The sequence below is a fragment of the Parasteatoda tepidariorum genome, chromosome 1 (genome assembly GCF_982258835.1).
Source record: "Parasteatoda tepidariorum strain Cologne lab strain chromosome 1, Ptep-v5.0, whole genome shotgun sequence".
NCBI classification, from domain to species: Eukaryota; Metazoa; Arthropoda; class Arachnida; order Araneae; family Theridiidae; genus Parasteatoda; species Parasteatoda tepidariorum.
This window is the reverse complement of record NC_141755.1, coordinates 120,872,647-121,016,825: the sequence shown is the minus strand read 5'-3', so window position 1 is coordinate 121,016,825 and position 144,179 is coordinate 120,872,647. Positions and strand designations below refer to the sequence as shown.

At 29.4% G+C, this 144,179-nt stretch overlaps 4 protein-coding genes across 11 annotated transcripts; 2 read left to right on the top strand and 2 right to left on the bottom strand.

Moving 5' to 3' along the window:
• The first annotated feature begins 7,139 nt into the window (after positions 1–7,139).
• LOC147816827 (uncharacterized) lies at positions 7,140–8,658 on the top strand. The gene is made up of 2 exons (XM_087157397.1): positions 7,140–7,317; positions 7,427–8,658. The coding sequence occupies exons 1-2, from the start codon at positions 7,140–7,142 to the stop codon at positions 8,656–8,658; spliced, it is 1,410 nt and encodes a 469-aa protein (XP_087013523.1).
• Positions 8,659–54,569: 45,911 nt separating this feature from the next.
• On the bottom strand, positions 54,570–117,843 carry LOC147816826 (mitochondrial potassium channel ATP-binding subunit-like). 7 transcript variants are annotated; one of them, XM_087151589.1, is made up of 8 exons: positions 117,305–117,570; positions 117,079–117,270; positions 113,912–114,082; positions 109,594–109,650; positions 94,752–94,846; positions 59,322–59,380; positions 58,673–58,761; positions 54,570–56,953 (listed from the first exon to the last, which is right to left on the bottom strand). In XM_087151589.1, exons 5-8 carry the CDS (start codon positions 94,754–94,756, stop codon positions 56,888–56,890), a joined length of 219 nt encoding a protein of 72 aa, XP_087007715.1. In that variant the 5' UTR covers positions 94,757–94,846; positions 109,594–109,650; positions 113,912–114,082; positions 117,079–117,270; positions 117,305–117,570; the 3' UTR covers positions 54,570–56,887. The 7 variants fall into 7 exon arrangements, 6 of the variants coding, with proteins under 6 accessions (XP_087007715.1, XP_087007718.1, XP_087007710.1 ...); XM_087151592.1 differs by lacking the exons at positions 117,079–117,270; positions 117,305–117,570 and adding an exon at positions 117,680–117,843; XM_087151584.1 differs by lacking the exon at positions 117,079–117,270 and having other exon boundaries at positions 113,917–114,082; positions 117,391–117,728.
• LOC107450402 (uncharacterized) lies at positions 62,893–72,352 on the bottom strand. The gene is made up of 7 exons (XM_016066183.4): positions 72,230–72,352; positions 71,176–71,232; positions 66,234–66,451; positions 65,235–65,453; positions 64,565–64,752; positions 63,415–63,574; positions 62,893–63,087 (listed from the first exon to the last, which is right to left on the bottom strand). Exons 2-7 carry the CDS (start codon positions 71,193–71,195, stop codon positions 62,924–62,926), a joined length of 969 nt encoding a protein of 322 aa, XP_015921669.3. The 5' UTR covers positions 71,196–71,232; positions 72,230–72,352; the 3' UTR covers positions 62,893–62,923.
• Positions 117,844–117,855: 12 nt separating the features above from the next.
• LOC147816825 (uncharacterized) lies at positions 117,856–136,019 on the top strand. 2 transcript variants are annotated; one of them, XM_087151555.1, is made up of 6 exons: positions 117,856–118,145; positions 121,121–121,151; positions 123,170–123,285; positions 127,612–127,778; positions 131,214–131,270; positions 135,572–136,019. In XM_087151555.1, exons 1-5 carry the CDS (start codon positions 118,006–118,008, stop codon positions 131,216–131,218), a joined length of 459 nt encoding a protein of 152 aa, XP_087007681.1. In that variant the 5' UTR covers positions 117,856–118,005; the 3' UTR covers positions 131,219–131,270; positions 135,572–136,019. The 2 variants fall into 2 exon arrangements, 1 of the variants encoding a protein (XP_087007681.1); XR_015429155.1 differs by lacking the exons at positions 121,121–121,151; positions 131,214–131,270; positions 135,572–136,019 and having other exon boundaries at positions 118,008–118,145; positions 127,612–127,634.
• The last annotated feature ends 8,160 nt before the right edge of the window (positions 136,020–144,179 follow it).

Below are 144,179 nucleotides of genomic sequence, written 5' to 3'. Positions count from 1 at the left end.
ACATGCACATGTGTGAAATAACCTTTTCTTTCAGAAACATGCACATGTGTGAAATAACCTTTTCTTTCAGAAACATGCACATGCGTGAAATAACCTTTTCTTTCAGAAACATGCACATGCGTGAAATAACCTTTTCTTTCAGAAACATGCACATGCGTGAAATAACCTTTTCTTTCAGAAACCTGTACAAATGATTCCATCACTTGATCATGTGTACAATTTACTTGAAGAAAATTTAGAGTTAAATACCTCATTAAGACATTATTTACAACCATTTTAAAATATTTTCAGTTGTATTTCAGAAAGTTAGTGAAACATCAAAAATGTTATGTTACACTCTGCTTTTGATCTTAAGTAGATGACACCAGCTTTTCTGTAGAGTAAGACAAAAGGTTTATAAAAGGTAAGCTATGATGCACGTAATCAATAAATGCATCTTTACTTAACAATTTAAACAGTTTTCAATGCATAATGACAGTTCCTAAAATATAGTTTTGTAAGATTTACTAAATAGCACAGATGAAAAATTAGAATTTGATTTATCAGTATAGAAGCTATCAGATATTATACAAATAAATACAATTTACAGATTTGAAAATTGATATACTTATTACGCAAGTTAAAATACATTTTCTAAGATTTGAATTTAATTTTGTGGAAGTTTAGCAGCATAGAAGAAAAATGATTCACGCGACATCATACTGGATTACAAACAAGTGATAATATCCTAAAAATCCCAAAATTGGTGTTTTCAGCAGCAAAAACACAGATGTGGTATAAAGTGGTTTTACAACGGCTTATCCATTTAGGATTTCAGAAGTAGCACATAGTCATAAAGTTTTTTTTTAAGGGAGACGTTTCATAGCTTATAAATCAAGATTTTAGACAATTAAATTTTCAATCATAATCAATGGATATTTTCTTTCTGTACCGTAGAACACAGAAAAGTAACCAACTTTAAGAAAGAAAATTTGAAAGCTCTAAGATTTACATTTAACAGATCTAATTTCATAAAATTACTGATCGAAGGACGCAAGTCATTTCTAATTTAAATGCGTATAAATATTATAGTTTTCTAATAATGTTTACGGCTATTAATTTTTAGCTCCGTTGACTTGGTAATTTCGAACCCAATCCAGAAGACGAGGTAGCTCCTGGATCAAGCATTATGAGAAATTTGCCTTCATGGAGTGTTTTTTGGAGGAAGGAACTAACCCCCATTTGCTTTACATGGAAATTACAATTACGAAAACCTTCGACGGTTGGCCTGATGGAACGGGAACTGTAACCCATGATCCGTCTACCACTGAGGATATGTTATGTCAGTCCTGGGTTGGACCGAACCGGGTGCGGAATTCGAATCAGACAGCTATCACTGGGACCAAACTCGGGTCACCTCATTAGGAGGCGAGCGCTTTATTCTTTGAGGCGCTAAGGCTCTGGTTATGATAAATAGTGAAAAATGACACAGAGTTAACGTTAGTTTGGTTATCCCGAAATACTCCCTTAAAAATTTCAAATTAAATACAGAATGCGGCAGATACCTAGTTCTGGCGCTCTTAACATCTCTTGCGAGTCCCCTGAACTTTAATTGCGAATCCCCACTTCGGAATTATTATAATTACTTTATTTAGATTTGCAGAGATTATTAAGCAGAAATATTTTCTAAATTTTTGGAAAATTTAAGGAGCAAAGTTTCAGAATGCTCATTTAGAAATTTTATTAGCTTTTATTTAAAGGGCCCTGGTCAGCTTAATATTAAGACACACAGCTCTAATTGAAATTTGAGCATCCCAGGTGTTCGCAAAGTTTTTATAACTTCAATTGACGATAATTCTCATTCAGAGATAAAAAAGCTATGAAAATATAGATTGTTCTAGTCGATTCCACTCCATCTAGTCGATTCTAACTTCCATTATCATGCAATGTAGTAAAATCATGCACTCTACATATTTTAGGTAAAAATGCAGATTAAAGATGAATTCTTTCGTTAAATGAGGGCGAACCCGACTGCATTGTCATCTGTTACGGAACTAAAAGGTATCAGTGCTCTTAACTAATTAAAACGGAGGCGTAAAAATGTACTAAAATGGCTTTGAGAGATTAATATTACTGCGATAATTTTTTCAATTTTATACACTTTGAATGCTCAAAGTTTGCCTTAAAAAATGTTTCAGGAAACCAATTTCTGAGAGAGAGGGTTTCTACTAATTTCTTGAAACTTTGAATAGGATTTAGTTTAAAGTTTCTACTTTGTGACCTTATTTACAACAGTAGCGAGAAAACATTGAATGATAATTATAAACAATTTCGTGCAACTTCGATACTGATTATAAGGAAACTATAGTATCTAGGGAAAATTTCTTTTAATATTTTTATATTTACATAAACCACTCGAAGATTCGAGACAAATGCGGAAAGTGAAAAATTTATAGTAAAAGGAGGTAATAAAAATTTAATTTCTTATAGTTATGTTTATGCTGGTTCTTTTAGTTTAATCTAGTTACAACAGATATGGAATATAGAATAATTATAGCAAAGGAACACAAGTTTCGCTACACGGAATTTTATTTAAACGTTATAAAAACATTTCATTACAAGTTTAAAAACTAAATATGAAAATAAATTTCTGTCGCATTTAAATGTCGTATTTAAAGATTTTTCACAGGGGATTTAATTGTAAAAAGTTGTTAAACGGGAATGTTTGGTCACCGCAGGAAACTAGTAGACCCACGAATAGGATTTGTTTACGGCAGTCTTTTGATAAATACGGCTTTAACGGGTATTTGACGTCTCCTACGTAACAATATCAGGCAGGGGAACCAGCCACCACAAAGAAGCAATGTGCATTCAATGCCAAATTCTTCAACCCTACTGATGCACTAAAGCCTGTTTGATTGGCATAACAAGTTAAACCCGTAGTAAAAATTTAATAATTTTCTTTAAAATGAAGTACATAGATTCATGGAATTTAACCACTGTAGCTGAACGTCTGTCTAGAACAAATTATCCTAGAGAAGCTTGTTATTTTAAGCCGTTCTCTGTTAACCGTTTGAGTGCGGTGAAGCTTGTTATGTGCCAAAAATGAGGAGACGCTGCTTTTGGTTAGAATAGGTTGGTCAGTAGTTGGTTGGTAGTAGTTAGCAGTTCGTGGTAGTTGGTTAGTAGTGTTGTGCGCATTTCATTCCGCACTATTAGCATATATATAAGAAAACTCTTCAGCACCCAAACGGTTAAAGTACTATTTCTTAAATTAAAAATTTTGCATTTAAAATTTAAAAAAATTCTGCTTTTGATATATATTTCTACAGTTTTTTATTGTGAATATTACTTAATTATTAAAACTTTCTCATTCAAATTTGCAAATATATTACATAATATATGAATACACTATTCGAACATAAATATTTTTAATATTTAAAACTGAATAAAAGCTCTCAACTTTAAGAAACTTAAAAATCAAACAAATGACGGTACTTAAAATTTAATATCATTAAAAATTTTGCAGACATCGAAATTTAACGCTCTAAGCCATAGGTCACCAAACTTTTTTGATCATCGACCCCTACATAATTTTTCGAAATCTCCATCGACCCCCATAAAAAGTAATTTTCTGTTAATTAAAACAAAACTCTATTAGATACTGTGTTTGTACACTTATTTAATGATTTTAAACATTTATTAAAGTAATAGTACATTGTGTAACAATAGTTTTATGAAAAATATATTAATGTTGAAATTTAAATACTTTAATATTTATTAAATACTAATAAGTAATTATGAATAAGTAGAAATAATAAGTAAAGTAACTGCAGATATATTGCTTCTTAATCGATGAGATGGGTGTGTCTGGTGTTCGCTATATTGAGTTCAAAATTGGTCAATTTTAATCTTAAATCCCCTCGAAACACCACATTTAATTTATTTCTGTTCTTAGTTAAGATTGAATTTACGTGACTGAAACCGGCTTCAACCATATAGGAACTTAGAAATGTTAGCATAAATGGCTGAGCTATTTCGTAAAGTTTTACATATTTTCGCATTATATTTATATTTGTCCAAAATTTGCTTATTGTTAAATTTTCAAAAAGCGTCTTTGCTTCAAGATCCGATAATAATTCAGCAAGCTCATCTTGCAGGTTGATGTTCACTTTTGCAATTTGAGCAGAAAATAGCGCAATAATCCAATCAGGGATGTCAATGTTTTCCAAACTACAAAGCGCAGTTTAAAATCGTCGCTCAATTTTTGAAGATGATCTGCATATATTTCCAAGTCTTCTTTTATTCCGTCTGTCGCAGATTTGAGAAATACTGATAATCCTTACGTAGCAATGAAGATCTAAATAAATTTAATTTTACTTGGAAGCCTAACAGTATTGTTCAAGCTTCGATAATTGTTACATCTTTTCCTTGCAGCTTTGTTTGGACATCATTAAAATTTCCAAATAAGTCCGCTAAATAAAAAGTATGGTTCTTATTGTTTTGGAGTTCATCACTCAGAACAGGGTTTATTTCGCTGAGAAATTCGGTCGTGGAGTCAAATAACTCAAAGAGCCTTTGCAAGCATACACCTCTAGACAACCATCTAACTTCGGTGTGCAGAAGTAATTGGTTAAATAACTCGTCGTTCTCTTCACAAAGTTTGGAAAATATTCTTGATTTAAGAGGTTGGGCTTCAATTTGATTAATACACTTAATTCAAAACTGTAAAGCTTTAGGTACCTCTGGACTCACATAATTTTGCTACTAAGTTGTTCCTTTGCAACACACAATGAATAGTACATATACCGGGCACTTTTTCTTTGAGAAATGTAGCAAAACCTCGGTAACGCCCTATCATATAGCAGGTGCCCCATCTGTGGCTACCGCTATTATATTTTCAAGCGGAATATCATATTTATTAATTTATTTAAATATTCTTGCAAGCATCTAAAAATTGTCTCTCCTTCTCCATCAGTTTCAAAATATTTAGCAAATAAAAATTGCTCAATGACTTGTCCTTTAATTTTACTGAAATATCTAACGTACATCATAATAGCAGAAACGCCAAAAACAGATTCATCAAGTTGAATAGAGAACTTGCAATTTTAAATACGTAAATACTTGTTTCATCGCAATAAATATACGTTTATTAATTTATGTTCTATAAAGAAACTGATATTAAGTCAATTATAAAAAAAATTCACAAATTTCACAAACTCAACTAAGTATGTGTGATTTGCGTATTAAAAACTGTTTTTCTTCGACCCCCAATCTACCCTTCTGATTCGTATCGACCCCCATTCGACCCCTTGGATCAGATCGACCCCTGCTTTTGTCAAATAGACCCCTGGGGGTCTATATAGCCCACTTTGGCGACCTCTGCTCTAAGCACTATGAACGTTCAAGTTACAAATGAACACTTAAAGCTCTAGGGTCTTTTTCAGCCGTCTACCGCTACCAGTTCGTAAACACTCAGCCGTTCCGGAACTCTCCATTTCGCTCCTGTTTACCAGTATTATCGAGGTACTCGTGTTTCTTATTAAAAAATTCTGTTTCGTACTCGTGTTTCTTATTTAAAATTTAAATTAGATGCCAGTAATATAGATTGCAGATTAGTTAGATACTAAAAATCTGCAATTTAGAAGAAATTTTGTTCTGCATAAAAGCTTCGCTTATAAAGCTATAAAAAAAAATCAGAAATATTGATCTTATATCGAAGGTAATTCTGATTTCAAAGTATATGAAGAAACTTTAAAAGAACTATTATTGTTCAAAAGTGTTTAAACCTTCTTAATGTAATCTCCAGACTAATTTCACAATATTGCGAAATCCGATAAATCTGAGATTTAACATTCTGAAACGGAAAAGAAAACTGCCTTAATACTGTTAATGAAAAGGATTTTGGAAGGACCACGTGAAAAGGATTTTAAAATTTAAAACGAATTTAGCGAAAACTAGAATTATGTTAAATTAATTGTTTTACTTCAGTGTTTATTAAATTTTATTTAAATCAATTTGGCTCCGTGAATAAAGAATTAACCTGAAACTAATTAGTTATAGGAATCTTTAGTATTTAATATATTTTTGTTATACATCATTATTTGATCAACCTTTACAACATTTTGATGATGATTGTCATCCCATGGTTTTACTATATATTATGTCGTAAGAAAGAAACTAAATTTTAAACAAAGTCACCGAGTCACTATTGTATTTTTCCCTTAATTTATTCTTTACATCAAAGTGTTTGAAATGAAAACTTTTTTAGGGTTATATGACTAAAGTGATAAGGCATTCACTGGGGGGATTAGCCGTATTTATCATAGTTTTTGGATATTAATCCCGCTTTAACCTTTTACAGGGTCTGAGAAAACTTCATTAATTTTTAAATGCCGATAGAAAGCCATTTTTATACTAATTATCTGTGTGACTAGATGCAGATACCTTTAAAAAATACAAATATTAAGTGCTTTTAGATAAATATGAATAGCAGTAAAGGTAAGCGTGAGGTCAAAAAAGGGAGGCTAACTGTAAAGAACTACTTTACTAGTGCGTTGCTTATTGATTTGGACCTTAACTACTTAAATTATTTGCACATGAACACAGATTTTAATCATCTAACAGATTTTAATCATTTATACACAAAAGTTCGCATTTAAGGTAAATTCTTCACATTAAATAAACATCACCTTACCCACAGAAAATCGCTTAACATTCAAAATAATTTAAGAAATACGCTAGATTTTAGAAATTAGTCACAATCGAAAATTTTAGCAAAATTGCTGTTAAAGATTTCCCTATGAAAAGTTATACTATAAGGAGCTTCAAAGTATAATGTATATAGTATAAAGTGCTATAGTAAATTCACTATACACTCGCTTAGCAGGCAAACAAAGTATTGGAGATTCCCTTTTCTCAAAATTTTATTACTTAATATTAATCTAAATATGCATTATGGTTGAGAAAAGTGAGGAAATTGAAAAAATCAGTTACGCAAAGTATAAATATTTAAATTAAAATATCACCAAACCTCATAGTGTCATATTTTCTGATTAAGAAACAGTTTCAGCAATTTGCGTAATTTTAAAATTAGACAATTGTATGCCCTGACTACAGAAACCAAAAGCATATCGGGCCAAATTCTCTTGGCGGAAGCAATGACTTGTGAAATTCCAAATGACAGTTATCTAACCTGGAATGAGGAAATCACGCCTATGAAGTGTCGAAGGGAAAGCCATTTGGAGCCTTCGATGCGGAAGAAGTCATTGTTGAAACCTAAACACAAATTACGAATTGGTGCTTGGAATGTAAGAACTATGTACCAATGTGGAAAAAGTAGACAGGTATCAGAGGAATCAATTGGATATCCTGGGAATATCAGAACTTAGATGGACAGGTTTTGGCAAGATTAAAACTGGAAGTGAACAAATCATTTTGTACTCAGGAGCTGAAGAGCACGAAAGAGGCGTGGCGCTAATCATTAATAAAGAAACAGCGAAGAGTCTTTTGGAATGGGAACCAATCAGTGAAAGAATTTTAAGAGCACGATTTTATTCAAAATACATTAAACTATCAATTATTCAAGTGTATGCACCAACGAATGATGCTGATGAGGAGGATAAGGAGACATTTTATGATCAACTACAATGTGTTTTAAATAGAGTTCCAAAACATGACATGATAATTCTTATGGGAGACCTCAATGCTGAGGTTGGAAAACGGATTAGTGATGATGAAACCTCCATGGGAAACGAATCACCGGGCGAGAGGAACGAAAATGGAGAACTGTTTGTTTCCCTGTGCGAACTAAATAGTTTGAACATAGGTGGGAGTAGATTCAAGCATAGAAAGATACATAAATGTACATGGACCTCACCAGACGGAAGAACAAAGAATCAAATAGATCATATTGCAATTAATAACAAATTCAGGAGCTCACTAAGAGACGTAAGAGCGATGAGAGGTGCCGACGTTGGATCAGATCACTACTTGATTCTTGCAATATTAAAACTAAAATTAAGAAAATCACCAAAGACGGGACATAAAGTAAGCTATGACATTGCTAAGTTAAAAGCCAAAGAGTGCAGACAAGAATTTTCAATCGAGTTGAAAAACAGATTTGAGCTGTTAAAGGAAGAAGAAAATCATGGCAACACTAGGCAATCAGAAAATGAGGTAAAAGAAAAAGTTGAAGAGACTTGGGAACATATCAAAACCATTTATTGCGACGTAGCAGAAAAAGTGTTGGGTAAAAAGAAAGGAAAGAAAAGCAAAGAATGGATTACGGGAGAAACATTAATACTAATTGAAAGCAGAAGGAAAAAGAAAATACAGATGGAAACTACAAAGTCTGAAAGATTATTTAATCGGTATAGACAGCAGTATAGTCAAATTGATAGAGAAGTAAAAAAGTCAGCCAGAAAAGACAAAAGGAAATATTTCACAGACCTTGCCACTGAGGCTCAAGATGCAGCGCAAAAAGGACAAATAAGTACTTTCTATCAGAAAGTGAAACAAATAAAAGGAAATAAACGAAATTCGCAATGTGCAGTACGAGACAAAAACAATAAGTTACTACGGATAAGAGGATCGAAGAAAGATGGAGAAAATATTTTGAAGATACGCTTAACGCACACCATGTTGAAAATTCTGAGCAACTCCCAAATGTTACATTAAATGTAGCATCTACTGTAGATTTTTCTTTGGAAGATATCTCGCTGGATGAGGTACAGAGTGCCCTGAGGGCCACAAAACCAAAGAAGGCTGCAGGGAGAGATGGAATCGTGGCAGAGATGCTTAAGACAGATGTTGAAACCGCTACAAGACAGTTGCAAAAGCTCTTCAATGAAATCTGGAGAAATGAAAGAATACCAGAACAATGGAAAGAAGCAGTAATAGTGAAAATTCCCAAGAAAGGCGATCTAACAAAATGCGAAAATTGGAGGGGCATTAGTCTTCTTTCCATACCGGGAAAAATATTTGGAAGAATAATTTTGAATAGACTAAAACATGAAATTTATGGAATTTTAAGAGAAGAACAAGCAGGTTTCCGCAGTGGAAATGGAACAATGCAGCAAATCTTCACACTTAGAAATATCATTGAGCAAAGCTTCGAATTTAACACCTCTTTATATTTAAACTTTATTGATTTCAGTAAAGCCTTTGATTCAGTTAAGAGAGAGAAACTATGGGAAATTTTATCACTTTATAATATACCAGAAAAATATATTAACATAAAAGATATGTATGATAACAGCAAAGCATGTATAGAAGTAAATGGAGAATTAACTGAATTCTTTTTAGTAAAAACTGGCGTGAGACAGGGATGTGTTTTATCGGGATTTTTATTTATACTAGTGATAGACTGGATTATGCGAAACAGCTTGAAAGATGAAAAAAGAGGAATAAGGTGGAATTTCACAACTACTTTAGAAGACCTTGATTTTGCTGATGACATCGTACTTATTTCATCCAAATGTACAGACCTTCAGCTTAAAACAGACAAATTCAACAAATATTCAAATAGTGTAGGTTTATTCATGAACAAGAAGAAAACTAAAGTTATGAGAATAAATCAAGAGAAAAATGACAAAATTAAAATCGAAAATCACGAAATAGATGACATAGAGTCATTTAGCTATTTAAGTTCTATTGTAGATAAAAAAAGGTGGAAGTAGTGAAGATATTAGACAGAGAATAATCAAAGCAAGAACATGTTTTAAGGGATTACATAAATTTTGGAGAGAGTCAAATATTGAAATAAAGACAAAAATAGTTGTTTACAAAGCTATTGTTAGAGCAGTACTATTATACGGCGCAGAAACCTGGAAACAGACTAAGATCGAAATACAAAAATTAGAAACCTTTCAAAACAAATGTTTAAGATTTATTTTTAAAATTTTCTGGCCTTACAAAGTATCAAATCAAAATCTATTAAAGAAAGCTAAAATAAAAACAATCGAAGATGAAATTAAAAAACGAAGATGGAGCTGGCTCGGACATACCCTTAGAATGCCCAAAGAAAAAATTTCATCTGTTGCGCTTACATGGGCCCCTGATGGTAAGAGAAGAAGAGGAAGACCCAGACTTACCATCCAGCGCATGTTTTTGGGCGAATTAAAAGAATGTGGATATCTGGCTGGAAGGAAGCAAGATCTATTGCTAAAGACAGGGGGCGTTGGAGGGATATGCTGGAGGCCTTAAGTGCCCAAGGCACGTAGAGGATAAGTAAGTAAGTAAAGTATAAATATTTAAATTAAAATATCACCAAACCTCATAGTGTCATATTTTCTGATTAAGAAACAGTTTCAGCAATTTGCGTAATTTTAAAATTAGACAATTGTATCTTCATTACTTATATATTACATATATATTTCTTTGATTTACCCTAAATCTTTTCATTTCATAACTCTGCAAAGAACTTAGTTGCTTTATATCTTTCTAACCTCATATTTACTTGATCCTTTATTTTTTACAGTACTGTCTAGAATAGTAACATTCTTACTAGGAGAGTTTTAAAAATAAATTTAAAAAAAAGTAGATCAACGATTTAAGTCAACTGCAAAATTTTTTCTGAATTTGCGAAACAAATTATGCCTGCAGATTCAAAATTTTTACAGTACTGTTTAATGTCTTGTATGTTTAAATCTGTTGCTCCAAAAGTAAGCATTCAAAACATTCCATAATTTCTAATGCCATAGTATAGCTAGATGATAAAAGTAGGAGTAATTATGTATTCAGTTATTGAAGAGCGTCTCGTAATTCTAGAACAATGTGGAACTATTGTCAAATAGTTTGTCAAACGAAAATTCGGGTCAATCAAAATCTCATTGAAAGCCTAGAATGCTCATATTTCAAGTGGAGCTGCAAGCGCTTAATTAACAGAGAACTAACGACAATTCTAAACTAGCTTCTAAGTTAAACTAACGACAATTCAGTTATCTTCGAATATTTAAAATATATTGGCCATGTTTGCTACCTTACAGATTTGTTTATTCAAAAACGTAGTTAATAACCTGTTCTTCAATTATTAATTTTGATCCATTCGAACGAGAAATTAAGGAATCTAATCAATTTCGAAACTTGCTGAATCCACCACCTTATATAGTATATTTGCAAAAGATCAGTTTAAAAGCAGTGATGATTGAATTCTAAAGATGACTTCTATAGTAACAAGCAAAAAACCAGGGAAAGATACTTTGTTACGGTGATCGAAATATCAGCTCAGGGGATAGAGCGTTAGCCTTCTAATGAGGTGAATTTGGTTCGAATCCCAACGATGGCTGCTTGATACGAATTCCGCACCCGGTTTGCACAGACCTCAGTGCAGACATGAAATATCGTCAGTGGTAGACGGATAATGGGTTAAAGTGCTCTCAGCCGTCAGGCTCACCGTGAGGAGAGTTTTCTTAATGTCAACTCCCGGGCACCTCCACTCGCCGCGGTTTTATTAAACAACTGTTTCATAGCTTTATCTAGCAACCCTCACTGAGAGGCAACCCTGTGCTCGTCTCAATACAGCACTCTCAAAAATTTTAAACGAATCTTCGCGCTCATGGATATTTTTAAAAGTTGCTTGTTGAATTAAGTGAAAATTTTATCCTCGTTTAAGACTGGAAAAATTCAAATGAGAAAAAATACTTCGTCCTTCTATAAAGAAAGAGGTAGAAAAATCTGCCGAAATATCGTATAACGACACTACACAAACACAATTATTTCATTTAATTACAAATATTTCGGTTAAAATAAATTTTCAAATCTAAACTATTCCTGTAAATTAAATTAAAATTTGGAGTAATAAAATATTTATATCTTCAGAATAATCAATTTCTTTTGAATACCTTAATTAAGTTAAAGAATTACCTCCTATATAAATCACATTATTAAGTGTTCATGTTTTTAGCTTTTATTTTTTTTTTAAATTATCAAAAATTTTTTTTTACGCAGTATAAAAAATAATTCTTTCCTTCATTTTTACCAGGTTTTTCAATTGTTTCCATTTTAGAAAAAATCCTTCAAGATGCTTACAATCTTTTAAAAAGAAAAAATTAAATATATTTTATACTGAACAAATTGATTGAAAATATTTTCTTCGTAAGAGTCTTTAAAAAAAAAAGAGCAAAATTTTCATTAAATCAGTTCAGATATTTTCCAGAAAATGCGTAGTATCATGAAAATGAGGGGAAAAAATATTTTTAAATAAAGCAGTGACATAATGAAATAAATTTATGACATATTCACTACTATTTTCGCATAGTTAACTTATCTTTTATAACATCAAATCATGTGTATTTATTAAAACTTAATTGTGGCGGCTGAACTTTTTTTGAATGTATCTTAAATTTGTCAAGGAAAATTCCGATATTTTCCTTTAGTTATATATGCTTCTATCACTGTTATTTGTGAATATCTGAAATTATTCACCTGCTTTTTATTTGTCTCCTAATTAAATTTATCATATACGAGGGTTGCTATTTATATTTCAGGCCTAATATAATTAAAACAAATATGTAGGATCGAAATTGGTTTTATTGTTTTTCAAAATATTCTCCATGATGATCAATACACTTTTGCATGCGTTTGAACCAATTTTCGAAGCACTTTTTCCAGTCCGATTAAGGTAACTCCAAAACATGCGTTTTGAATGCATCAACCGCTTCTTCGGGGGTCGAAAATCGTTGTCCACGTAATTTATTTTTGATGTGTGGGAATAAGAAGAAGTCATTGGGTGCCAAATCAGGGCTGTACGGCGGATGACCCATCAGTTCGATCTTTCGCTCCGTCAGAAATGCCTTTGTTTGAGTCGATGTGTGAGAGCTCGCATTGTCATGATGAAGAATGATTCGCCTGTTCTTCTGCTTTTTTCGAATTTCTCCGATGACTTCTGGCAAACAAATGGTCGTGTACCATTCAGAATTGACCGTCCTGCGTTGCTCTAACGCCACTGTTGCCACATGACCGTTAATGCCGAAGAAACAGGCAATCATCATGTGCTTCTTCCTCGAACAACTTTTGTTGGTTTTGCCTCGTCTTGGAAGACCCATACAATTGATTGCTGTTTTGTTTCCGGCTCATATGCATATATCCATGATTCGTCACCTGTGTAGATGTTATACACAGCCTTTGATGTACCTTGAACGTATTTTTCCAACATTTCCTTGTACCAATCGACACGAGCCTTTTTATGAGCGTTTGTCAGATTATGAGGGATCCAACGCGAACAAATTTTTTTTCCGCTCAAATGTTCATGCAATATTTTATTGGTGCTAGTCAGACTAATGTCCAAAGACGCCTCTATCTCACGGTATGTCACATGACGATCTTGCTTTATTAGTTCACTCACAGCATCGATCTTTTCTGGCACAACAACGGATTTTGGACGACCTGCACGGGATTCGTCCTGGATCGAACATCGACCACGATTAAATTCGTTATACCAATTTTTTAGTGCTGCAGGATGGCGCTTTATCGCTGAATAAAGAATTAAGTTCATCGAAACACTCTTGTCTTGACAATTCACGTCGAAAGTTATGAAAAATAATGGCACAAAAATGTTCACGATTCAATTCCATTTTTTGAAAGAGAAGAACTTTTAAATTTACTGTCAACAACACAAATGAAGCTATAATGGTAAATCGTCTGCTGAATTTATGTTTAAAAATATCCAACTTTCGATTAAAATCGTCTGCGGTCGCCTAGCAACACTTACTGTTGCCAAGGCCAGAAATATAAACAGAAACCCTCGTAATTTACTATGTACTTATCCTTTCATGCTATATTTCAATAATTTCATAACTTATTCCATCTTGTAACTTTTTATTCACAATTTTATAACAGCTTCAGCTTATTAGATTCTGTAACTCAACAATTTGTCTATTTTACAATTTCTTTTGTAATCAATTTATTTATTAAATTTATGCGCTTCTAATAAAGATATGCGCTTCGAATAAAGATAAAAATACCATGAAAATTATTTAATTCACTCTAAAATGAGAAGTTTTTTCCTTAGTACAAAAAGACATTTATTAACTTGAGGTAACGTAATTTAGCATGATTCATCTATTTTAATAAGAACGATTCAGAGAAAAGTAGGATAAAAAAAATGAGGTGTATTTTAATTTATATACTGCTTTAAAAAGAAGACACAGAAAACTTTATGATTTGTATGAATACTTTAAAAATAATAACAAAGAGTTTCTGTCAAAATTGTGCTAACCTAATAAATTTACTTTAACTGCTACACAATTTTAACCCTTGAAGACCAAAACTGGAAATTGCTAACACGCATAAAGGAATTTATCGTTTGGGACATAATTACAAAAAGAGTGTCAAAGTCAAGTACGATTGCTCGGACATAAATATTATTGGGACAAAAACTGCAAAGGGGAATCATTAAATCAAGTTTAATCATAGATATCAGTCTCAAAAAAGGAAAAAATTAATAAATTAAGGTATAAAGCTAACACCAACAATCTCCACATCACATACAAAAGGAAAATGCTTGAAACTCATAAATTGTGCAGTTACTTAAAGGTTATAAAAACTAAACAATAAGGTACAAAAGCCTGTTGCATTATTAAATATTATGGCCACATGCTTCATAAAGACACCATAAATTATTTGAAATAAATTTGTAAAAATAATTAAAATGCTATATCCTACTCACAGAAGAGGGGAAAAATTCAGATAAGCAAACTTAAACTTTTTGAACCAGATAAGAATTATAAACAAAGTTTAAAATTAAGAAACCAAAGACTAGGAAATAAAAAGGTGCTTCAGAAAGTTCGATTATATAGAGAATGACAATACATAAAAACTTATGAAGCATGCTAAATTTATTCACACCTCATCATCACTCATGCGTTTTTTAAATCGTATATTCCGGTCAATTAAAGTAAAGTTAGTTAAATGCATTGCAGTATCGATCATTGAATTCGTTGAAGCACAATTCTTTCTAGTCTACGTCTTTTACCTAACTTAGATTAGATTTATTATTTGTTTGTGCATTTTACCGCAACCCATTTTTATTTTGTCTCATTTGAAATTTTGACGCATAATCAGTTTATGTTCTTCATGGCTTCGTGCCTGCCTTTGTGTTGAGTCTCCGTGTAATTATATACACAGAAAGACTTTAAATATTTAAGAAATCTTTGTGAAAAAATTAAGAATGCGTCACTTAAGAGAAATAATCCTTTGTGGGCTTTGCTTATTCTGAATAGAAACAGGTTCCCTTTCTTCACTTATGAGCCTGGAGGACCCACGTAAACATCTCAAACTTATAGAAGACACCAAAGGCATGTGGAGTAGCAACTATAATATAAATTGGATTAAAGCACACTCAGGCATTGAAGGGAATGTAGAGGCCGACTGGGTTGCTAAGGAAGCCACTAAGCTTGGCCAGATTGATTTTGAGATCCCGGGTGAAAAATGCGATATTAAATCTTACATTAAGAACATTACTTTTAACCGCTGGAGAGATGACTGGAGATCTAGTGACAAGGGAAGACAAACCTATAAATTTTTTAAAGACCCAAGCATAAAGCGCCTGCAGGCCAATTTTTATTTAAACCAGCTCCTTACTGGCCACGGAGTGTTCGGGACCTATCAACAAAAATTTTTCAAAAAATCAGCTTCATGCAATTACTGTGGAGTGAGACAGGACATTGATCATCTAATCAAGCACTGTCCAAGATTCCGGGCACTTCGTGGAACCCACATGAATAATTGCGAAGAGGAACATCAATTCTTCGCTATATTGACCTGCAGGAAAATTGACTCAAATTATTAAACAAACCCTCGAGGGCATTCTAGCCCCAGATCAACTGACCCCAGTCATGAACCAACAATAGATCATGTCATCGAAAATTTTTACTAATCAACTTTCAGCCTTACATTTTGAATTTTTATCTACTTTTGATTTTAGACTTCATAGACTTCTAGTCAGACTTTTACTTTTAGATATTTACTATTTGGACTTTTAGCTTTCATTGATTTTAGTTTTGAGAATTTTTTTTAATCTCTTGTTTCCTTATTATTATAATCATTTAATTCTCGACATTTACACCGGCGCTATTGGGTTTCATTGCCTTTAACACATGTTTTTAATTGTCAAGTGTTAATCCACTTTTAACTGATCACCACTACTGTCATTTGGCAAAATTTTACTGTAATTTTAGTTTTTAAAGAAATTTTATTGTAATAATTTTACTTTTACCTCCGTATACCCCCCTGGGGTGGGTCGGAGTTCAACCTATCTTATTCTGAAAAGAATGGAAAGAACAGTTTCTAACGGAAACAAATGTCACGCTTAAATTACAATCAGGATAAAGATACCCACACTACGCCACTTCGTGAAAATATGTATTAAACATTTTATTAAACAAGTTTAAGTTTATAACTTTAAAACTTTCTTTGAAGGAAATGAGATTGCGGACACTATGGCTAAAACTGGTGCTTGCGAGGCCTCTGGGTTATCGGCACCTCTCACCTTTTGGGAAATCTTCTCAAAAATAAAACACAAAAACAAGACCACTTGGAATGTCCCCCCAAAGCACCCATCAGCATCAAGCAACTGTTCTTCAGACCAGGCTTCGCCTCACCACATCCTCGATTGCCTGGGGCTCACCAAACAGGATTTAGCAGATGATCCATTGATGGTGTTGGATTTTTTGAGGGTGTATAACGTCATGGACCTGGTCCAGCACTGCTGGCCAATGGGGGCGTGCAACAACAACAAATTTATAACTAAATAATGTAAATATGTGTATAATAATACTTAATAAAAGAAATTTTTAACAAATAAGTAAAATATTTTGACCTGTTTTAGTGAAGCTTTCAACTAATCCGGTACCATCAGTTCTATCTGGAACGCCGCCGGGATTGGTTGACTCCAACTAACTCGTTCACCGGATTCCAACTAACTACAGATTCCTCCAGAATGCCTATTGAAATTGACAAAAATGTCATCAGTATAGAAAGCTTAAACTAAATTAAATATACACTGTTTACAGTATAGGGAACTTTAAAATTCAATGTAGAACAATCAATAAAGTATAAAATGTAAAGTTAAGGGTTTTACACTCTTTCAACATTCACAGGATCAATAGTTTTAAACAGAGCTTATTAAGAGCCTTGATTAAAACTTCAAAATTCAAATTTAGCAGCCAGTGCATTTTTGCAAAATTTAATCTAAAACCAAGTGTAGCATAATTACGGGTCAATTCAGGAGAAAATTCATTCCATTACGTGATATTATCGAATGATATTATCGTTAAAACTTACAGCAAAAATGCTGTCACCCTGAATAACTTTCGTTCTAATGATAACATTTTTACGAACCAAGTGTCAAACTGAATGGTTCCTGGGGGTGACCTCAAATGGGTTAGAGCTAACTATTTAGAAATCAGACAAAAATGTACTTTCTCTGAATAAATATTTGGAATCCTGACCCTTTAAATCGGGGGGGGGGGTCGACAACATATCGAAAACATTGGGTGGCGATCAAGATTTATATATGGCGAAAGTTTAGAATAATGCAAATAACCTAACTATAGAAAAACAATAAAAAACAACCATAAGGAAACTGCAGGAATATAATGACAAGATGGCTAAAAATAGTGTGTCTCTTGCTAAGCTACGAAGAGAACTTTTGGATCTAGTTTCTGGGCAATGAAAACAGTTTAATTTTTAATCCTTTAAAAATAAAGTTTTAATCTATTAATAAATTACTTATGATTTTTCAAGATTTTAAAATTTGAACGTTGAACTACTATCTTACTTTTTTTAAAGTTGTTTTAACGTTATTTGTATGAAAATTTTGCACTAAAACTAAATTTACATTAGTTATTATAAATTTATGAAGAGTTGTAAGGCTATGTGCTTTATTAAAATTATTTTGTTATATTTATAATCACCACAACATTCAATATTTAATTACCAATAAGAGTTTGAAATCTTTGAAAAATTTAAATTTGTCAAAAGATGGCGTCAATGCCCTGAGGTCTCCAGTAGAGTAAAGTTTACTTTTTCGTTGAATTTTGTAGTTTTAGATTATTTCGAGATTTGCTAATTTCAGTTTTACTAGTTTTAATTGTTGAATTAGAGAAAATAATGTGATCCCCCACTACCCTTAACTATTTCCAGCATTTATGTAAACAAATTCTTTCATTTGCACTTTTTTTTAAAAGAAACTATTAGGAGATGGTCGCAGAAATTACAGGTGAAAAAATAGTTTAGCAAAAATATTTGAAAATTAATGCTGTTTATAGGAACTATTCTTCACACCGCCTTATATAAGGTAAAAATATTAAAAGAAATTATCTGAAACTAAACGCGTATGTGGTAGATAATTTCAAGTTTTTCCGAGTTGAATTAACAATTTAGATTTTCTATCAATAAATCAGTGACCTTCATTGGTTAAGTAATCTGTGGTTTAGTTTATAGAAAACTATAAATAGAATAAAAATGTTTGAATTTCTTCCTATAGGAATTAAGTGGATACCTTTTAAGCATTTTGAACATTACAAATATCGTAAAACAGAATAGCTAAGCATTTTGAACATTACAAATATCGTAAAACAGAATAGCTAAATGCCATAAAACTTATCATTTTTAAGTTTAAAAATTACATAAAATTTTATTTAAATTTTTACTTTGATTATTTAATATAATTTATTTAGTGTAGTGTAGCAAGCTTTGTATCTTTTCTATCAGTTCTTTTATTTCAGTTGGATTTTTTTTGTGATTCGCCAAACAATTGTTAGAAATGAGTTTTTAAAAAAAATTATTTCGAAAAAATTAATTCAAAATTTTTTAAAAATATTTCTTTAACTATGCTGATGTATGTTAATTGTAAAAAAAATAAGAATGTCAGTATTTAGACTCAAACGAAAACATTGCAGCGAATAGAAATTAAATATAAAGGTTAGAGAATTTTAAAAAATTAATTCATGATTTCGTTTTTGGCTGCTTACTAGGGTCATGGTTTTTGTTCATCAAGGGAAAGCGGATGGCCAGTGTGAAAATTATATAAATAACCATTTAAAAAATACACATCCTTGTAACATTTGTAAACAAGTAATTTTCCGAATTATAATTTTTAAAGAAGTCTTCTACCTACTAATATAAGAGAGTTCACTCTTGAAATTGCTGATCCTACATAAAATATACTACCCTACATGGGAGCTTAAAAATTTGCACTTCATAAGATTTGCGAATTATATTAAGTAAACTTAGTTTGCAGTAAGAAAAGTTGATATTATTTACTCATTTCACTAGTTTATTAAAAATATAATTTCAAAAAGTAAAAGGAAAAGTTAGGCTTATAATACCCCTAATTAAACAAGAGTAACAATTGTTACAGTTTGACATTCTTCACAAGATAACTTGTTTTGCAGACGATTTTGTCCTTTTTTTAAGTTAAAGCCAGGTTACGCATTTTTGAAACTTTTGCATCTAAATTTGAAATTTTAAAGTCTGATGACATGCATGAAATGACCCCTAGTCAAAAGAATCATTGTTAAATAGTTGCAAGGCCAATTGATTCGAAAAAAATTAACAACTTCTTTTCAATGAAACAAATATCAATGAACCATTAATATTCTTGATTCCTTATTACGAAATATTAGACCAAAATTTGTATTCATAATTTATTCACAATGTGTGTTAAAACTATTATAGGTCATTCAAGTAGAAAAAATTCTGTTAAAAAAGAATTTGAGATGAAGATTCCAAAAATAGCACTGTTTTTGAATCTTTGCAATTTTTTATTAGCTGTTTAAGAAAGCAAGATATATCGAGCATTTTCCTGATATAGCAATATTTATAATAAGAATTTTGATTGAACATGAATTTTACTATGAAACAAATAAAAGTACCAAAACAATTGATTAGTGTATTAATTGAAAACTATGCGTGATAGCATAAAGAATAAGATTGAGAAATGTTGAAATTATCAAATAATCTTTGAATTTAAGGAAACATTTAGAGCAAGGAGCTAATTTAAACTTCAATATAAATGACAATTTTTTGAAGAAATTTAAGTTTTTCATATTATGGCATGCATTATGCATCAAAATTTTTTTATGTTCTCGACATAACTACAAACAATCTCTGCAAGTTACAGCAATATGACATTTTTTAAGAAAAACTTATTAAGTATATAATACAGTAGCCTTAAAGAGTCTCATAATTCTTTGAAGTTTTAGGCAGATTAAAGATAACTTAAACGCAGTTTAAAAACAAACTCATTTCTTAAGAAATCTCCCGAAACACTAAAGAGTTTTAAAGAAACCTATGAAATTAAATTACCATGAATAAAAAATGTCTAATAAAACATACAGCAATCAAATTACGAATTAATCTAAAATTGCATTTAAAATTTATTCTCTCTTTTAATAGCGTGAAGCAAAATAGAACAATAAACCTAATTTATGAAATACTTTATGGAATTTTCATCGATTAAGAGACAAATTTTGTCCCGCCCATTTAATTTAAAAACAAAATTGTTCTATCCAGTTTTAATTACAGCACATGAAAGGTTTTCTGCGAAATTTCTAAATTCTATTTAATTCGTGATTGAAATTCGTTGGAGACGAAGATTGAGAATGAAATTCGTGGGAGACGAAGCACTCTAATAATACGTAAAATTACATTTAAAAATCTACGACTGCAGATTTAAAAAAAATATATGTATTGAATTAAAGTTCAAGCATAATTATCAAGAAGCAAGATACGAAGTGGATTTAGACTTACCTAGTGAAACTTCGTGTAACGCGACGAATTTGTACCACGTCGAGAGTCACTTATCAAACATCAACGCTGCATTTCAATAAACAGATGCACTTCTCAGCAGCGCGAAAGAGATAAACAGAATGAACGAGAAAATGATGCACTTTTATTGAACGATAACAACACGTGAGAACGCGTCGATCCGCTCGTTTTTGTTCATATCCGAATTCACAAACATTAAGCTAGTTTCGTCAAGTGTGGATACAGCGGGTTCGAATCCTACCTTTGCCCTGTATGTATTCTCCGTGATATCCTTCTTCAAATTGTTCGATCTGTATTCTATTATTTTATACATACATACATATTAAACTAGATTATATTTATACATAACCTAATAAGCCCATATTATATTTATACATACATATCAAACTAGATTGTCATATTGTGTACCCCCTAATATGCCTATAATTATTTCATCTGGTAGGGTACACTAGTACCCGGTAATATAATACCGGTTCCAATATGAATATTATGGATCATTATTAAGGTAAGATATTGGGCTATGTGTTAATGCAGAATATTGACTTCGCATTTCTTCATTTTAACGCTATTCAACACACTATTATATTTATACATACATATCAAACTAGATTGTCATATTGTGTACCCCCTAATAAACCTATAATTATTTCCTCTTGTAGAGTACACTATTATCAGGTAATATAAATATTATGGGTCATTATTAAGGTAAGATATCAGGCCATGTGTTTAAACGGTTTATAAACCTAAATTGAGCACACATGTATGTAATTTCTATAAAGCAATAAAGTGCCGTCGTAGGTGAATCTTTTGTTTGATGATCTGAAGCGTATCCTGTTGTAACCCCGTGCTTTCCTTTCTTCCATTTGAGGTGGGTCATTGCTTATAGCTAACACACGCACGAATAAGTAAATAAAAAGATTTTATATGGTCAAGAGATAGGGATAGCTTGACTGGTAGGGCACACGTCTGAGAGGTCGTGGGTTCGATTTCCACCGAACGAAGACCCCATGTGTACAAATGGGTCACTGGTGCATGCTAAACTTGTAGGAATCACAAAGTCCTCCTAGTTCCCATCACAAACCAATACCCCTGTGAGTATTGGATCTGATATTGAGTGTGTTCTTGTTCAGGTCGAAATTATAATCTGCGGATGGATGGATGATGTGTGAATGTGTCCTCCCTGTAAATGTGATATGACGTATGTATGTTGTCTCTGGATCATTTTCAGGGATGTTTCCCAGACCGTCGCCAATAGCCTATTGAGCAGCTCTCGTGCTACTTAAAAAAAGACAAGTAACAGTACCAGTTATGTGGTTAGATGAACCGGAGTCATTGACTTTTGCTATAAATCTGCAGCATGGAAGTATCGAGGATTTGAATCCAATCATATCATTAGGTGTTCTTGATACTTTCCATAGTGATGTCCATCTGTAACTTCCGTTGCCCATATTTAATTACACATTGACACGAACTTCAAAGCAGTGAGCGCACAAGACTTATGCATGTCCCGAATGAGAAACGAGTAAAAGTTTTGATACTATTGTGTCTCAGTGGCCGAGTGTAAAGAATTTCTAGGTTAGGTAGCTAGTGTTAACGTTCTCTTAGTCCCTCGTGACTTTACTGTCCCGCAGTGGAATAAAGTAAAGACACGGTTCCTTGCAGAACGACAGAGTCAAGCAGCTCTGAGTGTAGTCAGTATGCGAGTGGGTGACCACTTTGAGCAGCCTGCTGAGGGACAGAGGGTTCGGCACTTATGTTAGAACGCTAAACTGTTCTAACATAAAGTGCTTGACTTCGCTCGCAAGTTGTCGGGCTACCAAAGCAGGGACGCCATCTCCTCTGCGGAGGATCAAAGTTGAGATGGCATGCCTTAGGATCATCCTTAGTGATGTTTCCCAGACTGTCGTCAATAGCCCATTGTACAGAGCTGTAGCGCGACTTAAATGAAGTAGGTACCAACCGGATAGGGGGAAAACTTCCTCCGATTGTGTTTTAAAGCTTTCGGTGGTAAATGTAATTAAATCTCACCGGTTATTTCAGAACTGGAAAGGCAAATTTGGGAGTTAGAGAAGCGTGCTACGAAAAATGGGTGATAATCAAGGCTATCATATCTAGTTGTGGTTGTGTAGTCACGGCAAGGAATTGTTCTTATCACTAATGAATCCGAAACTATTGTTAACAACCCATTGGCATAGTTGCATTTTACTTTATAACCTTCGTTGAGCAGCCGATGCAAGTTTTTGGATTTACAACTGCTGATTTTCAACTCCATATTTTAGTAATTTTTTAACCAAACCCAGAAGACGAGGGAACTCATGGATCAAGCAGTAGAGAAAATTTGTCTTCGTAGAGGACGTTTCGATGGAAATGACCTGCATTGGCATGGAGAGAGAAACCACGAAATCCTCCTTCAGTTAGCCTGATGGCTAGGGGGCTCTGATCCATGATCCGTCTACCATTGAGGATACATTGAGGATCACTGTGGTCCGTGCAATCGCATCGTTGAGCGTATCTACCAGCCATAGCTGGGATTTGAACCAGGTTCATCTCATTGGAAGGCGAACGCTCTATCTCCTGAGTCACCATGACTCTATTCCAATGATTCATATAAAATTAAATCTATTATTGTCAATGTAGTCGAAAGCCGAGTGTTTAGTTTATAAAAATGCCATTTTTTTGGTGGTAAATATATTTAAGATGACCTGTTAGGAACTTACTGACTTTTATTTTTCTTTACTTATAAAATAAATTCCTTAAATGCTACAAACTTCAAAAGGAATTATGTATTTTATAGTTTTTATACGTTTTTTAAAAGTGACAAATGGTTACCAATATTATTCAAACTCACTTCAAGAAGGCTGAAGTTATTAAAAAATGGAAACCTAAATTAAAAGTGGTAAAACGAGGTGGCAAGTATACTTACCACGGCCTTCAAAAGGGTTAACTTAATGACAGAGACTTTTGTTTTTCTTTATAAACTCGAAATTCTCTAAAACTTTAATGTCTCAAAACTAGGACTGGGCTATAAATCGATATATCGCGACATATCGATTTAACGCCTATATCGGCAAACCGATACAGCAACTTTCATTCCAAGCGATACATCAGAAATCTGATTTAAGCCGTCGAGTGAAGAAGACGATATAACGATATAGCGATACACGCAAGGACTTTCTCTTACGTTCCGATGCCAACTCGCGCTGTGGAAGACGATATTGTTTCGTTATGTTGAGACGGCCTTGACTGATGAGCGGTAGAATCAGAATCACTTTTGAGACCTTATATCGTTATATCACATGTTCGTTTTCGCACCTTCGCGATTTGAAATCGTTTCTTGTAGATTATTTTCAATGGGATTAACTTCGTGATCGCCGTCGTAACCTTGTTCTGCAATCTATTATTGAAAAGAATTTATAAAGAAAAGTTTCTTCATTAATTAGGTAAGTTTTTTATTTATTTTCTGACAAAACTTTTTTTATATTTTTAAATGTGAAAATTATCGGAAATCTAATTTAAGGCACCCATAAGGAATTAAATTACAAAGTAAATAAATTTGTTAGGTTATTTTTTTACTTTCTTTTAATTTATTAAAAACCTTTCGGATAAAACTTCTAATAATTTAATGGGCTTCTATTACTGATTTTAAATTTACAAATCTTGAGTTGTTTTTATTTTTAGAAATAAAGTTAAAACAAAACTTATTTTTTGGACATAAGTCAATAAACTTTATTTGTTCAAAAGAATTTGAAAAGTTTGCGAATTTTATTCATTTCTTTTTTTTTTTTTTTATCAATTACTACTTCGTTTTATCAGAGAGTAAAATCATTATTCTTTTTTAATTTTCGTTTTATATTATTAGTTAATTAGCTAAATATATTACCGTATATCACAATTCTTTTGTTTTTATTTTTAAGAATTTAATTAAGAAACTTTGCCTTACTTTGTTTTTCGTTCATAATTCGGTCATTATTTAATTTGATTTAATTATTTATATGAAATAATAATAAAAATAGTGTTTAAGAAGCATTTTTTTCTAAAATTTATTTAGCTCTTTGTTTTAAGCATACAAATAATTTTTTAACGAACTTATTTTTAAAATTTTGTTCCTTTGCTGTTAGGTAAATATATTGATAAATTTCACTTTTATTTATTTTTTTATTTTTAAACTAAGAAATCTTTTGTTATTTGCGTGATCATTTTTAGAAAATATAACAAAACTTGTGTTTACTTCTTCATTAAGAATTTGAACATTATGATCGAACTTAATAATTCTGTAATTATTTACGCATAATAGTACAAGCAAATATTGATTTGTTAAAAGAAGTTTCTTTTTTTTAAAAAATAAAATATTTTTAACACTTTGTTTTAAGTGTATAATGAATTTCTTAACAAACTTTTTTTTTAATTTTTTAAATTTTCTTTCAATAATTTCAGCTAGATATCTTTATAAAATTCCCTTTTTATTTTTAAACTGAGAAATCTTTCAGAGAACGAAAATTTTAAGAAATTATTACAAATCTTATGTTTACTTTTTAGTTTAAAATTCGAACATTTTTAATTTTAAACTTCGGCTTTTAGTCAATCTAACTTTTATTTTAATTAAAATATATTTTGAAATTTTAAAATCAGCTTTTGTTTAATAACCATTTTTTTTTCATTAAGGGTGTTTTAGGGGTTAACTTAAATTAAGACTGCTTATACCTAAACGATAAAGAAGTGCAAATATTTCATTCTGTATCTACACACATTTTTTCAATAAATATTTTAAGTAAGATTTGTACATCTTAGTCAATTTATTTAATATCTTTCTTTAGCAAAACATATATATTTTCAAATTTATAAATTGATTTAAATCAATATGCGTATGAAGTCTTGATAGAAATCTGACTTTCTGTGCCTTAAAGTAAATGAAATTCAAAAATACTATATCGCGATACATCGCTATATCGCGATGCAAAACTGACGATATATCACGATATATAATTTCTAATATCGCCCAGTCCTACTCAAAACTGATTTTCATTTATCATATCAAAAGAAAGCCACATTTACTTTTCAGTTCGGAGCGTTTATAGCGTTCTTTAGTGTTTTTTTTTCTCATTAAATGAAAAAAAGGCCGATATTCTTATTTATCTCTGTCCTTATTGCGTCTTCAAAAATGTCTTTTCCGCGCTAGAAAGAAAAAAATTATTTTATGACGTTTTGTAACATTTCAGAAATAATTGAGAAAATAGTTTGAAAACATGTATTTTTTTTCTTAATTTCCTAGAACTCAAAAGCGAAAGCAAATTTCGTCCGATTCTGTTCGAATAATGACGTAAAAGACTAAATATTCAACATTTAATACTACTCCTGTTACATGAATTTGTACATTAAATGATCATAAAACGTGCCATATTAAATTTAAATTGAATAAGGAAATTTCAAAAAGATAAAATGATACGAAATTATTTAAAATTTTGTCATAAGCATTTGCTGGTCTTCGAAAGCAGAAATTAAGGCTCTCTCTGTAACCATTCTCTCAACTTTCGAGTGTTTCAATGAAATGGCAATATCTGATCAAAGATCTGTTGTTGGAGAAAGCGCCACTGGTGTAGAGCTGAGTTTAAATACCTCAATACTGTTTCGAGGCAACAGAAGAACTAATTGCAACTCTGTTCCATTCAAAGATCCGAGCTGCATCTATTGTGGTACACCTACAATGGTTCTGACTCGGGATAATAAATATTTGTAATTTATACATACCTCGGGTTCGAATCCCAGTCGATACGAATTCCGCATCCCGCTTGCACCGACCTCAGTGCTGACGTGAAATATCCTCAGTGGTAGACGGATCATGAGTTAGGGTCCCCTTGCCGTGAGGCTAACCGTGGGAGTTTCTCGTGGTCTTCCTCTCCATGTAACTGGAAAAGATAATCGGTCGCTACGGTGCATACCACAGTGGTTAAGCATCCACTGGAAGATCACTCTTTTGTTCTAATGTTCTAAAAAGTTCCGCAGTGGACTGATTGTTAAGACACAGTTCCCAACAGATCACCGAAGTCAAGCATCACTGGCTACGATCAGTGTACGGATGAGTGACCACTTGGATCAGCCTGCGTAGGGACCGATGGTGTGCGGTATGGGTCCTCGTTAAACTGTTCTACCGTAAAGTGCTCGCATGCAGGTCGTCGGGCACCCGAAGCGGGGGTGCCATTCCTTCTGCAGAGAATCAAAATTGTGATGGCATGTCTTCGGATCATCCTCAGGGGTGTCTCCCAGATAGTCGCCAATAGCCCATCGTGCAGCTCTAGTGCGACGTAAATTAACTATAACTATAAATAACTGATGTTCTAAATGAGCTGATTTAACATACTAATGTTTTCATGTGGAAAATTCTTTCTTCGTAAGCTAATTGCGTGAGTTGCATCCTGGGAATTTGAGACTAAAGCAACTTTTTCAAATAGTCACCAGTTCCTTCAATGCAGAAAAAAAAGTCGCAATTCAGATCTACTTCTTCCGGGCAATGCTTTACGCGGCTAAGTGGTCACAATAATTTTTTGGAATGCGATTTCGTACTCAATTTTGTCGGCGAAATCAGAGAAAGAAAGCAGACAGTTCATTGCATCGGCAGGCGAACTATCGCAGCCAAAGAAAACAGAGTTAATTTAAACAAATAATTTTAATTTTGAACGATAAAAATGAAAGAAAAAAGAGTGAACATTATTAAAACTCAGAAAGGAACTGACATGGGGAGCACATTTTTGTGCCTTTGAAAGGTTTGTAGCGCAGCTACCACTACAAAAATACGAGATAAAATTTTGGCAGACAAAATTCTGCATCCTTTTCATTAATAAAGGTTGACATTGTCGGTATAAACACTCCCCACAGCTTTTGACGAGGAGATGAATTTCCAAATGAGCATAGGTTAGTTTAAGTGTGGTGTAAAACCACTCAGTAGAGAGGACAGATAATCATCGCCGGGACAGTGTGATGGTCAATCTAAGGCACGCCTGTCATACAAAACATGAATTCCTCTTTATAATTCTCTCACAATTGATTTGGCGATATTTCTTGTAAGCAGTATTCCAAAATGCCCGCCGCCTCCCAATAACGGGATCAATATTTGACACGTTAATTCGCATCCACGAAATGTATCTGCCGTTGCGAGAAATTTGCTCAATTTCCATACAAATAGTTTTCAATTGACTTTTCTCCCCCTCTGCTCTCTTGGGGGATTCGTTCTAAATTGCCTCTCCCTGATATCGTGCCTCCCACCCCCCTCGTTTTAGTCATCTTTTGGTTGGAATGGAGGGTGATTTGTATTCGATTATTTTCTTATTACCCTCCGCCTCTACCAACCCCAATATCTTTTTATCGTCTGCCGTGAAAGGGATGTACTCGAACGGCTGGCTACTCGAGAGTTAAAAGAATCGTAAAGCACCGCACTGGAAACGTTTTCGCTGTGCGCAAAAGGGGAAAAAAAAAAAAATGGACGTTGACGTAGTGTTTGTTCGAATGATTCGAAATGTGGATTTTAAGCGGGAAAAAGAGCGCTGCGGATAGGAGGAAATAAAATAGCGCAGATGATATTTTTAAATACAAAAACGCATTTTTCATGAATAAATGAACCTTTTTTTTTTTAACCGCTCCCTTGATTATTCCGAATTAACTCTGGTATGTATAGATTTTATAACCGTCGTTGAACAGCCGACCCAATTTTATGGGTTTACGACTACTAATGTTCAACTCCGTAGCCTTGTCATTTTAAACCCAATCCAGAAGACAAGAGAACTCCTGGATCAAGTATTGGCAGAAATTTACCTTCGTGGAAGACTTTTTTGATGGAGCTAACCAGCATTTTCGTTTCATGGAGAGGAAGACCACGAGAATCTCCCACGGTTAGCCAGACGGAAAGGGGACTCTAACCCATGATCCGTCTACCACTGAGGATATTGTCACGTCAGAACTGTGGTCGGTTATAACCGGATGCGGAATGTGTATCGACTGTGACTCGAACCCGGTTTGCCGCATTGGAAGGCGAACGCTCTCTATCCCCTGAGCCATCGCGGCTCGTCTGTATAGATTGCAAATATTTATTGTTCCGAGTATACTCGGGCATAGCAGAATTCGTCAATACGTTTTGTTTTATCACGTTTTTATTCGGCCGGAAGCAAAACCAAAAAATAATAATAATAATCAGCTGAGAGATTGGAACTTTGTCAATATTTGTTTGAGAGTTTTGCTATTTGTGGGACTGCAGACGTGTTTTGTGCAATTGTATAGACCAGGGGTGACCAACCTGCGGCTCTTTGAAGGATTATTTGTGGCTCGCGAGTCCCAACGGCTCTTTGAGGGATTGTGGCTCTCGATAAATATACCCGAGTTCCCTTTTCATTTTTGTGCTATTATATTTTAAAAAATTATTATCGTTCCGTATGTTCCGAATTTTGGAAATTTGTACCAGAATCGAAGTATCCTGAATTAAAAAAGGTTGCTTGTAGAATTATTTATGTATTCGGAACAACGTACTTATGTGAATCATTGTATTCCACTTTAAAATTCGTGAAACACCGATCAGTCTTAACTAACCAGCATCTCAAAGAATTACTGAGAAGTGCCGTCTCACCCATTATTCACCAAAGAAGTAAAATAAATATGTTTAATTTTTAATATTTAAATTGAATACACATATTTTGTACTTTTATTTATATGTTTTCAATAAATATAATTTCTGTAAAGAAAAATTTAATACCTTTTTTACATACCTTTTAAATACGTATTTAATTGCGGCTCGCGAAAAATTTCAAATTTTGAAAAATGGCTCGACTATGAAGAAGCTTGGCCACCCCTGGTATAGACGATGATAGAAAAAAATGGCGTTCGCAAGTGAAAGTGAAAGTAATGCGTATGATTTTTCAGATGATGAAGATGTGAACCTATACAGAGACAAATATTCAACTGTTTTCATTTGCCCGAGATCATTTGAGATAGTAAACTGATGGCAAATTAAATATTTTTCACGCATAAAAAAATTAAAATTTCTACTTGAAACTTGTGTATTGTGTTTTATTTTAGTTCCCTGTTTTGATTAATGAAATAAAAAAAAATTGTTGATTTTATGATTTTTTTTCCTTCTTCAAAATAATTGGTAAAGAAAGCGGTTAAGTAGGAAAAAAAGCACTATGGATAGGAGGAAATAAAATAGCGCAGATGATATTTTAAAATACAAAATTGGATACAAAAACGTATTTTTCATGACTAAATGCACCTCTTTTTTAAAAAAAAAAAAAGATTCGAATTTTTGACTCTCAAATATGAGATAAAGGGATGAGGTGTTTTTATCTTTTCATAGACAGGGTCGATAACTACTCACTCCCCCCGCAATGTTATTAATCTGACAGAATATCTTTGAAGGCTCAGTTTAGAACATTTTTTCGGTTCAACGCGATTTTTTTTTGTACTCTACTCAATCCCCCCTACAACTGATTTTAATTCGAGACCTTCGCGATCGTTTCAATAAGGCTAAGAATAAACATCAATCTTCCTGAAAAAAAAAATACGCACTGTACAAAAACTCGGTAAATCTTTAACCGGTATTTGGAGCAAAGTTTCTATCATTATCCGAAAATTCAGTCAAAAAGAAGATCATTTTATTTCCTTTGCACCACATAAATTAGTGAAGTAAGATCGAGGAATACTTCGCAACTGACTGCACCAAAATTTGGTAGAAGACGTAAATCTTTGATGGTAACTGTAAACTGAACGATATTTGTTGAGGACGCCATGTTTTCTTGACAACTCGGTCTCGGTGTATCGTGACGACTCATGCATGTTGTTTCAAGTATCAACTCATATAGTATAATAATACTCATAAATGCTTAATAATACTCATAAATGCTTAATAATACTCTTAAATGCTTCATAATACTCATAAATTCTTACTAATACTCATAAATGCTTTATTTTCATTCATTTCTTTTTATGTTAAATTTTTAAATTGGATTGGTAGAATAAGATGGTTGGAGGTATGCTATAAAATAACCCGTCAAATAGTTTTGTTAAGGTACCTAGCAAACCTGGCTTGCTTTAAAAATGCCTAATAATGGTGAAACGTTCAACTGCTTACATATATACAGTCGGACCTCTATTTAACGAAGACGATAAGCCCCGATAATAAGTTCGTCATAAGGAAAATTCGTAAAATAGAAAATCCCCTTTTAAAAACACAAAACAGATTTGAAATTCATAAATACTGAACATAATTAAAACAGCAATGGATACACTTTTATCTTGTTAACTAGTATCTACTATTTACTTTATATACCTTAACCATAAATGGAATCCGTATGGAAAGCAAGAATTGATTAAAACATTATCCAGTATTACACTATCATGCTACATACAACTTCAACTGAAAAAACCTAACTTTATCGATAAAATTATATCTTCATTTATGATAAAAGTGATTTTAAACATGCATTACCACATGAGTTTAATTGCTACAGATTAAAATACGTTCATTTTGTCTGAGTTTTTCATTTGAGATGCAAACAAAAAGGGATGCTTTCTCAAAAATCGTGTGGCTTCAACAATCATATGGAGTTAGGGTGCCAATAATGTTAAGATGGAATGTGTTGTAGGAGGGTATTGACAAATTGATGCTGAAATCAGGGGATGATGAATATAACTCTAGAAAATGAAACCCAAATCATATAAAGCTTTTATTTAATACATTTTTGCAGAGCTCGAGATACAAAATATAAATATTTTTATCCATAGGACTTTTAGTTGTATAAATTTTGCTTAATAATTAATAAGGACAGGCCATGGGAGACATTTCCCACACGAGCTTCCTAAAGCCAAATTAAAAAGCACGTGTAATTTGTTCCCAACAGAAGCAGGTATAGGAGATCCCATATTGGCGAATTATCAAAATATAACATAGCCAACCAGCATATCAATATTGGGTTTAAAAGAATACCTTGGCGATCACGAGTCGCCAACAAATTTATGAGAATAATTACAACCATGCAACTGAAACATTTAGCAGTTGGAAATTAGAATAAAAAGTTCTAAATAGATATTTGTTTTCGATTAGGCGCGACAGTGAATTAATAAGTCGGCATTAATAATAAAAAGTTTCCGTTACATAGATTTATAAGAGAAGAAATAAATAGTTTGATATTCGTTTCAAAAGATTAAGTCTTTAATTTATTTTAAACGAATAATTCTATTAATGAAATAAAAAGCTTAACTAATTAAAGATATTTTAAAAGATAGGAAATTAATTTGTAATGCCAATTGTGGCATCACGTTATGAAATACGTTAACAAGTTTAAAATGCTCTGAAATATTTTGGGAAATAGGGAAGGCGGATCTCAAAGAATAGTTCGCTCAATAGAAAATTCACTTCGCTATTTGGAAGTTATTTTACGAAGAGATTTCCAAAATGTTCTTAGTCCCTCGAAAAATTCGAAAAAGTTCATTAAATAGAAGTCCAACTGTATATATAAAGAATAATAATCACTGTTTTATTTCTTCAAAAACACCTACGCAACCTGCAACCGCTATTTGGAGCTAGAGAAAATACCAAAATGTGGTAAAATTGAGCACCCTTCTATGTAGCCAGTCAATGAATACCGATTTTTGGTGTCACGTGGCTCGGAATTGTTTACAGTGTAGAAGGAGGTAAGGATTTAGCTGCTGCTATCATTTAGATTGCAGATTATCGTCATAGACTTGAGGTAAAAAAAAAAACCCATATGGATGTTTATTCCATAATCTTATTTTTACCGTAGATTAAACTAAAGTGGTCGGGTCGTCATGAAATAAATGAGGCCCAAAAACATGAGAGTTCGAATATGGAATCGAAGGCACCCAGAGAATCTCATTTATAAATGTTTGGGGAATCACGTAAAAGATTCTCTCTCGAGTGTCATAAAATGATAATTCAGAGAGAGAGAGATGTCACCCAAATGATACCCTTACTCGGGAAGATTACTTCGATTTCTTTTTTATATACAAGAGACATCAAATCCTGGAAAGTCAGTCTCGCATCTCTATTTGAGGATGCAGTAGTTTGTATGTATGTATGTCTATATATATATAAATTTTTTCACGATAATTTTTCAAAGCGCCAAAAAAAAGTGTCTTAACATGTGAGTCATCTCCGACCCCATAAGTTTTTGATGAGTTTAAGCAAATCAAGTAAATTTTCGGCTTTGAACCATACATTTTGTGCTCTTAGAAACGTGCCGTCGAAAAGTCATACCCTGAACTTCTGGGTAAGAAAATTTTTCCTAACGCTAAGTATTTGCCACATACGATAAAATCGCATCTATATTTTATTTTTATTTTCATAACCGTCGTTGAACAGTCGACTCAATTTTTCGGGTTTACTACAGCTCATGTTCAACTTCGTAGCTTTGTCATTTTGAGCCCAATCCAGAAGACAAGGGAACTCCTGGGTGAAATTTGCCTTCGCGGAGTATTTTTAGATGCAACTAAAAATACTCCGCGAACGGAATTCCTATCAACCAACCATCGCTGTTATTTGAGTCCGGTTCACCTCATTTGAAGGGGAATCCCCTGAGTCCCCTAAGACTTCTATAATTGGTGATATTTTTTGCGTGCGCTTATACTTTTTTCACCCACTGTAGAAATGAAAAAAGTGGTGATCAACCGGTTTTTGTCTAATTTTATTGCTTTAAATATCGACATATTTTGAGCCGCAATGGCTCAGAGGATAGAGCGTTCGCCTTCCAATGAGATGACCTAGGGTTCGATCCCGGCGATGGCTGCTCGATACGAATTTCGCATCCGTCTCGCACCAACCACTGTGCTGACGTGAAATACTCTCAGTGGTAGACGGATCATTGGTGAGAGTCCCCTTGCCGTCAGGTTAACCGTGGGAGGTTCTCGTGGTCTTCCTCTCCATGTAACGCAAATGCGGGTTAGTTCCATCAAAAAGTCCTCCACGAAGGCAAGTTTCTCCCATTACTCAATCCAGGAGCTCCCTTGTCTTCTGGATTGGGTTCAAAATGACAAGGTTACGCAGTTGAACATTAGTACTCGTAAACCCAAAAAATTGAGCCGGCTGTTCAACGACGGTTATAAAATAAAATAAAATAGGTAGTGTTTTATGATTAAAAAAAAATAATAAATGTCCAAAAAGAAAGTGGAAACTTTATTAAGGTAAAGCGAACGTAAGGTAATTTGCGACTACCATATTTGCTCTTTAAATCTGACAATCGGAAATATAACTAATAAATCACGTGAGTTTTTTTTTCTTCATTAATTTATCTTTCTTTTTGTCTTTAATTTACCTTATACCTTCTAGGTTTTAAAAGCAATTTGCTGGAATTAAATTGATGATTGATTACGCGAAGAAACAGGAAGTCATGCTTATAATCAGAGAAAATTGATCACTTTTTCTGATTATGAAAGCCATTGCTTATTTCTTACTGAAATCCAGGTTAAAAATCGCAATAATAACGATACAAAAAAAATAACTGCTGACTAGATATAAGTAATGTAAAAAATAAAATAAAAACGTTAAATCAAAATGAAATTGATACAAAAACAAAAGGAATGAGATAAAGAAAATAAAGTTAAGTTTTAAACATGAACGCAAACAAGAAAAATAAAATTGTCAAAAATAGAGAAGTTTTTTCTTTTCTTTTTCGGACAAGACAGGGGAAAATGTATCCACTCTGCATGATTTTTATCTTCTTTTTTTTAATACCTTCGTTGAAGAGCCTACCCAATTTTCGGGTTACAAATTTTCAACTCCGTAGCCTTGCCATTTTGAACAAAATCCAGAAGACAAGGGAACTCCTGGATCGAGTATTGGGAGACATTTGCCTTCGTGGAGGACTTTTTGATGGAACTTACCGGCATTTGCGTTACATGGAGAGGAAGACCACGAGAACCTCCCATGGTTAACCTGACGGCAAGGGGACTCTCACCCATGATCCGTCTGAGTGTGAATGAGACACTGAGAATATTTCACGTCAGCACTGTGGTCGGTGCAAGCCGGATTCGGAATTCATATCGACCAGCCATCGACGGGATCGAACCCGGCTCACCTCATTGGAAGGCTAGCGCTCTATCCCCTGAGCCATCGCGGCTTAAGTTTTTTTTAAAAAATTACTTTTCTTTTTTAAAAATCAAAAGATAAAAATAAAGTAGATTCTGTATTGACTTAATTTATTAAATCAGGCGCTTTAAGGTTAAATCAAGCTATTAAATCAGGTGCTTTTATCAGGGGCCGCTGAAGGGTGGGGAAACATATTTGCAATATTTGCGGGCCGGAATAGCCTGGTTGGTAGGGCACTGGGTCCATGTCCAACAGTTTGTGGATTCGATCCCCGCCGAGTCGAAGACTCCCTGTGTAGTAAATGGTGACTGATGCACGTTAAATCTGTCGAGTAGCAAAGTCCTCCATGTTCCCATAACAAATCAATACCTCTGGTGGTACTGATCTAGGAGCTTTCTTGTCTTCTGGATTGGGTTCAAACTTACAAGGCTACGGAGGTGAATATTAGCAGTCGTAAACCAAAAAATAAATACGGTCGGTTGTTCAACGACGGATATAATACTTGCGTAGTTAAATTTGCAATATAAAAATAGATAATTTTTTTTGGTGGCGAAAGAAATTACAAAAAAAAATTGAAATAGAGACTTTCTTAAAATAATGTTTCCATATAAAGCGTGCTTTAATATTTCCTTTTTGAAAACTCTTACTAAATCATCCCTTACTCATACTACAGCAGAAATGGATATACTACCCATAGTTTTTGGATGGGTGCACTCCCCCCAACCTTGTTACATCCCCCCCTCTGTTAAATCCGAACTCGATATATTTATCATACCTCCAACACAAACGGAAATAGGTCTGAGTATTACCCTATCCGTCTCCCCATTGTGAAAGTAAAATTTTAAAAGATAATGCACCTCTTTCGAAAAATATGAAAGTTTCTACTTGTCATTTATTTTTACAAACCCAATTTTTTTATGACTGGATCAAGTACTGGGAGAAATGTGGCCTCCGTGGAGAACTTTTTGATAGAACTAACCCTCATTTGCGTTACACGGAGAGGAAAATCACGAGAACCTTCCACGGTTACCCTGAGAGAAAGGGACTCTAACCCATGATCTGAGGATATTTCACGTCTGCACTGTGGTCGGTGCAAGCCGGATTCGTATTGACCAACCATCGGTGGGATTCGATCTCGGTCCACCTCATTGGAAGGTAAACGCTCTATCAACCATCGTGGCTCTCCTATTACGGTTCACATCAAAATAGACAACCAGCCATTTTGCTAATGGGTAACCCGTGATCGCCTTTTGGCTGTAACAATTTCTTGTGTACTATATACACCGAAGAGCCATTACATTATGACCACCCTGCTATTAACATGTAGGACCACCTTTAGCCTTCAAAACTGCTAGCACCGCCGTGGCATTGATTCCACAAGGTGCTGATAGGCAGTCTGAGGTATCTGGTACCAAGCTCTCACCAACTGGTTCTGGGCGAGAAACCATGAAAACCTATATATATATATATATATATATATATATCCAAAATCTTCTCTAGTTTACACCGGCAGCGGTTGCTAGTGTTTTTAATTTTCTTTATACGTTATTATTTTATTTAAAAAAAAATTTCGCAAACTTATGTATATTTAAGTGCATCATTTCCCCCCGATATTTTCTGATCTTTGTAAATTTTGTCACTGACTTAGATCAGATGTTTTTGAATGGAGTGACACTACAGAGAGAAAAATAAATACATAATGAGTCATACTAATTTATCATACTGTATAGATGATAACAAACATTGTCAAAAATTATGAAATCTTCTTAATTTTGGAATGAAGTATTGATTTTTGCTGACGAAGAGTTCCCTTTTTTAAGAGTGGCTGCCGCTCCGTGTCTAGCGTTCAATTTTTTGCAATTTAAAATATATATATATATATATTTATGTATATATATTTTAAATTTTCCGTAGTGATTTGTTGTGTCCTTCGTCTTTGTATGTGTAAGGGATGTTATTATGCCCTGTAAGAATGGAGAGAGAATATCTGAAAAGAAACTTAAAAGGTTTCTCTTTTAAAAGAAGAAAGGGAAGAGAGAGAACTATTTTTCCTGGTTAGAGAGACAGGTTGTTCGGGAGAAACCCTTTTCTTAAGTGACAAATGAGAGGTGAATTGCGCAGTCAGAAAGGAGTTTGATTGAAAGTCCGCCTGCTTCTTAATGTCTCTCCTCCCCTACGAAGATGAATCGGAAGCAACACTATGAGTGATCATAGAGAGAATGAAAGGGCACTAAAGGTATCAAGAAAATAAACTTTTATCATCTTAAAATCACAAACATTCAAGAAAAATAGAAACATACAAGATTATTATAAAATTAAAGAACAGAACGGATGTCATGTTCTTGTACTTAACTGATAACTTGCGAACATGATTTAAGTTAAGAGTAGTTAGAGTAGTTACTAAAACATATAATCAAGGATATATATATATATATATATATATATATATATATATATATATATATATATATATAACTACTTGCTTTATAGTCTATGTTTTATACTGTTTTTTCTTTTATTTTTATTTCTGTTTTTACATGTTATTTTTACTTATTTTTACTTATTGTGTCCTATTTTATTTGTTGTAATTTTTGTAAAAAAATTTTTTGAGTATTCCTCACACTATTGTATTAATATATTTTGCTTTGGCTATATTGATACAATATCAGAAAGCGCTCTTTTTTGCGGATATAATCGTGTGAGCTGATGAAAAGATTATATCGTTTTTTTCCGGTTTTTTTAAATGAAATTTCATCCTTTTTCTTTTCTCTCTTTTTTTTTTGAAACTGTTGTTTGTTATTTTTTTACTTATTACTTCCCCCCTTTTTTTTTCCTGCATATGTCAGTAATTTTTCTTTGTTCTATCTTCATCTTGAACTTATCTAATGAGTTCTGTTTACTTGCAGCTTATGCGCAATAAATGAAAATTATTGTTTTTCTTAACTTTCGTCGTGTTTTCTTGTATTTATTTATTTATTAAATATATAAATATAAATAGATAGATAATAGATAGATAGATAGATAGATATAGCAAATTACCTTTCAGTACTGTAATGTATGAAAAAAAAATTACATAAGGGAAAATAATAACTGAAAAATTTAAGCAACAAAATCCATAACAGGAAAAGGAGTTAATGAGAACAATAAAAACCGTATTTAAATTGTAAAAATCATTTAAAAAAAAAAAGAAGGAAAAGATTGAAATCAGACATACAAACGTAAACTAGGAATATATATTAGTGAGTAATTATGTCATTCTCCACAGAGTGCTGAGGGCCAGAAGACCATCATCTTTGGCCAAAAGTCAAAAATTCAAATTTTCAACTAAAACATGCATAAGCAGTTTTAATGTAGCCAACATTAAGTATTCATCATCATTCCAAACATTATAATTTACTTTTTGGACCGACAAGAGTACAATGTCATGAAAAATATGTTAATTTTTTTTTTTTTAAATGTAACTTTTACATTTTTATTTCAGAAATATATATAGGAATTTCACCTTACTGTTACATTTTTATCAGAGTAATGAGTCTGAAATGATAGTACAATATTTCAATGTGTTGTATTACTTAATACTCTTGACAAACTTATAGTTTATATCTTATCATTTGATATTTTACAATGTTTGAATCACTTTCGACGCTTAGTTCCAAAAAGTTCCACGAGGTCATTAGCTAAACTTTTTTGTTGTCTTCTTTGACTTTTCTTCTTTCGAAAAAACCTGCCCCATTTTGTCCGTATTCCAAGGATGGACAAAATATACCGAAAAGCAAAAAGTATGGTTTTTTTTCTTCATGTTTTCGCGTTATTTTGTAATATTACTTCGGAAATATAATTTGCTTTTAATTCTTAATATAAAATAACGAAAATTATTATATTTTCATTGCTACATTTAATTATTTAAACGTACAATATTATTTTTTTTATTTTAGCCGCCATTTTTTTTTCTGGGTATTTTTAGTGTATTTCAAAATTTCAATTATGAATTCAATTTACCTGCACATAAGAACCCCCAAATTTTTGAAACAAATTTTTTCGAAATTCTTATCTTGGCCACGAAACCTTGGATGCTGGTCCACTGTGCAGTGCATTGTAGCAGATATTGGTCATCGCTCCCTTCATCCATTCGATAAAAATCCTTCCCTTATTGTCATCGAAATTGTACCTGCAGACATTTTGGTTCGGAACCGGAATTTTCCAATATAAAGATTCCGAGGTCTCGCTCCAGAAGGCATCCGGATCTTCCAAGGATTTCTTGTGCATTTTCCAGAACTCATCGAGGCTGCTCATCTGGGCATTTCGCTTCTGCTCCTCCGTAGCCTCGTATGCTTAGTTCGTGTCCTGGTAGTTATCGTGCAGTACTAGTCCATTCAACGATCTCTAGCACCATCACTGTCCACCATGGAGTAGTAGTCTTGCAAGACGAAACTCAAATAGGTGTCTTTCAAAATCGATTCAGTCAACTGACTCGAGACACCTTCAGAAAATATATCCGACGAAATCATGATTTTTTTCCCTTAAACAATGCAGGAAACTACAAAAGTATATAATTTGGGGCGTTGTACACTTTAAGCGTTAATGAGGTAAAATGCAAAGAAACGTAATTCGTAAACAACTCGGTGGATACATTTTCCATAATATGAAGTACGGTTCTGAGATTTTTACTAAAATCAGATTCATTGATTGGAGTTTTATACCGAAGTATATTTGACCTTCGGAAGTTGCATCGTTAATTGTCTGCCAAAATACTATCTTTATATCATAAATTAAAACGTAGAAAATTTAGCTATTTATTAGCTAACTTTATTCACTTTAAAATATTGAAAAAGAATTTTAAAAAATAATATAAATTGAAATAAATAAGTAAATAAAAATTATCCGAAATATATCCGTTTATTAGCTATTATTCGCTATTTCGGGTGGGGTTCGAATATCGAAGCCGTCTAAGTCCCTTTAATATTAAGTTATAATTTTCAAATTCGAACCCTAAGTAGGGGTCTATGGTCCAAATATATCTGCTACAGGAAATTTTTATACGTTAATTAAGGAGTGCAGGGGACCCCTCAAAGGTCTATTGCATAGCTGACCGTAAGAGGGCTTTTGAAGCGAAATCGTGACTGGCTTCTAGTGCTCGAGTGGTCTGGTGGTCAAGACACCGGAGTAGTAACTGACGGCTGGGGAGAGGAGGCGCAGGTTCGAATCCCTGCTTTATCAACTTTTGAAGAAAAAAAAGTTTTTTTTTCTTCTTTCGCCTATTTTGCATTATATTATTTTTTCAATATTTTCGACAGTTTCTCATGCGTAAGTTGTTCTATGAGTAAAAGCGTGCATTTTTCTTTGTTAAAGAACGCATAATGGAATAATAATAAAAATATAATAAAATGTCGGTGTGGGGTTCGAATATCGAAGCCGTCTATTTCCCTTTAATTATAAGTTATAATTTTCAAAATCGAACCCTAAGTAGGGGTCTATGGTCCAAATATATCTGCTGCCGGAAATTTTTATAGGTTAATTAGGGAGTGCAGGGGACCCCTCAAAGATGTATTGCATAGCTGCCCGTCAGAGGGCTTTTGAAGCGAAATCGTGACTGGCTTCTAGTGTTCGAGTGGTCTGGTGGTCAAGACACCGGAGTAGTAACTGACGGCCTGGGGAGAGGTGGCGCGGGTTCGAATCCCTGCTTTACCAACTTTTAAAAAAAAAATTCTTTTTTTTCTTCTTCTTCTTTCGCCTATTTTGCATTATATTATTTTTACAATATTTTCGACAGTTTCTCATGCGTAAGGTGTTCTATGAGTAAAAGTGTGCATCTTTCTTTGTTAAAGAACGCATAATGGAATAATAATAAAAATATAATAAAATGTCGGTGTGGGGTTCGAATATCGAAGCCGTCTATTTCCCTTTAATTATAAGTTATAATTTTCAAAATCGAACCCTAAGTAGGGGTCTATGGTCCAAATATATCTGCTGCCGGAAATTTTTATAGGTTAATTAGGGAGTGCAGGGGACCCCTCAAAGATGTATTGCATAGCTGCCCGTCAGAGGGCTTTTGAAGCGAAATCGTGACTGGCTTCTAGTGTTCGAGTGGTCTGGTGGTCAAGACACCGGAGTAGTAACTGACGGCCTGGGGAGAGGTGGCGCGGGTTCGAATCCCTGCTTTATCAACTTTTAAAAAAAAAATTCTTTTTTTTCTTCTTCTTCTTTCGCCTATTTTGCATTATATTATTTTTACAATATTTTCGACAGTTTCTCATGCGTAAGGTGTTCTATGAGTAAAAGTGTGCATCTTTCTTTGTTAAAGAACGCATAATGGAATAATAATAAAAATATAATAAATAAACTAAAATGTCGGGGTGGGGTTCGAATATCGAAACCGTCTAACTCCCTTTAATATTAAGTTATAATTTTCAAACTCGAACCCTAAGTAGGGGTCTATAGTCCAAATATATCTGCTGCTGGAAATTTTTATAGGTTAATTAGGGAGTGCAGGGGACCCCTCAAAGATGTATTGCATAGCTGACCGTCAGAGGGCTTTTGAAGCGAAATCGTGACTGGCTTCTAGTGTTCGAGTGGTCTGGTGGTCAAGACACCGGAGTAGTAACTGACAGCCTGGGGAGAGGAGGCGCAGGTTCGAATCCCTGCTTTATCAACTTTTGAAAAAAAATTTCTTTTTTTTTTCTTCTTTCACCTATTTTGCATTACATTATTTTTACAATATTTTCAACAGTTTCTCATGCGTAAAGTGTTCTATGAGTAAAAGTGTGCATCTTTCTTTGTTAAAGAACGCATAAAGGAATAATAAAAAAAATATAATAAAATGTCGGTGTGGGGTTCGAATATCGAATCCGTCTACTTCCCTTTAATTATAAGTTATAATTTTCAAACTCGAACCCTAAGTAGGGGTCTATGGTCCAAATATATCCGCTGCAGGAAATTTTTATAGGTTAATTAGGAAGTGCAGGGGACCCCTCAAAGGGCTATTGCATAGCTGACCGTCAGAGGGCTTTTGAAGCGAAATCGTGATAGGCTTCCAGTGTTCGAGTGGTCTGGTGGTCAAGACAGCGGAGTAGTAACTGACTTCTGGGGAGAGGAGGCGCAGGTTCAAATCCCTGCTTTTTCAAATTTTGAAAAAAAAATTTTTTTTTCTTCTTTCGCCTATTTTGCATATTATTTTTTCAATATTTTTGACAGTTTCTCATACTTAAGGTGTCCTATGAGTAAAAGCGTGCATCTTTCTTTGTTAAAGAACGCATAATGGAATAATAATAAAAATATAATAAATAAAATAAAATGTCGGTGTGGGGTTCGAATATCGAAGTCGTCTATTTTCCTTTAATTATAAGTTATAATTTTCAAACTCGAACCCTAAGTAGGGGCCTATGGTCCAAATATATCTGCTGCGGGAAATTTTTATAGGTTAATTAGGGAGTGCAGGGTACCCCTCAAAGGTCTATTGCATAGCTGACCGTCAGAGGGCTTTTGAAGCGAAATCGTGACTGGCTTCTAGTGTTCGAGTGGTCTGGTGGTCAAGACACCGGAGTAGTAACTGACGGCCTGGGGAGAGGAGGCGCAGGTTCGAATCCCTGCTTTATCAACTTTTGAAAAAAAAATTTTTTTTTTTCTTCTTTCGCCTATATTGCATTATATTATTTTTGCAATATATTCAACAGTTTCTCATGCGTAAGGTGCTCTATGAGTAAAAGTGTGCATCTTTCTTTGTTAAAGAACGCATAATGGAATAATAATAAAAATATAATAAATAAAATAAAATGTCGGTGTGGGGTTCGAATATCGAAGTCGTCTATTTTCCTTTAATTATAAGTTATAATTTTCAAACTCGAACCCTAAGTAGGGGTCTATGGTCCAAATATATCTGCTGCAGGAAATGTTTATAGGTTAATTAGGGAGTGCAGGGGACCCTTCAAAGATCTATTGCATAGCTGACCGTCAGAGGGCTTTTGAAGCGAAATCGTGACTGGCTTCTAGTGTTCGAGTGGTCTGGTGGTCAAGACACCGGAGTAGTAACTGACAGCCTGGGGAGAGGAGGCGCAGGTTCGAATCCCTGCTTTATCAACTTTTGAAAAAAAATTTCTTTTTTTTTTCTTCTTTCACCTATTTTGCATTACATTATTTTTACAATATTTTCAACAGTTTCTCATGCGTAAAGTGTTCTATGAGTAAAAGTGTGCATCTTTCTTTGTTAAAGAACGCATAAAGGAATAATAAAAAAAATATAATAAAATGTCGGTGTGGGGTTCGAATATCGAAGCCGTCTACTTCCCTTTAATTATAAGTTATAATTTTCAAACTCGAACCCTAAGTAGGGGTCTATGGTCCAAATATATCCGCTGCAGGAAATTTTTATAGGTTAATTAGGAAGTGCAGGGGACCCCTCAAAGGGCTATTGCATAGCTGACCGTCAGAGGGCTTTTGAAGCGAAATCGTGATAGGCTTCCAGTGTTCGAGTGGTCTGGTGGTCAAGACAGCGGAGTAGTAACTGACTTCTGGGGAGAGGAGGCGCAGGTTCAAATCCCTGCTTTTTCAAATTTTGAAAAAAAAAATTTTTTTTTCTTCTTTCGCCTATTTTGCATATTATTTTTTCAATATTTTTGACAGTTTCTCATACTTAAGGTGTCCTATGAGTAAAAGCGTGCATCTTTCTTTGTTAAAGAACGCATAATGGAATAATAATAAAAATATAATAAATAAAATAAAATGTCGGTGTGGGGTTCGAATATCGAAGTCGTCTATTTTCCTTTAATTATAAGTTATAATTTTCAAACTCGAACCCTAAGTAGGGGTCTATGGTCCAAATATATCTGCTGCAGGAAATGTTTATAGGTTAATTAGGGAGTGCAGGGGACCCTTCAAAGATCTATTGCATAGCTGACCGTCAGAGGGCTTTTGAAGCGAAATCGTGACTGGCTTCTAGTGTTCGAGTGGTCTGATGGTCAAGACACCGGAGTAGTAACTGACAGCCTGGGGAGAGGAGGCGCAGGTTCGAATCCCTGCTTTATCAACTTTTGAAAAAAAATTTCTTTTTTTTTTCTTCTTTCACCTATTTTGCATTACATTATTTTTACAATATTTTCAACAGTTTCTCATGCGTAAAGTGTTCTATGAGTAAAAGTGTGCATCTTTCTTTGTTAAAGAACGCATAAAGGAATAATAAAAAAAATATAATAAAATGTCGGTGTGGGGTTCGAATATCGAAGCCGTCTACTTCCCTTTAATTATAAGTTATAATTTTCAAACTCGAACCCTAAGTAGGGGTCTATGGTCCAAATATATCCGCTGCAGGAAATTTTTATAGGTTAATTAGGAAGTGCAGGGGACCCCTCAAAGGGCTATTGCATAGCTGACCGTCAGAGGGCTTTTGAAGCGAAATCGTGATAGGCTTCCAGTGTTCGAGTGGTCTGGTGGTCAAGACAGCGGAGTAGTAACTGACTTCTGGGGAGAGGAGGCGCAGGTTCAAATCCCTGCTTTTTCAAATTTTGAAAAAAAATTTTTTTTTTCTTCTTTCGCCTATTTTGCATATTATTTTTTCAATATTTTTGACAGTTTCTCATACTTAAGGTGTCCTATGAGTAAAAGCGTGCATCTTTCTTTGTTAAAGAACGCATAATGGAATAATAATAAAAATATAATAAATAAAATAAAATGTCGGTGTGGGGTTCGAATATCGAAGTCGTCTATTTTCCTTTAATTATAAGTTATAATTTTCAAACTCGAACCCTAAGTAGGGGTCTATGGTCCAAATATATCTGCTGCGGGAAATTTTTATAGGTTAATTAGGGAGTGCAGGGTACCCCTCAAAGGTCTATTGCATAGCTGACCGTCAGAGGGCTTTTGAAGCGAAATCGTGACTGGCTTCTAGTGTTCGAGTGGTCTGGTGGTCAAGACACCGGAGTAGTAACTGACGGCCTGGGGAGAGGAGGCGCAGGTTCGAATGCCTGCTTTATCAACTTTTGAAAAAAAAAATTTTTTTTTTCTTCTTTCGCCTATATTGCATTATATTATTTTTGCAATATATTCAACAGTTTCTCATGCGTAAGGTGCTCTATGAGTAAAAGTGTGCATCTTTCTTTGTTAAAGAACGCATAATGGAATAATAATAAAAATATAATAAATAAAATAAAATGTCGGTGTGGGGTTCGAATATCGAAGTCGTCTATTTTCCTTTAATTATAAGTTATAATTTTCAAACTCGAACCCTAAGTAGGGGTCTATGGTCCAAATATATCTGCTGCAGGAAATGTTTATAGGTTAATTAGGGAGTGCAGGGGACCCTTCAAAGATCTATTGCATAGCTGACCGTCAGAGGGCTTTTGAAGCGAAATCGTGACTGGTTTCTAGTGTTCGAGTGGTCTGGTGGTCAAGACACCGGAGTAGTAACTGACGGCCTGGGGAGAGGTGGCGCGGGTTCGAATCCCTGCTTTATCAACTTTTAAAAAAAAATTTCTTTTTTTTCTTCTTCTTCTTTCGCCTATTTTGCATTATATTATTTTTACAATATTTTCGACAGTTTCTCATGCGTAAGGTGTTCTATGAGTAAAAGCGTGCATCTCTCTTTGTTAAAGAACGCATAATGGAGTAATAATAAAAATATAATAAATAAAATAAAATGTCGGTGTGGGGTTCGAATATCGAAGTCGTCTATTTCCCTTTAATTATAAGTTATAATTTTCAAACTCGAACCCTAAGTAGGGGTCTATGGTCCAAATATATCCGCTGCAGGAAATTTTTATAGGTTAATTAGGAAGTGCAGGGGGCCCCTCAAAGGGCTATTGCATAGCTGACCGTCAAAGGGCTTTTGAAGCGAAATCGTGGCTGGCTTCTATTGTTCGAGTTGCCTGGTGGTCAAGACACCGGAGTAGTAACTGACGGCCTGGGGTGAGGAGGTGCGGGTTCGAATCCCTGCTTTATCAACTTTCAAAAAAAAAAAAAGAATTTCTTTTTTTTTTTCTACTTTCGCCTATTTTGCATTGTATTATTTTTACAATATTTTCGACAGTTTCTCATGCGTAAGGTGTTCTATGAGTAAAAGTGTGCATCTTTCTTTGTTAAAGAACGCATAATGGAATAATAATAAAAATATAATAAATAAACTAAAATGTCGGAGTGGGGTTCGAATATCGAAGCCGTCTAACTCCCTTTAATATTAAGTTATAATTTTCAAACTCGAACCCTAAGTAGGGGTCTATAGTCCAAATATATCTGCTGCTGGAAATTTTTATAGGTTAATTAGGAAGTGCAGGGGTCCCCTCAAAGATGTATTGCATAGCTGACCGTCAGAGGGCTTTTGAAGCGAAATCGTAACTGGCTTCTAGTGTTCGAGTGGTCTGGTGGTCAAGACACCGGAGTAGTAACTGACGGCCTGGGGAGAGGAGGTGCAGGTTCGAATCCCTGCTTTATCAACTTTTGAAAAAAAATTTCTTTTTTTTTTCTTCTTTCACCTATTTTGCAATACATTATTTTTACAATATTTTCAACAGTTTCTCATGCGTAAAGTGTTCTATGAGTAAAAGTGTGCATCTTTCTTTGTTAAAGAACGCATAAAGGAATAATAATAAAAATAAAATAAAATGTCGGTGTGGGGTTTGAATATCGAATCCGTCTAACTCCCTTTAATATTTAGTTATAATTTTCAAACTCGAACCCTAAGTAGGGGTCTATGGTCCAAATATATCTGCTGCAGGAAATGTTTATAGGTTAATTAGGGAGTGCAGGGGACCCTTCAAAGATCTATTGCATAGCTGACCGTCAGAGGGCTTTTGAAGCGAAATCGTGACTGGCTTCTAGTGTTCGAGTGGTCTGGTGGTCAAGACAGCGGAGTAGTAACTGACTTCTGGGGAGAGGAGGCGCAGGTTCGAATCCCTGCTTTTTCAAATTTTGAAAAAAAATTTTTTTTTTCTTCTTTCGCCTATTTTGCATATTATTTTTTCAATATTTTTGACAGTTTCTCATACTTAAGGTGTTCTATGAGTAAAAGCGTGCATCTTTCTTTGTTAAAGAACGCATAATGGAATAATAATAAAAATATAATAAATAAAATAAAATGTCGGGGTGGGGTTCGAATATCGAAGCCGTCTAACTCCCTTTAATATTAAGTTATAATTTTCGAACCCTAAGTAGGGGTCTATGGTCAAAATATATCTGCTGGCGGAAATTTTTATAGGTTAATTAGGGAGTGCAGGGGACCCCTCAAAGATGTATTGCGTAGCTGACCGTCAGAGGGCTTTTGAAGCAAAATCGTGACTTCTTGTGTTCGAGTGGTCTGGTGGCCAAGACACCGGAGTAGTAACTGACGGCCTGGGGAGAGGAGGCGCGGGTTCGAATCCCTGCTTTATCAACTTTTAAAAAAAAAATTTCTTTTTTTTTCTTCTTCTTTCGCCTATTTTGCAATATATTATTTTTACAATATTTTCGTCAGTTTCTCATGCGTAAGGTGTTCTATGAGTAAAAGCGTGCATCTTTCTTTGTTAAAGAACGCATAATGGAATAATAATAAAAATATAATAAATAAAATAAAATGTCGGTGTGGGGTTTGAATATGGAAGCCATCTAACTCTCTTTAATATTAAGTTATAATTTTCAAACTCGAACCCTAAGTAGGGGTCTTTGGTCCAAATATATCTGCTGCAGGAAATTTTTATAGGTTAATTAGGGAGTGCAGGGGTCCCCTCAAAGATCTATTGCATAGCTGACCGTCAGAGGGCTTTTGAAGCGAAATCGTGACTGGCTTCTAGTGTTCGAGTGGTCTGGTGGTCAAGACACCGGCGTAGTAACTGACGTCCTGGGGTTAGGGGCACAGGTTCGAATCCCAACTTTATGAACTTTTCAAAAAAATTTTCTTATTTTTTTAATGTGTTTTTCTTTATTTTAGAGGATCCTACATATAGGAACAACGTCCTATATGTCGTTGTACAATCCTACATATTGTACAATCGCAATTTATCTAAAATTTACTTATTATTATGTGATTCATTCATTGTGAATCAATCAAAGGTTTCCAAGTGATACCTTGTGTAAATTTGTCACATAATCTAATGCCAAAAATAGACAGCATTCTATTTTTTATGTCAAATGCTGATTAGTCTGCACTGGGTTCCCATTAACTGCCAGAATTTATGAAATTTGGTTTAAGGGGGTATTTTGCATGCTAAATCAAATCTAATAAAAATAACTTAACCGAAAAAATGTGTTCTTTCATTAAAACTGTTCCCCCCTTCGCAATGACAGTTAACTGTTATATATAAATTTAAAAAAGATTTCCTTGAGATATTGCTATAACACTTTCCAGAATGAAAATCCAATCAACCGTTCAAATACAACGGTAATCCTTTTTATTTGAGCTGACTGCACTTTAGACATTAACTATATGAATAAGCACTATTTTTCTCACTTAATAACCAACTGTGTGCAATTTTATTAAAAATAACACAATTTATAAAAAAAAAATTTAAATGATAAAGTATAAAATTAACAACAATGAATGTCAAAAAAAATTTTACATGAAAAAGTGTATATGTTTGCGATACTACGAAGAGCACCTTTAACAGTACAAAAAAGTTTATAAATATTTTTATGTAGTTTTTCTTAAAAAATAGTTTTACTTATACAGCTACAAATGCAGAGGTAGGCCATGGTTTTATCTCTTGAATTTGACAATTCGCAATAGATACTTTTATCCCCAATGGCTTTGTAACTAAAATCAAATTTAGGAAAAATAAATATTATATCTTATTGTAGTGGTTCGGCTCACCGCTAGAGTTTATGAAACACCTAATCAAAGAATTAAGAGTAGAGTAGATGAAGTCTGGTTTTTCCTCTATTCAAGCATATTCCTGCATTTTGGGAATTTATTGAAAAAGTTATAAACAGATTTGGACAAGATGATTACAATTCTTGTTTGATTAATCAATTTTTTGAGTGTTATGTATCAATAATTACTTATTTGTTTTTGAATAAAAATATTTTTAATAAAAAAAAATTATGGGGTTTTTTATATGATTTTTTATTAAAAATATTTTCAATAAAAAATCTTTTATAATTTTTTATTAAAAAAATGTTTTAATTTTTTTTAATATTTTAATAAAAAAAAATTTCTACTTGCCACGGGGGATGCAAGTGTACTTCCTTGCACCCCCCTACCGGCGCCCTTGGTCGCAGTGGACACAAGAACATGATGCGCCTTTTCTTCAACTAAAAAGAGCTTTGGTTGAAGCTCCTTTTCTATACACGCCGATTTTTAACTTACCTTTTATTATCCATGCCGATGCATCCCAGATTGCGGTGGCTGCGTGTTTGTCACAAAAAAGTGCATGACAAAATACACCCTATCGCATATCAAGCCAGAAATTAAATGCTAGCCAGCAATCATGGTCTACTATAGAGAGAAAACATATTCCATAGTGAAAAAATTCGAGGTTTGGGTTTTTGATTCAAAAATAGAGTTCTATACGGACCACAACCCTCTACCATTTTTAACCAAAAGTGCAAAGCAATCTGCACGACTTCAAAGATGGATCTTTACAAAGATATAACATTACTATCAAACATTGCCCTGGAGCTAAAATGCCCGCAGATGTTCTGTCTATTTTAGTGTTTTTACATAATAATTTTTTTAGCTGTACATAATGAACAATTTTAGTGCTTAAAGAACATTAATTTGTTTTTCATCAAAGTATTCGTAAACATTATTTTTACTAATTTAAATACATTAATTTTGGATCATGATTAAAATATATTAATATAATGGTAAATTTATTAATATATTTTATTAATAAAAATTTCCAGTTTTATGTAGTTTCCATGAAAATTGTAAAACTTGTGGTATTTCTTTTTACATATATTTACATTTCTTTAATTTTATATACTATTTTCATTTTAATATTTGGTAAGGTTATATTTGAGTTCTAATATTTTCCATAACTGTTTCAAATATTAAAAAATATTTTTTTGCTGTTACGTTATTGGATACATATCAAAAGGAATAATCCTCATGACACCAGTTCTGATACAATTTAAAAATGTAGAATGATTAAAAAACAAATTGTTACTCTTGTAAGAATTTAACTCTTTAAATCTTCATACTTGCATTGACTTATTATTCACTAATTTTGAATAAACCAAAATGTGTCAAAATTAATGATATAATTTAATTATGAACAAATTATTAATACTTCCATAATTTAAAGCAAAATTAATATTTATTCAGAAAAAGTGTTTTTCATTTCATAATACAATCTGAAACATTAATAAATGTTTTGATGTACAACACACCTTACAACAAGATGAAGAGTTTTCAAAAAATGAGTCTTCATTCTACAAGATTATATAATCATATTTTAATGAAAACCATAAATTAACAATCATAAACTCTTAATTTATATATTAATTTTGATATGTAAATATTTTGTAAAAATAACAAGTATATATTTTTTGCATATTAGCATTAGACGAGAACAACCTTTATACAAGGCAATCAATGAAATGTCTTAAAAATTTTTGATTTTAAATGTTTGTTTTTTTAAAAACAATGATGTGCTAGAGTAAAATGCTTATTTCAATTTATTAATTGTAATATTTTAGAAATTTCCACAAAAACGATTTTTTTTAAAAAGAATAATAAATTTTTTTCATAATACTTTACTTAAAGTTTTAAATTTTAAAACTAAAATTATCCTAGAAATAGTATAAAACAATACTATGTAGAAAGTTTGTACCAAAATATTTATATTGATAAAATAAAAAAAAAATTTCTTTTCTACTTTAAACAGACTTTGATTCATTTTCATTTTATTTTAAAACCGTCATTGAACAGCAGACCCAATTTTGAGTTTAAGACTACCAATGTTCAGCTCCGCAGTCGTGATTTTGAACCCAATCCAGAAGACAAGGGAACTCCTGGATGCAATCTGGATCATATAGGGAGATCCCTAGATCATATAGGGAGAAATTTGCCTTTGGAGGTCTGTTTGAAGGAACTAACTCGCATTTGTACTTTATGGAGATGAAAACCTCTCGTGGTTAATCTGACAAGAAAAGGGAACCAACAATCTGTCCATTACAGCAGAGGATTTTTTACATCAGCTTTGTGGTGGCCCAACATTGATTGGAATCAATAAACTTTAAAGCATTACATACATTTTTTAATAATTTAGAAAATTTTGGATATTCGAGATAATAACCAGATGATTTAACACAAAATTTTTTAATTAAAATTTGTAAGATAATTAATAAATTTTGACAGTCTAAATATAATTTATTCATGTTGTACTTTAAGCTGGGAAGGTCTTCATTTATTTGCGTTCCTAAAGCAAACATTGAATTTGATGGATAAAAATTATGAGTTTGAGGTGAAAAGCGATAGAATAATTATTGATTACATTAGGAGAGTCAAAGCTAATGAGGATGAAAAATCAGAAACTGAAATTCCTGATAAAAATTCAGATAATTTAAATTTGTGCAATAAAGAAATAGTGGATGAAGAATAAAAAAATTCTCGAAGGGGAATTAAAGTTAATTTCTAAATATTGAACACATATATGTAATGAACAATATACGCTGTTAAAAAAAAACATGGATTCATACATATTTTTCTGGAATCCATGGTTTTGTTAACAGTGCATATTTTTCATAATCAGATGTCTTCAATATTTAGAAATGATACTAAATCACAATCGAAAATATTCATCATTCATCCCTTTGCTCTTTTTCTATACATATAGTGCGTGATAATTACGTGATTATAGTACATGATCTCAAAACTCACAAATTACTGTCAACATATATTATTAGATATAATAATAATTTTTTAATCATAGAAGATGTATTCTTATCAATCCACAGGGTTTATAAAAAAAGATTTTACAGTATCTAAAGAAATTTTAAATAAGTAGTATATACCTTCGTACTTAGTAGTGTAGTACCTAAAAAGTTAAGTAGTAATATAAGCACAATGCTTATTAATAGTTTGTCACAAAGGCAATTTTAGTTAGTTATTGCATTTGTATTAGCAACATTGAAAATGCTTTACACTATTAAATAAAAAATTATCCCTAAAAGAAAGTACTTTTCCATTCCTCCAGCGCAGGCAATCAAATTGCCAATAGAAATTCACTAGGCCCAAGTAAATTCAACTGTCTTATTCTTTTAGGTGACAGTAATTTTGTTAAAATAATAAATAAAATAGATGAATTTAATCATAAAGTACCAAAAAAATTATTCTCATTCTATGAATTTTAGTATAAAAAATAAGAATCCATTACTTGTGTAATTAAAACTTCTTGACTAGCATCATAAATTTTATAAAAATTATTAAATACTAATCAAAAATAAACACATCAGTTATAAATTCGGTCAATGTGAATTTTGGGATTGCTTTTTAATATTGAAGGAATATAAAAATGAAAGAGGCTAGAGTAACACTTTTAAAAATAAAGTTCACACTCTCTTAAGGTTTTTATCTCATTAATTTACAATCAATTTTTTAAATAACTCATTTTATTTTATAACCGTAGTTGAAAAGCCGACCCGAATTTCCGGTTTTCGACTATTAATGTTCATTGCCATAGCCTTGTAATTTTGAACTTAATTCAGAAGACAAGGAAACTCCTGGATCGAGTATTGGGAAAAATTTGCTTTTGTGGAGGACTTTTTGATGGAGCTAACCCGCATTTGCTTTACAAGGAAAGGAAGACCACGAGAACCTCCCACGGATACACTGATAGCAAGGGGACTCTAACCCATGATCCGTCTACCACTGAGGATATTTCACGTCAGCATGGTGGTCGGTGCAAGCCGGATGCGGAATTCATATTGTCTTGGATTCGAACCTGGTTTCCTTCATTGGAAGGTGAAAGTTCTATCCCCTGAGCCATCACCGCTCTAAATAAATAACTCATTAAACTAACTAAACTAAAGATGAGCAATCGTAATTTTAAACATCTTCATTCAACATGTTTTTGATTTTTTTTATCCCTTTTATTTATAGACTATTGCTAAATGCAGTCTAATAATATTTCAAATGTAGTATATTTACACAAGCCTGCCAACCATCTACTTGCTTCATCACAATAGTCACTTCATGTAACTAGTGCATAGCATTTTTTTTTATAAATATTTTTGCTTCCTAATGTTTACTAAGTTAATGTGTGATAGAATTACTGCTGATTGATCAAAACTTTGAAATATATTTTAATTGATTAAAACAACAACAAATAATAAATAACATATTACATTTTAAAAATGGAATTTAATGTGAATACTTGCTATGATTCGTTGGTGAATACTTAATTAATACTGCTTTTTAAAGTCATTATCTAGTAAGTTAAATCTTACCATTAAATTGTAAGCTTTGAAACACATTTCATGGGAAAATTTTAATAGTAAATATATATTCATTGTTTAACTATAACTTTGAATAACTAAATACATAAACAATAAGTACGAAAAAATATGTTTTTTTTCCACCGTGTGCATGGTATTGGGGCCAATAAGTAAAAGTGTCACGCCGCTTATATGGCAGCATTAATCTGATTAATTCTTTTCAGGTTTTAAAATTAAAGAAATGAAAAAGGAAAGCAAATAAAAAATATTATTTCTACAAAAATAACATACTTTAATTTTTATACATAAATATACAAGGAAAAGTTTGAACAAAAATATTTAGTAATGATATTCAAACATTGGCAATTAAAATATTTAAACAAATTTTTAAAACAGCTCTTTAAATATAAAAAAAAAAAAAAAATCAACAGCACACCATCAATAGTTTGATTATAAATAAACCAGATTTTTAATCATATCATATAAAAAATGCAACCTTTTTGACAAAATATCAAAGTGTTTTAAATTTCAATGGGTTCTCTACTGACCAAACTGACCTGGTTTACAAGATGTGCTCAAAAAATTTCATGAATAGTCCCAAAAAATAAATAACTGTGCTGGATAGGTAGAACATAGCATTCATTCACAGACATAACGAGAGCTATGGCAACTAGCGTCTAAGTCATTACAGTTAAATGGAAGTGAACAGTCTAAGTGAGAAGGCATGTTACTTCAAAATGGAGATATGCATCAAAGTAAAAAATATTTTTAAGAGATTTAAAATGTCTAGAGGAAAATTGAAGTATAAAAAGTGTTTCCAGCAATATGAAAAAATAATTTTACCAATATTTTTTGGCAGTTACAAATCTGATATCAAGAGTGCATTCTAACTAATAGTAATTATAGTTGACCCTTGATTGCTATAGTTTTCATTGTGAATGAAAAAATAGGAGAAAACAACAAAGGAGGGTCAACATAAAATTTGAAGTAATGAATTTGAAAACAAATTAATAAATTTACAATAAGAAAAAAAATTTCAATTAAAAAATTTATGTATTTACTGTAAAAACATTTGCAATACAACACAATAGAAAGATGAATAAAAGTGTTCATTTAGTTAGTTAAATAATTTGAAAATCTTAGCTGTTTAAACACTCTCAACACAAACAATTATTTTTACAAGATTTTAAATAGGTTCACTTTCATGTTCTTTATTGTTTCAAAAGCTTTGAGGCCTTTTGCAGTTTTTGGAACTGACTTGTTCCATTTCACAGTCCTAATCACTTTGTCTGCAACCATTTCTCGAAACAAGTTTCAACATTTCCATCAACTGATACATCAAATGTAATGTTTATGAGAGATGTTTTCCTTAAACAATAAAAAATCCTTATTTTTTTTCAGCATTAGCATCAAGAGTTGTTTTTTCCCCAGAACAAAATAACTTAAATATTAAAATCGATAGAATTTTTGATAATTTAAGTTGTGACAAAAATATGCTTCAGGCTTTTATTTTCTGTCTCAGTAATATATTGTGTAGCAAATAAATAACGGTACTTAGGGATTATCCCGTCGACCTGTCAATGCTAGCGAAAATGCGCAAGTCTTGTGGAGCGATCATAATGAAAAGCAATTTCCAAAATAAACATTCTAAGCACATTAAATTTATCAAATAATAATAATAAAATGATAACAACAAAAAATGTAAGTGGAAAAATACAAAATAAAAAAGTGCATTAGAAGGAATCAAAACAAAGTAAAAACATCAATTTTTTTAAAATTACACATTGAATTCAACGAATTGAAAATATGCCACTTGACTTTCTTCGGTGCTAGATAAATCCTAAATTCGAATCATTTTGCAGCGGAGTAAAAAAAAAAAAAAAAAAACAGTATATTTCAACAAACTAACTAGGGTAGTCAAGGATTACGCAGTAAATGTGATAAAATTTGGGGTTATAGGCGCAGAAGCTAATTTTTGGTGATAATATTGGGTTTGGTGAAAATGATCAACAGGATAATCCCAAAGTACATAAATAATTATAGTTCAAAAAGTTTTTGTATACAGCAAAAATAATTTTAATCAATAATAAAATTTTAAACAATCAAATTATAATTTTTTTTCACAACTGTGAGAAAAAACAATTGGCTCATTGGCTTGAAAAAATCTAACAATTAATTATAAGTTCTTGACTGCCAGTGACTTATTTTCAGAGAACATTTCACTAGAAACAAAATCCAATAAAGATTATTGTTGATAAGGAAATAAAATATTGTATTTTGCATAAAAAATGCCTTTAAATTAATTTCAAATTAGAATTGTCAGCAATTTATTACACTTCATTAAAGTACTTAAAAAATATGAAAGACAATTAATGACAAATTTTTTCTTGTTATTATTTACATGTTGATGGCTCAGGCACTGAACTGTCAATGTTAAGAACTGGGGATTAATCCCCAATGGTGGTTTTAAGCCCCCCCCCCAGCTTTGATGGAAACCAGCTTGTATGGGAAGTAAAGGCGGCCAGCACACAATGCTGACCATATTGACACAATCAAGCCGTTGGTCAGAAAATTGTGGATCCTTAACACCCATGACCCCCTGGCCCACAATGAACTGTTGTGAAAATGCTTTTGCTCATTTGTAAAAGGAACATTATTTTTTTTTGAATAGGAAAGATTCGTTTTAGAAAAGTTACATTTTTCAGAACGCAGTCACGTGTTACATACATACAGAATATTTCCATGACAAATTTTGAAAAATTAGTATTTTTTCACGATTAAAATACAAATAAAAAATTTGATTTTAATGCCTTTTGTTTCCTTTCACTTGCATTATTCTGTATTTTCTTAAATGAGCCAATTATTTTTCTCCCTAATACAGTTTTGTAACATATAAAACAAACATCATAAATTATTCTACAAGAGCCCTCAAAATCAAAATTTTCTCTGAAATTTAAAAGTACATTCACAAGTGCACTTAAGAGCAAGACACAGAAATAAAAATTTTATTAATAAACTTAAACTCATTTCTTTAAATTGTACCATGAATTAATGAGAATTAAATATTTATGCTCCATACTGATATTTCAAGGCCAACTTTCGAAACATCTGTTATTCAATATGAAAATACAAAGGATAAAATTTTGTATGTATTATGCACTTCTGCAGCTACAAACTACAAAAAAGATTTTAATTGAATCAATTTTTTGCTACATAAATATTAAATTTAAGTTTTGTTGTCAATGCTAGTGGGATCATTAAACATTTCAGCTAGCATTTAACATTTAAAATAATAATTCTCACCAAAAGTAGCTTCTGAAAAATAAACATCTGAGATTATGAAATTAACTAGTTCTTTGACTGCCAAACAAACAAAAAAAATTTATTGTGTGCAAACAATTTTAATATCTTATAGGGAGGTCATGCTATAAAACATTTAAAACATTTAAAACCTTTAGCTCTGATTAAGGTGTTAATAAAATCATTAGCTTAATGAAAAGTAGTTGTATTTATTTACTTATTTAATTTTTTTAAGGAAAACAGATCCAATTTTCTAAAACAATTCTGCAAACTTCTTATATCACATAAGACCTTCTCCCAAAGATACTTTAAATGTAATTTTTAGTAAAACTAATATATTATGCAATTTAGAAAAATGTAATAAATATGATGGTATAAATAATTTACTACACACAAAACTTTGATTTAAATCACACTTCTTCTTTATATTGTTGCTTCACCAAATTCCAATAAAGACCTTTTTTTTGACAAACTACTATGATTTCCAATCTACAGAAATGAACACAATAAATTAACATAAATAGATAATAAATTGTTTAAAATGTATATAAATTTCAAAAAAATTATTTTGTCTGAAAATTCAGATCACTGAAAGTAAAGCTTTGTTAATAAGAGCTTCTTTCTTAAACTAACTTAATTTTTTGACAATTTTTCAAAGAAAAATCCATATCTGAACTACCTTATATATATTTATTCTTAAAATGGTACATGGTAAAATGATACTAAAAATGTTTTATAATATTATTTCTGAATATCTTTTTATTTTTATAGAAATTATATTTTGGAAAAAAATAAATAACTGAGCTAACTAAGAAGGATTACCTTCTAAGGAAGACTAACTTCTTTTAAAATGAAAGAAATATTGAAAATTGTTTCCCACACAATTCCATTTTAAGATCATAAACAGCGAATATGTATTTTGAAAAATTTAAATGCTGTAGAAAAAGATGAAAATAAAAATTTATGTTGCATAGCTACTGCTGCTTTGGTAACTTCATTTCTCCAGCAAACTTGATAACATGCATTATAAATTTCAATGGAATAATAAATTTTACACACATTTATTCATGTGTGGTTAGCTCACTTCTTGTAGTTTCTTCAAATATCTAAGTATTGAATTGAAAATAATTTTGAAAAATTTCTTTGAAATGTAGTTATATTAGTTGTCTAATATCCAAACAAAATGTAAAGAAACTTACAATACACAAGAGGTAATGCTTTTTTCCAGAAAATTAAAATTTTTAAGATAAATTTAAAATTTTTGAAATAAGTTTAGGAAGGGAATTAATTTTGAGCTATCATATTTATTAGTATAATTATTCTTATTATAAGATATTTTTCAAAGATGAATAAAAATCTTAACGCCAAAAAAAAAAAAAGAATTTTAAGAATTTTAAAATTAAAAGTTTGAAATTAATTTTGAAAAAAAGTTTGAAATGAAATTATTCACGGGAACCTTAAAAATGACCAAATTCTGAAACATAATTATCTAAGGATATTAACAGCACTTTATGAATAAAAAATAAAAACTATAATTAAATTATCCAAAAGCTAAACATCTTGTTAGAATAATGGAAGCACTTATTTCTGAAAAGAAGTAGTTACAATAAAATGAAAAAAAAAATTAACGAGTTGAATCACCATTTACAGTATAATATTCATAATTTAATCATCATTTCTTTAAAAGTTCTATTTTTATTTTTAGTGAAAGAGTCAATCTAATTATAATCTTTTAAATATTTATCCTGTTTTATTATTATTAGAAAAAAAGACTATTTCTAAAACATCTTAATTTTTTTACAAATTGTAAGTTGCATTACAAAAAACATGCACTCTAACATGGCTTGTTATTACACACTCCTATTCTTAAATATTTTTAAAAATAAAAGAAACACATGTAATTAAAAAAGGAAAACTTAATTTCAAGAAGTACGTTAAAAATTTTCAATATATTCTTTTAACGTGAAACTTCTAAATATTTTTATAGCAGTGAGTTTAATAACAAAAATATTTACAGTGGCATTTTAAAGCTTAAACAAAATGTTAATTTTTTATTAAATATCATCTAGCCTATGCTAAGAAACTACTAAAATCAACACAGATATTTTCTAAATAACACAAATTTTTTTCCAACTTATGTTTAATATTTACACATAGAACAAAGAATACAGATTTTAAATTATTAAAATAACTTTAATTGTAGCATACCTCAACTATTTGGCCTCTTTTTACTACAGCAATGAAATCTATATTTTGGATTGTACTCAAACAATGAGCTATCACTAGCACAGTATGACCTAAGCAAATAAAAAGTGAAACATTTTATTCAAGAAAATAAATTTGTCAATTTTATAAAAACTAAAAGCAAACACATTTTTCAAGGAATTTGATTAAATTTTATTTTTATAAAGTTTAACGTAAAAGTAACATGTGCTTAATTATATATAGCTTACAAATCTTATTCTTTGATAGTCTTATTATTTTCTATAGAATTTCAAAGTTTAACAAAAGCTTTGAACTCTTACAAGCAAAAATTATTAATTCATAACAAAAATTGGAAAGAAACTCTCGGGTAAGAATATATTTTGTTTAAAAATTTTCCTGATGATATAAAATAAAAATGCAGAAAAAAGTTTTCAAGATAAAGTAGACTACAAAACACAAACCAATTTAATTTGACTCAGTATAACACATACAATTAAAATAAAATGTATGAGTTATACTGAGTACTTTGCTGTTTACAAAAATGTACTAAAAATAATATAATTACAAAGTAAAAATTATACAAAATGCACACTTTTTATAAAATTTTTTATATTTAGAAAACTTAAATTATATAAAAATTTGATTCCATTACCTTTAACAGCATAATCTAAAGCTTCTTGAACAACCTTTTCTGATTCTACATCTGAAGCACTAAAAAAATTGAATGATTGATACAAAACATTTATATACATTATTTTACATAAGAAAAATTAAAGTCTTTAACAAATTAAGTTCTTCTGAATATTAGACAAGAGAGTTAGAACAAAATGAAAATTTTCATAGAAGAAATTTGATGTATCAAAACATATGAAAAATGTTTGAAGAGCTCATCAGCTATTTCAGAACCCTTTGATTAAAAATTTGAAGGGTATCACGAGAAATTGAAGATCTGTTCTATTAAACTTAACATGCTTCCAGTTTTCAAAATATAGGGGAGAGCATTGTACTATGGCACAAACAGCATAGCTCGACCATCAACTAGCGACTAACAAAAATAACCTGACATAGTCCTTTCCTTAGCCACTAACAGTTAGCATATAGTATCTAGCATTATAGTGAGATTTGTGGGAGCTAGAAAATAAAAGGAAAATTTTTATTGAAAAGTAAATTATTATTTTTTTAATTTCTATTCTTTCCTAATTGACTAGTATTAAAAATTAAGATGATGTATCGAACTTTTAATTGTATTCTACTTAATGGTATGATAAGTTAATCTGAACAACTAACTGTAAACACTTTTACATGCCATATTTTTTTAATTTTATTGTGTTGTACCTAGGGACTGAATTGTTAAAACTGGAATGAACAGTATCAGTTCCTTTTAAGAAATGAAACAATATACAAAAGAGATGAAGAAGAAATAATATGTAAATTGCATTCACACTAAGCAGCATGGTCTTCAGCTTGTCAGAAGCAATCACTAAGTACTCTGTGCATTTCAGCATATATGACCATAGCCACCAAAAAATAAGGGTGTTGAGATCACCAAGGTCTTTTAATGACGTCACAAACAGTGGTGTATAGCTGATAAGCGATTAGCCGCCAATTTCAAATATTTGTCAACAGCAGTCCCGTTTGCTTGTCGGATATGTCGTTACAAACCACTATCAAAAATACATATAGCATTATTTTACAACTTTCAACAATGCCATATGCATGTGTAGTTCCAAAATGTAAAGGGAACTAGAAATAGCGCCTAAAGTATCAGTTTTTATGTTTCCGAAAAGTGAAGAAAAGAAACATAGATTAATGGATAACGAGACAGTTATCAAATAACTGTTAATAGTCGAGTAAGTGTTTATCTTTTATATTTTAATATACGGTTTTTGCAGACTTCATGATTAACTTTTTAATGACATAATGAAATAAGTTGTATTTAAGAATTACAATGTTTTGAGTATTGTTAGTGTAGCAAATATTAGAATATAAAACTATCAAAGCATTCGTACTTTTGCAAAACTTTTAGACGTGAAATAAAACAAATTTAAACATCATTAGTCTTGTTTAAATATATATATATAAACAAATATCAGGTATCATTAAAGAGTTAAAATTTTTATTACTTAAAAAACTTGTAAAAAACGCTTTAGTTAAATTTTTTAAAGAAAGAAAAATGTTGATTGGCACTTGAAACTTATTTATACATAACGATAGCTTACGATGAGTGAAATTTCATAAATATTCAGAATTGGATGCAAAAGAACTCCAATGCATAAAATCATATTAATAAAAAAGGAATTTAATTCATTGTCAGACATTTTAATTTTTGAGTTTGCTCCCGATTAAATGAGCTAAGCTCATTTTATACCCATTTTTATGTTTATCTTATAAGTCTGGAAGAGTTTATGTAAACAAGCTTTAAAACAATTATATATAAGTTTCCCAACAAGCACACGACTTTTGGGCTAGTGAAGGGACAATGTCGGCTCACCTAAAGTGCCATTACGGCGGGCTTTTCATTGCCGTATCGGTTCCGTTAATAAAGTGAAATCTGGGCCAGAATGAGGGCCAGTGCATGGCATTTCTGGCAAAATTTTCGGCATCCGTTACGGGCCCTGCATTAGTTCAGCATCAATTATACATTTTTACATAATTGCCTAACCGATGCCGAAAGATAAATCCAAATCCAACAATGGCGTTTTTATCTGCCGAAAATGCTTTCAATCTCCCTTAGTATTACCATAAATGCCTATTTATTTTATAGACAATTTTTGCAACGGCTGGTTTCTTTACCTTAATTGCCAAGAACGGACCTTCATTAGGGACTGATTGAAAACCACCTTTACCTTTACTGCCAATATTGAACCGACGTTTATTTTGCTCCGGCAAGAACGTGATATAGAATTGCCATAAGCATACCTTTAACAAATTTATGTCATCAGTAGCTTTTAATTTAATTGCCGGAATTATAATGACATTTTCCCAAAATCGGCAAATATAGAATGCCGTCACAACCGTAAATCCCCCATCCTTGCCACCTTTAATTCTCGTTTATTTTAATATTTTGCTTATTTTTTTTTTCCTTATAATTTTATTTCACTGGAGCTTTTTTATTGCGTGCTTTATATTTATGAAGACTAGGCTTTGAAAAATATGATTAATAAGTCTTTAAGTAAAAGATGCGTAACTCTCTCGCTTGTCTATATATATATGTATTAGAATAATTATTAGACTAGTTACATGTATTTATTTTCAAGGTTTAATTTTTCTCTTTCAAAGTTACATACTTGAAATGTAAACTATACTTTTTTCAGCTTTGGTCCTGAAAAATTATAATTTAATTTTTCAGAACAAAAGCTCTGAAACCTTAGTTATCTCTCCATTTATATATATACATTGTAGAAATTATTTTCACTATTTTGTTAGAAAAAAAGGATAGTAAAACTGAAGATTATTATTTGCTTTAAACTTTGGAAATGGAGAGACATTTATTTTCCATTTAATGTATCATTTAACGCTTGCAACGCCAATATTCTATGCTAGGCTATTGCAACTAATAGCAGCTTTATCATTTATTGTGCTGCCCTAAATTACACACTTATTATTAAAGATTTATTTCTAATAGAAAAATTCTTTAATTGTTCTTAATTAAAAATTTAATTAATGTTGCATGCTAATTCTGCCTTAAGCAATTTTTTTCTTTTTTTTCGTAATACATTTAAAGAATTCTGACAAATTCATTGAGTTTGTTTAAATTAATGAATTTAAAAGAAAATTTATTTCATGTTCGTTACTTATTTTTAAAATATATCATTTACAGTGCATAAAAATCGCACAACAGTTTAATTTGGTGTACGATAATTTTTTTTTTTTTTTTGTCAATAACTTTTTTTTTCTTTGATAAACCTTGTTTTGGTTTTTGAATTATAAAATTATTTTATATAATATTCATACTTATTTCTTTGTTAAGTAACATTAGTTTACTTCAATATTGTAATATAAAAATGAAAGTTTTTACATTGTATTTAACTTTTTGATTACATCATTGATTAAAAGCAATCAAATCGAAAAAATGAAAAAGAAAAAAAGTATGCTTAATATAATGCTAAGGAATGAATTCCAAATATTGAATAATTATTTCCTTCTTTGTATTCATATTTTTCTTATTTTATAGGAAAAGTAATGTATACTCCTTTTTAATATAGAAATAAGATTGCAAAATATGAAAAAACAGAAATTTTTTAATTATTATTTCTACAAAATATTTTCTTCTGCTAGTTGTTCTGCTTGTATTGATCTCTTCATTCTTCTGGATCTTCCACCATCACGATCACCCGCCGATCTTAGCCATCTTTTTACCACATCCTCCACAACATTTTGCTGAGTTTTTTCAAACAACTTGTTGCTCCTTAGAGATCCTGTAGAAACAATTGAGCTTATTAATGGATTTTCATTAAAAAAATTAATTAGCTTCATAATTTCAAAAATTTCATTTTACAGGGAAAAAAACATACTAAGCAACTTGCGTTGTAACTGCTGCACGCTGTTTATTTTAAATTCAAGATTTAAAAATAAATTCATAAAAAGTTAGTAATAAAACACATTTTCTTTTTTTCAAAATACCTCCTCAAATTTTAAGTGAAGCAATGATGCTCCCTTTTCTTTTAAAATGAATTTTTCATTAAAATACATATTATGAAATTTTCAATTTGCTTCCTTAAAAGTTAATATGTGCTTTTCTATACCTAAAATTAGCTTTAAAACAGAGGGAAACTCCTGTATGGACCTTTTACGTCCTCCAACCCAGTTCATTTCAGTGGCCAGTTTATTTGAGATTATTCTAGTGAGTATCCTTCTGACTCCATCAGCGGTATCCTTTCCTCCTAGCAATCCAAGAGTGAAAGCCTAAAAAACAACAATAACATCAAAAAATGTAAAATTACGTTCTTTTTTTTAATTTTTAAAATATTGCTCTCTCTTTCACTTAAGCCATTGTAACAAAAATATTAGAATTTTCAATACTTTTGATCATAAATTTTACAGAATAAAAAACTTGGCTAAACAAAATTTAATGTAGAAAATAAGAGATGAATTAATGATACCTTAATATCTCAAAATACGAATACTTTTTAAAACAATTAATTTAAATGTTTTCCTGAAATGAAAGGTAATGTTTTCAAGAATGAAAAGGTAAATGGTCACTGAAAACAGTTTATTCACATACTATTTATATTAAATCAGAAAGCACTTTTACCTTAAAAATATAAATTTCATTTTAGAAATGTTATTACTCACTACTTAATTTCTAGACTTAATTATAACTAGATCTTCTGTTAACCCTTTGACTAAATGTTTATTTAAAATACTTTTTTTTCTATTTTTTATTATTTTGTATTAATTAAAGTCAAAATAAGTGAAAATTCTACATTTAGCCTTTTAATATTTGATGGATATAAAATACATCATTAGACACTGGTATCTTTTTCTGTGTTAAGGCAAAATTTTAAATACACGGTTTTCTTTCATTTCATACAATAACTTTCCAATTTCAGTGATTTAGATCTTAGAAAAACCATTATTCCTCATTGAAATTTTGTTAATTTACAATACCCATTATTGATAAACGCTTAAACATTAATTTAAAAAACATCAAACTACTTTTTGTTGATTTTATATTTCAATATAAATACAATTTCGATAATCTAATAAATTTTTCTTAGTAACTATTTTGACTATAGTTTATAATTAAAAAATACTGAAATACGAAATATATTTTTGCTCGTAATTACAGTCTCAGGAAAAGAAATAAATGAATATGGTAGGGACACACACGCACATTTGTGCCCCATTTGTATCATAGGGTTAAAAAAAATTTAAATAGTGAGAGAACCATACTGTGTCTGCGAAAAACTCTTCACTCTGTAACTTTTCATTTAGAGTTCTTAAGTCATACAAACTGGCTGCAGGCTCATCTAAGTCACTGACTGTTTGGTGGTGGGGAAACATTTTTTGAATAACAAGAAAATTGTTATCACATTTTTGGGGCAGTCGAGCATGGGATTCCATCAGCTTCTTCAGTATCTCTATAAAGTAAATTAATATTTAGTTCTTATAAACTAGCAGCTTTGATATTCACTTTGAACATTCTATATTAATTTTAAAAAAACTTGAATTAAATATAAATGATAAAAAAGGGAGTATTTTCATGATGGTTTGTAAACTTCAACTACTGATACAAAAGAAAAAAGGATTTTTAACTCATATAGTTTTTTTTTTTCTATAGTACCACTCAGTTCTTAAGCTAAAATAAGAGACTGACAAAACATAGTATCTAACTGGTTAAGGAAAACTTCTGCGAAATTAAGATTAGAGTCTCAAATATGAAATTTTTAGTTATTTTAAAAATATATACTGGATATACTTGTTACTGTTAAGTAAACTTTGAAATCAAATGAAACACATATCTATGTAAAGTAAGGAAATTAACTCGAATCACAAGATATTTTAGTTGGAAAGTTTCTTAAAAAATATTTAGAAAAAAAGTTATAAATTATAGAGATATTACCTTTAATCTCTACACACGTATCGCATTTTCCAACAGAAACTCTTGGTGTGGATGCGTGGTTGTGCCTTGGAGTCATATCATTTCCACTGTAAATTCTGAATTCATCCTCCATGTCTGCATCCACAGGCTGCATACTCAGATCAGTATCTACAGACAACTCCCCAACATCGCTATAAATTTTGTACTCTTCCAGCTTACTCTCAGCCTTACCATAATTTCCTGCAAATATGGAATTTTTTTTTCTTGTAAATAAATTATGATACACCTACACTTGAACAATATTTGAAAGTCTTAACATTTGCATTCATGATATCTCACTTCCTTATAATTAATACATAAAATAGTTAAAGGGAGAAATATTTTTCTTTACCGAAAAAAAAAAATTACCAAAAAACGTGAAAACTTATTTTAGGTGATGATAATATGAATGAGATAAAGAGAAGAAATATCTAAATAACGATAAAGAATTTGATCAAATAATTTGAAAGTGATCAAATAAGATGATGAAGATAACAGTAATTATAAATGTAAAAGGGATAAAGATTAATTATAAAAAAATAAGAATTATTAAAATAAGAACAATGTAGAATATTTATAATGTTTCAATTCTTACTTTATTGTAGAATGAAAATTAAACAAATTACTTCAAAAATGCATGCCATAGAATTCCATTTCCCTTAGTTATTACTCTACAATTAAATTCATACTAGCGTTCGTCTCTATTCTGTTGTATTTTTTGAAGGATTAAAAGTTGTTGTGGGTTAAAAGTCAGTGAAATGAAAGAAGTCAATTAAAATGCAAAATCTGTGCCATAATACGTAATTTTTACATGTATATCTTTCTCTTAATTTAACAAAAAAAAATTATGTAATTTGGCAGAAAACTTTTAGTTATTTTATTACATGCAAATTTTCTAGAATTTATTCTAATTAGAACAGAGTGTTAACCTCATAGAGTTATCAAATAAATCATTAATTGAAAGATTAATAATTATCTTACGAGTTTGGAAGACAATGTTAATTTTGAATATCTTCCAATTAGGCTGTGGGTCCACTCTCCCTGTTATAGCTCTTTTGAGTTTCGAAGAATCTTTGTAAGGAGGCCATAAGGTAACATAGTTGCCATTTACATAGGAAATCCATTTATTCACCACTATAGCTAAGCAATCCTTGTCGTCTGGAAACTTTACCACATTATAGTGTTTTCCTTGGAGTAAACTGTAAAATAGTTAGCAGTTAACTTTTTAAAAATGAAAAATATGAAAAATTACAACTTTTCATAAAGAATTATTCATGGGCTATTGAACAGAAGTGATTAATAATTACATGCGTGTACAGCCATAAAATAAATTTCTAACTAGCTTGCAATCTGTAAATCAATAGTTTTTCATAAAACTAAATAAATAATCAAATAATTACGAAAAACCATTAATGAAAATAATTACTCTCTACTATTCAATACCTCAAGTGTTTCTGTTTTTTCTTTCAAGTAAAACTTCTTTCTGAAAGTTGATTTATTATCGAAAAATACAATTACTATAATATTAATAATACTAAGTTAATTTTATAAATTTATTTTACCCATTTAGAAATAATAAACCACCAGGGAGGGTAGAAAATTGAAACTTTTAAGGTTTGAAGTGTTAGTTACGTTTTCAGAAAAAAACTAATTTATTTATTTTTTCCAAATATTTAAAAATATTACTGTAATTTTTCCCTATTTTGTCATCGCTTTTCGGCAATCATCAAATATTTATGATAATTTTTAACTTTATTTTACTTGCGCAGTTTTTAAAATTTAAACAAAATGAAAATGAGCCTGTATCTGATTTTGCTTAAATTGCCCATATGTAATGTATGGCATTTCAGTACGATTTCTGTTACGAAAATATCAATATTTTTTTAAATAATTTGTAGAAAGCAAATTAATAATACTATTTTTTTTTGTAAATAGCAGATGAGAATTGATAAAATGTTGCACTAAATATGCAATATGCATGTTCACTAAAAAAATGCTTGATAACTGTTAATACGATACGAATAAATATAGATTAACATAAATTGTCTATTATTGCAGATATTTTACAGAACAATTTGTGGAAATTTAGTTCTGAAGTCAGAATTGTTAATTTTAAAGACTTGCACTTTTCAAAAGGATAAATGATTATTTTTTATTCAATTTAGTTCAATCCAAGTCAATATTGCTGCATACATATAAGATTTCAGTTTTTAGTCTCCGTATTGGGAAAAATTAATTTGCAAAATACGATCGGAAAAAAACCCTCTAGCATTTAGAACTGAATACAACAGAGTTAATAAATGGTACTAATGAATGAATACAAACAAAATATCAAATCAATAATACTAAATTTATTTTTAAATTACTAAATCAGGATTAATGAAAATGTTGCCTTAAATATACAACTTTTACAAAAAATATACATTTTCAATCAGCAAAAAAATTGCTTGATAATTGTTAATGCGAATAAACAAAAAATTCATAAGAAAGCAAATATTTTACACCACTATTTGTGAACTTCTAATTTTGATAGCATAGTTCTTAGTGTCAAAAATTTACACATTTCAGCTCCATTGTATTTAATTTAGTTTAGCGGAGTCAATTTTGTTACATACATATTCCAATTTAGTTTTCCTTTTGGGAACAAATTATTTTTCAAAATACAAAATACTTATCAGTTTTTTATTTATATTTCTCGAATAATTTAATGAGATTGTTGTACCTTAAAAGTGAAAATTTTTTGAAGCGTAATGACAATATAACATTATTTCAATTTCGAATTATGGTTTGACCAATTTGTCTCCACAGAAAAAATTAAGTTCAAATTAGAGAATTAATGTTATGCTAATGGAAAATTTCATAATTTAAAAGTAAATTTTTTGATTCCATTTTTTTTGTAAAACTATTCAGCAGCTGTATTTTTTGGACATAGGAATTATTTGACCGAAATAGTTTGAATAGTTATTTAGTTTCTTTTTAATTAAATATTAATTGAAAAATCGAAAACAGTTTGCATTATTTTAAGTTCATCATTAAATAACAAAATGCAAAATTTAAGCAGAAATAGAAGAATAATGAAATGAAAAGTTTCAAAGATATTATATTTTTAGATTTCAACTTTTCTAAAGTTTGGCTGTATTTTGTTACAATTACAAGCAATTTATACAAGAAATTTACAATGAATTTTGCAAATATTTATTGCTTTATTAAATTAATAATTTATAATTTATTTATTATTATTAATTTTACAAATAATCAACATTTTCCAAATAGAGGCCCCTTCCCTGTATTTTGAGTGTCAAAAATACGTATTTATTCATAGATAGTATGTTTTTGTATCTGATTTTTTACTTAATTAGTTAGCACTAATTAAACATATTTGAGATTACCCTTAACAACAATTAGGATCGACAATCCGATTAAACACAAGTTATCCAGGGTGATGCCTTTTTCGATGTTACACACAAAATTCTAAAAGTGAGATTATCATATTACCCAAATTTTAGAGAAATCTAAACTTTATCTATTGAACATAATTTAAAGAAGACCACCCTAACGAAATTCTTTATAAATATCAGTAACGCTTTCAACTAATATTTTATTTGTCATCAGTTGTTTCACATGTTTCAGTTAATCTTTTATTTGTGTTTTACTGCTGATTTAATTCATATATATACAGTCAAACCCAGCTATAGTGAACCTTCAAGGGACCGAAATTTCGGTTCACTATAACCGGGAGTTCACTATATCCGCTCCGAAAACAATTTTAACTAATGGTTCCGAACTCCTTCTTTTTATTTATACATTATTTAAATAAATGACAAATAATGACTGAAAATGAATACGTAGTAACAAAAAATGTGTTAACTTGCTCTTATTTTTTACTACTCTTCATCAAACAGTTATCTTGCGTGCAAAATAAAAATTAGTAATCTTTGACTGATGCAGGGAAAATTGTCCATACATCTGCCTGGGTTGGCCTTTGTTTAGGAATAGAAAAGTGAGATAAAAGAAGCAAACAAGAAAAAATGCTTATCGCTACATTTCACTTTATAGATGGATTTCAAAATCAGTATTTATTTTGAAGTGGATATTTCAAAATTTTTAAAAAATATTAGTCTAAGACAGAAAAAAGTTCATAGTATCCAACTTCCTCACTTTTTTAGTTCACTATATCCACAAAAAATAACAATATACGTGTATAGCAAGGCACGGGACCGAACATTTCGTTCACTATAATATATATATATATATATATATATATATATATATATATATATATATATATATATATATATATATACGATTTGCAACTTGATAAAAAATAAACATTTCATCAGGGTTTAAATCAAACAATTAACAGCAACATGAATATGATTATACTGAAATAAACAAATAAACAAATGATTTTTTTTCTTCCCTAACTGAAAGTCTGATAGTAAAAACGCAAATGGTTTAAAATCATTTAAGATATTACGTAAAGTGCGAATGTACAATAATTGACTACATAAATTTTCTGCCACTAACTACTTTTGATTAATCTACAGAGAAGAATTTTATTCCAGAATTAAACCCTCTGTGAAAAGGAACCAAATTGGAAGCATATTCCCCCGATCGACGTGTGTTGTAAGCTTTTGTCTCATTCTGATTGAAATAGTCAAATATTGTTGAGACATTGCGAAGATTAATTAAGGAAAATATTGTGTAAAAGTGTTTGTCAAAAAACGACTAAATTAATTTTCATAAATTTTTTGTACCAAAACTAAGATAAGGGATAGAGTTTGAAATTTGATTTAATTTAACAAAATGGCATAACTACAGATGATTGCTCGTATGTTAATAATATCTATATTTTTTTTCAGATGCAATCTAATTTCCTTAATTTTGATGTCATTATAAAGAAAAAAAATCAGAACAGAACTGTGTAATTAAGCCATTAAAGCTTTTAAAATTTATTTTTAAAAAATTTATTGAAAAAATTATCTGGAAAAAAAAATGATAAATGAACAACTCTGTGTACATAGTGAAGCCATTTTGTTAAATTTAGCTTAAAATAACATTTATAAATTTTTTTTTAACATAACTCTTCATAAGCTATTAACATTCATAGAAAATGAATCATGTATGCTATATGAAAAGTGCATTGGTCAAATATGAATATAAATATAATGTAAATTAATGTAAAACTATGCTATTACTAATACGAATAGACCTGATAAAATAGACATGAAAAACTTTAGTTTTCAATGAGAGAAAAAAAAGTTTATATAATTATGAATATTTTAAAGAAAAATAAAATGTTCAGAAGTTGCATGCGAACAGAAATTTAACTATTTTTCAGTATTACTCAAACTAGTCACAGAATAGACTCGGGAAAAATAGTTGATTATATTGATCTGAAAACAAAACATCTCAAATGCACAATGCAAAATTTCTCAAACAAAACCGACTATGGGAAACGACATTTTACTAATTAGATAAAAATAAATAATAATTTGATGTGAGCATTTTCATAATTTAGGATCCGGATTAAAGAATTCAGCATTAAATTAGGAAAATACTTTTATCAAATCATTATTTAGATTCATTGTTTAGTGATGGCTAGACAATATTTAATAATAATCAAGTGGAAATTTAAACTTTAAACATTGAAATTTTGTAACAATTCAGAATTTACGACTAATCAAAAATTTTTAAAAATATTCTACTTATATCAAAAGTCATAACATTTTCAATCAAAAATCATAAGAATAAGATTCTGGTTAGGTTAGTTTACTGTAGGATAATAATATTTCAAATTTTAAAAAAAGTAGAAGAAATGAATAATAAAGAATTTATAAATTTTATAAAATTAAGAAGCTTCGAACATTGCAAAATTAAAAATACAAAAAAAAAAAAAAAAAAAAAAAAAAAATACACTTACGTTTGAGAAGAACGGCTCATCTTTTAACCCAAAAGATTATAACGCAAAATAGATGGGCTGAAAAATAGAATTTTTACAAAATTGGTAAATCACAATATTCATCAGAGTTATTATGAAATTAATATATGAATTTTCAATAGAGTATTAAAAGTAAATTATGATGCTTAATTTAAATTTATTTTTTAAGAACAGAATTAAGTCCAATATTTTTTTTTCTCCAAAGTGTATAAGCAAATGCAAAATCTTTTTCTTTGAAATTTATTGGTTATCCATGTATGATTATCGATTTTATAGTAAATATTAAGGTATCGATCATTTTCTTTATAAATAATTATGATTTAAATAAACATAATAAGTATCAAGTTGTTGTTTTCTTTAATAAATTAACTATTAAAAAAGGAAAAAAATATTTTAAGATTTGAAATTCGCTTTTAAATAAGGCAAGTATTTTTTAATCATAACTTAAAATAATTAAATAAAGAGATGTTTTTCTTTCAAAATGTTCAAATATAATTTTATAAAAAATAATGTATGAAAACTTCAAGGAAATTAACTTCAAGGTTTGTCGAAAAACTAAATCTGAAATTAAGGAAATAACAATAAAGTAAGAAGTGAATGTTAATAATCACCTTCCTGTTATAAAACAAAGTATAATGTGAAATACATTAACAGTACTCATATTTTAATTTGAATAATATTGGAAAAATTCACTTTCCTCCTATTCAAAAAGTTTTATTTCTTGATTTATGCAAAAACATTAAAAATAAAGTATTAACTCTGAAAGAAACAAAAATTTTAAACACATTGTTTAAAACAGCTTAGAAAATGATATGAAAAATACTTCGTTATATCAAAGGAAAAATGAAACTAAAGCTTTAATTTTTAATTCAAAACCTAAAACTTTGTAAAAGAATAATTCTTATAGCAAATAACTTAAAAGTTTGTAATGTTCTTTTAATAAAAATTTGTAATTAGTTATGATAATTTAATATAATTATGATAAGTTAAGATTTAAAGTTTGAAACAAAATAATTGATATAAAAATGCTACTTACATTTTCACTGGATTAATAATCGTAGTGGCTAAAGGTCGTTATAGCTTGCGATTTAAGTCGTGTTACCAGTCCAAAACTTTAAAAAGCAATGAGTTCTACGATGGTTGGAGGTTATCTTTTAACCTATGGAGATCTTGACCACTAGCAATGCTGGAAAAAGCGAAAAACTCCCCCCACCCCTAGGAAGTCGTGGCGACACATCTGGAGGAGCGTCACTAATTGGTCCAAGAACAGACGTCTCCTGAAGTGAAAACTAGCCCACTGTCCCCCATCTCTTTTTGAAGTAAAAACGAACTAAAAACCTTAAATATAATGAATTGCGACAATAAGAAAAATTTTATTGTCACAGATTGTATTCATAAACATTTAGATTTAAAAAAAATCCTGATTTATTCAAAGAAATTTAGTTGTAAAAATCAAACGTTTATTTGAACAATTCGCAAAATGAAACTAAATGGCCTTTGGATTATTAGTTATTGGATAGAAATTTATTGGTATTTGTATTATAAATTACTTGTCAAATAATCTATTTCGAAGAGTATTTTATACTATCGCGTGAGAGTTGTTCGAAAAAAAATAGTTTTAAAGTACACCCAAAATTGAAAACTTTTCGGTAATATATTAAAAAAAAATACTATTTGAACAAATTTAAATGCAAAACTATGTTTTCTCTACACATGGTAAAAAATAAAGAGTACTTTTTATTTCTTTGTTAGATTGGAAAACAAAGTTCGAGTTCGCACTGTAGTGACAGAAAAAGAAAAAGATCAGAAAAAGAAAAAGAAAAAACTGTAGTGACGAAAAATATTAAAATGTTTTATTACAAAATATTAAATTGTATACCTATGGAGAAATAAAACTATAGCTCCGCTTTACTTATCAGATTTCTTACTCTAAATAAAATATTAATCTAAAAAAAATTCCTTATTAAAAAATGTAATAAAATTACTTTCACTATAATATTTTTACAATATAACTTTATTCTATTCATATTTTAAACATTTAGGACCATTGTAGTTATTTTGTTGCACATTTTATTATTCATCACATACAAATAAAATTATAGTTACCAAATATTCATTTATTAGTAATTTCAATCTGAATTCGCTAAAATCCGCGCGCGCGATCGAGTTTATAAAAAATTTGTTTCTATGTATCTTTCGGATTTTTAAAGGAAACGAACTAGTCTCAGAAAGAGATAAGTGTGTTTTTTAAATATATACTAAACATATAAGTATGATATAGTAAACTAAAAAAAATTGATTGATTATTATCAAAGGACCATAAAAGAACTGCTTATGAGAATAACTATTTCAGTCTTATTTCTGCCTTTTCTAAATGTATAATTAATTATGTAATGAATTATATAATGATGGAAGTTAATGAAATGATTCTTTGTAAAATGTAAAACATAATATGTCAGGTGATTAGATTTGAATTACCAATAGACACGTTAAGAATTGGAATTTCTAGAAGCAATGCACACATTCATGGAATGAAATGCTTATACCTTTTGTAGCATGTGGCATGTTTATTTCTACTTTTAAATGCATCAGTTCTCTGTACATCTTAGAATGTACCAAAAATAATTTTATTTTTATTATATTTTTAGCTTTTGAAAGGGAAATAATGAATTTTAAGCATTGTTTTCTTTCGTATTAAGCATTTCTTGTTCATTCCAAGTGTATTAATTGAGATTTTAATGAGCGTGCAGAAGTGCTTGTTAATTAAAATTGTTAATAGTAAATTGTGGGATTGCAATGGCTAAAGGTACCCTTTTATTACAATTAGAAATTTTGTAATTTTTTTATTTTTTTTAATCTGACAGAAAATTGCGTAAGGGCTTCCTGAACTTCTTCCGAATCTTGGTCGCGTGATTTGACATACTCTGCGCCCCTTTAGTTTACAATCTAAATAAATTATATGCTATAAGCGGAATCTGTATGCATATCACACATGATTTGTTTTTTTTAGATGAGTAATGTATTGACATTTTTAAAAAAATTTAATCGCATAGTTCATTTTTTCCACTTATTTTATTCATTAAATTTCGTTTGCAAAAATAAGATTAATGAACTATGTTTCGCATTATATAATTTTGTATAAAAAGTTAATTTATAAAACTAAGTTTACAGTTTCAAGAGAGCATTTTGATTTAATAATTTAAAAAAAAAATAATATTTAGAAATGAAAAAATGTGGAAAAAAACCTACTTAGAAGGCATAAAAATAGTTTTTTTTTCTTCCCCAAATGGCCTTTAGCTGGTCCCAATCTTGTCCTTCATCCTGATTAGCATTTTACTCTTAACTCACATGGTTAATTTAATTTATTATCAAATTTTATAAACAATATTTCTTTACAAAGTTTCAGTATTTGAAGACAATATTAGGAATATTGTTTATTTATAAGTCAACTTTTATACAAAAACTTTTACACATAAGCAGGGTTTGAAAAAACCCGGGGATTTTTGAAAAAACCCAACCCGCCCGGGTTTTATTGAAAAAACCCGGGGAAAATTGGGTTTTTTCATTTAGTGCTCATAAACTTTAAAATTTTATTGTGAAAATATTTTCATTTAATAGTGTTGTATAAGTAAAAACTAAAATTTCATCTGACTTTTACCTCTAATAAAATTAAACAGCAATAAATATTTTGATCTTCCATGTTTTTATAATACGATTAATAAAAAGTGAAATTAAAATTACGTATAATTATAAAGAGTATCACCTACTTGTCCCATTTTCCAAATATTTAACCTCAGAAAAAATGACTGCATTTTTAGATAAATTTTAACTTTATAATTTCAAAAAACAATAAAAAAGCATAGCTTTTTGCTTATTTTTTTTTAAAACCAGAAAATAAAACTTCAAATTTGTTAATTGTTGTTTAACGTATCACTTAATAGAATTTTTTTTCTCGTGTGTTTTCAATATTTTTAAACATGATTAAAAGAAACAAAATAAATTGTATTCAAATGAAATCTTAAAAATAATATTTAAAAATTCTTAAAAGTAATATTTGTATTTTTAACTGTTTTTTAATGGTGATAAACTTTTTTCAAATAGTTAAAAAATATCAGTAGATGTTAAGAGTTGACTTAAAAAAAGGTTCATATATTTTTTATTTATCATTATTATCATACAGCAGATTCAAAGTGTCTACAAAATCCTACAGTGTAAAGCCCAACATTACTTAATATTTTTGACAAATTATTATTAGATTCATTTTGATGTTCAAGAGCAATCTCTTGATATTAATGGTAATTATTGGCAAAAGTTTTTGCGCGGTCACAATATGAACTCCACCTAGTATCATTTGGTCATTGGGGCATCAAGTAGTTTTTTTCATTAGCCCATCCATGTGCCTAATGCACATTTCTAAAATATTTGTTATCTTCCACCATGTGTCCAATGATAGTAATTAGGAAATACTTCTTTTTCAACCAAATTTAAAAAAAAAAACAATTTGTGAAAAGACCCACTAAGGTGGGCCCACCCAGTAAAACTCGCCCGGGTTTTTTCAAAGTGGGCCCACTTGGTGAACCCTGCACATAAGCAAAGCTAGATTTATTGACATAAAGTATATTATTAACGGTTCTAGGAAAAAAAGGTACCGGAAAAAAAAGGTGCCTGTAAGAAAGGGACCTGTGTAGGGAAAATTCTGTAGGGGAAAATATTTGAAATGAGAAGATTAGATTGAAGCGCTTTTTTCTGTTCCGTGCAGGCTTTTTTTTTTAATTCTTTTTTCGTGTCGCGCGTTTTCAATTAATTAAAAAGGACCAATACTTTCACCTCCAATCACGAATAAACATCCAACACATAAATCCTCCCAACTTCCCCGATTGGCTACCTTAAGCCTCACATTAGCAACTTCTTCACAAAATATAATTTAAAATAGAAAATAACACATTTTTTACTTAAAAAAATTAGAAATAAAAAGTAAAACATAATTGAAAAATTTAAATAATATCTTCCCGCTTTAAAAAATAATCAAAGAAGAATAAATAAATGAAATAAAATTTAAGAAAAAAAAATGCGTAATACAACCAGCCCATAAGTCCCCCCCCCCTTCCCTTCTCCTTTCCTCAATGATCTAATCTGAATTATTATAGATAAAAAGAATATTCATTGAAACATCGAGAAGCTTTCATGCTGCCCAGAAAGCGAGAGGAGAAATATCCCTACAGATTTTCCCTATGGAGGTACCTTTTTGGCCGGGACCTTTTTTTCCGGGACCTTTTTTCCAGGGACCCTTTTTTCCGTACCTTTTTTTCCAGGGACCTTTTTTTCTGTACCTTTTTTTCTGTCTACCATTATATTAACAATATGAAAGCACCAATATCTCAGAACCAGTTTTTTTCCCATGAAAATAAATCTTATTTTTTGTTAAACATGAAGTTAAAAGTAAGAAAATATTTCCTTCTAAATAGAATAAAAATTCCATATTAAAGTAATAAATTATTATTATAAGGTTATTTATGTTCGAATATGTATATATATGTATATATATATATATATAAATAACGAATAATATATTAATTCCTTATAACGTTAGCTCCAAATCTTTTTGTAAAATTAAAAATGTTATTTATATGTTAATCTGTGGTTTCTGTAATATGAAATATGTTGGACAAACTAGTAACTCACTTAACATTCGAATTAATCAACACCTTTCTGATATTAACAGTAATAAGGCTATCAATAACCTGGAATTGAATCATTTTAGAGTACATAAATTTAACAGAGTCAAAATTAATATCTTAGATATTATAGAGGATTTAGATTTAAGACTACAGAAAGAAAATTACTACATGCTTCTATACAAAACAATTCTGCCGTATGGGCTAAACGATACCTTCCAACATACACAGATTAACTACAATAACTCATCAACTTATTCACTTTTTCATATTAAAGATAAGCGTACAAATCGAGGTAAACGGGGTTCAAGAAGTAATAGAAACTCTCTTAATAGTGACAAATTAAATATAAAATTTCTTTCTAATATGGAAAAAGACTTTAATAAACAATATAGTATTAAACCAATTAAAGATTTTGTCTTCTCCCTTAAGAATTATGAAACATATAAGTTCTACGATCTTATTATTAACTTTTCTTTCATTAATTTACATTTCAAAATTCTTTGTTTCGATCTTATAAAAGCCAAAATGAGCAAAATTTTGCCTAATAATAAGAAAAGTTTAGATAATTTATATTTCGTTATTAACTTTCAAAATCCTATTTTCGATAAGATCAAATTTCACAACATATTTGAAAATTTTAAAGCTTTATTTCCATTAAAAGATTTTAACATTATTAAAAGTTTTAAATATAACAAATCACTTGGTAGAACCATTTTTAACTATAATGATATAAGCAAAAATTTAGGGAGTATTAATATATCCGATTATGAATGTCACTGTGAGGAGGATAAATATTTTGATTTTGTTGATAAACATCATAAACATATTATCACTGGTAATTTAAATATTATAGAAAACTTGGAACTTAGGAATTTAATGATAAAAGGCACAAAATTTAGACCCATTTACCATATATCAATCAATAAGATTCTAAAATACTTTCTTAATGATCTCAATAGTTTTTGTTTAAAGATATCAAATAGATTCTCTTTACCTTTAGGTATGCTAACAGAATGGAAATGGGAAGTTTATTATTACTTTAAAAACTTTATTTTCAATAATAAGGATAATTTAAATAAGAATAACAATTCCACAAATTTTTCTAATATTGTTCAATCAATTAAGCAACTTCAAAAAAATTTTGTAATTACTCCCATAGACAAAGCTAACAATAATTATGCTATATTCTGTAAAAAATTCTATGCTGAACTTTTAAATACGGAATTAAAAAATAGTAAAAATTTTGAACTTAGTAACTTCAATAATAATATTGCCATTAAAAAAATTTTAGCTTTTTACAAGAAATTAAAAATTAAAATTAGCAATATACAATTTCCTTACTTAATTATCAGTCCTAAATTTCATAAAATTCCAGTAAAATTTAGAACTATCACATGTGGGTCGAATACTTATTTAACTAAACCTGGCACCATTTTCTCTAACTACTTAAGTAAGATTATTAACTATATTACTAAAGAAGGTTTCTCTTGGATAATCACTAATAATCAACCGATTTTAGATTTCATTAAACATAATAAAATTAATTCTATTGCGACTTTTGATTTCCAGGATCTTTTCAATAGCATTCCCCTTTCTAAACTAAAAGATGTCCTTTTGAATTATTACCATGATTTTAAAAATATCCTTTGTTGCGATTTTGATTATTGGGAAATTCTGATTAATTTTTGTCTTTTTAGTAATTATCTTTACAATGGAAGGGATATCTTTCTTCAAATTAATGGAATACCACAGGGATCTAATTATTCATCTCTCTTAGCTAACTTATTTTTGCATTATTATGAAAAAAATTTTACTCTGAGTATTAAATTTGTTTTTAGATATATTGATGACTTAATTATCTTTAATTTCCAAGATTTTACTGTTTTATTGAGTGATATATACCCTGAGGAATTAATCTTACTTCGTAATCATGATGATAATATTAATTTCAATTTTTTGGATTTGGGTATTATGAAAGTTGAAAATATCTGCTTTGTTGATTTATACGATAAAAGAAATGATTTTAATTTTAATATTAATAAACTAGTTACTTGGAATTCTAATGTTTCTAGGAGCATCTATTTAAATACCACTTTTAATGAAATGAACAGAATTAAAAGAATATGTAGTAATATTTATTTATCCAAAATACAAATCGATAAACTCTTTCAAAATCTGATAAAAAACAATGGATACCCAACTAATGTAATAAAATTTTATATAAAATCATTGAATTAATCGTATATTTTGGTGGATATATTTTCTAAACATTTTTTTTGTTAATTTTTATGATTTTCCCATGTGCAAATCCATTTCAGGCCAAAATTCATTGCCAAAATTATTTACTAAATAATTTCTTTGTTAATTTATGTAATTTTTCCATGTGCAAATCCATTTCGGGCAAATCCGTGGCTATAATTATGTACTAAAATTTTTTCTTTGTTAATCTTTCCATGTGCAAATCCATTTCGGGCAAATACGTGGTTAGAATTATTTACTAAAAATTCCTTTGCTAAATAATTTCCCTTGTTAATCTATACAGTTTTTCCATGTGCAAATCCATTTCGGGCAAATCTGTGGATAAATTGTTTGCTAAAAATTTCTTTATTAATTTATACAATTCCATGTGCAAATCCATTTCGGGCAAATCCGTGGTTAAAATTATCTGCTAAAATTTTTTCTTTGTTAATTTTTCCATGTGCAAATCCATTTCGGGCAAATCCGTGTTAAAAATTATCTATTAAAATTTTTTCTTTGATAATTTAAATAGTTTTTCTATGTACTAATCCATATCGTGCAAATCCGCGGCTAAAATTATTTACAAAGCAGGCAATTTATGTTTCTCTTTTCTATTTTATATTTTTTCTTAAATAAACATCTATCTTCTAAAACTATTTATGATCAATTTTTAAAATTATCCAGTATAATATTACCTTGTGCACATCCATTTCGGGCCCATCCTTGGTAACTAACAAATCAAAACTCAGAATAACAAATCACTTCAGCAGTGCAGTAAGAACGACACTTTAGAACCCTTTTGTTACACTCAATTTGCGCTTTTGTTTTCATCTTTTGTTTTCATATTTTGTAATCTGGCAATCTTTCTGCGAAAACATTTTTAAATCATTCTTGAAAAATAACTGTCCAAGTAAGTTGTTATGATTTTGCTACTCGCTTTATAGTCGCCCCTTTTTAATGTTTTTTCTTTTTATTTTATTTTTTCTTTTTATTTTATTTTATTATCTGTTTTTACATGTTATATTTACTTTTTAAGATCTATTTTTACGTAGTTATTTTATAAAAAAAAATTTTTTGAGTGCTCCTCACACTATTGTATTAATATATTTTGCTTTGGCTTTATTGATACAATATCAGAAAGCACTCTGTTTTGCGGATATAATCGTGTGGGCTGAAGAAAAGATTATATCTTTTTTTTTTTCCGGCTTTTTTTCCGGTTTTTTAATTAACATTTCACTTTTTTTTTTTTTTTTTAAATAATATATTGTTTGTTGTTTTTTTTTTTTTACTTATTATTTCCCACCCCCTTTTTTTCATATGTCTATAATTTTTCTTTGTTTTATTCTTCATTTTGAACTTATATATATATATATATATATATATATATATATATATATAGATATATATATAGATATATATATAGATATATATATAGATATATATATAGATATATAGATAGATATATAGATAGATATATAGATAGATATATAGATAGATATATAGATAGATATATAGATAGATATATAGATAGATATATAGATAGATATATAGATAGATATATAGATAGATATATAGATAGATATATAGATAGATATATAGATATATAGATAGATAGATAGATAGATAGATAGATAGATAGATAGATAGATAGATAGATAGATAGATAGATAGATAGATAGATAGATAGATAGATAGATAGATAGATAGATAGATAGATAGATAGATAGATAGATAGATAGATAGATAGATAGATAGATAGATAGATAGATAGATAGATAGATAGATAGATAGATAGATAGATAGATAGATAGATAGATAGATAGATAGATAGATAGATAGATAGATAGATAGATAGATAGATAGATAGATAGATAGATAGATAGATAGATAGATAGATAGATAGATAGATAGATAGATAGATAGATAGATAGATAGATAGATAGATAGATAGATAGATAGATAGATAGATAGATAGATAGATAGATAGATAGATAGATAGATAGATAGATAGATAGATAGATAGATAGATAGATAGATAGATAGATAGATAGATAGATAGATAGATAGATAGATAGATAGATAGATAGATAGATAGATAGATAGATAGATAGATAGATAGATAGATAGATAGATAGATAGATAGATAGATAGATAGATAGATAGATAGATAGATAGATAGATAGATAGATAGATAGATAGATAGATAGATAGATAGATAGATAGATAGATAGATAGATAGATAGATAGATAGATAGATAGATAGATAGATAGATAGATAGATAGATAGATAGATAGATAGATAGATAGATAGATAGATAGATAGATAGATAGATAGATAGATAGATAGATAGATAGATAGATAGATAGATAGATAGATAGATAGATAGATAGATAGATAGATAGATAGATAGATAGATAGATAGATAGATAGATAGATAGATAGATAGATAGATAGATAGATAGATAGATAGATAGATAGATAGATAGATAGATAGATAGATAGATAGATAGATAGATAGATAGATAGATAGATAGATAGATAGATAGATAGATAGATAGATAGATAGATAGATAGATAGATAGATAGATAGATAGATAGATAGATAGATAGATAGATAGATAGATAGATAGATAGATAGATAGATAGATAGATAGATAGATAGATAGATAGATAGATAGATAGATAGATAGATAGATAGATAGATAGATAGATAGATAGATAGATAGATAGATAGATAGATAGATAGATAGATAGATAGATAGATAGATAGATAGATAGATAGATAGATAGATAGATAGATAGATAGATAGATAGATAGATAGATAGATAGATAGATAGATAGATAGATAGATAGATAGATAGATAGATAGATAGATAGATAGATAGATAGATAGATAGATAGATAGATAGATAGATAGATAGATAGATAGATAGATAGATAGATAGATAGATAGATAGATAGATAGATAGATAGATAGATAGATAGATAGATAGATAGATAGATAGATAGATAGATAGATAGATAGATAGATAGATAGATAGATAGATAGATAGATAGATAGATAGATAGATAGATAGATAGATAGATAGATAGATAGATAGATAGATAGATAGATAGATAGATAGATAGATAGATAGATAGATAGATAGATAGATAGATAGATAGATAGATAGATAGATAGATAGATAGATAGATAGATAGATAGATAGATAGATAGATAGATTATAATGGAAATCAAAAATTTCAAAATAATTAATGCTGGAGAGGAATTATTGTTACGTTTATCTTTACCACAAATAAACACTAGTAAAACTATTATTTAGTTATATATTTCTGTAGAAAAAATAATTATAACTTTTTTGAGTTTTCCTCATTGATTCGACCGAAATTCTCCGAGCCTAAATTTTTTTAATTAATAATTTAATTTATTTCAATCAAATAAATAAATAAGTATTTTTTTTTAAGATACTTTATTCGAAAACTATAACTTTTAACTGCCTAATTTGGAAAAATATATGTATAATAGTAGGCATGGTTCTCTCTCTCTCATTCCTGGCTGTCATTCAGCCGAGCTAAGGACAGCGAATTCTAGGAAGACAGGAAGAAGCGATCGTCACTTCCCAGATGTTATACGCCTGTGAATGGTACTAAAACCTACCACTTTGTTAGAAGAGCGTGTTTTGTACTTTTAATTGCTCTTTCTGAAAATAGGGGTTATAACATTCTCTGGAAGACCACCTTGGTGTACCACCTTTTCATTAAAGAACTCTATCATATTATTTGTAAAACAGTTAATATGATTTGGATTAAGTAATAATGCTGTTCGAAATTGTTACACTTAATACAGAGCAAGACACATTATATATAATTTTTATTTATTTATTTATTACATGGTGCATATCTTAATGTTTGTGATAAGAAACGAATTGATTGATTGGTTGTATCAAAATTACAAATATATAAGGTGCATATATATATATATGGGTCATTCTCACAAAAACAGTCATTTTCATGTCCCCAGTATATTTTATGTTTGTTTTACAGCTTACGAAAAAAAATTTTTCAGGGAAAGTGTCCTTCAGATTGCAAGCTAGCAAAAGAATAAAAATAAAATTATAAATTTTTATTTTTTATTTATTTTAGGTAATTAAAATATACCAATATGTCATTCCCTCACTTGTCCCCACTGCTGAATTAAAAAAAGAAAAAAATTGTTTCTGAAATAAAAATTTTTTTTTTACAAATTCGTGTTTTTTATTTCAGTATACTGAAATATAGAATTCAGAAAATCAATTTTTAATTTAATTTCTGATAAAAATATTAACACAGCACTATTTTAAACTTTGTCCCCAGTGTTTCGCGTCATTCCCTCACAACAACGTTCTAATCACCTGCAATCTTCTTAGAATAAAAATATTTCAATAAAAACTTCAGAAGTTGACAACTGGCATCATAGAACAAAATTGCAGTATGTTTCCATCTTCAACTTAAAGAAGCTTTGCTGTGGAATAAATTTGAATGAATCAAACCAGGTAAAATTTTTTATATTTGTCAATACCTCACGTCATTTTTTAGAGTAAAATAAAATACAACTTCATCGAGAAAGTGGATAATTATATGCTGCTTTCTTGTATGAATATAATTGTATGTGATTGACTTCAGAAATTAATTAGGCATAACTGTTATTTTTAAATTTTATTGAATTCGTCATTCCCTCACTAGTGTATAAAGTGAGGGAATGACGCTGAAGTGAGGGAATGATTCAAGATGAGTATATTATCAAATTTTTTTTGTTCAATCGTGCCAGCCAATTTTATTTCCCAAACCTGTAAAAACTATTAAATATATAAGACTAAATTATAATAAATATTAGATATACTTAGTATGTTATCATTTTCAAACTTTAGGAACATGTAACTTAGATAAAAACATGTATTAAAATAAAATATCATTCCCTCACTATTAGCGTCATTCCCTCACTTTTTAAATAGTGAAAATAATTAATTTACTTATTAATTAACTTGAAAAATAAATTAAAAAATTAATAAATTAATTTATTAAATTAATTAAATTAATTATTAATTATTATAAATTAATTAATTATAAATTAATTATTAAAAAAATTAATTAATTTAAATATTAAGTATAATTTATAGGATATATACTTTCTTTATAATGCCATTACATATTTCTATTAATATAAAAAGTTTCAGAGCTTTTTATTCACTTTACTTTTTTGGGATTTTATGAACTGAAAAATGACAGTTTTCGTGAGAATGACCCATATATATATATATATATATATATATATATATATATATAGGTATTCCCCCCCCCACACACACATTATATGTTTTTCTATATTCTTCCTCATTTCCTCATTTCTTCATATTTGTCGTACCAAACAGGATTTTTTTAATGTTTTTCTGCAAAACATGGAAAGGTGAACTAGATTTATTTAAACACACTATCACCAAGATTTATTTACTTTTTTTTTAATGTTTGGAATTTTAAATAATAAAATTTTATTTAATTGATAATTAAAGGGATTAGTTCCAAAGGGAAGTTCCAAAGCCAGCATATTGTTTTCGATGGAAATAACAAGCAAATACTGTACTTAAGAAATATGCAAATTTCCCTTACAATGAAAAAAGAAAGAAAATTTTTAATGAATTACGTTTTGCGACTGAAAAGGCTTTCTAATTTGCCTTCGAAAACGAACATAACTCAAAAGCAACCATAGAATTTGGATTGGTTGGTTGAATTTTATTGGCACAAGAGCCAGAAATGGTTATGCTGCATCAGGCACTAGGTTAATTTGGAGCTTATTTAGCGAATTAGATGCTTTAACGTGTAATATATGTTACAAGTCGAGTAGTAACAATTTCTAATATTCCATGTGTTGTATAGTAACCAAAAAATGGAAAAAAAATTAAGTTTATAATAAAATGACTTGCTACATTTATGTTGTTTCACTAAATTTTTAAAATTATGAAAAAGGAAAGGAAAAAGATAGAAAATTCTTTATTAATTTACGATATTTATCCGATTTCAGTACAGTAAAAAAAAGATTGTGGCCACCGAATAACTTACTATCAACTATATGTTTACAATACTTTTTAACTATTTATAAATTGGTTTGCGTTTCAATATGCTTAGTTTATCTTTTTTAATATTTAAATTGAAAAAATTATTAGCTAATTTATTCGTTCTCCTATAGCACTTCTTTCTCGGTCTCATCTTTCTCCATTCGCACAAACAAGTGTCACTAAATCTATTACTATATCTCTGGAAACCTATAATTTTAATGTTCTAAATTGGAGGGTTAAATGACTGCATTCTAAATAAATTCATGAAACAATTACCCAAAAAGAAACTTTAAAACAATATATCTTACATAAAAGGTCGTCATAGTAACAAAAAATTATCTATTATTGAAAAATTTTCTTTACATTTTTGAGCGAATTATTCCTTTTCATTTCAAGCAATGAACATAAATTCAGGAGAATTGATGGGTTGTTGACAAATGTCCCTGATGACGGAAATGACGGAAGAAATGTTGAGCGAGAAGGGCTTTGGGGGTAAACGAACATCTGGTGACCACTGGGAGGCTGAAAGTGCCCACTTAACACGAAGGCAATATGGGTGGCCCGAATTTTTCTTCAAAACTTTTATTTTGCTCAAAGAAGCGTTAAATCTCAGAATCAGACTGGGTACTTGATTAAAGGGGACTTAGAAGTATTAAAATTTGAGATTTCGTCGGAACATTAATAAACGCGCGTATTTGGCCCCACAGGGCCGGCCCCAGGGCAGGGCGATCCGGGCGGCCGCACGGAGCGCAATGATCTAGGAGCGCCAAAATGATAGTTGACAAGATTGAGAGGCGGCAGGCGGAATTTATCATTTTTATTTCTAAGCACATAATTCAAATAATATAATATATTTAAACATTAAAGCAAAACTTAGTTGAATTCAATTCAACATGACAAAACCACTCACTTTTAAGAATTGATTGTATTTTATATAATAGTTTTGGTCTAAATAATATTTTGGTCTAAATAATACTTTGGTTTATATAATATTTTGGTCTTTTGCTACTGGCTCATTGCAAAGATTTGGAAATAGTTTTAACCAGGGTTCATTGATTTAAATCAGCTTGATTTAAATCACGATTTAAATCATGATTTAAATCAAATGATTTTTTTTTGAAAAATCATTGATTTAAATCAACTGATTTTTTTAAAATATATATATTGATTTTAAAAGTTAAAAAACAATGTTTTAAATTATTGATATTTTTATTATTTTTTTTCTTAGTTTTAAAATTTATTTTATTGCTGTGTTAATTAATTTTAGTTAACGAAATTACTTTCTTTCTTGGTGTGTGTTAAATTCCAACACATTTGAAATTACATTTTTAAAAATCTTTTGATTCTTGAGATTGAAAGTGCAGATTAAAGTACGCATTTAATATTGTATTAATATAGACTTGCATAGCTGTAGAAAGTAATTAATAGACATTATTCGCATTTTTTTTCGAAATTAATCTTAATTAAAATTCCACCTTTTGATTGAAACAGCATGGTATTAAAATCTACATTATATTTTATTAGAGAAAAATGTATATTTCTAAAGCTTGGGATTATATTAAAAAGAATTATACCCTAATATGCCAAAAATAGAAAGAAAAAAAAAAGGATAATGAATTCAGATATTTTTTCCTGATATAGTGTCATTCTTCCCTTTCAAAGTCTATTTGAGGCAGTAGAGTTATTGACTGGTAACTGGTATTTTTTTTCTCATAATATGTTTACAGTATCTTTGACATTATCAGATTTTCTATAAAGAAATTTTGTGAAAAAAAATTCCAATGAGTGCATAGATTTTTTAAAAATTTTTTTTAGCTGGTCTATTTTGATATAGAATTAAAAATGAATATTTTAATATAAAAATATTGATGAGCGACTACATTTATAAACACAATCTGTTACATTTATTTTGTCATATTAAAAATCAAGCGAAAAAAAACACAATTTTAAATTAAAATGGTTTGCTAATTGAAACTTAAATTTAATAGTTAAAGAGTCTGCCCAAGCCAAATTTGCTACTGCTTAGGGTACCTTCACAAATTCAACTTTAGGAAAAACGATAATTTCGCAAAATACTTTTTTTTTTAAATTTTATTTTTGTGTTTTGTAAGAAACGAATAAATCCATATTTTTGTGTTGATTTTTTAATGTTATTCTTAATTTTCACAAATTATGTCTAAACTTTCATAAAATAAATACCTCTCAGAAAAAACTAGACAGACCCCTTTCATTGAATTCTCTATTTCATCTAGTCTTCAAATTTCAATTATGCATTTGTTTCAAAATGGTTGCTATGCATTCAAAGCTATGTATTATAATGAAAAATTATATTAGTAAGTTAGAGCTTCTAAAATATTGTTATAATATTGTTTTCATATTAATTTAATTTTGATTAAACATTTATAAAGTATTTTTAATCATAAACTAAAGTTCTTACAATGTGTTTGAATAAAAATCAAAAAAATCTTATTTGAATCAAAAAAATCTGAATTAAATCAAAAAAATCTGATTTTTTTTTTAAAAAAATCACGAACCCTGGTTTTAACTGATGGAAATTCAAGCGATCTTAACGCCCTGGAACTAGCCGATGAAATAAGCATTGTTTCGTCATTATTAACAAAAAAGGAAACCCCTGTTGAAGTTCTCAAGTTTATCGCTACACTTAAATTCGCACCAAACCTCAGCATAGCATTAAGAATCCTACTTACATTGCCAGTCACTGTGGCTTCAGGGCTTTTCAAAATAAAAAATTATCTAAGAACGATGCTGACGCAAAATCGTCTCAATGGATTGGCAATGATAGCTATAGAACACCAAATTAGTGACAAATTAGACTTGAAATCACTGGTTCGTGAGTTTGCCGAAAGAAAAGTTAGAAAAAGGGCATTTTAATTACTTTGGTTAGTTAGAATTTATTTATAATATGGGATATTAGTTTAGTTAGCATTACTACACTTTAATCTTTGTTATTTTGCCTTAAATGCTAAATTGCTTATCTTGTTATCTGATGATTGAGTTTTTAATAAAATGTTTTTTTAAATATTTTTCTTCAATGTTTTCTTGACTTTCTGATATGGTTGCATGAGATTTACTTTTAAAAAAACGGGGGGGGGGGGGGGCGCAAAATTAAGGTCAAGATAGAATAGTTTTTTCTCACTCGAATTTTTTTTTTCTTCATATTTTTGTCTAGCAGTTTAAACTGTAGTAGATCCTTAGAAAAATATTTTGCAGATTGTTGGTACCTCATATTTTAATGGTCAAAATGTCGGAAAAAAGGTATATTTTTTTTCAGAGGATGTACCTTTTCATATCTGATTACATAAATTAATTGATATTGAGGACTAAATAATTAGCATATTTTATCTGAACACTTTGACCGATTAAGTTTGTTTTCTAGTACATGAATTTCTAGTACATGATCAGTAGAAAAATATAGTTGTTAACTTGTTATCGCTTTTATTCATTTGTCTCTGTTAACAGTACGAGTACCTGAAATATTAAATAACAGAACATAGTGAAATATAGTGTTTATAAATAGTTCTCTGTAATGACGATTTAAAAAAATTTAATACAAAATAAAAAATATATAAATTTGAATCCCTTTTTTACAATTTGCATACCTTTGATTTAAATGCAATCTTCAAACTTTCTTTTCGCATTTAATTCTGCCTATAAATTTATATTCACATTTATAATTAACATTTACGTGATTAAATGAAAGCAAAAGCTCTTATTCTCTTCTTATCCATGAAAAAATGTGCAGAAATATAGTATATTTACTGACACAAAGTTTGAGGAGAATTACATTATTGGATGCTAAGAAAAACTGTTTGCTGCAACAAGACTGAAGTAATGACCCCTATGTAGTCTTCAAAAACATCACTGGCCAATAGATAGTTATATAAATTGCCTCCAAAAGCAGCACTCCCTTGTTTTTTCTTGAATGTTAACTGTGTAAAAAATTTCGTTCATACGTTGTAAAGCATGTGCTATTTCTATGCTATAACCAAAACGTCTTTGAAATTCGATCAATTCAGTTGAGCGGTTCCCCGGGGGCCATAAACTTCGAGAATCACAGTAGACCAGCGTACAAGGTCAACCCCTCATCCAGTTTCTCTTCTCTTTTCTTCCTCTTTTGAAAAGGCATTAAATCTACACACATGACATTCAAAAGTAACCAGATTTTCAGGCCAAAGCTAGTAAATATTTAAATGGAAGGAAGGGAAGAAAAGGAACTAGAAGGAGACTTATTTTTTAGTATTTCATTAATATATACATATTACGTCAGCTTACTCTATTTAGCATTCAGAAAGATTGTTTTATTGCATAACTCATAAATAATAATTCTAGAAGCATATTGAGCATTCGAAGGGGGGAGGCACGTAATTGTTTAAGTGATCAATATAATATAACTAAATATTATTCTCAGAAGTTGTGGTGCCTCTATCATTTATTTATTTATTCAAATCATTTTTGAGCAAAGTGATATGGTGCTAGAGTAAAAATTATTTTTTTTAGTTCTACTGCTATACAATTTCTATATATTTACCAAGTGCCCATTCAACCTGATTAATTGACGCTAAGTATATAAGTTTTGTTGTGTTTATATTGATGTGCTGACTGCACCATCTTGAATCATAAAATTGACAAGAACTTTTTTTATAAAAATCCCACTTATTCGAAAATTATTTCACACTTAAAATTGCAATTTTAAGTGAGTGTGCGTATGTGTTTTTGCGATTTTTTTCTTAAATAATTATTTATTTAGAAAAATGGATCCCTTTCGCGATTTTTATTTTATTACCTCGTGTTTTATTTAAAAATAATTAATGCATAAGAAAATAAAAGATGTAAATAAAAATAAAGTTGTTGGTAAAAATATTTTTATCAATATTTTAAAAAATTTAAAGACTGAGAGAGATTAAAAAAAAATGTTTCTTAAGTGAACCGATTAATGATGTAAGGCTATCATTATAATGTTAAGTTACAAAATTACTTCTCTTTTATCACTTTTTTATGTATTGCACATTCTGTATTTCTAAGTTAAAAATTTAAAAAAAAAGAAAATACTTGATTATATTTTATATCCGTTATGCTTTTATTTCGCTACGATTTACGTATTTATAAAATGTGCTTACATAAAATTATAATGCATATTCTATGAATAAAATGATATTTTTTATCGACTTTTATGGGAAATTTTTTTTACAAAGATCAATAGGGGAGAACGCTATGTCCACGAAAGCTGATTCTGAGAGAAAAAAAATGAATTAGCGATGGGAAAGAATGGACCCATTTTCTCTATGTAATAACTCTCGGATGAACTAATTTTCTTTCGTGCATTACCCAATTTATCTGTTTAATTCTGAAATTGATAAGAAATCCCAATTAAATAGACGCATCTTTTCTGCTGAAAGACGAAAATTCTATTCTACGAAGTTCGCTTTTTTTTTTTTTTTTTTTGTGGGATTGATGGAACACTGGCAGCAATAAATAATCGTTTCTCACAGAAAATTTAACATTGGTTTCAAATAAAATAATTTGGTTTAATAAAATTTTATTCGTATAAGCGTTTTATTCAATTAGTCTATATGCAGTTAAAGGAGGGGGTGACAGCATTACATTTAACCGCATTATTATCATATTATTAGTAGATAAAATTTCTAATTTTTAGCCATATCACAAATTGTCCAGCTGATACATGTCTTCTATTTTTCATATGTTAATAGCAATTTTTAACAGGAAAATAAAGCTACTATTGTGCAAAATCATTTAATTTAAAAATAAAAAAAAGAAAGAAAAACTGTATTTTTTTGGAAATAGCCAATTTTTCCAGTTTCGTGAGTTGAGAAAATAAACACAATTCAAATATAGCGACAGAAAAATCTGATCCCCGGTAAATGACATAAGGAAAGTAAATCAATCCAGAAAATGATTTTAAAAGAGTAAGAAAAAGTAGGAAATAGAAAATTAAAGAGCCGAAAAACTACTAAAATAGGAAAAATATAACTTCGATCCTTGCAATCTTTATTATGGGTAACGTGAGTTATAATTGAAATCACATTTTAATCAAAGATCTAAAACGTTCATTTAGATTTGTTATTCTACAGATAGGAAGAAAGGAAAAAAAATTAAAAAAAATTGTAACATGCGAGCATGCGCTTAGAGCATTTTTGTATAAGACGTTCTAATGGTCTTCTTACACCGTTAATCATTTAAGAAATCACGTGTAGTGCCATCTATCTGAGATTCCGGTAATCAATGACCACAAAAGGGAAATAATAGTACAGCCATCTATATCTAACGTCGATAACTAAAAGAATCAAAATAAAATAATTACAATACCTAAGCTAACATAATTATTTAAAGTGTCAGCTATAATCAGTGGCGTACTGAGATAAGAGGAGTGACAATTGAAGATTAATGTTATTAAACCTTTTAAGGAAGGTCGCTAGGAAATTAAATTTTTTAACATAAATTTATGACTCCAACAAAATATTCCATGAAATGTTATGATTGTTAGATATTTAATGTTGATGTTTTAGACCAAAGTGTGTGCATTTTGAATATTCTTTGTATTTCAAGAATAAAATGATTATTTTCAAGAAATAATGGCATACATATTTCTTCAATTCTGTTTTTAATTAAAAATCACCATGAATTACAGAATTGATTTCCACTCAACTCTTCTTTTATTAAAGAATAAACCGTAATGCAAACAGCACTTTTTTGAAAATAAATGAGAAACGATTCGACCGAATTTTTTCTATAAAATTAAACCTGAAAATTTATTTAAAATTATACTTGAAAATGAATTAAAAAATTTGTGTGATCCACAGCTATTGTTGAATTTTCAACTATTATTGGGCAAAATAATTATTAATAAATATTTTTCCCATAGATATATCTTTGGATAAACAAATTTTAAATTACATATAGAAGATTTTTTTTTATTTACTAAGAACGTTTTCGAGCAATACTGGTGAAAGCTGAAAGTCAAATAATCTTTAAAGGGTCCAAACTTCCGACCGCTCTTCAAACTTATAGGTATTGATCATATTTTCAGTTTCTGATAAATTTTTTTAAAATCTATATTTATTTTAAGATATAGACATTTATTTAATGTGGGAAAAGATAATATCAATTTACATATTTTATAATATTTCTGTAGGTTGGATTATTTTATTTTTAATTTCATGTGCTTTGAGCTTAATTATAACTTTCGACCAAGAAAAGAAAAATTCAAAAAAATAATTATAGTTCGGAGGAAAATTTGTGGTAATTCATAAAGGGCCTGTATCAACAGATTAAAAACGGCCAAAATATTACGCTGCGCTACGGGCCTTTAACAGTATGAGTTGTCACACCGCTTTCTCCTGAAATGCCGAAATAAAAACAGTATTGGCCCTTAGCTTTTTCAGGTCATCTCATAAATTTTATATTAATATTTGTCTTACTGTATAATTCTAAAAGTTATATATTTATTCATTTCGATAACGTAAAAAAATGTATGCATGTCTTAAAAAATAAAAGAAAGTTTTTTACTTTTGATTATAAGTTTAAAATCAAATTAAACACTTTTACTAAATATAAAAAGTATTCTTATGCTATTTTTATTTTCAAGGATCTAAATGTTGCATAGAATGGGATTCTCTTTTGGATAATTATTATCGGAATAAGATTATAGAAAAATTTTATATATATTAATTAATAATTGTAATCAAGTTTTTTAAAAAAAATTACTATTTACATCAAAATATTTAATTAGAGTTTCCCAAAACTCTAAATAGTAAATCAATAGAAGAGAGAGTATAATTTTTTGCGAAATTTTAATAATATGAAAACTACTTTAAAAAAAATATGCTCAATATTTTATTGGTATCATTTTTCTCACATCGATTTTTAAATTGTTGGATCAAAATACATGTTTTGAAGAATTCTAAGTGTCAAAAAATGACAAAAAAGAATTCACAAATATAATTAAAATATTGTAATAAAATTTTAAAGAAATTATAAGTATTTTTTCAAAAAGAAATTAGCCCCTCCAGAGAGATCATATTTATGTTATTGCTACATAATATAATTCTAATTTTTAATATTTTTTTGTAAAATACTTACAATTGCTCTTATCAAATTTTGGGGTTAGATTTTTTTTTTATTAACTGTACACTTATTCATGATTAATGAATAAATTTCAACCTTACATGACAATCAATTATTGGTATGCAATGAAGGTCCAGTAATCAATTAAGTGTATGAGGCCAAATAACAATTTTATTATTCGGGCCTATATAAGTGATGAGTTACACTGCCGCCTCCCGAGATGCCGCCAAACAAACGATAACGGACCATATTGCAATTGCCTTTTGCCGTTAACGAACCTAAAATGCCAGCTTACGGCCTTACGTTTGGCATGAGGTGTGTGCTTACTGGGTTATACATATGTATGCATAATAATTAAAATGTGTCTTATATGTAATATATAATTAATGAGATGCATCACATCAAGTAACAGGAAAAATGATTTTAATAAATGCTTTAATATTTTTTCTATCTTAATTTTTTTTTTTTAATTATGATTTAAGAAAAACTTGTAGACAATTTCAAATGTAGTTCATAAAAAATATTCAATATTTTCTTTCAGTGCTTAATTTTTTTTAAATATAAAACGATTTCTGCTCCAAAAGTAATATCTATTTTGGGATATTTTTTAACAAATCTTATAAGAAAGATTGTCATCAATAAATTTATATGTTAGAAAAAATTAAGATTTGAAAATATTTTATTTATTTATAATAATCAGCAAGAAATAAAAAAAAAGGTACATTTATTTTCAAAAATAATAAATACTGTTTTACAGTTTTACAATCTTAAGGATCAATATATTTTGATAAATTACTTATAATTTATTTATTATTATTACTTTATAATTATTACTTAGCTAAATTATTTTGTCCCATTTTAATATTATATGCGTTGTTTATTTGTAAATAATTGCAGTGTTTACGTTTAGATTATTTCCATTGGAATTTAAATGTATATCATACGATTATGAAAGAATTCTTTAGAACCTATTTTAAGATTATGAACGCGCCAATAAAATTATAATTTCTTTACTTGTCTCTTTTCTGCCATGATAAAACATATTTTTATTTGTCTCGTATTCATTTCCTTATTAAAATGTTTCATTTCTTATTTTCAAATATATGAATAAATCTAATATTTGATTACATATTAGAAAATAATAAATTATATACTTAAGTAAGGTTTATTCTTTTGATATTAAAAATAGTTATGATGAACCAAGATTCAAAATTAAAAGAAAAAAAATCTTATTAAATCATTTTCTCTTATGAAATACACATATTGCTTCTAAAGCATCAAACAGTCCTACATGGTAATTTTATTGAGTTATAACGTGATAAATAACATTGATTTATTCTAGTTAAAAGCTATTAAATCAGCCAAAGCAAAAATATTTCACGTCGCTCAAAAGTTTGAACAATATATTATAGTTTTCTTTTAATATACAAATCTATATACAGCGTTACCTCATGGTTCACTAACACTTCCGAGGATGACATCAGAAATCTACTGACAGGCCTTGACTCTCGGTGGCTATGATATGACATGTCCATGGACTAATCTGGTAAATAAAGGAATATTATGATTTTTTCTTTAATGTTTTGCATTTTACATTCATTAAATACAATTAATTCATCACTCCTTTAAAAAATAACTTATTTTTAAGGTGGTTATGGATTCCTTGAATGGTAAAGAATAAGACATTGCTTACATTTCTACTATAATCTTAACCCAAGTAAAAATAACAATATATGTTTTCAAATTGTCCAAAGGCACAACGCCTTTCCCTATGCCTTTTGCAATAAATTACCAATTATTCAGCAGGGGTCTGTCTAGGTTTTTCCTAAAAGTAACTATTTTGTTAAAATTTTGACATAATTTGTGAAAAATTAAAAATTATATTAAAAAGTCAACACTAAAACATGGTAAAAATATAGATTTATCGTTTCTTAAGGGAGACAAAAATAAAATTTTAAGAAAAAGTATTTTGTGAAAATACCGTTTTTCCTAAAGTTGAATTTGTGAAACTACCGTTTTACCTAAAATTGAATTTGTGAAGGTACCGCTAAACGGTAGTAAATTCGGCCTGGACAGACCCCGGTTCAGGCATAAAAAAATACTATGGCTTAGAACGATGATGCAACAAAGTTTCACAAAATTAAAATTTTACCAACTTAGTTCTACCATCAAGTATCAAGCTTCAGATGGAAATGTAAACATCCAAGATGTTAAATGTTAATCCTAACACTACTTTTAAAAAAACAGCATTTAACACACTAATAATTACACTATTAAAATATAACATTAATTATTTAAATTTATTTAAAACTAACAAAAACAAATACTTTTTTTAAAAAAAAAACTTTTTCCATTTTTCACAATAATTAATTTATCAAATACATATATATTGGAAGAGGGAAATAAATTCCAACCAAAAAACAAAACAACAGTAGATCTTAAATAATATAAGGGCAAAAGTATGCACAGTTATGTAAATTTGACTAAAATATTTTTGTTAAAGAAAATTTAAAAAGTTTAAACAAAAACAAAAAATTAAAATAAAAACAAAAAATTAAAACAAATCCCTTATAGTACAAAATAAAATTCAATATTTATTTAGTATTATTTTTCAGATATTATATCTATTTTTCGAATTATTAATAGGTTTTAAGAATTTTAAATAGAATACGTTTTTTTTTTTTAGTTTGCTGCAAAAAAAAAACTTTAACCTAATCTAAAAAAAAAATTTAAACAAAATAAATTACAAACAGAATAAACTACAGTTTATTCTTTAGAGAGCCAAGTAAATTACAATTTAAAAACTCTCGTTTTCCTCAAGTTTTCGAATTTTTCATGGTCAATAAGTAGTTATTTGAATGTGTGAGTTAAAATTCGCATGTCGAAATAAAAATCGGAATTTTTAAAACTACATGAAAATGCATCTCAGAGACTGCCGAAAAAAAGACTGAAAAACAAGTTGGATTTACAATGCAATTGGCATAAATTAAGTATGACAAAAAGCGATAAATTAGATGCGCGATTTTTATCTCACAAGTCATAATAAATGTATAGTCCATTTATAAACCACATGGAAATTACTAGTTATAAATGACAAAACCTGATCTAAGCATCACTTGGTTTTATGATGACATGGGAAAAAGGGAAGAGAGTCAAAAAGTGATTATATAAATGTGTGATTTGAGACTTGTGTGCCGCAATTAAATTACTGGATTTTCAAAATCACATGCATTGCAATAACTGCTTTTAAAAAATCCTTTAAATTTCTGATGAAATCAATACAAATACAGAACGTCACAAAGTGATAAATTAGATGCGCAATTTATAATGTGTTCTGAATGATTAGAAGCAGTTAAGACCAACCTTACTCTTTTGTTTCCGAGCTTGGTATATAATATATTTAACAATAAATATCTATAATGATCATCGATTTAAACTATGAAACATTTATTGGATTGATTAACAAAACATGACGATGATGTATTTATATTAATGGAATATGATAGATAATAGCTAATGAGAAGTTTTTAGTGAGATAGTTCGGTATTAATTCGGTATCTAATTATTGCTACTGAAGTCTTATATAATCATAAAGAAAAATATTACAAAGAAAACATCTGGGCTAATCTAAATAAATTTTATAAAAACTTTATTATTAATAATTATTTATAAATAACATTTTTAATAAATATTAACAATTTTTGAGCTCTCATTTTCAAATTTTGAATATAAATTCCTAGAGTTTGAGCAATTTTTTTTTTCTATACATATGTTATTTAAAATTTCTGAGAATATTTCTTAAAACCCTCAAATCATCTTTATGAGTTATCAAACAAAGAAATGCTGCTTTCTCAAGCAGCATTTCTAAAATTAACAAATATCATAACATTATAAACTATAAAAACATATCATATTTAGAAAATAAAATTTTAAGACATCTCTTATACAGAGACAAAGACATCTTTTTAAGGTATCAATATTTATCTAAGACAATTTCAATGGTCTAACTGAGGAGCCATCGGCTTTTGAAAAATCCCAAGTTCTAACCTCAAGATAATCAAATATCCAGAGAATGAATAGCTTCTAATGGATGCTTACGTGCATGGGAAGATTGGAAGAGATAAAAAATTTGGCAAATTATCAATAGATAATAGAGCCAAAACTAAAGTCAACCCTGTATTAATAATGTTAAATTTTTAAATAATCGGGCTACAACTTCATCAGAAAGACCATTACAATTTAACTTAACCCTGTAGCCGACACATTTTTGTGATTAGAGGAAGAAAGTAGCATAAAAATTTTTCAAATATATTTTGATATTTGATTAGTTATGACACTGAATTAATGAGTTTTCTAATTACTTGCATTGAATTAAAAAGTTAGCAGTTACACTAATTGTTAAGAAATGAATTTAAAAAAATTTGCTTTTTTTTAAAAAGTGAGAAAAATTAAATTAGTTTAATTCAATTTAACAGGGATTAAAAAAAAAACGAAATTGAAGAAATTTCAAATGCTAGGAGGTATGTAAAAAATTTTCCATAGTAAAAATAAATAACCAATGAAAACTGAAGTTTAAATGTCAGAAAATAACTACTTTTTAACCAATTTACACTGCCTGGAATTTTGAATACTTAGCATCTTCAGTCATATTTTTTAAAGAAGTCAAGTAAACCAAAGGAAATCTTTAATTGATAGAGTAGTAACTTAACAAACTTTAAATGAACTATTTAAGACAATAACAACTTAACTTTGAATGAAGTATCTGCTTTCAAATGAAAAAACTTATAAGCTAGCAATAACATATTTATGCATATTACGTATAACTTACAATATGAATTGTCAAGATGTAAAATTGGACAAGCTATCTATCTTTCCTTTTACTAAAAGGGAAAGCAACTTTTGAAACAGAAGTTATTTTCAATAATTGTAAAGAAACACTGTAAGAAGAAAGGGTATTGACTATCTGTAAAATATTCTGTAATTCTAATTCTGTAATATTTTATTTTAATAAAATAGTTTAAAATAATTTTTTATTTAAAAGAGTAGCAATAACAAATATGAAATAGACTATTTAACACAATACCCATTCACAAAACTTACAAATGAAAGAATTGGTAATCTAGCAATAATATATTTATAAAAAGGACTCTATAAATTATGAAAAAATGTAGAAAACTTCATAATTTACAACTGTTAAATATCAACATAATTTCATTTTTCTAAAAAAAAAATTTCTTTTTCCAAATAAACTCAATTTGACAAATTTTTCCTAAAACTTTGCTTTCTATTTCAATTTTAAGAACCCTTTTAGAAACTTATCCTTAATACTATAACTTTTTGCATCACCCAGATTTAGTCAACCAGCAGAGATGCCAACTTGCTCCGGACAGCAAATATATATTTTAAAGTGGAAGTTTATTAATTGTGATTCTTAGTTTAATAAATTCAATTCAGTAGATTTTAATCCACCACTGTTTCTAAATAATTCGTAGGCTTATATAATTCACCACTTTATAGCACTTACATAATGCCATGCCTTTCAAAAAGCAAGCAAAAATAGACAAATATTCGCAAAATTTACTTGTAGTTAATTACCGTTTCTTTAATTATTTTGGCGTGTCCGGAGCAGTTGGCATCTCTGAACCAGCATTAAATTTTGGAAAAATTACTTGAGATTTTGATCCAAAACAAATGGCTAACTTAAATAATAATGACAACAGTGTATTCAAAAATATTTCAAAAATGAGTGTAATATTTCAAATACGCTACATGCAAAGAAAAGAAAGCTCTAAGCTGGTCTAAATCTGATTTAGCAGTTCAAAGGTAGTATTATTTTTTTATAACCAGCATACTATTTATTTTATAAGCACTGAGGATATGTTATGTAAGCTTAGGGGTCGGTTTGAGAAGAGAGCAGAGTGAATATCAACCAGTGGTTGCTGGGATTAAAACCTGATTTAACTTACTGGTAGGCAAATGCTCTATCCCCTGAGCCACCACGACTCTCAAAGGTAGCATTAGAAAGATTTCCAGAACTTACAAGTAAAGAAAGTGCTATGAAAATCAAGCAAGAGCTTTAAAAGAGTCGTATCCTGCCATGACTAGGAGATATAAGAAATTATATAACGTGATGCTTCGCCAGTTTTGCATCGCGATACAGAGATGTATCGCGATATAGTATTTTTGCAATTCATTTACTTGTCATGGGCAACACACAAACTCTTTTTTTCTTTTGCTACGTCAGATTGATTTGACTCTAGCAAGAATTTTTAAATAATTTTTTTTTATAATAATGGATAAATAGTCGATATTTAAAGAAAAATAAGCTGAAAAAAAACGGACTTAAGTATGCGAATTTTTAAAAAGGCTGAGAATAAATCAAAGTATAAAATGGTACAACTAGCTAATTAAATTTTACCTCTGTAGTTACGTTTTACAGATAGTAGATTAACGAACATGTCTTTTTTTTTACTACAAGTTTAACAGTTCATAATTCTTAAACTAACAATCGAATCATATATACCTAATTCTTTAGAACATTTTGTGTACTATTCTTCACACTTTTGTAATTTTAAGTTTCTAAGTCTTATAGATGTTAGGTAACACAGTATAATTTAAGGTAAATCAACAACAAAAACATGGGGAGAAGTAGAGAAAGAATTTTCAAAAAAGGCACTTAAAATTGCAATGCCTTTTAATCAAATTGGAATTTTAGAAAAAAAAACTCTGTGTTAAGTTCATATACAAATGTGGCCCTTTCAGCATGCCAAATTTCAACTCAGTAGTTGAATTCTTAAGGATTGTAGAGAGGCCTGTATGGTATTTTTTACAACAAGTTTAACAGTTAATAATTCTTGAACAAATAATAGAATGTAAATTTTTTTATACCATCATAATTCCTGAACAGTCTTCTACATGCCTTAGTAATTTAAGTTTCTAAGTGTTACAGTTTTTGGGTAGCAAAGCAAAATGCAACATTAAGTTAAAACACAAAATAGCGGCGTTGGAGTAGGTGGTAGCTCTTACGATATTTTTTTTGTACATAGAGATGATTACCTGAATATTGATCAAACATATTTCAATGAGACACCAAAACTAAATTCTATTTGCACATACGTAAGTGGCAGCTGTGTATCTCCCTGTTGGGCAAGCGTAATAGTATAATCAGAAAGCGAGAGGGAAAATACAACATGATCATTCATTTGCCTTCACTAGAAATTTATTTTTTTTTAAAGTAATGAGTCTTTAAATTTTATATTCAGTTACTTTTCCTTATACAAACATATCCAAATCATTATCGGATTTAATCAATTTCTTAGATGACATAAATAAGATACGTCAAAATTAGACGTTAGGATAAATGAGATATTTAGACAACAGTATAAACTAAACCTATAAAATTATGGCATAGTTGAATTAAAATCCTTGGTCTTTGTACTGATGGGAAAGGAACTTCAAGCATGAAATTAGATATTATTCAAGAAAAAAGGATTATTTTATAATAGTGAAATATTGTTTAAACTGGAGGTTCCTGAACCTTTTTGTTTCGCAGACCCCTTGCCATGTTTTTCCATTTTGGCTTTCCTGATATTCATTTTTTTGTAAATTCATCAACTTAATTTTGTAATGTATTTTTGATAGCTGGTACAGTGCTACTCACAGTAAATATTTAAATTTCTAGCTGTAGTGAAGTATATTGTGGAAAAAAACATGTTATTTTATACATTTATTAATTAAACTCAATCTAATTAAATATATAAATGGAATAAAATAATTCCACTATATAACCCATACTCCGCTACAAATATTATAATACAACAATATGCTTGTGGAAATAAGTTTGTATACAAAACTGTAGTAGGGTATTGTCGGTCTGTTTATTACGTTTTCATGTAAAAAGTAGGCAGCAAATCTCCATGATCTTGTGCGTAGATAAAGTTAGCAGTCTAGCTAGCTAAAGAGTTAACACAGGTTAGACTACAATTTACCACAGAAATATACTTTTTTGTTACAAAATAAAATCTTACATGCAGAGAAAATAAATACATACGCAGGCAGAGCTGCAGGCAACTGTTAGTTTATAATAATTGAGTTTCATACATCAAAAAATAATCCTAATAACTTAAATTTTCATAAAATTTTTACTTCATAGCTACTTTTATAAATTATGTAGAATGTAGATAGATATATGCTTTTATATTATAAGGTAATATAATGTAAGTAATTAAGTACTATCACTGTATGTTGATTATTCCGTTCATGAAATGGCAAAATTAAAAGTCACTACCTGCGCATATGAGATCCACTATTGTTGACCCCCAATTATTTTTTACTCGACATGGACCCCTTGCAGGTTGTCATCAAATCCTGGGGGTCGATATAGACCACTTTGGGAATCACTGGTTTAAATTATTGAATATTGTTCAAATTATTGTTAAGAATTTTAAGACATACAATTAAAAGAAAAATGTTTTCAATACCAATTTATCATTATGGATTTTAAGCTTAGTTACGTTTATTTTCAACATATTTTAAAAATCTACAGAAAACTAATAAAGACCGATTAAGGATTGCCACTCAAATCTGAACAAAAAATTCCCTGCTACATATTATAAACAATATATTAAGAGGGAATACACAATCACTATGCTCATGTATGATCTATATTAGGATAACTATACAGATTTTAATTGCAAGAAAAACTCAGAAATGGTTCAACAAATTACTTAAAAAAAATGCTACAGTAAATGAAATAGTGTAGCGGAATAACGGTTGCTAATCAGTTACAGGGTGATAAAATATAACACTAAAAAATTGTCAGTCAGTAGACACCAGATTGCTCTTTTCTTCTACAATGCACCCCGTGTGTGTTTTGTTATAATATTTTAAAATAAACATGGGATTATTTTTTGTATTTTGTAAAATTCCAAAAATTACTTTATTTCATACTTAATTTTTTTTTAAAATTTTTAAAAATAAATTTTGTAATGTTGTTCATATTTTGAGAATGCTTAAACAGGGTTCCCACTAAATTTCAGGAAAAAAAATTCCCTAGTAAATTCAAATGAAAATTGAGCCCTACGTTCATCAGAAAACTTTGATTCTTTTATTTATAATGTGAAATATTAGATTTTCTATGTAAAAGATTATTATTAAATGAACAAAGGGAACATTTCTGTTTGACTGAAACTTTTACAACAAATAATTGTAATAGATGTAAGAATTATTTAACTTGAATCTCAATAACTGATTACTGTTACTGACAATTTTAATATTGGTTATTTTCTAGGCATTATATAGGAATATTCCAGGTCTTTGTAAAAAATTGCCTGATAATTCCAGGTTTTCCCTGGTCTCCTTGACCCATTTGAACACAGTTTAAAAGAAATGCCTTACGTTATCAAAAGTTTTTCCAATCATATAAAATTTTTAAAAATGCATTACTGTTAAAGACGTTACAGTTGGCCATTGGCCGGTATCAGAAATTTCTGAATTTTAGTACATCCAACATGAAGAAGAGAGTAAGAAAGGTGATTGTGACACGAAGACCCTGAAAATTTTCTGTGCACAAAAGTGACATCTAGATATTAATTTATATGCCATACATGCTACATATTTAACATAATAATTTTTTTTAACTGACATTAATAATTAAATGAAATACTAATGGAAAATATTACACCTTTATAGTAACTAATTCAAGAAAAAAATTACTTCTCAGTGGAATTGCGATATTGGATTTTAAAATTGTTCAATATGAATCAAGCTATTGGATTTTAAAACTGTGGAAATACTACTTGCAATATTGAATTTTTATATGGCGCAAATATGAACCATGATGCATGTAATTTTTAGATTTTGTTAATATGAATCGCACTGCGTAGTTTTCAAATCAGCTTTAAATGCAAAAATAGATGTTTGATATGGGTCATTATGAGCCATGATATTGGGTTTCAAAAGCTCATGAATATGAATCTTGATATTGGATCGGCATTCCCATGTGGTATGCACAAAAGAGCTTTAAAAAGCTTTGTTATAAGAGGATATTTGATGTTTCCCAAATTATCTTTCTTCACAAAATATTCCAAGTACACACAAAAACACATCAAATCACAAGTCACAAAATAGTTCCAAAACACATCAATTGGTGCATATTCATTTGAGTCAGAAGAATAACCTTCTGGTTCTCCACGTAACAAAGATGCCTCTTCTGGATTTATAATGATTGGAGTTACTGTTGCCAGATATCTTATTGACTTAATAAAAGTGTCTTCCATTCTCATTACAGGATGCAACATTTTAAGATGGTACAGTAACTTGGTACAGTTAAGATGGTACAGCAATGGTTTTAATAACTTTTTTGCACATGCCATAGACCTGGCACCTAAATACGTAGAATTTTTTCCTGAAGAAGATAAGGATGTCATCGTATTTGTGATATCTAGTCCAACATTTATTAAATTTGAATTTTGGCAAATTTCTGCGTTTTCTACATCCAAAGATTTTAGTCCTTTCCATTCAAACTAAGAAAAGCAGAACTCTTTAAAAACGCCCTAGCAATGCTTAAACAAGAGACACCATTTCATCATACAGAATCAATGTTGTCTCAGTTTGGAAAAAACCTAAAAATTTATTTAATATGGCCGAAATATTTCTTAAAAATGAGCTTTTGCCAAAACCAATTTAAATAAATTCAATAGCGAGTGGCTCATACTATTTTTTAAATAATTACTCTATTTAATTCTGTAAAAGGTAATTAAAAACTCTAATTAATTGAACTATTATTTAAGGTTATCGAGTGTACGTCATCCAGCTGATTCCTTTGGCGACTACGCACCATGCCTGGTGCCACAAAATAAATATGAAAATGTATGTTTGATATTAAAATGACACGAATAAGAATGGCGATATTAGCAGTTTCTGCGATATTAGTAGTAAAATATTCAAAATTGTGAAAATTGACATCTGAGATTGCCACAGAATATCACTGTATCTGTTTGTCAACAAAACAAATAAGAAAACAAAGTCTCTATGGCAATAAATTTATTTTAAAAATATATTATGCTGGTAGACATACTCTCATAGAGTGATAAATGAGTAATGAAAAGAAAGAATAAATATAAAATAATCGGCTTCAACAGAAGTTAAATACACTTTAAACAGATAACCGAGGACGTCGTGATCAACACAAGAACGACCAACAGAAACTGGCCTATCCCCGCAGACCAAGGCGTTACCGACGTAAGTTGATTGCACGAGATCGTCTTCTTGAAAGACTGACTAAAATCGAACCTATAACCTTTATGTTATTTAATCAATCAAAATATAGATAAAACCCCTTTTAGCATTTATTTATCTAACAAAAATTCTACGAATCAAAAGGGTAGAATTGCAGGAAGAATCACACGTATGTGCACCTCTTGTTAACGTGATTTAACAAAAGTTTCAACATTTTGTCCGATTATACGATTTTGATTTGCAAAAAGTCTGCAGTGGAATTCTGCACATTTGTGGAAATTCAAAAGTCCTGTTTCTAGTTTTTAGAGCTAGGAGAACAATACGAATTTTTTTTTTTTAAGTTAAACAAATAATCAAATAATTTGATATCCTGATGATTCACATAGTGATACATTTGATATCCTGATGATGACCCTTCAGGATATCAAGTCATATTTGATGAATCTCTCTTCCTTGAGATAGATTTTCATTAAAATGTGTGATAAAACTTGCAATGTATTATTTTGTGCATGCGAAACAGTTCACTAGGCAGAAATTTTAAGAAAGTTGACAAAATTTTATGGAAATGCAATGAATCATAATGTTCAGTTTAAAAATGGTGTAAAATGGTACATGATTGAAAATAGTGAGTCATGTAGATGAAAAAAAATGGAATAAAATTAGAAGTTATGAAACTGATTGCTCTAGTCATAAATCAATTGCAACTTATGAGCTCTCATGATTATCATATAAAACCATGATAAATGTTTTGATTAAAATAATATTGCTAAATAAACTTTATTTAATACAGAAGATTAAAAAACTTTTTTTGATATTATAATTATACTTAAACAAAATGCACTGGAACACATAAATTATGTTGAATGAAAAACCTCACTTCAGTTTTATAATCTGCAAAAAAAAAAAAAAACATCTTATTCACAGAACTGATCTGATTCATTTTAAACAGCCATGTGCAAGTTCTGTTTGGTGAATTCTACTAGTGTGGCAATAAAATACTAACTATAAATGAAAACTTACCAGGTTTATAACACTACAGATCTGGCCGATTCATGGATTTTTTATAGCATAAATGGTTGCCTGAACCAAGCAATTAAAAAAAAAAAGAATTGTATTATTTTGTATTAGTTTAAGGATAAAAAATTACACTTTACGAAATAATATCTACACACAAATATGAGAGTTAGTTTATTGAAAGAAATCTAAACTCAAAAGAGAAAAAATGCCTCTTAGCATCAAATCTTCAATACTTCAAAAGTACTTTTATATATTAATGCCATATATGTTTAAGCATTTAAATATAAAAAATCATATTTTTAGTCTAAATCAAAAGAGATTTTCAATAATAAAAAATCTCTGTCTCAATAACCTAAATAATAACTACTACAGTAGAGAACTAAATTATCCGCGATGTTCGTAACTATCGCTATTCAGGATATCTGAATTTCCCGGTTTTCTGGATAGATCAAAAAGTGTCGTTAATCGATGTTTTATCGAATCCAAAGACAAGGAAAAAGTGTAACACATTTTAAAGTAAGAGAAAAAATAAAAGCTGTCCTTAAGTTAAAAAGAAAAAAAAATTTCAAATAATAAAAAAATTTGCAAGTTTAGACAAGAAAAACAAGTTCAAGAAATACAAAATTCTCATATTTATTATTTTTAAATAATTAAAATTCCTAAATTAACTAATATAAACAAAATCAATGATTAAAAAACGCAATATATTTCATACCTAATAATACAGGGGGGGGGACAAAAATAAAAGGAAAACTTATAATCTAAATAAAAACAACATTTGAAAATTATTAAAACGAAACGATAGTTAAAAAAGGCACTAACATAAATATTAAAACCTGGAACAAGGCAAGATCAATAAGATCAGAGGAATTTAAAAAATAACCTAATGATAAAATTTATGAATAAAAAGAATTAATTTATTGAGTACGAAATTTATCCTGAAAAGAAAGAAAAAACTCAAATGTAGTGGAATCAGAAAAAGAAAACTGCAATCTGCTTCAGAAAATAATCGTATGCTTAAATTAATAAACAATTCTCCTTTTATTTATTTTTTTATAAAAACACGATTTTTAATGAAAGCAGATGTGATTCCACAACAAGAAAAACTTGCAAATGATACCACACTTCTAAAGAATCAGAATGTATTCAAAAGAAAAATATTGTTTTGTTAATCTATCCTAAGTAGATAAATAAATTTTTACTTTTTATTTCTCTTTCATCTTCTGTTCACTGATATGCATGTGCAATGCATTTTCCCCACCCCCACCTAATTCAAAGAGAAAACGAAATCAGCATACCACTCCTCTGAGTTTGATTGACAGCAGCTTATCAGAAGAACGATTCTGAGAAAATAAAACGTTCCTCACTTCCCTGCCCCCTCTTGATCTAAAGATCTTCAAGGTCACAGAAGAAATGACATTTCTCTGGGCAAACAGGGAGAAAAATTTCCCCCTTCCCCACATTTTCCTCTACTCAACTTCAAGGATGAGTCAAATTTCCACTTTTTTTCATTATTGTTCTAGTTTAAAATGGTGGGATAACCTAGCAAATTTCCCCCCAGTTATCTGGATACCAGATAAACGGTTCTCTACTGTATCTACAATTTTAGTAAAAAATATGTTTTACAAACATGTTTTAAAAACATGCATTTCAAAAATGTTTGTAAAGAAAAAACTTGTTACTTGGGATGACGTTATTGTTTCCATGGTACTCCATATTTTGATATGTTTGTTATTATTTATAACACCTATAAAAACTGTTTCAATCTAAAAAGCGATGTTGCACAAACAAATGAACAGAGATAAATTCAAGCAATTGTGAATTGACTAAAAGCTGTGATTAATTTATTAAGAAAGAGCAGCAAACTGTAAAATATACAGAATCTTCCAGATTATAGCTCATTTTTTAAAAATCAAAAGCTGTATTTGGATTGCCTTTTAACAAATTAAAAATGTTAGAAAGTATTAAAAACAGATCACACATAAAAAATAGTAGAGTGAACAATTTATGAACTCACATGCTATTAAATAAATGTGCAATAAAAATTTTGTATTTTGTGTTACAGTTTATGAAAGTATTATTTAACACATATTTTATAGGTAAAAATAATAAATTGTTTACCATCTTAAAAGACCTAATACAGAATTCATATTTAACTTCAGAGAAAATATTCTCATTATCCAAATGCACAATTCTAAAAAATAATGCACACGGCTATACGATGTGTTAGTTAAAAAAACACTCGAGAATAATAACTGCAGATAAAAAAAAGAAAAGAAACAATGCCAACAAAATCTTTAAAGTATTAAACATTTAAAGTTATATGTATCATTATCGATATAAAATCATTATCCGTTACACATTCTATGATAGCATTATGCATCATTATGAAAAACATGCATAAAACATCTTCAAATCACTCTCTTGGGTTTAAATAATTCTTAATATTTTATAGAATTTCAAACATAAGACTGTTTATGGCTAATCACCTTCAAACCTTTCGAAAAATTTCAGATCTTTACCAAAAATAAATCAAAATCCAAAATTAAGTCATACTTCAAAAAAAAAAAAAAAAAATCTAAGTCTTAAATTTTTCTCGGTCAATAACTTCTTTTTCAGGCTGATTTGAAATCTGAATCTTATCCCAGTTCCCTGTAACTTTTAGCAAAATACCATACTTCAGAGCAGTCTGTAAGATAACTTAAGAAAAATTCTGAGTGATTTCACACAAAACAGTTATACTTTTCTCCATTTAAAAATAAACTGGATCTTTAAAACATATTGATGAAAATACTTAACTGAAAAAAATATTCATTGATTTTAAAGCATAAGATCTTAACTATTTTAATTGTAATATTGATATTTTTAAACAAAAATATAGATAAGACATTTCATCAAAATGTTTAATTAAGTTTCAATTAACTGCAAAATAAGAATTTAATTAAGAACTAAAATTTAATCAACAAACCAAAGCAATCTGCAAAACGATCAAAGAATTTCATCTCTACATATTTTGTACAGTTGAAACATTTTATTTGTAAATAGCGTTTTATTTTTAAACATAAATTATTTAAACAAATACTTTCATGAATTCAGAAGAAAAAAAAATCTCTACTTGTTAGGTCAAATTTCTTAAAAATATAATGAGCATTTGAAAATGGTATTTACTATTATAATGGTCTCTTTCTATCCAAAAACAGCATAGAAGGAGAAAACATATGAAAAATAATATAAATATAGAACTAATTGAATGTTTCAGTTTTATAACATGCATATTGTTTAAAATCAGCTATAAATTGTGCTGAGTACCAACATCACAGCTATACGTTGCGCTAACTGAGCAAGCAGGGTTAACACTCAAATCTGGAAGGAAAAACAAAATTCCCTGTGTTTTCTGTGTACATATTATACACAATATATTAAGAAGCAACACAACAATTACTGTGCTTTTGTGTGAGCTATTTTGGGCTATTACACTAGTAGTAATTGCTAAAAAACTTAAGAAGAAAAAAAAAAGAACAGATGAACATACTTAAATAATGCTATAAGTAATTTAAATAGTTTAGTATAGCTAAAATATCATCCTTAAATATCTCACAGATCACTTTTGAGTGGTTGAAATTTTTCAAAAGACGAAAATAAGAAACAAAATTCCGAGTTTGTAAAAAAAAAAAAAAAAAAAAAAAAAACTGCATTTTTCCCATTAATTTAGATGATTTTTAAATTCCCTGTATTTTCCAGGTTTTCCTTATTTTCAACATGGAGTCGCAATCCTGGCAAGGTAACAAAAAAAAAAAAAAAAAAAAAAAAAAGGATCTTATAAATTATGTTAAAAAGGAAGGGAAAAAAAGAGAAATAAACTAAATAAAAAGATGACAAGTATGCTTTAGGGCCAAGAAAGCAAATATTCTGAAAGGTAAAGTTATGAAGATAATTTCAATCACAAGTCACTAAAAAGTAATAACTTATTAAAAGTAGTAGTTAACGTATATCATATAGTATTTCACACCATTGGAGAAAAAAAAGGATACTTACCACTCCTTTATTTAAATTTCTGTTGATTTTACAAAATGCATGAGGTGGATTTTCATTCTAAAAAATAATTTAATTTTTAAAATTTTTTTTAATGTTAAACATGCATATTTAGGGGGAAAAATAAAAAATTTATTCTTTTACAACATTAATGTTCTCATGGCATTAAAACATAAATAATTCAAATTAACTTCAATTTAAATTATGGAAATTCTGATAAAATGTACTAATTTCAATTTATAATTATACACACATTAATTATTCACAACATGGTTTCTTAGTATCAGGGTTGGCAGGTTTTTGACATGTGACAGTTTTTGACAGTTTAAACCATGGTTTAAACCGTCACGTCAAAAACCTCACTGTCAAAAATGTCGAAAACCTATATTCATATGTGAAATTTAATTAATACATAAAATTTAGATATTTTTTAAAGGATAGTGTTTCTAAATATGTTGTAGAAAAAATAAATTTTAAATTTTGAAGAAACACTTATATTTTGAATAGTAACCAAAATCTTGTACTTTTGAAAACTCACATCTTTTGTAATATTATGTATATTCATTTTCATGTGTTATTGAAAATCTGCAGTGATATTATTAAGAAATTTATTTATAACCAAATTTAGTGTATAGTATAGATTATACTAAAAATTAGACATTTTTAAAGATAAACATTAGCAGTTTTGTACATTAGACATCTTCTTTTAAAGAAAAATCTTTTTAATATTCTTTTAAATCTTCTTAATAATCTTTTTAACATAAGAAAATACAAATTTAAGTGCTTTCTGTTAAATACATAGAGTAGTTAGTGTCGATTTACAGTATATTCAGCCTATTCATTTACTATGCTGAAAATTTAGCTTATCCAAATACTTCTGAATTTCATTTTGCTGAATACGATATAGTTTTGTTGAATATCTAAATATTCAGCTGTTGAATAATTACTTCTTGCTTTCAAGATATGCATTATTTGTATTAATACAAGTGGAGAAAAAAAAATTAAGAGATAAAAATTGTTTTAAAATGATAAGTGTAATAATTATAAATAAATATAATAAACAATATGAATTATATTTATCATTATTCATAAATATAACTACTTTTAAATTCAAATTAACATACTGGATAATAAAGATATTCGGTATAACATTAAAATTTTTTTTTATACACTTGTATCAAGTTTGTATTTATACAACATAACTTGTAAGTTCCTTATAAATATTAGTTATATGTTCCTTATATGTCAAAAATGCATAGTAATGAACTTTTAATTTTCTTAAGTATCAAAAAGAAATTTTTTTTTTTTAAATATAAATATTTAAACAATTTTTGTGCAAAATTTTTCTGCACATGCATTTGAATATAAATTTCTGAGATTTTAAATCTGTTATTTTACCTTAATTTTAATTAAAAAATATTTTAAAACCTGCTGATTACCTATAGTATAATTAAATTTCAATATAATGCATGGCAACTGTTGGTAGTTTTGAAATTTATATATTTTCTTGGCAAACTTCAGTTTTCGACATTTTTGACGGTTTAAACCAGTATTATACCCTTGTCATGTCAAAAACCACTTTTTGACGTCAAAAACCCAACCCTGCTTAGTATGTTTTTTTAATACAGGTTGAGTCTAAATGGTTTGGTGGATGGTTTAGAAATAAAGTAAAGCAACATAACTTAAGATGCAGGATTATATCCGTGGGGAATGGCTAAAAGCAAAGATTAGATTAGCCTAGAGTGGTTGACCTGCTTGTTCGAGAAATCTAACATAAAATTGAAATTAACAGTGAATAAATATGAAAACATTTATTGGTTAACAGCCTCAGAAAATGTAGATAATGCAATGTTGGTCCAGGTGCACGAAAATGATGTCTAATAATAGAAAAATTGTTTTTAATTGGTTTAAATGTTTACAGGAAGGGAAATAAACCAGGCTAGGAATATAATGACAAAGGAAATTCGATTTGGCAATAAACTTGTGTGGCATACCATTATATATAAAGCATATGTGACAATCATTAATATAAAGCATTAGTGACTGATGCTGTTGAACGACTGCCTATGAGAAGATTCAGAATTAAAAATGGCAGTTCATTTACAAAGATTTTGGTAAGCAAAGGATCTGTCCCAATTTTATCCAACACAAGGAAAGAGGTGTGGCATCAGTGCCTCAATCAAACCAAAAAGAGGTACACACAGACCCATTATAGTAACTTAATCAAAGATTTTATTTTAAATTTATAACTGTTGACGAATAGCCAACCCAATTTTTAGGTTTACTGTTACTAATATTCAACTAAGTATCATTGTAATTTTGAACCCAATTCAGAAGACAAGGGGACCAGGATTGGGAGAAATTTGCCTTCGTGGAGGACTTTTAGATGAAACTAACCCGCATTTGCGTTACATGGGCAGGAAAGCCATAAAACCTCCCATGGTTAACCTGACGGGAAAGGGACTCTAACACATGATCTGGCTACCACTGAGGATATTTTATGTGGGCACTATGGTTGGTGCGAGCCGGGTGCAGAATTCGCATTGACCAGCTGTTGCTGAGATTCGAATACGGTTATCTGATTGGGAGGCGAACACTCCACCCCCTGAGCCACCATGACTCTTAATCAAAGACTATCATAAGTGCTGAGTGGGTAATTGGTGTTGCTTTTTAAGGTTGCTTGTTATTTTGTTTTCATGTTTCTTTTACTAGCTTAATGCCTTCATTCATCTATCTTTGTAGGCATTCCTTGTAGATTATATTCTCAAAGTTTAAGAGATATTTTTACAAATTCAACAATACTACTGAAAAATTTTAAATAAAAAGTTATAGAAAATATAATTGGATGACATTAGTGGGAAAGAATAATAAAATAGATATATTAAAACTATTAAAAGACATAATTTTTAATTTATTGGATTTTGAAAAAGGTTCAAGTATACCCTTTTGACAGAATTCACCTCTATTAGTATGCACTTTCAATTTTCTATGCAGAAGTTATTATTAACTCAACCTAATACCAAAGAAAATGCTAGATAGATAAATACATCAAATCTTCATTGTTATTATTAAAAAAAGAAAATTATGGCAATAGTAGAAAAATAGTCACTGGCCTAATAACAAAAAGATTTCATGAGTATGTACATATTTTCAGATTCACTCACATGCATCTATTAAATCAAAAATAGATAAATAAAAATTAAAAATACACCATCTAACACTTATTCATTTATTGAATAAAATAAATTTAATAAACTACATAGGCACATTTTATAAACTAATAATAAAAACTGCAAATGAGGCAATGAAATTTAGCATTATATAAAGCAAAATTTCATAATTATAAAAAATTTAACATTTACTCTAGATCATTATATTAAATATTAATCAAAAAAAAAAGTTATTAAAGTGAATTAATATTATTAACTAAAGAGAATATATAACATTCACAATCATGAATAAGTATGTTATTTTATGAGAGCAACACAGGAAAAAAACACCAAACTAAATTAGTATACCATTCTGTTACAGTATATTGACCACAATGGTCAGCTAGTCAAGCAATCATTTTTTAACTGGCAAATGGTTTTTTTTAAAACTCCCCCCCCCCCCCCAAATAAAACAAAACAAAAAAGTCAAACTTTAAGTGTCTCACACTTGAAAAATTAAAAAGGCTCTAGAACAGACAAATAACTTAAAATATTTTAAAAGTTGGCATACTTTTTAAAAATTGCCAATTTAGCGTCATTTTCCCGCCCAGATAAAAATTATCCAAACAAATGCCATACTCTCATATTTTGCAAATTTTATGAGCTAAGGGAATGCAGCATTGAAGTATTTAAATATTAAAAAATTAGAGCATAAATACTTTTCATTTTCCCAAAACTGTGGCTTTTCTCAATATTGATGCTTTCTTTTATATTCAGAATAAGCATAGATGGAGCTGGCAAAAGATAGATCAAACTTAACCTAACAGTCAAGAATAGCTGTTGCATACTCACAGCAGCAATTTTAAAAAAATTTAAAAAATAGTAAAAAAATTGTTATTAGCGAAAAAAAAAAAAAAACATTGTGAATGAGCTTTTAAAAATGCAGCCTTAATGTTAGTTTGAAACAGATTTTAGAGGTCTGAACAAACAATCCACCATTTTTTTAAAGACCTTTCACGGCGTTACCTTCTAAATATTTTAAAATAAATCCGCAGGAAAAAAAACTTTTTAACGCAATAAAAAGCTATTATTAAAAATTTTTTAGCTATGTGTTTAAACTGACATTGGAAACTCATTAAAAAGAGACAATAGAAGAAGCAAGGATAAATTACCTTACTTGTTAATCAGTAACAACTAGTTGATTGCAGGGATCATTTTCAGGTGCCCTCCGATATGTAAAAATTTTTGAACCACTATTATTTACATTTGCTAAATGACCACCTGGTGTATTCAGGACCACTTCACTGTCAGCCATGACTTTCTCCTTTCTTTCATAAAGTTCCCTGAATAAAATTTAAACAAAGTAATACAGCTGTAAACAATATTCAGCAAAGTAATACAGCTGTAAACAATAAACAATCTTTATTTTTTTTAATTAATAAAATAGATATTTTGTGAAAAACTGCCCATTATTTTAATTTTCGTAGGTACCACTTCAAACTTTTGCTTCTAGCAACAGCAACTTCAAGCCAGCTTCTAGCAACTTCTAGCTAAGCAAACTGTCAAGCTATGCAAAGTTGTGTTGCTTCTAAATAGACACAACTTTGCTAAATTGGTCCCTTTAAAACTAGTTGTTGGTTGAAATCGGGAATTTCTTAACTTTCACTAAAACAAATAAACTGGTTTTCTGTTAGTTATTTTAAGCAGTAAAAGAGACTGCAAATCAAAAAGGCAATTCAAACAAATATTAATACATACTGATTTAAGGAATACATTGAGACCAAAAGTTTTATTCATGTAAGGAGTAATTCATGATATCAGGGTGAAAAATAAAGAATAAACAATTTCAGAACTTGCAGCTCAATTAATCAACTACACAATCTAATACATCAGCAGTTTCACACAACTTTTCTTCAACCTTTTAACTTATAAGTTATTTTAATGATTTGGGTACATAAATTATCAAACTTTTTTTTCATTGCAAAAATTAAATGTTTAGTACAAAATCAAATATACTTAGTAGTTAAAAATTAATACTTTGAATTACATGCAAATACAAATCATCTCTATAACGATTCAAAGAACTAGATGCCATTTTACAGAAAAAAAAAGAAGAAAATAAAACCTTTGAACTTAAACCTTTGAAACCTTCAGTAAAGTGCAGCCATCTATTGTTATAAATTAACTTTCCCCAGATAGAATCGGGTTAAACAAAGAGATAAAGCCAAAATAAACTTCTCACAACATATATTCCGGTATAACAATATGATGCAGTAAAATAAAAAAATATTACTCTGAGTAATACTCGGTCGTGACAATTTGGAACACTGCTGTGTCTGAGATTATTTTGGGCCATGACAGTTGAAAGGTTAAAGCAACTTTCCTTAATTGATTTTTACAAAACTAAGTTCCTCCCCCCTCTCTCATCTCAGTAAAAAGTGCCAAAGCAGCTTTTAGTTGCCAGTACGAACCCCACTTTAAATTGTTTTTTTTATTAAAATATAAAAATTATTTTAAATAACTTAATATAATAGCTAATTAATGAAATAAAAAATTGTGTACTAAACAATTAAAACTAAACAAATTGTTATTAAAACCTAAAATTATTTTAAATTAGGTATTCTAAATAATAGCATTTTAATTAAGGTGGGGGTCGATATTAGCAGTCTACAAGATCGCAAGGAGAGCTGTTTCCAAAGCTACTGTGAATTTCAAAGCTGCTGTGAAACAGGTTTTGAATGACAAGAGATAAAGATTTATATGAAGGATGTGCACTTTTTCATGATTGAGGTAGGTCGCAGGCAATGTTACAGGTTAATGAGAATGCTCGTATTTTATTAGTTTTAGGTTTTGTACGTGATCTTAATAATCAATCAGGGACAATTAGTCAAAAATATAAGCTGAATATGTAACAAGTAATATTTACAAAAATATGGTATCTTCATATTTTAAGAAATTTTAGACAGTGCAGAAAATTTATAATTTTTTTTTAATAAGAAAGAAATTGAGTTGTAAATAAGATGCAGATGCTATATTAAACAGTATTGCCTTCAAATACAAGGCTTTTGTTACTAACTAGAATCAGGGGGAAAGAAAAGACTGTAAATAATTTTTTTTTTTAAAAGGAGATCAAACTGTAATAATAGGGTGCTTAGCCATATTTTTCAACACAAAATAAGTACCTTTTAAGTACTTTTTAAGCACTCAAAAAATATTTTTTATCACTTTCCAAAAGAAAAATCATAATTAGGATCTGTGCACTAATAAAAAAGTTTTCAACTGTTTAAAGTTCTTAATATATAAACATAAAATTCAAAAACTTTTAAAAAACTTTACATGATTGTGATAAAATAACTAGTTTCTGATAAATATTGCAAAGAAAATTGTGGAAATCACGCATTTTTTGTATTTTGCATGAAGATTTAGAATTTAAATTTACACGGCAAGGAAAAAAATTTCTTTTAAAAGATAGAAAATTAAGCACTTCTTACAAACACCGAAAAAAAAGCACCTTTAAGGGCTTTTAAAAATTGCAAGAAAAATAAGCACCTTTAAGCACTTTTCAAAAATGCTACGCACCCTGAATAAAACAATTTAAAAATGTACTCACCCCACATGAACGAGAAGGGGTTTATCTCTACCACGGCAGTAACAGAAAAAGATGTTTGGATGTAGGACAGAAAGCAGTTTAAAAGATACTTATTTTGTTAGATTAAACAAAAAATTTTTATTAAGTAAATGTAGTTCGTGAATTACCCCGGGTCACCCTAAATAATCAAATGGGCAATTCGAATTTCCCATATAGCCTGAAATATATCGGAATATCTTTTTTTTTTTTTTTTTTGATTAATGGCAGGCTTTGAATTTGAATCTTTGCCAGTGAAGATGCCAGAATTGTTACTCATTTAGCTATACCCAGTGGGCACCTGTGAAACAAAGTCACGGAGGGGAGCAATGTTGCCCACGCCACAAACCCGTTTATAGGGTGGGCCACATTCACACAACAGAGGACAGCACAAAGAGAGAGAGAAACATCCATGCCCAGGGGGGGATTTGAACCCGCAGCCAATGGCTTCGCAGTCAGACGCGGTAACCGCTCGGCCAGCTGGCCGGCATATTGGAATATCTAAAAAGTACAAGAAAATCAATGCTAATAACTGCCAAAAATACAATAAAAATGGATTCACAATTTTGGCATAAATTGAGCGCATCAAAACGTAATTATTTAAATGATTAATTATTTCCCTTATTTTGTATAGATATATTCGTGTTTTAAACTTTTAACACACCGACAATGTACTATTTTAAATATAAATGATAATATTTACACTATTTATACCTTATTAGCAAGAACGGCTTTATAAATGGTTAAAACAGTCAAAAACTGACGCATATCAAAACCTTGACAACCATCGAAAGAACTGATTTTACTTTTTTCTACATATGAGAGCAGTCAAATAGTAAGATCTCAAACAACTAATGACAGCTGTACCTAACACTTTATTGTAAAGGAAATTTGTACACGAAATACCTTAGAACGTCCGAATTTTTTGTACACGAAATACCTTAAATTTATTTAATCAGATGATAACAAAGAAGAATCTAAAGTAGGTTTACGAAGAGCTCGAAGAAAGGGAAAATAATTACTTACGTGGTATCATTATTAATAATCTTAAAAAGATAGTTTAACATTTCACGCCAATATATCCTATTACAACTACAAATGCTTTAAAAATTCTAAGATTATAAAAGGTATTAAAAGAGGAGCAATTAATTAAATAATATGCCGAGGACCTGTAATGTTTCTAGAAACTCGCACGCAAGAGGAAATAGTAAACATTTAAATCTGTAACGTTTTGCTTATTTGTACCCATTTTGTGAATGAGTTAAATTTCCGAAATCACGTGAGTTAGATTAAAGCGAATATTGTCTTCTACTACCATTTTCAATTGAACAACTTGGGTTTTAGTGGAGGGTCTCTAGTTTCAAAATATTGGTACTATACAATAAAAACTTCCCTGTTGGATGCCGTGGTAGCATGTTGCATTTGAAGAAGAGCCTCAGAGCTCAAATAAATCTTGATAGGCTAAATTAAGCCTTACCTATTGAAACGCAGTGCTATAAGCGAAAGCAGAGAGCACGCCGCACTTTACTATACTCAATACTCAACACACAGTTCGTAATACTTTCATAATACATAAACTATAATAACTAAACTGATCTGTTTTGTGATTTTTTTATATAAGTTAGTTTTGACGAGTTTTTAATGATAAAGTTTAATAGACTGCTATATAATATTCGCCCAAATCAATTAAGGACGTATGCTGGTTATGGACAAATACTTGCTGGCAGAAAGAATAAACGTCGCTCTATGCTTTCCATGTTGATTGATAATAAAGATAAAAAGTTGGTACTCATTTCTAAATCCTTTTATACAAGTTTCGAACTCTCCAGCTTTTCCCCCCTTTTTATTTATTGTAATATAGATATGTACATCAAATTAGCTTTTACTTTTGTTAACTACAATATATATCTATTTTTAAACAAAATTTTTGCAATTAATAATGTTTTATTTCTTAATTTTTAACAATGAGAAAAACAAAGATGTATCATTACCTGTTCCAAATAGCTTTGCCCATCAGCTGCATGGACCATCTAGTGGTGGAATGCAAGAAACTTTTAACAGCATTTTTCAATTACAGATACAAAAAATGTGGTTAATACTTCAAATAATTTTTTTTATCAGAGAAATATCTATAGCATTTGGGTAAATTATCCTGTTAATATTACACATAAATGGTATTTCTAAGGACATTGCACTGTTTTTCTATTTGCTAGACTTATAATACTATTCTTTTCTAGTTTTAAAATACACTATTTCTATTAGAAAAGAATTGTGGCAGAATCACACCGACATTGTCACAGAAACGTTACAGAGTTCTTGCAGAAAGAATTTTTCTTTAGAAAGTAAAAAATTTTGGTTCTCTTTCTTTAAAATTATACTTAAAAGATGCTTTTTTCGCACATCGGAGGGGAAAGAATTGTTCGTAATTTTTTGATTCTTATTTGAGAAAAATGAAAAATAAAGAACGTTGAAACAAAAAATTTTCTTTCTGCAGAAATTTTTTTTTACTCTTTCAAAGGAGAGGAATACTTGTGATTTTTTAATTTTGGTTTTCTTTTCTTTCACTGATTTTATGATTTTTAATTAATATAATTATTTTTTTATGTGATGATGATTTACAAAATGCCAAAAAAGAAATAATTAGTGTGTTATTTCTTTTACAAAATGGGACAATATTGCCGAGATATTGGAATATAAAAAATATTAGGGTTACCTGGGGTAATTCCTGATCAAAAAACGCAAACATCTATTTTATGAAAAAACTATTCAAAATAGAATTTTAATATTTACTGGAAGTTTGAGGCTATATGAGATGAGTCCAATGCCACTTTCTTTTGTTTGAAAATCTAATTAGAATTTAAAAGATTTAAAATTTTTAGTGATCAGGAATTACCCCTGGTCTTGATCATTTCTGGGGTAATTCCTGATCACTTCTGGGATAATTACTGATCACCGGTATTTATTGTAAAGGGGCTGTTTAAAAATAATTATGTAATGGTAATTAACAAATAAGACATCAAGATCAAACAAATAAACCAAAAAGATATGTTTAAACAGCTAATAAAATGATTTATTTAAAAGCAAGAAGAACGATTAACACTTTAAATTTTCAAAAATCTTTGCATCGTGCCATTTTAGGCAATCAGCCAACTCATTTTCATGTTCTTCTGAAATATAAGACAGTTCCCACATGTGTTACTTTTGCTGGATTTTTTAACTTCATTAAGGGAAAGTGTAAAGTTAAGTAGGATATGTCAACAGCTCTGGCAGCAGCTCTCACACTGAAATTTTCATTTTCAATCATTAAAAGAAATTCACTAATTTTGTTTTCTAGAAGCTTAGTATCCTTTTTAGGGGCTTATAATTTCTCACCATATTTATACTAGGCTAATTCATAAACTTAAAAATTATTCTAACAGTTATACTAGGCTAATTTATAAACTTAAAAATTATTCTAACGATGTACACTCATAAAATTAATATAGAAGCAAGGTAAAACAGACCAGAAATGGTGCAAATCAGAATACAGTCTTGTATACAGTTAAAAACAAATTTTGTGATGACAGTTAAAATATATTTTATAGTTGTTCCACTTAATAAATATGAACTGTTATTTAAGAAAAGACAATTAGGTATTTATAAGCTATTTCATATAAAGAAGAAATGACAATGATCTGGAATTACCCCAGTGATCAATACCCCATCTGTAGGGGGCAACATTTGATATAGTTTCCTATAATCAATTATAATGTTTACAGTAGATGTGAAACAATTAAACAAAAGCTTACACTACTTTTATATCAAAGAAAAAGAAAGTGACTCAAAATATTTATTATTAAGAGAAGGAGGGTTATCTGCAAAGAAATGTGCACATTCTTTGCAGAAATGTGCACATTTTGAAACTCATCTTTGAAATGGAAAATACAGAAAGCAGTTTAAAAGATACTTATTTTGTTAGATTAAACAAAAAATTATTATTAAGTAAATGTAGTTATACTTTAGTAAAGTGTACAAGCATTCTTGTCCATGTCTTAAATTTAAAAAAAAATTATTTTTTTAAAATAAAACTTAGGTGATCATTATTTACCCCAGAAACAGAGTGATCGTGAATTACCCCGGGTCACCCTGCATATTAATTTTTTAAAAAATACATAACATTTTTGTCATGAATTTAGCCGTCCGAGGCTATGTTTACATACTATCACGCCTACGCAATCTCTTGGGACTTTCCCTCTAAAAGTTTCAGTTTAGTTTTCCTCACCTGTTAGTGTTGCGTTAAAACGCATCTTCTGTATTCTAAATGTTGTAAAAAATTAATAAATAGTGCTTGTTAAATATAAGAGTGTTATTTCCTAAACCCCCACGCTATGGGACAGTGCAATTTTATTATACCCTAATAGGTTTTTCTTTGTGAAAACAACATTCCTGTTACTTTAAATGTCATTAATAACATATGCATTAGTTATTATTAAAAGTATCTTGCTGAAAGATATTAGCGCTAGAGAGGTTTGTCGCAGAATGACCAAAAAATTCTGCCGCAGGGAATAAAATAATGTTTACTCTGATCATAATTATTGCTTATCATAATTCTTTATAGCTGTATTCCATGATTAATTCTAATCCTGACAATTTGTAATTAAAACTATGATCTAAGTACTGGATTAATAATAAATTTTTTTAAGCTCGGCAATGTGCTTAATCTTTTTTTTTTCTTCTCTTCATATTTTGTTACTTAATTTTTTATGCATACTTTCAGCAAAAAATGGTATTTGAATTTTATGTATAAGGTGAGTTACTTTTCCCTTTCATATCATTCAGTTTACTAAATATATAAGATCAGTGATTCTGTTATACTTTGGAAATTGTGGATCTTTAGGACTTCCATCCTTCTGGGTCTCTTTATATTATAATCGGGAGTTCTATTTAAGATATAAAATTTCAACTTCTTTATCTACCTATTAATATTCACATTTGTATTATTTTATCTATTGGTCGACAAAACAGATAATTTCGAACCAAAATAGAATTATATTTAAACAATTTAGGCTTTTACTTAGAACTATCAAGGTTTTTAATTAAACTATCAAAGCTTTTAATTAAACAATCAAGGCTTTTAATTTATATTATTTTATCTATTGGTAGACAAAACTGGGGATTTCAATCCGAGAAGAATTATATTTAAACAATCGAGGCTTCTAATTAGAACTAGTCAAACATCTGCTTTAAAGAAAAGTTACAAAGTAATTTGATACTTAGTATTATGCTAATTTTCTCCTTCATCTAAGAATAAAGGAGAAAAGGAATATTTGCTCTATGTATATGTGTGTTCAAATTCATTAATCAGTAGGTTCATCCATTAGTATCGCGGGGTTCAGTGATTTTTCAAGAGTTCAGAACATCAACCCATCACTGACATCTGTTTAACAAAAAACAATTATTTAATTTCAAATATGAATTTGTATGTTGACACTTCTTGGTCTGTAAGATCTCTGCTTATTACTTGGGCTCACAGTGGCATCTCGTGGGGTTTTACCTATATGTTTAATCTTCGGTTTTAATTTTATCTCTATAAATCTGTTTATTTACTGCACTAGAAAATTATGCATCCTGAGAGTCATGTCTTAACCAATATTTTATATGCTCCCTTTACGATGTTGACGCTTTATACATAGGCATGCACAACCTTTTTGAGTGAAGGGCCACTCACACAGCAAGTAGATTAATGAAGGGCGGCACGCATATTTAGTCATGTTAATATCAGGGGTCTGTCTAGGTTTTTTTGAGAGGTACCTATTTTGTGTAAATTTAGACATAATTTGTGAAAAATTTAAAATTATATTAAAAAATCAGCACAAAAATATGAATTTATCGTTTCTTACAGGATACAAAAATAAAATTTTAAGAAAAAGTATTTTGTGAAACTTTTTTATATTTTCTAGAACAATGCTGATTTAACGAATGCCAGAGCGTTCAGCATCATAAGTGTCCATGTATAAATGCAGTGTATTACTCAATTCCCAGTTTCTAGTTGATTTCCCAGGTGAAGAGTTTCTATTACACTTACCAAGTCACTGTTTTGCGTCAACAGCAATTTTCTTCATCAAACCAATGCTTAATCTGTTCATGAAATTCTTTTTTAGTCATTGTTTCAAAAATTTCAAAACTAGTTTCACCAAAATCACTTGCAATCTCTAAACTAATTATCAGAATATCATTTTTTTATCCGTGATTATTGAAGATTAAATTAATAGTTATTGCTAATGTTACTTGGCTATTGAATTTATTTTGAGCGACTCTGAGCAATGCAAAAGGAAAGAAAAAAGATATTTGGGGCTCTAAGCTGCAACCTATTCTGCTTATATATAAATCCAACCTTGTGTGTTATTTATTATTATTTTTTTTTGGGAGGGGGGTTTAGTTCAGATCAAATTTTGAAGGGATTTTTCAAAGGGTGTAAAGACAAACAAGTAATTAAAATCATCTACAACTATTTTTGGGCTAAAACTTAAGGCAGTTCATAACACATTCCAATCTAAATGAAAAAATAAGCTGTTTTTATAATTTCAATCCCTCCTTTGCTCTTTCTGATATCAGCTATGTAGTGGGTGAGAGTTCAAAACTGTTTTTTTTTCCTCCCTTGAAAATTAATTTGTGACTCTTTATGAGATGTTATTACTATTTTTTTTTCAAATGCCAATGATTTCTTAATTATGTGCCAATGATTCATTAATTATGTATTAAAAGTGATTTTAACGCCTTGTATGTGTGTTTCCAAAATGGTAATATCAATGCATTTATTTTTCAGGATAAAGTATCTCCGTGTTATCAAACATTGAATGTACACTGGCAGTTACCATCTACTAGTTATGAGAAACGCAAAGAAATAGCTATTGCCCTGAATTCTATATCCCCACGACTGAGGTATCACATATTGCCATGCAGAAAAATATTTGTTAAATCTTTTTGTTATGAATCTCTGTTATGGACTGAGCTTTGTAACGAATTTTTGTTGACGTTGTCTACCGTGCTCTTAAAGTTAATTATAGTTCTGGATTTTAAATTGTGACTTTTTTCATTTTTCTTGGCAAAAGAATTCGAAAAACACTATTAGCTACCAGCTGATGATAGTCAAAATTTTGTATATAACCCTTTCGAGGGGCCGTGAGTGAAAGACTTATTTCCACAATATTGATATTAAAGCTGCTTAGTGTTGGTGTAGTTTTAATAATCGGAAAATATGTCAATATAATACTCGATACCTATATTAGTATATTTGGGATTTATTACATAACCTTTTAACATTTGAGTTGTGTGCGAAATACATTTATCAATAGCAGCCAACTAAACCCGGAATTTTAAAAACAAATAAACTTCTTATGAGGCCTTGATAAGGACTTAGGAGCATGACTATTTCTCTTTCTGATCTTTGATTTACTGTTTAAAATATTTATAAGTAATGATGAAGAAAAGATTTCTTTAAATTCCAATTCATTAAAATATTAATATACTATTTAGCTGATAAATTATTTTTTTATTTCAGCTAATAGACATTATTAACAGTGATTAAGCATCATTGTTGTCAATAATAGTATGGCAATTTTTTATAGTTTCTCGAAACGTATGAATACCTTTACTTCATTGATTTTGTCTTATAGCAGTATAGTATATCTTTTGTCTTTTTTTAAATACTCATATTTTTTTCATATATATTTTAAAATACTTATTTTTTTTTTATTATCTAAGTATTTTTTTTAATTTTTAATTTCAATTAGTGTTGATTTTAAATCATTCACTTTTACAGAAACACGTTTTAAAAGAGTTGGTATAAACAAAATAAGCACACGGTCTGAGATAACTTTAGGAATACTTATATGGTGACGTTGTCTATTCATGCTCTCACGTTAATGTTGAAGGTATCTGATAGAGCAAATATAAATAATTAAATATTAAAGTAGTATAATAAATTTCTTTTTCTTATTAATCAAATAATGTAATAAGCTAATAAATATCGTTGATGTTATCTTTAAAGTATTTGGATAATTAAATTGTCTAAAGTTAATTATAAAATAATGGATATCACCTGACCAATTATAAAATTTCATTTCGTTTTTCACTCAATGATGTTGACGTTTTCGCTCAATGGGCTTTCTTTGTGCTTCAAATTTTTTGCATACCATATTGCTGTTTGAATGATTTGGCAGTCTATAAAAGACACATAACGGACAGGCATTCATTTATACATGCAACTAGATTAAATATTAATAAAATATAGTTTTCTGATTATATTTTTTGTTTCTCTTGTAACTCCTGTCATGTTTTATTAAGTTTCAATTTTTTCATTTACATAAATTTGTATTTTAATTTATGGGGAAAAATATGTAAAAATTTACCATATTTTTGTGTTCTATTTTTAATATAATTCTTATTTTCACAAATTATGTCTAAATTTTCACAAAGTAAGTACTTCTCATACAAACCTAGACAGACCACTGATATTTTAGTTCTCCTACAAGGAAACACTTTATAGTATTTGGCGAAACAATTTACTGTCCAAGGAAAATTTGATAAAAATTTTCCTATTACTGCCAGAGAACTGATTTGTTTGAAAAGATAAATATCTTAAATACCATTTAGATTGTTTTATTGTTAATGTATTATTTTTTAAATAACAAGAAGAAAACACAGTTATATTTAATGGAAATATTTTTTTATTGATGTCTAGTCTTACTACTTGCTGGTGATATATCTCCCCACCTTGAAGACTCTTTAACTATGAACAGTCGACTTCCAACTAATCCAACTTAGATGAAGGTTTATTTTAAATATTCTTTTTAATCACAATTTCTTATACGTTGTTTTATTTTATAACCGTCGTTGAACAGCCGACCCAGTTTCTTGGGTTTACTACTACTCATGTTCAACTTCGTAGCCTTAAACTTTTGAACCTAGAAAACCACCTGGATCAAGAATTGGGAGAAACTTTGCTTTCGTGGAGGACTTTTTACGGAACTAACACGCATTTGCGTTGTATGGAGAGGAAAATCCCTCAAACCTCCCACGCTTAGTCTGATGGCAAGGGGATACCATTGAGGATATTTTACATCAGCACTGTGGTTAGTGAGAGCCGGATACAGAATTTGTATTGATCAACCATTGCTGGAATTCTAATCTACTGGAATTCTAATTTCCGGAGTCACCCTGGCTCAATTTCTTATATGGTGATAAATTCTTTTTTTTTCTACTTATAATTTTTTGAAGGTCAATACAAATTTCGCATCCGGCTTACACTGATCACAGTGCTGACTTGAAATATCCTCAGTGGTAGACGGATCATGCGTTAAGAGTCTCCTTGCTATCAGGCTAACCGTGGGAGGTTTTAGTAGTTTTCTTCTCCATGTAACACAAATGCGTGTTAGTTCCATCAAAATGTCCTCCACGGAGGCAAATGTCTCCCAATACTTGATCCAGGAGTTCACTTCTCTTCTGCATTGGGTTCAAAATTACAAGGCTATGTAATTGAACATTAGTGGTGCTGAACCCAAAATTTGGGTCAGCTGTTCAATGACGGTTATAAAATAAAAAGTAGTAATATGCACTCTCAACCAACATCTTTACTTTTGTCCAACGGGAGACTATTCTCCCGCATATGATTTTACTGCAATCAGCCGATAACTTCAGAATATACCAAAAAGGAAAAATCAATTAAAGGCTTTATTTGCATAAATATGTCTAACTGTAAGTGTGTTATGCATCCTTCATTTGATCATTTTTTGTCAAATTTATTTGTAATTATAAACATTAAATTTATATATTTAATTGTTTTTAAGTATAGAAGCAGTAGTTTATGTATTTCTTTTGCAGTAAGTGAAATTTAAAATATATAACCCACCTACTCACTAAAAAAAAGTACTGTGATCTTAATACACAGCTCTCTCGGCTTCTCACAGAACAGCAATGAATCCGTTCATCGAATTCTATCACTGATATAATTATGGCGAGAGAGTACTGTAGTGCCTCTACCACTACAAAAGTACAATTCCAATTCACTAGTATATAAGACAAATTAACTCGATTCTATGTTGGGGTACCTTTTTATAGATGAAGGTTGTCATGGTCGATAACTTCTTTCCCCACAGTCTTTTTAACTATCAATAAGATATTAATTTTCTATTGCTGTTCAATTTTATGAATTAACATAATAAAAAACATTTCAAATTCAAGCAGGAGTGATTATATTCCAGGTTTTTCGTATTATCTATCCAGGTCTAAAACCTAAGAGCAGGGCATGTGATTTTTTCGCGGAATTCTGCATATATCAAGACCATTGATTCACGGACTTCCGCAAATAAAATTTAAAATCTGGCGAAATTTTCACCGCAATCTAAAATGTCAAGTAAGACTTAAGTTGTACAATCTAAAATTTAAATGTTGAAACCTTCGCGAAATCACGTTAACGAGACATTTTCATATGCATAATTTTCCTGCAATTTTTTTTTTTAGTCGGATTTTTATTGTTTTTAATACTTGAAACTGTACTGGATTCCACTAATACGGAGATTCATATTCACGCAATTTTAATATTAGACATTGATTTTCATATTTTTCTGATTTAAAAGTTACTTACTGATCATCATATTTACTAGATTTAAAAATCATAAATCGCAATTCATATTCATGCAATTTAAAAATCCAATATCGCGATTCGTATTTGCATGAGTTTGTTTTCCATTGTCTTAATTCATATTCAAAGAATCTAAAAATTATGCATCATGATTCGTATTGACGCGGTTTTAAAACCCAATATCGCGATTTGTATTTTCGCATTCTTAAAATCCAATATCCTGATTCTTGTGTGATATTCTTTATTGGTATTATAAATTTTGTTCAAAAAATTATTTTAAATATGAATATTATATAAATTAATATCTTGTTATCGAGTTTTTGTACACAAAATTTTCAGGGTTTTTCATTTTGTGTCACAATCTCTTCTATTCAAGTTAATTTAATGTCAGTTGTAAAAGGAAAGTATTACAGACCATTTATAGTTATTACTGTAATAAAGTTTTTGTATTTTGATGACAATAAAAATCTCTGAAATTCTTTATATGTAAAATATTTAGTATATTTTGCGACAGTTATCATGAAATTTATATTATTTCATGAGGTCTACTGGATTTTTTCCTGTCCATGTATTTTGTTAAAGATATCTGATGTATATGAAGTTATTGCATATTCTGTATATTTCAGGAAAGGCTCTTCTTTCCAATGCCTTTCTTTTGCCCCAGTGGGAAGGCTTCATAACCCTTCTTTGCCTGAGAATTCATCTTTATCCTACACTCTGCACATTGATATGTCAAGTGTCGTGAATGTCTTTTTGAGTCAGTTTTTGTCTCTTACTCGGCTTGCTGAATGTTGTAAGTCTAGTTCATTTCGTTTATTATTTTTTAAAAGTCTGAATAGGTATTAGCAATTTTTAAAAAAACTAATCTTAAAAAAGTTACTTATCTAAGGAAAGCAGACAGTTTCAAGAGAAGGTGTGCCAAGAAAATTTGAAATTGCCTAAAAAAAGTTGCATAAATCTGAAATGCATAGCTGCCAACTCAACTGGATTTTGCCAGTTTCTACTGGTATAGTAAAATTTTTCTAGTTTTTGTACATTTTAGAAAATTACCTGAAATTAGGTAAGTTTTCAAAAAAATCCCTAATAGACTTTTTGCACACATTATTGCTTGCTGGAATATTTAAATACATAATAAAGCGAGCCATTTATAAAAATCAGTTTAAAACTTTTTTTTTGTTCATAAAATTTTGAGTTTATTATTATTCAGAACCCCCTTTCCAAATAAATTTAAAAATCTTTTAACTTTCTTTGATTTAAATGCCTGTTACTACTCCATATTTGGATTTTTACGAAACAAAATAAAAGAAATTAACATTCCTTTAAGAAGATTGAGAAATTTAAATTCATGAAGGAAGTCAGAAAATAGAAATTTCATAGAAAAAAAACAAGGATTATTGAATTTCCATAGTCTGAAGGGGAACGTTTCCATAATCTCAAATAAAAATAATTTTAATTTTTCATCAAATGTCAAACAACTGGGGAAAAACTCACCTATTTTCATTAATTCCTTCCTTCACAGTGAGTTAACAAGAATTGCGTATTTCGAATCACATATAACTAATATTTATGCTAGCCATTATGAATAATAGATAATTTATCACTATGGTCACACTTTCACGTGCGAATGTACACTCATAAATCAGTGATGGTATTTCAAAGGACGGAAACATATTTTCGATGTACTAAATTTCTTAGAGGAAATAAAAGAGCATTAAACACTTAACAAAATCGCAAGTATTTAACAGTTTGTATTTCTTAAATTAAATACTCATTGTCGAGAAAAGTATAAAAAATTGAAAATCAAATGAACAAATTCAAAAAAAAAAAAAAAATTTAGAATTACAAACTGGCTCATGTAAATATGAATAAATATTTCTAAATAGTTCTTTATGTTTAATATTAGCCATTTTTTTTAATTCTTAACCATTTTGTATATAATGAATTCATTTCTCCAGCAAAGTTCAGTTCCTTAGAGTAGGGAAGTAACCCCGTGGCGACTCAGGGACATTGTCGCAGAATGATACCGAGTTTTTGCAGATCGATTTTTTCTTTGGGAAGTAAAAAATTTTGGTTTTCTTTTCTGTGGAAATTTTCCAAAGATTTTATCTTTTCCTCAGAATTATATTTAAAAGATGCCTTTCTCGTGCATTGAAATAACTAAAAATACTTTTGATTATGCTCATAAAAGCTTATGCTCATTTGATAACATTAAAACAATAAAGAATAATAAAGTAAAAGTAGTTTTCTTTTCTGCAGAAATTTTCGTTCTATTTTTAGTGCAGTTATTACTTATTAATTTCTACAAAGTTTTTGAAATCCCATATTTTTAATTCGATATTTATTATAACAACTGAATCTTAAAATGAAAACACGAATTTACTAACTCCTTTTTGAATATTCGGATTCGCGTAATTTCGCCGTCGATCATTCTCCGTTTTGGTAATTACAGCTACGGATTTCACGATTTTTTATTATTTATTTTTAATGTGATGAGAATATACAAAATGGACGAAAAGAAATAATTAGTGTATTCCCCCCTACAAAATGCTAGAATATCGTCCATAATGTTAGAATAAAAAATATTATATATTCAGTTAAAAAAAATATTTTATTTTATCCGGATTTATTTTTTTTTGATGCTTCTGTTACATTAAATTAGTAATATGTATACTTGTTATTATTAAAAGTATCTAGCAAAAACATAGCCGTAAGGGGGAAGTAGTCACTACATTTAAATAAAGTAGTTGTTAACATTTGTAACAAAGTAATTGTAAGTGTCGTAAACTACAAAAATAATGTAGTTTTCCCAACTACTAATTAAATGATTACAAAGATATTAACACACAAATTACAACGAAGAGAAAAACACGCATCAGATTTTAAGTAAACTCGGTATTAAAATGTCTGTAAGAAGATGTAGAATAAAAAATAAATAACTAGAACTAAAAAGTTACAATTTTGACTTAAACGAAAAGCAAACTCTTCTTAAATTGGTGTTTACTTAAAAATTTTACAGATATCAAACTTAAATTAATAAAATAAAAGATAATTTTTCTTTATGTTGTTACAATCGACGCTGTTTTGTATCCCCTTGGCAGAATCATAACGACATTGTCGCAGAATAGTACCAAATTCTTGCAGAATTTTTTTTTGTGAAGTAGAAAATTTTGGTTTTCTCTTCTGCTGAAATTTTTGAAAGATTTTATCTTTTCTTCAGAATTATATTCAAAAGATGCCTTTTTCGTGCATCTGAGTTCGAAAAAAAAATGCTTTTGATTTTTTTATTCTCGTTTGAGAATAATGAAAAATAAAGAATAATGAAGTAAAAAATTTAGTTTTCTGCTGAATTATATTTTTATGCATTTATTACTACTGATTTTCACATAGTTTTTAAAATCCAATATTTTTAAAATGTTATTAATTACAATTGAATCTCAAAATGAAAACATGCATTTAATAATCCCTTTTTGAAGAGTCTGATTCGCATGATTTTGCCATGATCTTTTTTTCAATAATTATAGCTGCGGATTTCACACTTTTTTATTATTATTTGTTTTAATGTGATAATGATATACAAAATGCAAAAAAGGAAATAATTAGTATGTTTTTCTCTGACAAAATGCGAGAATTTTGCCCATAATATTAGAATAAAAAAACTATAACTCAATTAAAAAAAAAAAATTTATTTTATCCATAAAATGGGGGTTTTTGTCGCAGAAAGCCCAAAACCATTCTGCCACAGGGTTTTGTATGGACCCCAATGATGGCAAGTTTTCTATAATAATGGCCAATACAGAACATAACCATTTATTTAGTATCCATAAAACCGAAAATTTAATTTGATTTTCCCTCTATTTTGAACTTGAGCCATAGAGAAAATTTTTCGCATCCTTGAAGTTGAGTAGAGGAAAATGGGGGTTTGTCGAGAGAAAACTTCAACATTTCTTCTGTGACCTGGAAGATCTTTAGATCAAGAGAGGGCAGGTAAAAGACATATGTCTTATTATCCCTTGTGTATTGGAAAGATTTGGTGGTTTTCAGATTCTTATTTACTGGCTGATAATTTGAAATCCTTAGCGTGGACACTGTTTATGATATTTTTGTGCACTCACAATTTAACAACTTCAAGTATGATCATAAATTTTAGTTTAGATAAAAAGGAATATTACGATAAAGGAATGTGTATGTCTATATATATTTATAAATAGAAAACATTTTCTCTTTTCAGGGTGATCTTAACAATGAATCCTTTTTAGAACTGACTGGACCAATTATTCGTGAATGGGTAAGATTGTACAATCCTGTGATTCTTCTAATTCGCAGGATTCTGTGAATCTGGAAACCGTTGATTCCAGGATTTTCAGGAATGAATAATTTATATTCCAACAAAATTTTCTCAGAGTTCTCCTTATCTAAAATTTAAATTTTGTCACTTATGCTAAATCTCATTAATGAGATATTTATTCTCCCCTTACCAGTACCTTCTTTTTTTCTATAATTCACGCACAATGACTTTTATGCAGCTTTGTAACATAATTTAGTTTTCTTCGTGTATAATGATATTCTATACAAAGTTGCTTAAATGCCTGATACTTAGAGAGTTATTTATGGTTTTAAATCTACTGCCAAACGAAATTAGATAAACTATTTAATGATCTGTCCGGGATAAATTTACTACCGATTAGCTGTACCTTCACAAATTCTTGCAAAGCCCATTCTCTTTGCAATCTATGGAAAAGAGGAGCTTTTCTGCCAGCTGCCTTCTACGAAAAGTAGCATATGTTTGGTCAGATAGTGCAATGTAGTAAGCTTAACAGGTCATTTATGCCATATCGAAGTGAGCTTTTTTAACTGAGTTTTTTATAATGAAGAGATGAGGCTCTCCCTATAAACTTTACAGGAAGTCAAAATTCAAACATTATCTTAAATACTATTGTAAATTTATTCTAACAGACCTTTATTTTTCATGAATAATTTTTTTTTTTTGTGAAACTTTTTTCTGTATGACCCAGTAGAAAATGTTCTCATAATTAAAATAACTTTTAGTACTAGTACTATTAACTGCATGTTTTTATAAAATCAAGTTGAAATTTAACTATGGACAACGATTTTTATGGATTTTGAAATTTGGATAAAATTTTTTGCTCAAAATTTTACAATAGCAAAATTATTTTTGAATATATGGGGGAATATATATAGAAATTTACCAGTCATAAATGAGTTTTATTTGTAGTGACAAATTTTGAAACTGTTTTCTTATGTTACCATATTTTTGTGTTGATTTGTTAATATAATTTTTAATTTTCACAAATTATGTCTAAATTTTCACAAAATAGGTACTTCTTAAAAAAAACCTAGACAGACCCCTGCTATTGTGACAAAAAATGTATTTGAAACTGTTTGCAAAGAAGTAATTAAATTTATTGTTGTGCTGATGTTGACTGAATTGTTTTTCTCTAACAATCTATTATTTTTGTGAAAATTTTTTTTTTACTTGTATTGAATAAACTTTTTTCGAGTATTGTGTGACTAAAATTGAATTACAGTCAGACCTCTATTTAACGAAATCGCTAAATCCCGAAAAAAAGTTCGTTATATGGAAAATTCGTTAAATAGAAAATCATCTTTTGAAATACTTACACAACGTAGAATAGGTTTTAAATTCATGGATACTTGAAATAATTAAAATTGCAATTGATACACCTTTATCTTGTAAATTATTATCTATTATTTATTTTCTAAATCTTACCCATAAAAGAAATCTGCAATAAAAGTAAGAATAGAACAAAACATTATCCAGTGTTATACTATCATGCTACATATATTTTCCCCTGAATAAAAATGCTAAATTTTTATATATTAAAATTATTGCTGCATTTATTATAAATGTAATTTTAAACATACATTTTCACATGCATTCTTAATTTTAATTGCTATTGATAATGTCTGTTAATTTTGTCTGAGTTTTTTGTTTGAAAAAGTGTTTTTTCTCATAATAGGTCTCACATTTTTGTAATGTACCAAAAATTCCTTCAGGCGTATTCTCCTCAAACTGCAATCCACGTTGAATTGTTTCAAATGATTTTAACTTTTCATCATATGAAGGTTTGCTAATTTCTTCATCATTTCCGTCTTCCTCACAATTTATAGCTGTATTGTTTTTATTTTTCACACAGTCCAAAATATCTGATTCAGTCAATGTTTCGGTGGTATCAGCTTCAGAATGAATAGAAAGAAAATCATTTATCCGTACATCATCATTAATTTCGATGTTCTCTCTTAGTTATACCCACATTTTTTTAAATTCCTCTAAAGGAATATCATCCTCGTCCCCACTTTCCAAATTCTCAGCATTGACAAAGAATCCAGCTTTAGCAAAACTGTTACGAATGGTACGATCTGTAACATCATAGTTCCATGCTTTGGAAATTTCTGTTATGCTTTCTCACAAATTGATCTTTGGCATTGATTGCTTATTTTCAAGCGCAGTGACAACTTTTCATACAATTCTTTTGCAGTAGTGCAGTTTAAAGTTTTGAGTCACCCCTTGATCCATTGGTTGTAGCTTCAATGTAGTGTTTGGAGGCAAGTAAGAAACTGCAATGTTTTTCAGTTTTTTGTTGATTTCCTTCGGATGGGCAGGGCAATTGTCGAAAATTAGAGCAATTTTGCGATGCTCTGCAATCATAAGTTTGTCCAACTTTTGAATCCATTTTTCACAAATGTCTGCCATCATCCATGATTTTTTGTTGAATTCATAATCAACCTCCAAAGATTTTGTGCCCTTAAAACATCTTGGACTTTTGCTTTTTCCTATAATTAAGGATTTTAATTTTTGATTGCCTGTCATATTTGCCCCTAGCATAATAGTTATTCTTGCTTTGCTGTGTTTTCCTCCAAAGCATTTTTCATTTTTAAATGTTAGGGTCTTTTGAGGCAAACATTGAAAAAATAAAGCTGTCTCATCATTATTAAAAATGTTTTCTGGCTTATAATCTTTTAAAATTTTATTAAGAGTCTCTGCAATCCAACTTTCACAGTCCTTATCACTGACGTCATTACTTTCACCAGACATAACTTTTCCTACAATTCCTTGTTTTCTTTTAAACTTGTCAAGCCATCCACTACCTCGAAATTCATCGTGTCCCAATGCCTTTGCAAATTGCATTGCTTTCTCGGTTATTAAAGGTCCAGAGATCGGCACGTTTTTATCTCGCATTGCGTGTATCCACTTCAAAACTGCCTCATTCTCATCTTCATAGACACATGTTTTCAAACGTTTTGAAAAAGGATTTGGTAAATCATTGTTTTCAATCTTATCATGGTTTCTTATTATCGTTGATAAGCTTCTTGAAGGAATACCAAATTTTGATGCAATATCTTTTTTTTTTCACACCTCTATCCACTTCTTGAAGAATTAAATTTTTTTCTTTAATGGTCAGGCACTTTCGCTTCGACATTTTGCAGCCGCAAGAAAAGCAACAAGCAGCACTCTGATCACCAATCTAAAAACAGGAGGCGATTTCGAGAACAGAGCTCTACTGAGTGAACAACAGGAATGTTGAAAGTTTTTTTAGAAAGGAAGTGAACAGTGGGGGTGGGGATAATAGGACATGTCAATAAGGGACCAGGGACCACACACTTTGATGACCCATTCCCTTTATCTTCTCTGCTCATTTCCTATTCAAGGAATTTGACCCTTTCCCCCCTTTTCTAGAGGCGTTGCATTTCCTGTATGAAATGCAAACAAAAAGGGATAGGAATTTTACTGCTTTCTCTAAAAGTTAAGGGGATGCAAAAATCAGTTCAAGGTCATTTCCCCCATAAAATGCGTTAACAAGCTAATAATTTTCTCAAATATTTTGGGAAATGAGGAGAGTAGATCTCAAAAAAAAATCTCGTTAAATGGAAAATTCACTTTACTATTTGGAAGTTATTTAACGAAGAAATTTCCGAAATGTTCTTGGTTCCACAAAAAAATTCTTACAATGAAAGTTCGTTAAATAAAAGTCCGACTGTGGTTATATAAGTCCTTTAAGAGGGCACCAAACAGCGGGGGGGGGGATTTTATCGTACATTTACTTTCTCATTCATTACTAATTTAAAAAAGAAAAATTTAATTCATGCAAATCTAAAGTAAGTTATGCAGTTTCAACTGCTGATAGAAATACTTAAAAATATTAAAATGCGAACAAATTAATAGAAGAGAACTTCACCAATTGCTTAATCCTAAGTTATCTTCTCACAATTTGTTTGCATTTGTGTATTTTAAAATTTTCTTTTCAGCATTTAAAACTTCATGGCTTACTCAAGGTTTGTCTGAACTCACTTTTTCTACACTTTAAATTTCAAATTAGTAATGAATGAGAAAGAGAATTTTTCCTTCTTTACTAAAGAGCATCCTCTTAACTAAAATCATAAAAATTGGCCTTTAAAATAATAACATATTATTTTTAATAGGAATTTACAGTATTAAATTATTGATTTCGAAGGTGCTTTTATGAATAAATCTTATACTTAATTGTAGTATTGTTTTGTTTTAAAAAAATAAATATGTTTGCATATTAATAATAGTTTCTTTTTAAGGAGGATTTTTTGTTGCGCAAAAATGTTCAAGAACAGATATCTACATCAATGTCCTCACTTTCATCCTTAAGTCATTTGTTACAAAAAATAAGAAATATTGTCATTCATTATGATATTGGTCAGGAGGTGAGAGGAACATTAGATATTCCTATGTAAAGAGTTTTTATTAATTATAAAAGATTCTTAATTATCCAAAATGAGATATACTTTGTGCTTGCCAGAAAACAACATGAATGAAGCAGAAATAAAGTAAAGAAATGAACATATTATAGTTTTGGCTCTCTTAACAAGAACCATATGTATATCATTTTATCCTTGGTGACTTTATGTTTGAATTTAGATCACTGTGGATAAAATAATTGACATACTATAGTTTTGTTTCCTGGTAAGAGAACCAAAACTATAATATGTCCATTTCTATACTTTATTTGTGCTTTATTAAAGTTGTTTTTTGGTTTATATTTAATTTGGCCGCATAAGGAAAATATTTCTTTTATCTGCACTGTTTAATTTTAACTACCTGTGGGCATACGTTCAGGGGTAGGAGATGACTGTAAGGTCGGTCACAGATCTCGTCGCCATGGTCGTGGAAGCGGCAGCACTTTATTTTCACACACTGTCCCATTTTCATTGGAAATATGATCAATTAACGCATCAAATCAGACCAATCTATGCTTTTAGTTTATCTCCAGTTTTCCAGTAGTTGAGCCTGTTATTTTTCAACTTCTTGTTTAATAAATTCTGCAAAAGTTTGTTATTGGCCTATGTCGCAGAGTTTTGATGTTTAATGGCTGAGACTTGAGAGATTTTGAGAGGTGTGTTCGAAGGTGTAAATGAAAACAATAACTGGAGATTTAACATTGAACTGTACAAGATTTATAAGCAACCTGATATTATTAAATACATAAAAATGAATGTGATTCGAATGAGCAGTGACAATACATTAAAAAAGATATTGCATTTTAGACCAAGAAAGCGGCGAAGGCCGCTGGGCTGATTCGGTGGAGTCAGTTCTTGCAATTAATGAAAAGAGTTGGAGATCAAAGATAAATTGGAAGTCGCTATGGAGAAATCTTTAGAGGAAGGCATTCGCCCACATTGAGCTGTCTTTCCAACTGTGATGATGTTTTTTCTAAAGTTACTGTCATATAAGATTCTTCTAGAAGTAAAGACATGTGTTGTTGGCTCAGACACGTGTCTCAGTTATGTGTAGCTATTAGTATGTTCTGTTAACTTTGTCATCTAAATCATTTGTTTCATATTCATCAAATAATTGTTTATTTCTGCAAAAACATTTTGTTTCCTTATTTCAACTACTGCTTCACTTACTATTCAATTTTGTTGACTGATGAAAAAAAGTCATATCCAACAACAGTTTTGAACGGCTCCGTGAATCCAAATGTAAACATTTTGAAGTTAGCATATATTAAAGGAATTTTCAACATATTCTGTAATTTAACCAATTTCTTTAAGCCGTGATGGCCCAGGAGATAGAGCGTTTGCCTTCCTATGAGGTGAACCGGATTCGAATTCCACATTTGGCCTGCAGCGGCCACGGTGCTGACGTGAAATATCCTCAGTGGTAGATGGATCATGGATTACGGTCCCCTCGCCATCAGTCTAACCGTGGAAGGTTTTCGTGGTTTACCTCTCCGTGTAACACAAATGCAGGTTAGTTCCATCAAAAAAGTCCTTTCATGAAAGCAAAAATTCTCCCAATACTTGATCCAGGAGTTCTCTTCTCTTCTGGATTGGGTTCAAATTTGCAAAGCTACGTAGTTGAACATTAGTAGTCGTAAACCCAAAAATTGGGTTGGTTGTTCAGCGACAGTTATATAATAAAATAAAAGTGATGTTATAATCTCCATAACTGCCAACTTTCACTCATTCCAAAAATGGATTTTCCAAGTGTTATTAAAACAATTACTGGAAAACAAACTTACTCAAAAATATATTTATATTTTTACCAGAATGAAATTTGCTATTGTAAAGATCATTAGGCTTTGATATATTTGTTGTAATTATTTTTATGCAGTGGTGGTAAAACTCATTTATAATTATTATTATAAATCGAAAAGTTTAATGGAATAACATGCGTTTCGCTTTCTCTTTAAATATGAAAATAAAATCTCCCGGGAAAATCGGAAAGAGTTGGCAGCTATGTATCTCTTTCAAAGTCATTCCTTTTTCCTACTCTATGCTTATCGCTAGTGATCGCAGCTTGAATTTTCAGGCACAAGTTCCTGTGTTAAACACGCTCATCATGATATGACAAATCAGCTCGTTAAGTTTGACATTAACCTTTTACCCTGTGGCAGAATTTTTTCGTTCTTTCTGCGGCAAACTTCCCTAGCACTATTATTTTGCTTTCAGATACTTTTAACTATAACAATTACTAATTTAAAGTAACAGAAACATTGTGTTTGCAGAAGAAAGTATAGAATAAAAATGTATAAAAATTTTTTATTGTAAAAGTAATATTTTTCAATTTTAATACTATATGGGATATTCTCGCATTTTGTCGGAGGAAAAATGCACTAATTATTTCCTCTTTCAAATTTTGTCAATATTCAGGGGTCTGTCAAGGCCAAATTTACTACCATTTAGTGGTACCTTCACAAATTCAACTTTACGGAAAATGGTATTTTTACAAAATACTTTTTCTTAAGATTTTATTTTTGTATCCCGTAAGAAGCAATAAATCCATATTTTTGTGTTGATTTTTTAATTTTTTACAAATTATATCTACATTTTCACGAAATAGGTACTTCTCTGAAAAACCTATGCAGGCGCCTGATATTACACAAGTTAAAATTTATGAAATCCGTGCAGTATCTCCCAAAATAAAGATCACAAGTCACACTAATAGGACTCTTAAAAAAAAGACAAACTCAATTAAGTGTATGTAAAATATGGAGTTCTTTAAAGAAAAAAAAATGAAAGAAAGAACATCATTTCTTGCCCAAACTATCTTATAAACTTTCGCAATTTCTGAATTTCTTATTTTATATTATGAATTTGAAATTCTAGCTGAAGCCAGAAATTACTGATTTTTTTTAATATCTCAAATGAGAATAGAAAAATCATGATTATTTCTTTCCTCTCTGATGCGCAAAAGGAAATTTTTGAAAAAAATTCTATAGAAAAAAAGTTTGAAAAATTATGAGAAAGGAAAACCGAAATTTTTCCTTTCCCAAATTAAAAATTTTTCTGCAAAAACTCAGAAACGTTCTGTGACAATGTTGCCGCAATTCTGCCATGGGGACCTTTTGAAATACTCTGTTTCAAAAAATCTGGAATCTATTTACGCAAAACATCATAACATTTGCTTAAAAAAAAAATATGTTTCTTTATATAAAGAACGATAATTCTACTAATGCAATTTTTATTCTGTTTTAGGTACAGTTTGCCCTCTCATCTACCAAAGAAAGTCTTTCGTAGTTACTTAAAAGAAGGTTACAAAGCAGCTCAAGTTGCTTTTGTTGATTCAGGTATTCAGTTTAAATTTGAATGCTCATACACAGAAAAAAGATCTTCAGTTAAACATTGTTTTTGTTGTGGCATTAGAAAAGGAATTGGTATCTTGCTTCCTTTCATTTAAGAGTGTTTTTCAAGGTGTTGTCCAAAGGGAGAAAAAACCCTTAGCTTAAGAGCCTTGAACTTAAAGCAATGTTATATAATTTCAAACTGAATCATTTTGTCTTGAAAAATGAACAAATCACTTAAATATTTAAAAGAAAAATATTAAACTTTTTCAAAATTTGCTAATTTGACGAGATTTTACCTCTTAGATCAATAAATAAATCAATTAATAATTCTCAATTTTCCACAGTATTTATAACCGCAGACAATCAAAGAAGAGGGATTTTAATCAATCTGTAAAAATCAATGATTTGACAGGGAATTTAATTAAATACCCCAGGAATCACAGTAAATGTATTAACTTAAAATACCTAAAGGTCAATTTTTTTTCTGAAAAAATTAGTTTAATTTTTTTAAATATTTTCTGCATCTTAATTTGGTCCAATTTTTCTCATTAAATAGGTACCTAATATTTTTTATTTTATTTGTAATTTTTCTTTTCTTTTTTGCTTTATTGAGACATTTATATATAAATTGTATAAATTTATGTAAGAAATTTTTTAGTGCTTTAAAAGACTATTTTTTAGAAAAATATTGTTTGTTTATTAGAAAATATTTCAATATCTGAATCAAAACTTTTGTCTTTGGTACTAAAAAATCCATTTTTCATTGTAGAACCATCTTAGATCCATTTTTCATTCCCACAGCGATTAAAAGTTACCCTTATTGCTACCTTTGTTAGAAATAGTGGTTGCATAGAATAAAATATACCCAGCTCTATTTAATGAAGTCTCTAAATCCTGATAATAAGCTCGTTATATGGAAATTTGTTAAATAGAAAATCACCTTTTGAAATACTTCAACACAAAACAGGTTTTAAATTTATAAGCATTAGACATAATTAAAATAGAAATTGATGCACCTTTATCTTGTAAAGTAGTATCTACTTTTTATTTTATGAATCTTAACTATAAAAGAAATCAACAAGGAAAGCAAGAATAGAGCAAGACATTATCCTGCGTTACACTATCATGCTACATACATTTTCAACTAAAATAAGCTAAATTTCTGCATAAAATTATAGCTGCATTTAATATGAAAGTAATTTTAAACATGCTTTACCACATGCATTCTTAAGCTTAATTGCTACTGATAAAATCTGTTAATTTTTTCTGAGTTTTATGTTTGAAATGCAAACAAAAAGGGATAGGGATTTTACTGCTTTCTCTAAGAGTTAAGTGGCTTCAAATTATCAATATCCCTCATAAAATGGGTTAACAAGTTTGAAATGTTCAGAAACATTTTGAGAAATAGGGAAAGTGGATCTCAAAGAAAATTTCGTTAAATAAAAAATTCCCTTCCCTATTTGGAAGTTATTTTATGAAGAAATTTCCAAAATGTTCTTAGTCCCTCGAAAAAAATTCGCAAAATGTAAGTTTGCTAAATAGAAGTCCAACTGTATATTGTCTTTTATATCTCTGTTCTGCTACCTACCTGAATCTTTTCACTTAATATAGGTGCTTTATTTATATATTCTCAATATAAGTTTTTTAAGGGGTCACAGTACCTTTGCAACAATTTTTTAAAATAAAGGTATAATCATTCATTTTGAGGATGCTTTACATGCTCATTTAAGTTATAATTAATAATTTATCTTCAAAAAATGATTAAACTGCTTAATTTTTTGTAAATTTTAAAAAAAGTTGAAAAAATTTTAAATTTTTAAATCCCTAAGGCTTTTTTATTTTAACATATTTTCAAAAATTTTTTATTCATAGTGCTTGCAATATTTATCTTAACAATTTTGTGCATTCATTTGTTGATATATAAATTAGAATATTTTTTATAGATTATTTTGTAAAAAAGTAGAAAAAAAAGAGTAAAAATTCCTGTTAGGTATATATAACAAGCCGTAAAAATTGTAATACCTCATAAAATGCTTATTCCATGCACCGTTTAAATAAATGTATTATACTCAAGATAAAAAAGTTTACTTCAAAGCTTTATCTTAAATAGAAAAAAATTCTTAGGGATTTAATTAAGATTAAGACACAAAATTATCATCTATGCGAAAAAGCACTTTAAAGTCAGACTGCTGGGCAAGTTTCTGTATTAGAACAATTTAAAATCATTCATAACTTTTTTAAAAATGTAGATAGGGAGATGAATTTTTTTTTGTACATATGAAATACTTTGAAGTTTTATTATAAGCAATAAAAAAAAATTGGTATTTTTGTCATTTTTTGGGTACTGTGACCCCTTAAAAAGAAATTTTGTTTTTTTCAACTTTTGTAGCAAATCAAAATGTTTTGCAATATTATATTTTCTGTATGTAATTAAAACAGTGCTGAAAAATCAGTAAAATTTATGTCATCCATTACGAAAATCAGGGAAATCGGATAAAATCTGTCTGGGAAGTTTCTTCTGAGTCTTTTTTACTTCATTAATTCGAATAACTTTTCAAATATTAAGAAATTAGATCATAAGCGCCTTTTAATTTTATAAAATTGTGGCTTTTCTTCATACATTTTGTGCCTCTTTTCATGTTAGATGTTAATAAATCTTAACAGTCATGAATAACAGTTGCACCCTCAAGACAGTTTTTAATAAAAATGTCATTTAATTTGCAGAGAAACTTTATTTCATGTGATGTCAGGGCTTTCAATAAATAGCCTTGAAGTTAACTTTTATTAAATTTGTTGGCGTCAGGGTTTCTTATAAATCCACTATGAGGGAACATGATGTTGTTGCTATTGGTTTTATGTTTTTATAATATGGTTGAATGTGCTTTTAATGAGCACAAAGAGGCTACAATAATTGCTCATTAAAAGTTCTCGTGAAAAAAGTGTTCGTGACAAAATCATAAGAATTCATTTGAACTTTTCTAAATTACAAATACAGTCGGATCTCTATTTAACGAGTCGCTAAATCCTGATAAAAAAGTCCTTTTTTCTTGATATAACAAAATTAGGATATAATTGTGAAGAATAAAGATGTTTCTATTCTAGTTAAAGTAAAATTAAATTTGCAGAATTAAATCAGAAATTTATCTAAACCAATATGGGAGGAAAGAATAAAGAAGTGTGACAACATGCCTTAAAACTTGAGAAAGCATTCCTTTCGGACTATCTCTCTTTCTCAAAATAGAATTGTCATTGCTTGGTGTTTTTTGCATTTGAAACCAAGCAGTTTATGTCAAGTCCTGCACTATGAGAATTTGAAGACTGCTAATTTACTAAAAAACTATAAAATAAAAAGTATAAAATAAAATGTTTTGAAAAGTATAGGATTCATCCAAAAATTATAAGTTCATCAGTCTAAGGGACTTCATCAGTTATTTTCAATTAAGCTTTATTTATATTTTCTTTTTAAAAACATTTTATATATTCATTATTATAAGTGAATAATGAATATATAAAATGTTGACACCCCCCACCCTTAATTGATGAACTATTCTGATGGCTTATTCTCTCTACACTTTTCATAACGCATGTTTTTCTGCATTGAGTGTAATGGTCAATGAAAAAAGTGACCACACATTTAAGACAACCTAAAACTTCTTTTCCCAGTATTGAGAGAGTTTTGCCACGCCATATTTCATTTCTAAAAACTTGTGTCTTTTCTTTGATTGATTTTTCCATGCTTTGAATATAAAATTTGCAATCTTCTTAACAGTTAAAAACAAAACCTTTTAAAAGTATTAATTTTGTATTGTGGAAATAGAAGTCTAAATGGTAATTTAAAGCTTTTTAAAAGGGAACTTTTTTAACAGGTTTCAATTCGTGCGTATAGATATATATAGGATTCAAAATGAGTGGTGACCGTTATAAAATAAACAGTCAGTGTTTTTAAACTAGCAATCAATGTTAAGGGATGTTTCGCTGTTATGGTATTATTTCAGTTGTTGCTTATCCTCATAGATCTGACATTAGTCAGGTCAACTCCAAAAAGTAGTTTACAGCCAGAAAGTCGATGACAAAAAGGGGATCGTAAATTAAGTCCACCCTGGACTGTCCGACACAATCAAGTATATGTTTTGGTGATGCTGGTTGGATAGAGCATTTTTTACAAGTCTGATAAATTTTTGAGCCGCGTTCGAATGTTGGACATTTTAGGTGACCAGTTGAGAATCTGGCCAAGGCAGCCTGGGTTGCTTATTTATTGATTATTTCAGTTCTTTTAGTTATTAGTCCATTGGATCAGTGACTAAATCTTCTTAATTTCTACTTCTATATACATTTATACAATAATGTCCTAATATTAACATGAATTTGTTGTTCACTTTTTTGATTCAATCAAGAAAATATTTTCTATACGTATTTTTGTGATTAATCAAGGACGTCAATGTTTTCACTAAATATCACAGATTTTGTTATTTTGCAAATAATATGCTTTTTAACTTCTTTTTTCTCTTTCTCATTTCTTCAGATAAACATAGATTTCTTGAATACAAGTAAATTTAATTTTTTTTCTTTGTTTTCTTAAATTTTTTTCTTCTTTGTCAGATATCATTTACAATATTGAGTCAGCACTTATTTTCAGTTTGTTATGTCATTTACCTTTGGTACAGTAAAGCCAATTTAGGTTCCCTTGTTGGCAAACTCTACAGTCAATTAAATGTTCCTTTTTTTTCACATTTTTAAAAAATTTTTGAATGTATTTTTTAAAATTTAAAATATTACAGTATTTTTTTAAAAAAATCAACTAACTGCTGACAGCCCCTTTACTTTCATGCACAGAATGAAGTTTTTCTTATTTGTTACTTAATGGACATAATCTGCCAATGAGTTAAAGGATTAGTAGTATAGTAGCTTATCAGTTTAAGAATGAAATCATATTTAAGATCTTGTTTAATATGAAACTGCTTAGTGTCATTTGCATATGTATGATTCAGTAGTTTATTCTAGCAAGAAGAAATTTATTATAGTTTTTATTATATAATTGTTATGAATGTATTTAATAATATATTTTATTATTATATCATAGAATCAGAGATGGATCACCTGGAAAGAAGCTGGAGATACAT

What these genes read in the sequence shown, in the direction of transcription:
- LOC147816827 (XM_087157397.1), top strand. Translation starts at nt 7,140, where the DNA reads ATGACTTGTGAAATTCCAAATGACAGTTATCTAACCTGGAATGAGGAA. An exon ending in TATGTACCAATGTGGAAAAA is followed by an intron (nt 7,318 to 7,426) that starts GTAGACAGGTAT and finishes TTTTGTACTCAG; the next exon opens with GAGCTGAAGAGCACGAAAGA.
- LOC107450402 (XM_016066183.4), bottom strand. Translation starts at nt 71,195, where the DNA reads ATGAGCCGTTCTTCTCAAAC. An exon ending in TAACATTGTCTTCCAAACTC is followed by an intron (nt 65,454 to 66,233) that starts GTAAGATAATTA and finishes CCATATTTGCAG; the next exon opens with GAAATTATGGTAAGGCTGAG. An exon ending in TGTTTTAAAGCTAATTTTAG is followed by an intron (nt 63,088 to 63,414) that starts GTATAGAAAAGC and finishes TTGTTTCTACAG; the next exon opens with GATCTCTAAGGAGCAACAAG.
- LOC147816826 (XM_087151592.1), bottom strand. An exon ending in TTTAGATTATGCTGTTAAAG is followed by an intron (nt 58,762 to 59,321) that starts GTAATGGAATCA and finishes TTATTTGCTTAG; the next exon opens with GTCATACTGTGCTAGTGATA. An exon ending in AAAGAGGCCAAATAGTTGAG is followed by an intron (nt 56,954 to 58,672) that starts GTATGCTACAAT and finishes TCATTTCTGTAG; the next exon opens with ATTGGAAATCATAGTAGTTT.
- LOC147816825 (XM_087151555.1), top strand. Translation starts at nt 118,006, where the DNA reads ATGATAAAGTTTAATAGACTGCTATATAATATTCGCCCAAATCAATTA. An exon ending in ATTGATAATAAAGATAAAAA is followed by an intron (nt 118,146 to 121,120) that starts GTTGGTACTCAT and finishes GCATACTTTCAG; the next exon opens with CAAAAAATGGTATTTGAATT. An exon ending in TCTATATCCCCACGACTGAG is followed by an intron (nt 123,286 to 127,611) that starts GTATCACATATT and finishes TGTATATTTCAG; the next exon opens with GAAAGGCTCTTCTTTCCAAT.